General features: G+C 34.2%; 9 protein-coding genes and 1 long non-coding RNA gene across 15 annotated transcripts; 5 read left to right on the forward strand and 5 right to left on the reverse strand.

The window, feature by feature from the left end:
* Positions 1-5,686: 5,686 nt before the first annotated feature.
* LOC147396720 (uncharacterized) lies at positions 5,687-15,803 on the reverse strand. Of its 3 annotated transcripts, none has more exons than XM_086451796.1 (9): positions 15,670-15,803; positions 15,410-15,587; positions 12,626-12,810; positions 12,293-12,467; positions 11,988-12,193; positions 10,249-10,374; positions 10,046-10,149; positions 9,246-9,412; positions 5,909-6,148 (listed from the first exon to the last, which is right to left on the reverse strand). In XM_086451796.1, exons 1-9 carry the CDS (start codon positions 15,713-15,715, stop codon positions 6,142-6,144), a joined length of 1,194 nt encoding a protein of 397 aa, XP_086307922.1. In that variant the 5' UTR covers positions 15,716-15,803; the 3' UTR covers positions 5,909-6,141. The 3 variants fall into 3 exon arrangements, 2 of the variants coding, with proteins under 2 accessions (XP_086307921.1, XP_086307922.1); XR_015180913.1 differs by having other exon boundaries at positions 6,034-6,148; positions 9,073-9,412; XM_086451795.1 differs by lacking the exon at positions 9,246-9,412 and having other exon boundaries at positions 5,687-6,148.
* Positions 15,804-18,105: 2,302 nt separating this feature from the next.
* On the reverse strand, positions 18,106-27,102 carry LOC147396721 (uncharacterized). 4 transcript variants are annotated; one of them, XR_015180914.1, is made up of 4 exons: positions 25,863-27,102; positions 19,467-20,346; positions 18,508-19,157; positions 18,106-18,401 (listed from the first exon to the last, which is right to left on the reverse strand). XR_015180914.1 is itself a non-coding variant. In XM_086451798.1 (4 exons), exons 2-4 carry the CDS (start codon positions 25,938-25,940, stop codon positions 18,664-18,666), a joined length of 1,452 nt encoding a protein of 483 aa, XP_086307924.1. In that variant the 5' UTR covers positions 25,941-26,685; positions 26,767-27,102; the 3' UTR covers positions 18,106-18,663. The 4 variants fall into 4 exon arrangements, 3 of the variants coding, with proteins under 3 accessions (XP_086307924.1, XP_086307925.1, XP_086307923.1); XM_086451798.1 differs by having other exon boundaries at positions 18,106-19,157; positions 25,863-26,685; positions 26,767-27,102; XM_086451799.1 differs by having other exon boundaries at positions 18,106-19,157; positions 25,863-26,685; positions 27,013-27,030.
* A 12,861-nt stretch (positions 27,103-39,963) lies between these two features.
* PRD1 (putative recombination initiation defect 1) lies at positions 39,964-50,220 on the forward strand. The gene is made up of 9 exons (XM_086451801.1): positions 39,964-40,468; positions 43,190-43,299; positions 43,407-43,576; positions 44,421-44,732; positions 45,134-46,070; positions 46,158-46,875; positions 46,969-47,249; positions 47,840-48,509; positions 49,303-50,220. The coding sequence occupies exons 1-9, from the start codon at positions 39,983-39,985 to the stop codon at positions 49,531-49,533; spliced, it is 3,915 nt and encodes a 1,304-aa protein (XP_086307927.1). The 5' UTR covers positions 39,964-39,982; the 3' UTR covers positions 49,534-50,220.
* A 362-nt stretch (positions 50,221-50,582) lies between these two features.
* On the reverse strand, positions 50,583-52,446 carry LOC147396723 (Pentatricopeptide repeat (PPR) superfamily protein). The gene is made up of 2 exons (XM_086451800.1): positions 51,916-52,446; positions 50,583-51,813 (listed from the first exon to the last, which is right to left on the reverse strand). The coding sequence occupies exons 1-2, from the start codon at positions 52,306-52,308 to the stop codon at positions 50,656-50,658; spliced, it is 1,551 nt and encodes a 516-aa protein (XP_086307926.1). The 5' UTR covers positions 52,309-52,446; the 3' UTR covers positions 50,583-50,655.
* An 11,519-nt stretch (positions 52,447-63,965) lies between these two features.
* On the forward strand, positions 63,966-69,862 carry LOC147396724 (large ribosomal subunit protein uL18y-like). Its single transcript, XM_086451803.1, has 9 exons — positions 63,966-64,103; positions 65,726-65,795; positions 65,878-65,969; positions 67,019-67,145; positions 67,231-67,310; positions 67,398-67,514; positions 68,194-68,328; positions 68,462-68,631; positions 69,470-69,862. Exons 1-9 carry the CDS (start codon positions 64,101-64,103, stop codon positions 69,588-69,590), a joined length of 915 nt encoding a protein of 304 aa, XP_086307929.1. The 5' UTR covers positions 63,966-64,100; the 3' UTR covers positions 69,591-69,862.
* Positions 69,863-71,070: 1,208 nt separating this feature from the next.
* On the forward strand, positions 71,071-73,517 carry BLOS2 (biogenesis of lysosome organelles complex 1 subunit-like protein). Its single transcript, XM_086451804.1, has 2 exons — positions 71,071-71,246; positions 73,150-73,517. The coding sequence occupies exons 1-2, from the start codon at positions 71,151-71,153 to the stop codon at positions 73,414-73,416; spliced, it is 363 nt and encodes a 120-aa protein (XP_086307930.1). The 5' UTR covers positions 71,071-71,150; the 3' UTR covers positions 73,417-73,517.
* Positions 73,518-82,938: 9,421 nt separating this feature from the next.
* On the reverse strand, positions 82,939-86,842 carry LOC147396726 (uncharacterized). The gene is made up of 3 exons (XR_015180661.1): positions 86,548-86,842; positions 83,692-83,994; positions 82,939-83,605 (listed from the first exon to the last, which is right to left on the reverse strand). It is a non-coding gene; the product is annotated as an uncharacterized LOC147396726 (long non-coding RNA).
* Positions 86,843-91,020: 4,178 nt separating this feature from the next.
* LOC147396727 (selenium-binding protein 1-like) lies at positions 91,021-98,285 on the forward strand. Its single transcript, XM_086451805.1, has 7 exons — positions 91,021-91,375; positions 93,167-93,362; positions 94,945-95,172; positions 96,026-96,257; positions 96,349-96,456; positions 97,383-97,655; positions 97,765-98,285. Exons 1-7 carry the CDS (start codon positions 91,234-91,236, stop codon positions 98,044-98,046), a joined length of 1,461 nt encoding a protein of 486 aa, XP_086307931.1. The 5' UTR covers positions 91,021-91,233; the 3' UTR covers positions 98,047-98,285.
* Positions 98,286-101,000: 2,715 nt separating this feature from the next.
* Positions 101,001-111,114, forward strand: PAKRP1 (phragmoplast-associated kinesin-related protein 1). The gene is given in 17 exon segments (XM_086451807.1): positions 101,001-101,542; positions 102,093-102,230; positions 102,352-102,435; positions 102,900-103,025; positions 103,119-103,178; positions 103,280-103,333; positions 103,445-103,537; positions 104,863-104,958; positions 105,277-105,422; positions 106,863-107,012; positions 107,093-107,222; positions 107,323-108,065; positions 108,067-108,472; positions 108,584-108,682; positions 108,777-108,929; positions 109,043-109,837; positions 110,734-111,114. Coding segments are annotated over 17 exon segments (3,921 nt in total). The 5' UTR covers positions 101,001-101,191; the 3' UTR covers positions 111,031-111,114.
* Positions 111,115-118,046: 6,932 nt separating this feature from the next.
* LOC147396729 (transcription factor bHLH62-like) lies at positions 118,047-122,161 on the reverse strand. The gene is made up of 8 exons (XM_086451808.1): positions 120,723-122,161; positions 120,456-120,644; positions 119,676-119,741; positions 119,514-119,582; positions 119,347-119,418; positions 119,015-119,242; positions 118,529-118,628; positions 118,047-118,433 (listed from the first exon to the last, which is right to left on the reverse strand). The coding sequence occupies exons 1-8, from the start codon at positions 121,506-121,508 to the stop codon at positions 118,396-118,398; spliced, it is 1,548 nt and encodes a 515-aa protein (XP_086307934.1). The 5' UTR covers positions 121,509-122,161; the 3' UTR covers positions 118,047-118,395.
* Between the last annotated feature and the right edge of the window lie 22,018 nt (positions 122,162-144,179).

Here is a 144,179-nt window from a genome sequence, read left to right on the forward strand (position 1 = left end):
AGAAGATTCATTAAGAAGAACCAAATAGACATTATGGGGATCATGAAAACAAGAATAAGGTAAATCAATAAAACTAGCACTGCGAGAAGGGTGTAGCTTGAATGGGAAATGGAAGATAACTACGCCAATACTTTGAAAGGAAGGATATGGATCGATTGGAACAACAGTATGGTTCAGATGGAGCTAGTTTACAAATCAGACCAATTGATCACTATGAAACGGAGCCACAAGGAACAGTATCAATTCCTCATGACTGTGATTTATGAACTAAACGACAGGCTTGAAAGGAAGCAGACTTGGAAGGAACTAGAATGCATAGTAGCCCACACCGATCTCCCTTAGATAGTCATGGGAGACTTCAATGTCATTACTTCCCAAGGGGAGAAGATAGGTGGTAAAAGAGTCACAAATGCTGATGTTGAGGATCTAAAAGAGTGCCTTCAGAAAACTAGCCTTATGGACCTTAAAGAAAAGGGCTGCAAGCTTACTTGGTCAACAAGCAGGATAATAGAAGAATTTTCTCCAAGTTAGACAAGGTGCTCACCAACATTAACTGGATAGAGGCGTTTAACGGCTCCGAGGCTGAATTCCTCCCTCCAGGGATCTCAGATCACAACCCCATGGTTGTTTCCTTGGGTGTTATTGATGCTAAAAAGCTTAGAATTTTTAAAATTTTCAATTTTTGGGCAGAGGACAACTCGTTCTTGGATGTGGTAAAAAACAACTGGGAGGGTCTTGTGAGAGGGAACCCAATGTACAAGGTGGTTCTCAAGTTAAAAATATTTAAAACAGTCCTTAAGGCTTGAAGGGCCAACCTTTTTGGAGACGATAAGAAAAAATCAACACAGACATTCTAACATCTTCAAAAAGTGCAAAAAGATATTCAACTTCAACCCATGAACCTAACCCTGACAGAATAGGAGAAAAGAGTTGTTAAAAGCTATTATGAGGTTGCAAGAAGGGAGGAGGCAGCAATAAAATAACAATCTAGAGTAAACTAACTTAAGTTAAGAGACTCTAACACTCATTTCTTCTACAAATCTTTGGTGGCTAGAAGAGTTAGAAACAAAATCACCTCACTACAAGACAACAATGGGAATAAGTTGTAGAACAAAGAGGGGCTGGAAACAGAAATCCTTGGTTTTTATAAGAAATTGTATGGGGCCAGATCTGAATCCAACATGGGTTTCAATGAAGTTCATTTGAAGAAGCCAGATGCATACTCAACCAAATAGTTGCTTCATCCTGTGAGTGAAGATGAAATCACTAGAGTTATGTTCTCCATCGATGGAGACGAAGCCCCAGACCCAGATGGGTATTGGCTACCTTCTTCCACAAGACATGGAATATCATCAAAAGTGATATTATGGCTACTATTCAATTCTATTTTCAAAAGGGCAAGTTGGTAAGAGAAGTGAATGCTACTAACTCTCATCCCAAAAATTGAAAGACCCACCACCATTGAAGAATTCAAACCCATAGCTTGCTGCAATGTGTTGTACAAATGTATTTCAAAGATTTTAGCTAATAGGCTCAAAAGGAATCCTGAACAAGCTAGTCAATCCCTACCAATCAGTTTTCATCCAAGGAAGATCTATAAAAGACAACATAATGTTTTCCCATGACCTTGTCAAAAACTTTCACAGAAACAAGGCCTACACCCCCTAGATGTGTAGCCAAAGTGGATTTGAATAAAGCCTATGACTCAGTGGCTTGGGAGGCGATTATCTACTATCTAAAAATGATGAATTTCCCCTAACAACTTCATTGCATAGATATGGGGATGCATGTTCATGCCTATGTACTCAGTAGCAATAAATGGAGGGTTGAAAGGCAATTTCCAAGGTAGAAGAGGAATCCGCTAGGGAGATCCAATCTCCCCTTACTTATTCGTCCTAATAATGGAGTTGCTGACAGGCAAACTCAAGGACGTCGCTAGAAAAGGACACATAGAGCTGATGGAAAAGTGCAAAGCCCCGAAAATTAGTCACTTGATTTTTGCAGACGATCTCATGCTCTTTTTCAAAGGTACCCCAAATCTACAGAAGCCATCAGGGAAGTACTCAAGTGGTTTAGTAACACAACTGAGCTAAACATGAACCTCTAGAAAAGTAGCTTATAGTATGCAAGGATAAGTACTAGCGACAAAGTAAAAATTAGCAATACATTGCAAATTGCTCAAGCCTCTCCCTATTAAGTATCTCGGACTACCCCTCATTTCTTCAAGACTAAAGCTAGTTGATTGTCAACCTCTTATCACCAAGATCACAAGTAAGATAAAGTCTTGGAAGGCAAGATTTCTATCCCTAGCTAGGCGGATGAAACTTATCAAGTCGGTGATTAGTAGCATGTAGGTCTACTGGTCTAATGTGTTGATGCTGCACAAGAAAGTGTTGAAAGGGGTCAAAAGTATATGCGTGAAGTTCTTGTGGGATGGTCCAAGCATGAGCAACAAGATGCACTACATCAGTTGGAAGAAGATAACAAGAGATAAGGAAGATGGTTGGTTAGGTCTCCGTGATTTGGATATAGCTAGGCAGATATAGGATATCGCATCAAACAAGAGAAGCATTTGGGTGGAGTGGATCAAGAAAAATATGATTAAAGGGGATCCTTTCTGGACAATGCCCATAAAACACAACAAAGTTTCTTGGATGTGGAGGAAAATTCTTCAACTAAGGGAGACTGTCCAAGACTAGATTGTGTATAGAATTGGTGACGGCAACGATACTTTCATTTGGCAGGACCCGTGGGTAGAATGGGGGGTAATTCTAAACACCTTACAATGCAACCCTTATGAGAATAGCTTGCACAAAGAAGCTAAGGTTAGCACCTTGATTTTGAATGAGCGATGGTGCTTGCCTTACCACTTTGCGGCCTCTCGGGGGGGGATGTGGCAGCAGATTAATGCCTTGGACTTGGATTGCATTGAGAAGGACAGAGTTATATGAACCCCTGACCCCAAAGGTAGGTTCACCATGAAGTCAGCCTATAAAAACATTAAACCTTCCTCTCCTCAAGTCAAGTGGCATAGTTTGGTGTGATTCCCAAACAACATTAAACGACACAATGCTACCTCTTAGCTATGTCTTAGCAAGGGGCTTGAGACCCAAGATAGGTTGAAAGAGAAAGGCATCATTCAGACATCAAGTTGTTGTTTTTGCAGAAACTCGTCGGAAGATGAAGACCATTTATTTTTAGGGTGCGAGTTTTCTTTTAAGCTTTGACATAATATCTTAAGGAGGTCCTGTATTAGTCACTCGAACAAAGACTAGAGAAAAGAAGTTAATTGGGCGTGCATCAACTTTAGTGGTAAATCTATGATATCCAGTGTGAAGAAACTCACCTTCAACGCCTTCATTCACCACTTATGGGTCGAAAGATGTAGAAGACTTTTCCAGAATAACTACAAACCTCTAGAGTTTCTAGAGTCCTTCATTGTAAGAGATGTCCAGATGAGATTCCAAAGCTTGGCAATCAGCGTCAAAGATAATGCCCACTCGAGTAATTTCATGGCTTCATGGAGCCTCATGCCGAATTTTGAGGCTAGAACCCTTGTGAGGTGCAAATGGGCAAACCCCAGAGGAATTCCATGTCCTAAATACGGAAGGATCACAAAATTTGGATCCGATAGACTCTCTTTATTGATAAATGTTAAAATAAAGAATGCAGATATCGAGACAATTTCTCATTAAATGTAGCAAGAGGTTTTGACTTATTATTATTAAAAATATAATAAAAAACACTTTCCTTACTAATTTAGTAAGATTTCAAATCTTACTAGTTTTTGGGCCCACATGGATTATCACATTGACAATCGACTCGATCATCCTTCTATATTTTATGGAAAAATTCATATTCACAAAAAAAATATTTAAAGTCCTCTTAATTTTTTAGCTTGATCCAAAATGTTGAAATGGACGGCTATCGAACTTCAAAAACTTATTATAAATCAACGGTGAAAAATAATATATATTTTTTCAGAGTTCTTAGAATTTCGTTCTTTAAAAGCTTATGACATCGTATCATGTTTTTGGATTCTAAAATGTGAGATCACAATTCTTATTAAGTTTTAAGTCAATTTTCAACAAATAAATGATTTGTTGAATTTGTTGGACAACCCAACAAATTTTAGACTATCTAAACTAACATTTGTCAGATATTTGATAAAATATGCTCTTTATGGTAAAACGCATTGTTGGAGATGCTCTTAAAAATGACTTACCCTAAAACGGCCCAATAAACTCAAACCCAACTTTTCCCCTACTCATGCTTCCTCCATGTGGAGGGACAATCTCTTAATTGTCTGCACTTCTCTGGAGTCATGTACCCCTAACCCGTCCTTTTGTCGGGGTGGGCGAGGGAGGAATTTAAATGAAGGAATTATGTAGTTGTCATTCATGGCATCTGTCACCTTAAGATATACATAAATCATATTTATGATAGGTGGACCAGCCAATCTCTTTGACTTTTCTTTTGGAGATAAACTTTATCTAAGCTGAAATTGGAAGGCTCCATGCCAATCTCATGGATGGATGGAATTAGAGACCAATTAGAAAAAGTTAACGACTATTTAGGAAAGCATCTGATACCATGGTTTTAAACCTCGTTCAATACTTATCAGTATTGTCCCCGAACAAGATGGATAGACAAGTCAAACGTATCGGACGATATCAAAATCATGGTTCATTTGTCTCATTGTTAAACTAGACGACTCAAATGTAACAAGTTCAAGACGACTTGGTCTCGTTCATGGACGAGACGAGATGAGACGTTAAATGAGTTTTAAAACCATGTCTGATACACATAGTCTTGAGGAGGATCTGTACTGCATTTAATTGGAAGGAATTCAAAGAGAACATGCCAGACCCATTTTTAGAAGTTGAGGGTAGGGAAAAGTAAAAAAATAAGAAGCTATTCTCCCTCGTAAACAAGAACTTGTAGAAATAATTGTTAGGAAATTGGCATAAAAGATTTTCCAGAAATTACTTTACTGGAGGATTAATTATCATTGAATTCGTTCGAAGAGAAAATGTGGCTCTGGACTTAGTAGAATGAAGGAACGTTAACTCATTTTGTTGGGATGAAGCTTTGATTATGATTTTGCTTGAGATTGAGTGGAATGAATGAACATAATTCATTTTGTCGATCCCAAATCGTTAGAATAAGATTTTGATAATGATGATGAGATGTGGCTCTAAACAGAACAGAATGAAAGAATTACATAATTCTTTACATCAACCCGAAATCTTTGACATAAGGCTACTCACCTTGTCTACAATATTTAGATCCACAACATAAATCACATTAATTATTTAACCTATCTTGAACTATTCTTCCTTAAAAACCACCGACTTCATTTACAACAACCTCCCTCCTATCTGTCTTCCACTTGCATCAAAGCACACCACAATGTCAATAAGAAAAAAAATCACAAAAAAGAAAAGGAAAAAAAAAAAAAAAAAGAGAGAGAGAGCTACTATTGCCACACCAACTTTTACTAATGACACACCAATTCCTATATAAATCACCAAAAAAGGTGCCAACGGTTGGCGAGGCTTTAGTAAAAAATGGAGTGGCAATAGCAACTCTCAAAATATAGAATGCCAAAGACCATTATATTCAGCAACATATGAAATTTTCATTCTATAATGGTATCCAATCAGATGCATAAGGTGATCAAAACTAGATAATAACAAGGCCATTTTAAAAATATTGCAATATCACAAACTTGGTTGTAAAGTTAATAATTTAATTCAAGTGTGATATACAATTTTTTTCCTTCTGCAAATAAAGAACAGCACTACTTAATATTTACAAATTCATCATCTGAAGATGCCCATGACTCTCACGTAATATCCTAACCACAGTATGCCCCCAAGGGGTGGAGAGCTGAGACTTATTTAACAAGCTGAAATGTCCAAGAAAGAGAACAGGGCTGTTGCTGCACATCTTAACCCAACCACAAGTGTCGGATTTTGTGCCAATTTATGTGGTTCAATCTACATTCCAAGTGTTGGAGTACAAGCCAATTTAGGTTTTCTGAGTTACACAAATAGTCATGGATCACATCCCAATTATACCAAATGCCCAAGTATGAGAACAAGGAAATACACATCAGAACCATCATTGTTAATGCCCTCAAAACCTGCATGTAATTCACATTGTTAGCCTTCAAACAAATGTTAATCTATCTACATTTTTCTACATCTAATATTTATAAAATTAATACGATAATGTTAAATGCTCAAATTGAAACAGGGAAGAACAACGTATATGAGGCATTATGATGTAGGCCAGTACATTAAACAGTTCCTCATGGAGGGAAATATCTGACAGAGACTATTGTCATTCAAATTTTAGCAACAATTTCAAATTCAAAATAGTTCGAAAGGGTGGTGAGAATAAGAGTTTCGGATGGTTGAGATTTGATAATGCTGCACATGTCCTATATGAGACATGCAAAGCTCATGTCATACCACCTTCATAGAGGGAACCTTGCCCTAAAGGTTAACAATTGGAAAAATGTTCTTGTGGCTTGTAACATAATTCCCATGTGGCATCATCTGGAGTTGTATTAAGCTCCATTGAATCACTTGACTGACTACCCAATCATTTTATAAAAAAATTTTAACCTTTTGAAGATTGAGAAAAGGTAGTCCACCGGGATAGTCAACGGGAGAGGGGTATTCCCGTTTAACCATCATATTGGATACATAGGGAAAAAAGACGTGTGCAGGGTTTGCGTTCCAAATAAGGTTGTTAGCCAACGGATATTAATGTGTCAAGATGAGACCAAATTTAATGCAATGAAGAAGGAGGGTTGTTGAATGATTCCTTCCTTAATTGGAGAAATATTCCGGATTTGCAAGGATTGAGGGGCCAACATTTATAAATAGGACCACAAAGGAGAACAAAGGTACGCAATTCTTGAATCTCATACTGTTACTCTGCTTAATCACAGATTGACTTAAGCATCAGAGAGTTTTTTTGACAGGGTGGCCGAAGAACCTCAAGATTGAAATTTTTCCAAGGATTTGAGAAGAGACTTCAAAAAAAAACCACACGGAGAATTTTATGATTTAAAAAAAAATATTCAGTGAATTATGTGACTATGGTCCCAATGACTAAGGATGAACCTCCATCTTGCCTCATCCCCAAAAAGAGGCCCAATGGACTCAAACCCCACCTCTCCCATACTCATGCTTCCTCCATGTGGAGGCATTGACCGCTGCCTCCCTCTCCCTCACCTTCTCAGGGGCAGATGACATTCATGTCATATGTCACCTTACGATAAGCATAAGTCATATTTATGGTAGATCAGCCAGCCAATCTCTTTGGCATTTCTTTTGGAGATAAACTTTATCCAATCTGAACTAGAAGGCTTCATGCCAATCTCATGGAGGTAAGGATGGAATTAGAGACCAACTAGAACAATAAGGAAAGCAAAGCATCTGGTAAACATAGAATTGAGGAGGATCTGTACGCCATTTAATTGGAATTGGAAGGAATTCAAAGAGAACATGCCACACTCATTCTTAGAAATTAAGGGCAATGGCTGGGATAGAGAACTATAACTAGGAACCTATTCTCCCTGATAAACAAGAAGTTGTAGAAATAATTGTAAGGCAATTGGCATAAAAGATTTTTCGATATATTACTTTAGTATAAGGTTATATGCTTGTGGTAGAATGAATTGCCATTGGATTCATTAGAAGAGAAAACGTGGCTTTGGACAAAGTGTAATAAAAGAACATAATTGTGTAGTTGACCCTAAATCTTTAGGATAAGACCTCGATGATGATGATAAGGATGAGAAGATGTGGCTCTGGACATAGTGGAATGAACATGATTTTTTATGAATAAGATTTTGATTATGATGATGATGAAAAGATGTGACTCTAAATAGAGTAGAATGAAAGAACATGATTTGTTTAATCAACCCTAAATCTATCTTTGGGATAAGTCTTTGAAGATGACGCTTATACCTCCTCTCACCTTGTCTGAAATATTTGGATTCATTAGTTATTTGATGTAGGACAACTACAATTCTAGTCAGAATTTTAGTAGGATTTTCTATTTCTACTTCTAGTAAGATTTCTATTTAATAGTTATGTTAGGAGTACAATTTCTTATTAATTTCTAATTTATTTTTATTATTTAGGCTATAATTAAAAGTGTTTAGAAGTGTCCAATTTGAGTTCTAATAGGATTATAAAATTACTATTATATTATAGATAGGTTAGGAATGTTAATTTTTGATCTTTTAGTAGGATTTTAAGTTGTTATGATGGAGTTAACTATATAAGGAGCTACAAATCCGAAAATTAATAATCAATCAATTCAATTATCTTTTCTCTTAATTACTTTATTTAGTTTTTTTTAGTTGTCTTGTTTATCAATTGAATCTATTAATTCAAATTGATTTTGAGAATTCCATTGAACACAACCTATTAAGTCTATTGATCCACACACTTCCGCTATGTCATTATTTAACCTTATCTTGAGTCATTTGTCATTCAACACATTTACAACCCCCCCCTGCTTTTTAGAGCCTTCGACTCGCATCAAACCACACACAATGCCAATAAGAATAGTCATAAGAACATGTATCACAAAAAACAGAATGTCTTTTCTAGTTTCTTGCTCTAAAATACCAAATCTTTCTTAAGTTATTGCATTGGGATCCAATCCTTGGCATCTCTGATAGAACCAGTGAACCAACAGGACTCAGCATCTTAGATAATTGTCCCAGTACCCTTTAAAAGGTACAGAACTTAAAGAGCTAGGAAGTTCAAGATATATGCCCAGATCAAAATTTCAAACTCCAACAGACTGCGAACCCTTAAAAGGAGTTCTTGAGAATGCCAAAGACCATTATATTCAGCAACATATGCAATTTTCATACTATAACGGTATCAAATGCCTAAGGTAATCAAAACTAGATAATACTAAATCCAATTTTCAAATATTCCAATATCCCAAAATCCATTATAAGTTTAATTCAAGTGTGATCCAAATAAAGAAAAGCACTGCGTAATATTTACGAAATCAATCATCATCTGAAGATACCTATGACTCTTAAGTAAAATCCTAACCACAGCACACCCCCAAGGGGAAGAGGGCTGAGACTTATTTAACGGCTTGTTTGGAAAAACTTCTTAGGAAAAGTGAGATGAACAAGGGAAAGTGTAATGTCCAAGAAAGATAAGAAAAGGAGAAGAATTGATGCTGGAAGAAACCACCGCCAATTTGTGTTCTTTGATCTACATCCCAATTGAAGGATTCCAAGCCAATCTAGGTATTCTGAGCTACACAAATAGTAAAAGATCACATGCCAAGTGTAGCAAATTCCCAAGAATGTGAACAAGGTAATACACATCAGAATCATCATTGGTAATGCTCTCAAAACCTGCATGTAATTCACAATGTCAGCCTATATAACAAGGAACCTCCATGTATGCTACAAACAAAAATTAATCTATCTACATTTCTACATCGAATATTTATAAAACTAATATGACACTGTTAAATACTCAAATTGAAATATGGAAGAAAAAAAGATATGAGGCATTATGATGTAGCAAGTACATTAAACAGTTCTCCATGGAGAAAACAATCCGAGAGAGACAATTGTCATTCAAATTCCTAACGACAATTTCAAATTCGAAATAGTTCAAAAGGCTAATAAGAATAGTAGTTTCGGATGGTTGAGATTTGATAGTGCTACATATTTCCTATAACAGAAAAATTAACATCATATGACCATTACTTCTCAAGGCAGCATGTTTGACAGAAATGTGTAAAAGAAAATTTACACTTCTACAAGTTCCTACAATTTGTAAATTAAAAATTCATGAACAAGAAGCTATGCGATTATGGAAGGAAGGATGAGACGGCTATTGTATTAAACTAGTAGGATTATATTACATCATCTAGAAGGAAACAAAAGCTATTTCTACCATATCAATCAACAATTATTTAGAATTTCAAAGGTATTCCCATGAAAGGTAGCAAGCATAAGTGGGAGAAAAAAAGATTGTACCATGTCTTGAGCCAAGCGTTTAGTGGAAAGATTTCTGTCAGCATGCTCAAGGGAATATCTTAGCATGTCCAGGACAGTCAAATCAGTTTCTGGGTCATTTTTTTCTGCAATTCATACAAGAGGATATGTTACATAGTTTCTTTAGTTGGTTAATGATAGAAATCAGAGATAGAAATAGTTGAATAAGTTCAAAGGGGTAAAACCTGAAATGTCAAAAATTTGTTTAGTTGGTGGAATACCCAGCAACTCTCCCAAATGGATGCGAACATGATCACGGTCAGAGCATGAGAGTAAATCACCATGTGTAATAACGACAACTGGTTTGTCATCTGCAACACAAAGTGAATGAAAAACCCAAAACAGTAGATTTTGACACATCTCTATTGTGATCAAGGTGTGCTACAAGGGCTTTCTTTGTACACGACAACAACAATAGTAATAATAAAACTCAATATTATGATTATTATCGGTATTGATAATTATCTTAATAAAATAGCATTTCTGTAATTATAGGTAAACTGAAATGTAATTTAATTGGATTAACCCTTTCAGGAAGTATGTTTCAATGCAATAGAAGGGTGTCATTTTATTTTATCTCAAGGGAATTCAGATACAGTCACAATTATGTCCCTGCTCCAAGAACTCCAGTGCAACTATCTAAAAGTTAAAGATGAAAGCATGAGCAATGGAAAACTAGTAATTACTGATTGCCAAAGGTCCATTAATTATGAGGGAGTGATTAAATATAAGAATAAGTGAGGAATAAGATCAGCTAATAATATCCTTGGTAACATCATCATCACATCACAAGCATATCAACATCAAATGAGTTCAGGTTTGGAGACGCGATGGAACTTTCTCTGTAATGGGTTTGAAGAAGTGTTAGAGATCTCCATCGATAAAAAAAGTGTGAAGATGTCCATATCTGGCCTCCATTGTCAGGAGGTCTAGAGTCCCATCTAAGATCACCAATTTTGTGTGGTTGGCATCTATAGGTAAAATCCTTAGGAGATGTCAGATGAGAATCAAAAAGAAAATCACCACCAACTTCTAATCTATGTGCAAAGCAAGTAGTGGATCCTTGGGACATTTGCTTTTTCTTTTCTTCTTTTTTGCATTGCCCCTTAGCTCCTCCATTTGGATTTCAACAGTGTCCATTTTAGAAATTTGTTGTGGTTCTTACACCTCTGCCTTTTCTCTAAGAAGTAGAAAGCTTTGGAGGATACTTCCCTGTGTGGTATGTTGGGTAATATGGAAGGAAAGAAAACAGAGATTCTTAAAACAAACAAAGATGACCTTTAACATATTATTATCTCTATCAAATTTCTTATATTTTGTGGTGCTCTTTATATAGAGATTTATAAGGAGTTGCATTTTGAATAAATGAATTTTTCAGAAGAGATCTTGTACTTCACGGGGGAATTAGCTGCTTCATCTCATTTATTTGCCCCCGTGAAGTCATTGAGAACTCCAAAGCCATTTGCTTTACGAGTACTTTGTCTATTTGTTTGAATAAATTCTTATTAAAACAAAGTCTCCATACTTAAAAGAAGCCTGGAGAAAAAACAAAATAGTAATTGATATCATACCCACTAAATATATTGAGATGCAATATGTTGACCTCAGGTTGTCAATGTCATGTTAACATAACTATTTTCAGGACACCATAGGGTTGAAATACAGACAATAAAGTGCATCCAGAAATAAAAAGAAGCTTCACCTAAAGAAACAGGCAAAAAAAAAGTGTTTGAAACTAATAACCTGTAAATAAAGGATAACAATATATTGATAATGGGAAGCAAATATCGATGCAAAACCATAAATGTAATCTGAGATTAATATAAAATTATGAGCGAACAGCAGAAGTTCAGAACAAAGCAACATTTGCATGAAGTCATCAACTAATGTAGAAGAAAAATAAGGGGTATCAAACAGCTAAAACCTTTAAATGACAAATATGGGCAGTAGAAAGTTTCTACAAGCAAGCGTGCATACTGCGCATTATCTTCACCCTCCATGGATTTAAGAATTGAGGGTCCATCAACAACAAATATGACAAAATTAACCATCCTCGTCTCTCTGGAGTAGTAGTCAGCCTGCTGTGTTTTGCATTTCACAGTTTTCCTCATACCTGAAGTATCAGAATCCCTGTTTAGCAGAAGGTACAAAGGATTAGAATCCAAAACTGCAAATTCTTGACCTCGAAAAGGTAATTTAGTACAATTGTATGAAGTTTATGAATATAACCTGATAACCATCTCTCCATGACGAACACCCACCGTCAACCAATTCTTGATTATTTCTAAGTTATCACATGAATTTTCTAACAAACTAGGTGTGTCATACAGACAAAAGGAAGTTGAATCTCTGGGAATCATATATTCCTTGAGAAAGTGGGTACCATCTCCAACAGTTGAATTATCTGCACAAGTATAAAGAGCGAGGATATTTTTCTATGATCAATAAACAAAATAATATAAAATTAATTTTCAGAAAAATCATTTTTTGTAAGAAAAATGTAAAGGAAGCATTTGGTCACAGCTAACACTAGTATTTAATGAGAGAAAAAGGAGGACCCACATGATGATACTTGAGCCCTCTCTGATGTAAAGTTGCTATCTTCAAAGATCCTCGAAATTCTGTTCACAAGACTACTTTTCCCAGATCCTCTTGGACCGAGCAATAGAAGTGTTGTCGCCTTAGGTATGTCATAATCTCTCTTCTTCATGCCACCCACCTCTTCAATCCAAGCTCCGGGCACATAGCTGTATTAGATAGAATTATACTATGAGCTTTACAAAGAAGAATCTCAATTTTTATAGATCCAAAATAATGAATTTTCTCTCTACTACAACTACAATTTTGATATGGAGGTATGCAAGGAGCCGAGATCCTACAGTGTCCCGTCTCTATAAATTGGAACAGTGTCTATGTGGCACAATTTGATTAGGGAATAAACACATTGGGCTGTGTGAACAGCCTGATTAGGAGGCCAAGGCATTTTAAACACCAATTAAAACATGCCACGTAGACACCTATCCAATTTATTAGGAACAGGACACCGTATTGGATCCTTGGTATATCCAAATTTAATGATTCTAGATATATAATAGCCACCAAAAAGACGACGTCAGTTTAAATAGTTCAAACCTAAAGCGACATACGTGCGGAGAAAAAGTAATGGACCAATTCAAATGAAGGTATTCAATCAAACTTGAAGAAAATTTCTTCTCGAATTGGGGAGAATGATGTATCTAAATATAATATGCCATCTAATTTAAAGGATGACAACCAAACTTTGAGCATGAATATAAGACAACACCATATGCCAAGTATAGAGGTCTTGACTCTTCAAAATCATATTGAACCCTTAGACAACCATCGTCCAAGATGCATAACTTTCCACTCAATATCAAATTGACATAAGTCAGAAAATAAATTGGAGAACTCTTTCTGAAATCTAAAATGGCCATTTATGACTTCTCTCATCTCAAAACAAAGTTTTAGGTTTGACTATAAGGTTAATGGCATGATCTAGGGGTATTACATTTGTATTTGTGTTAATTCAAAAGAATGGCGAAGATTTGTTACTTAGACCTTCATTAGAATCATGTTTATGTCATATTTGTTTATCCAATTTTTAGTTTAGATTAAAAAGTATTTTTGGTATTCTACTTTTATAACTTACTAGTAGTATCTTGGAAATTTTGTTGGGAATGATTAGTATAAAAGAGAAAGAAAGAGGGGACATTTATTCTTTGGTTCAACCCCCATCCTTGTTTTATCTTTCTTTTTTGACCTTTTCCACTAAACATTAACTTTTTTCCAGCTCTTACATGGTACCAGAGTGAGGGTGAAGGTTTTAGTATTTATTTTCTTCTTTCTCCCTATCTTTTATCTCTTTTCCCATTCTTCAAAAATCTAGGATTTTCATCTTTTTGGGAGATCTAATTTTCTTCTTGTTTGTGCAAAAACATCATGGTTTTTTGTGTGCCTTGTGCTTGTATTTTTACATATTGCCCTTATTTACATGTAAAGGAATGTTCTATGGCACAAAGTTTGCATGGCTTGCCGAAAACACGTAGTGGTGATTGCTAGTGCTTAAAGAAGTGTTGATGTTCATGCAAAAGAGTGAAGTAATGACATTTTGGTGTGATGCCACCCACTTGTAAGTTGTAACGTGCTCCTCTTCCTCTTTCTCTCTCTTGACATCAGAAAATATTTTCCTTTATTTTTGTAATTGTTTGAGTGGCCTGTTATCACTTGTAATATTAAATGGCTCTAATGGGCCAAATTTTCTCATATGTTCCTTCCAAAGAAAGATATCATTTTTTTTTCATCTCTAAAAGGCTACCTATGGACCTAATTATCATGAATGGATCAGAGATAACGCTCAAATTATGACATGGCTTTGGAACAATAGAATCCTCATTTAGCTTAAATGTGATGTTTCTAGATTCCATCAAGCCCCTATGGTAGGCCCTTCACGATACTTATTCTTCTGAAAGGAATATCTCCCATGTTTATCAGTTGTTTTAGGAGATTTGTAGCTTTCAAAAAGGAAAGAAGAACTACATTCGATTATTAGTTTAAGTTGGTTGAAGTGTTGGAGGAGCTGAACGTTTATCAACAGCTTACCCCTGAGTCACTGATAATAAGGAGCAATGGCAACCACGTTAAGTGTGGACTATGGCCACTTGGTATTCTTGACTTCCCCTTAAGTATGATCACCAATTCTTGGTGGTCACACAATTCCATCGATTACAAAAATCCACACTAGTTCATACTTAAAGTGTAGATATGCCTAAATAACCCTTAATTCTAATCTATGTAAATAAAGTTACGAAATTTATTAATTATTTCGCAACCCTCATTTTCTCTCATTGTGTACTCTAGGATCTAAGGTCAAGGAAGACAATGGGTGAAAAAAGTGAGTCTGGTGAACTCTATTACCTTAACTATGATCCATGGAACAAGATTACATTCCGATTTGTCTTCTCATCAGTGGCATTGTCATCTTAGTCATCCAAATAACATTTAAATTAGTCTCGGAGATGTTGCAAAATATTTTGAAGTTATAATTTTCAAGTTTATTCAAGTTGCTTACTATGTTATATGGGTGACGTTCAAATTTGAAATGATGTCTACTATCTTTATATTCTTTGCATGAAAAGAAGCGAACTTTCAAACTGATCCACAAAGCTTCTTCCAATAAAAATAAAATAAAAATAAAAAAATCAAACAAACAGAGGAATCATAGATGATTGGAAAATAAAATAGCGAATATTTTTGTGCAAGTGAAATTGTTGGAAATAAAAGAGGAAAAGGAGCAACCATGAATTTAAAAAAAATAAAATAAAATACCTAAGAATCTGATTCTTAGCCTCTACAAGACTTCCAATTCGCATTCGAAAGTTATTGTAACTCTGCGTGATTTCTTCATTAATTCTGAGTTTCCTCCTACGAAGAATCTCGGAATCGAAATAATCGGATGAAGCGCAACCAACCAGATCATCAAAGACATCGGATTTCAATCCACTACCTTCAGTGGATTACAAACAAATTATGATCTAAGAATGAGATTAGCTCTGCAAATCTGAAGAAAGAGAGAGAGAGAGAGTTACCTTGAGATAAAGAGTAAAGGGATGTTGCTTCACCACCACCACCCATACTTGTCTCTGTCTCCTACTTCTTCTTCACTTGCTCTGTTTCTTCTCTATTTTTTTTTTCTTTTAAACTTGAAAAGGAGGAGAAGTGGACTTTTCTTTACTATTATAATGATAATGAAATATATAAACCATAAAGGCGGCGCAAAAGAGTCCTACACCACACCAAGCCGTTTTGTTTGGAGTTCCAAACACATACGTGTCGTAAACCAAGCCTTGCACTCATCCCTATGTGTTTAACTCCACTAAAAATGTGCCATCTAGACACCGGACGTTGTAATTAGGAATGGGACTCGTTTTGGATTACGACACTTAATATAAATTGGATGCCACGTCCCTGTAATCACGTGGTTAGTTTTCAAATTATAAAAATATCTTTTTACCATAAATTATAAAATCTTAAAATACTTATTTTTTTATTTACAAAATACAAATCCTCGTTAGAGCCAAAAACAAAAACAAAAAAAAAAAATTATATATACATATATCAATAAAATTGCGATCCAATATCCCTGTAATCACGTTGTTAGTTTTTAAATTTTAAAAAACAATAAAATCTTATTAATTAAAATTACGAAACACCAATTCTTTGAAATTAAGCTGTCGACTACATTACTCATAGATTAGTGTGTTATAAGTAAAACTTGGTATTTTAATTGAAACTCTCAACAAAAAATATTGCTTCCAAGACACCCAAAAGTGAAGAGATTTTTAGCTCACAACATTTTTGTGACGATGTTGACACTGTGTGCCATGTCAAGCCTAAGAGCAACTCCAACGCAATACCCTTCCCTTTATCCATCATCTCCCTTTATCCATCATCTCTCAATCTGAAAATTTCGATTCTAACGCAAGACCCATCCCTCATTTTTTGGGTCTAGACATTTTCCATACCCAAAAAAGATACTCCCAATTGGTTAAAAAAATTTAAATCTATATTGAATTTTTAAAAAAAAAATTATTAAGCAATTTAAGGGTGGTACTTACAAGTAAATGGTTGGGGTCATGATTTTTAAACTCGATATCTCGTCTCATCTCGTTCAGCTCTAATATCAAGTTAACTCGGACAATACGTCTCGTTCGACATTGAGACAATGATTTTTAATCATTTAAAAAATCTAAAAAATTCTGAAAAAATTTAGAAATGATTCATATTAAAAAATGAATCCAAAAAAAATATAAAATTAAAAAAAATCGATTTGGAGGTGAAAGAATAGAGGGTTGAGGCTTTAACTCGTTTGTCTCAATTAACTCGAACAAGATTTTGAAAATCTCGTCCGATACATCCTCTTTAACTCGTGAGTTAATCATTTTCTATGTTGTCTCGTTTGTATCATCTGAGATATTGAAAAATATCGTCCGAGACAACTCATTTATCTCACGATACGTGATCGTCTCAAAATACTTTGTGAGTTGATCTCGTTCAACTTCAATACCGAGTTAACTCGAGCGATACGTCTTGATCTCGAACAAGTTTAAAACCCATGGTTGAGGTGCACATCACATGGATACTCATAATACCTAAAAGACTCATTTATAAGTATGGGTAGAGGGTGTTGTGTTGGAGTTAACAAGGGTAGTTTTGTAAATTAGGGATACATTCAATTCAGGCAGAATGGGTGGATCCTGGATTCAGTGAGCAAAATTCAATATGGCACAAATGCTCTACCTTCAAACACTTGACATGTTCTCTCCTTCTAACTTCAAACCTCAAGAACAAGAAGATAAAAGAGGTTGAGGGCATGTTTTATTTGCCCTTCTTGACATATATTCCATTAGTTAGAAATTTTGTGGAGTATTTTCAAAACTTGGAGGATACTAAAAATTACACATGGAATTCTCAAAATACACCCCTTGTTAGATGCATGGGAAGGATGTGCAATCCCAATAAAGAACTTTGTGGGAACAAAAAATCTCTCCCTTAGGTACGAGGGATCACGATGATGATGATGTCAAGCGTTGGTTCTCAAGAAGTTTATGGGACAATTTTTAATATATTGAAATGTTTGATACAATCAATCAACCATCATTCTAGACCATCTTTGTATGCTATATTTCACTTCACAATCAATCAACGAGCTTAAAAAAAGAATTACTACTCATGCCTTTGCAAACATCTACTCCACTCTACCTTTGATCATCATTTTCCCACCCTTACCGCCCAACCAGATAGTTAAAGCTATAATCAATCTGTAACAATGGATGCCATAGATATCTTTTTATATACCTGCCATTTAAATTTATTCTTATACACCCATCCAAATAAAAATAAAAAATAAAAAAAAATCTCGTACACCCACGACATGAAGATCAAGGGACTAGAAAGCCATTGGAAACCAAAACCAGCCCATAGAGAACAAAATGGGATAACCAGGATTACAAAGAAAGCAAGGATAAATGAATGAGACTGCCTCTACTATTTTTTTTCCCTCTATTATACATTTCTTGTCAATAAGATTTATATGATACAAATCAAAATCGTGTTGTGGTAACCTCTCTAAGCTTCTCTCACTGCCAATCAGAAAGCTCTTTAGCTTTATACAGAGAAAGAAAAAAATAACTTGCCAGGCTTTTACCCATTTTCCTTCTATGCCAGATATCCCTTCTATCAATTTGCTTGGTGGCGTTTATCTACATTGGTTCTCGTGGATTAAGTTACAGATGAGGGGAAAGCCACTCCTTAATCCAACCTAACGTAGCAAACAATGTTGTGACACAGAACTCCATATAAAACAATTTCAGCACAATGTCACAGAACAATACCCACTCCAACAAAGATCAGTAGAGTTATCATACCTGGAAAATCTCGGGTGGTATAATGACAAGGGGAAGGAGCAAGAGAAACCGACTAACCGTCTCGAGACCCAAATGCTTGTACTCATGCAGAGAAGGGTCTTTTTTTCACTTGTCTGCCACATTGAAGGGATAAAGTTAAATTTGGATCAATATCAATCAGTAAGGAATGACATATGGCAAAGCAGAAACATCTGCGGACTCTATCCGTATAGCTTTCTCCCACACTTGCGGTGTCTCGTTGATGACCCCAGAAGATACCAGCCTCGACTTCTTCAATTGGAGGCTATCATCATTGCTGAAAAGCCATTCCTGGTCATCAAAATCAGACCATTCCCCCATTTTAGGCACCGAAAGAATCTGGCTTAGATACTTGGAATCTGGATGTGGAGGTTTCATAGTTCCTTCACCATTCTCACCAGCTTGTCCAGTGGTGAACAAGGATCTCGTAGTGTTGAAAGATGGCTGAGCTTCAATAATGCCATTGACCTTGTGATCCTTACTATCCACCTTAATGTTACTCGGTTTAAGGTTATTTGGCCCCCCATGCACAACAGAAGCAGTTTGGCATGGTTCTAATTTCCTTCCGTTCTCCGTGAATGGGTGAGAGGGAAATGTAGGCCTTGGCAACTTATTGGGACGAGCGAGATTGTCTGTAAAAAAAAACTGCAGTATGAAACCATTGATAGCTAATAAAAAGCTAAAACAAGGCTAAGTGTACATGATGAGATTATTATACCTCAGAATGATGTTCAGTCAATTGGAATCAAATTATAATTAAAATGGATTTTGAAATCATGACAACAAACTACCAAGGACTTGGGGAAGACTTGGTATTTGGTTCCGCACCATAGAAGTACTGCAATGATCTTGCTAACATCATTGAATTCTTAGTAAAAATGTAATCCAAGGTTTGTTTACAACCATAGTACTTCCATGATGCATATGAGAAAGAGACTCACCGTGTAAAAATCCATTTGTCTTGAAGTCCTTCCTTTTACCAACATTTTCCTCGGGAACAGCACCCTTGTTGTGGTCCTTGGTAATGTGCAAGGGTTTTGTACCGAGGGTTTCTATAGGAGGGGGGTCCTTCTTGACACTTTCTCTTAGTTCAACCTGTTTGTTATTTTTGTGGATGCCTTTCTCCTCTTTTTCCTTCTTATCATGGTTTGTAGCCTTTGCTTTGCTTTTCTTCTCTCCATTTTTGTCTTTGTGTCTATCCCCTCGCTTATCGTCACTCTTCTTATCTTTATTCTTTTCTTTCCTTTCCAACATCTTCTCACCATCTTTATCCATTGATCTGGCCATGCCTTCAGGTCTTCTTTGATCCATTCCGGTGAAGTTTTGTACCATTGTGATTCCCAAACCTCTCTCCTCATATCTATTTCTCTGTCCCTCTGTCTTTCTATCATCTCCTTTATTGCCCACAATGTTTTCTTTCCCTCCACCTCTATTGTCAATAACCTTCTCCACCACTCTGCCCAATGTCTCAGCCCTCCTGTGATCACTACCAGGAAAGTTCTCAACCATTTGATTTCGTGTCCCTCTGTCTTCATCTCTAATCCTCCTGCCCAACTCCTCCATAAACTTCGAATCCTTGATCTCATTGACATGTTGGCTGTTTTCACCAGGCTTCTCTCCATTGTAAGCCTCCGGCCGCCCATCAGTTTTCTTCTCATCTGAGGTCTTGTCCCTATCCTTGTCTTTCTTCTTGTCCTTGCGCCTTTCCTTTCTATCTTTCTTTTCTCTATGATTATCTTTGCTTTTCTCTTTGTCCTTCTTTTCTTTACCTTCTCTCTTTTTGTCCTTCTCCTTTTTCTGTTTTTTCTCTCTGTGCTTTTCCTGAAAATCAATATCCAGTTAGGAAAAGCAAATCGAAATATAGATAAAAGCATGAGTTACTTCCCATAAAATACAAACAGAATGATCATTTTGCAGCTCAAGAAAAAGAAGAATATTACCACTGACCACGAAAAAGGAGACAGACAGCTCAGTTGCATAACAAATCATCTGTTTAATCAATTTTTGTGTTTCTTTAACAAAGAAAGTGAATGAAGAACAAAAAACAAAGTACAGGAAAATTTTAACCCATTAAAACATCCTCAAGGGGGAATTGAAAAGGAACTGAGAAGGATGGGCATATGAAGAATCTAAAATGAATTTGAGGTTCAGTTTGTCCAAGTTAAGCATAGAGACAAAACACCCATACTGGGCTAAAGACTGAAATTATACTTGTGAGGTCACAGAAAATTTTAGCAGTACTTCAAAATTTAGGTGTTCAAATAAATCACAATAGCTAACTCCAATTATTCAAAATCTGTGAATGTGTGCGAGACGGGCACAGCCAGAAAAACTTATGAGATGGTCTCATGTCAAACAATTTTTATAATAGCAAGACAGTTCTCCACAATGGAATGGAACAACTTGCTCTCCAAGTTAAATTCATAATCAGATACTAAATGACATATCTAGTGAATGCCTGCAAAAGAAACTCTATAACCTGCAATTTGTCTTGCAGACACTATCAAATATTCAGATGGCCTGACTAACCCATCGGTTGCCCAAATAACCACCTCATGTTATTAACAACCCTATGTTATCCATACATGTACTCAAATAAGAAGAGGTTTCCTTAAGATTAGCTAGCTTCTTTTACAGGAAAATGAATTTCATTATGGACTTCAAGAATGTCTTGTCCTAAAATGTGAAGATTCATAATTCAGGAATAAGATTGACAAGAAAGGACCAATTGCTATACCGAATGTGGTAGTCTGCTTGGCAGATTAATTTTTTTCAACAACTGAATGAAAATGCAAACACAGAGAGAGAGAGAGAGAGAGAGAGAAACATTGTCCAACAGATTAAAATTCCGGGTATCGTAGCCAGTGGTATAGACAAAAATTAAATAGATTGAAAGGAAATGGAGACAAAACTAGGAGAGATTCATACCATCAAAGCTGCAAGGCTCTTATAGAAGGCCTCGAGTCTTTAAGGAAAGACCATTTTTTTTTCCTCTAATATTTATGCCTTATCCAAATAGGCATTAAAAAAATGCTTATACCTTAGAGAAGATGCAAGCCTCTGTTTCTTTTGGCACCTCTTGACAAAGACATACACCTTGTGAGGATTTGTTGTATTTCTTTTTCTTTATTTGTTTTTGTAGTATAATTACACAATCTTCCTTGTGATTATAAAGTTGTCCCTGTTAAAAGTCTAAATTTTATGAAGGCCCTTTACTAAATATAAATAGGCTCTAATCTCTACAAGCCCTAGTAAATTTGCAACTCCCTCAATCCCTGGCTTTTCTTTCTCTCTATTTCTTTTTTTCTCTCTATGCCACATTACTCCACTTCTTTTAATGTTTGAGTTGGGTTAAGCTTTTCTAGTTGGAGTGTACATTCTGAGTGTTGCTTTTCTTCTTGAGAGATTAGAACTTCGAAAGATGGGCATGGAACTAATTTAAATTTATTTTGCTGAATTTGGAATTTGTATTGGAAATTTTCCTTCTTTTTTTCCTTTTTCTTTTTCTTTTTGAGATTTTCCCTTTTGTTGAATTCTTTTGCGAGTAATTTATTTATCTAAAAAACTAGTACGGTTGTGCCTCAAGGTTCTAGCAAGTGAAACTTCTCATCTCAAAACTTGGCTCTTAAAAATGATGTTTAGCACAACTAGATGTTATTGTATCACTAACTTGAAGAAGCAGGTTGAATCATACCTATCTACATGTGCATGTGAGGTAAGTCATACCAGGCAGGTGACTATTTCATAATCCATAACTTAAGTACCAAAGGGTTTTATTTATGATAAAAAAAAGTGCCAAAGGCTTTTGAAGCCGACTCTAATCGATGTTCTCTTTAATTAGGTCCTTCGCATACTAATACTCTTTCATTTAGATTCGTTTAGAAATCAAGCTATCACTCATTTGACCAAGTTGCGAAGTTAAAAAAGCAGGCATTTCAAAAAAGCATTGTGATTATCCTTTATTCAAGAAAGAATGCAAGATAGAATAACAAGTTGATTCACTGCTAGAAAGCAAACAAGGAAAAAGCATAACAAAACTACTTTCTCCTGACCAACAAGCTCCTACCTAAAAAAAACTGAAATCTTTGAGGAGCTTACTCCAAGGAACATGAAGAGCCGAGATGCAAATGATAACCTATGCCCTGGACTCTTCTTTCTGGGATAAATCAGATTTTTATTGAAGGAGGACAAAGTGTCCTCAAGAAGAAATAAAAGGAAAAAACTTAACTTCTCCTATCACTTATAATACCCCACCAAAACATAAAATCTTTATAGGGGCAACCTCAAAATCACTATTTTGCTTAAACCAAAGAATGATAAAACGCATGATGTTACTTCCTGCAAAGACTTTTCCTTTCCCTCAAAGACTCTTTCATTTCTTTTTAACCAAAGACCCCAAAAAACAATCTCCTATTATTCTTTCAATCCCCAACATTGCAACGACATCAATCTCCACAAAATTCTCATTCTAGAATTAAAGGTTTTGGACTACTAGCATTAGACACCAACAAGGAAAAAATTCAACACAGTAACAAGATGGATAGATAGGGCCAGACAGATCAGGCGAAGTTACAATGAATAAATATATGTTTAACAGATTCGCCAAATTTAAGTAGGGAGCCGATAGCCTATTTCTGCAATCTTAAATGTCTACCAACTCTTTCCAGGACTAGATCCTGAATGGACTCATTCTTGTATCATGTATGATCCATATTTTTCATCCCATAAGGAATTGCTAATGAATTTGTCAATTTGCTTCTTAACATGTCCAGAGATGAAGAATAGGGAAAGAAAATAAACAATGATGCTAGAAAGTATGCACTTGACCTGAATTGATTTCCTTCCATACAAGAACCTCAATTTTTTTCTAGTTTGGGGACAGATTCCCAACACTGAATACTTTGCTTTGCTTTTTGAGAAGTTGACAGCTAAACACACCAACCGCAAAATAACACAATAAATCGGAAGATACGTTGACAAACATATGGGTGTCATTGGCAAATTGCAGATGGGACACTAACATACCTCTTTCCTTGACCATAAAACCTTACATTACTCATTGCCTTAGCTACAAGGCAATAAAGGGCTCCAACCACAATGTTGAAAAGGAAGGAGATAGCGGGCCAGCATTAATCTTCAAGAGCTCTGGAAAAAACAAGTCAAACTTCCATTCACCCTGATTGAAAAATATGATGAAAAACACATTTTAAGATCCATTTGCTCCACGCATAGCCAAAATCCATGTCCCAACTTCTATTTGAACTTATATTTAGCTTCTCCAAATCAACCTAGCAAATAACTTTAGAGCACCTTAGTGGATCCTATAATCAATGCACTAGTAAAGATCGTAACACCATATTTTCCCTAATGAATGCTCCCTCTTAGGGGTCAATCATTGATGAGAGAACCAATTTCAGTCTCAATGGCAGCATTTTGCCATGATTCTATATGTAGCCTACTAGAATAATCAATCAAAGGTACGATATGACTTCTACCCCTTTTTCTTCGAAATCAAAGACACAAAAGCATTATTTGAACATTAATTAAGGAAGGCCACTTCCCCAAAGTCACCGACATAAGATCATTTCTTATGATGTCCCAATAAAATTTGAAGAAAGCTGTTGAAAATACGCTAATCGTTCCTTCTTACAAAGGCTCCCTCCTACCATAATTGTTGCTACAAATTAATCCGAACCAAAAGATTATCCAAAAGTGGTCTCACCCTATGTTGTTCAAAGTATGAGTTCTTAAAAAATTCCACAACCCCTCAAATATGATCTTCACCTTTACGAACAAGCTAGAAATTATATCTGTCCAGTCGCTATGGGTTGTATGATGGAAAAAAAAAAAAATTGGTTACTATCCCTTTTCTTTCAACCATTCCACTCTCGATTGTTGACTCTAATTAATCTCCTCAAGATTCACAATTTTTTGGAATTCAGCCTTCGGACTAATTCATTTTGTTTTTCCCTCAAAAGTTCGATGCTCATCTTCTTCCTTCTATCCAAAATGGCATTTTCCTCTAGAATTTTTTTATTTCTTTAAGTCTTCCTCCCAAAAAATCTTTGTTATAGGCCTTCATTCAACAACAATTTGAGAAGCTTGAACGTAAATCTAAAGTGATGCCCAGATCTCCTAGAAAACAAGGAATTTCACAACTTCCCAATTGACTCTAAAAGGAAATTTTTTTTTTTTTTTTTTTTTTAAATCTAGAAATTCAAAAAACGAAGTGGAGTGGGGTGCTTCATAACCTTACCAACCTCCAAACACTAGGGGGGTCAATCAGATATTGGCCTTAGAGTAACCATCTGAGCAGTGAATGATAAATGTTGCTCCCAGGAACTTTAGGTTAGAAACCTACAGTCTGCTGCTCAGTGTGAGAGATTCTTGTTTATTGATCCAACCATCCAATTAAATCGACTATCCAAAAAGAGAGATTCCAATGGGAAATTGAAGTTCACATGCTACCCAAACTCTTTCATCCTTCAATCAAACAACAACCACCTTTATTTTCGAAGAGAAGTCTGCCTACAATAAAACCTCTCCCCTAAACACCAACTGAAAACCAAAATCCTATCAATATCATCCGACTCCTCCCAAAGTTGGTTTATTTCCGACTAAATGAAGCACCGTAACAAAAACACTCATGTGAAATTCTCACCCATGAACTTAAAAAGAAGGAAAATAAAAGGCCTTGATTAAATTTACTAGATACAAGAACATGCTTGAGCCCCTAGATATCTGAAATTTACTAGAATCCAATTTGGCTTTCTTGTAAAACCAGGTTCGTATTTTCCAGCCAGATAAGGGATTTTAGAACTGCTCTTTTAGACCGATACCCCAGCCTTCAAAATTCCAAGAAAGTAGTTTCACCACCATCGTTGAACATTCAATCTCCACTATTTCATCAATCACCTGAAACCTTAATGGGGTACTGACACAAATACTTTCCCAAACTTTAATTTTTTTTTTACTAACCAACTACCATTCAAGTATCCAGTATACTTGGAAACGTCAACCTAGAACTAAAACTTAATACACACATCTGAGCAGCATATTAGAGCTACAGAGATAGTGCAATATCTAATCGCATGATCAGCCCAATTAATGAAATGGCATATTCAATGTAGTGAAACTATCATGAGGCACATACAATAAGTAACTCTAGATTATCAGAAAAATTATAATTTAATCCAATAATGAGTAACAAAACAAAATTCCTATATCATCCACTAACTTCCCGAAATTAAAAACCTCGGATGAAATAATAAGAATTCACAGGAAATAAACATATATGAAGCTAGTAAAGGTATTGAATGTAAGAGAGATGGGTAAACCTTCGTGACAAAGTCTACGCCATCAGTCCTGGCCTTCTTTTCATACCCTGGTGGAGGAAATGGAAAGCAGCGAGACATTGCACAGGATCACAAAATCGGCAATTTGGGCTCTTTTGATGAGCAGAAATGCTTCACTTAGTTTCCAAAAGGACCAACTCTGCTCCTGTCCATGCACCATGTCCCCGCGGTCATTTCCAGCTTCAGTAATGCTTCATGGTCCGTCTGGGCTCTCCACAGATCAAAATTTCCAAAAACCAATACCCTAATTTTCCTATTCAACTACTGGACTACAGATATTGAGCAGATCTGTATGAAATTTTGATGCCGAATTGATCACTCAATTGATCAGATCTACTCCAGTGAAACAATAGTTAATCCAAATGGATTTCTCAAGAAACAAAGAACCTCGTCCACTGCAATCGGTAGAGAAATAGCACCACTATCGTGGAGATTCCTCTATGCCAAATATCAGTCTTAACCTCGAAATTCTTGATCTTTTTAATCAGCAGGATCAAAATTACTCCACATCTACACAAATTTTAAAGTGCAATCCTCTTCCATGATCAAGAACACCAAATTTACCATCTCTTTAAATGCAAAGACTCAACCAGCGAAAACGCCCAGAAATTCAACACCCGAACAGCTGAATCCACAAAACCGATGAGAAATTCTCGAAAGATCCAAAGTTGTTCCCATAATACACAAACCCACTTGACTGAGATCTCAATTATAGATAAAACACTCGCAATCTGGATTCTGATATTAACCTTAGTAATTGAAACCCACAAATTAAAAGCGTTCCAGCGATGATCCGACCCAAACCCTAGAAAATCCACAAAGAAAGAAACAGACTATCACACACACCCCACTTTGACAAAAAACCCTAATCAGAATTTCACAGTACCGTTAAGAAATTAAAGAAAATCAGCGAGAAATCATTTAAAAAGAAGTTGTTGAAGCTCGATTCAGAACGTTAATGGTGGAAATTTTGTTGGGGTTTGCAGAGAGCGAATCAGAAACTTATAAAATTCGTTTTTACAAGAACACATTCAAGGATGAACTCTCTCTCTCTCTCTCTCTCTCTCTAGGTGTTATGAGTGAATCTCTCTATGAGACCCTAAAATGAGTTTTTTAAGTTCGGAAGTTATACGCAGTGGAGCAGCGGTGCAGCCTCTCTCTTGTCGAAGGCAACCCTGAGAAGGGTAGAGAGAAATCTATTAAGGAGTGGGCAAGCCATTATATAGCTCAAGACTAATAAATAAATATATAGTCTGTGCATGTGAGTTGTTTCTCATTTGTTCCCTCTCTACACATGCCACTTTCACCAAATTTATTCCCCTATTGTTTGGGATATAAATTGGGCCGGGCTTCCAGGGTTGGGTCATATTTGGGCCATGTCAATATAATATCGGATCGATTTACAAGTCGATCCGTGGCCCTTTCCTATTGTGGGCTTCAGACCAATTTTTTAATAATATTAAAAAAAAATAGAGGGAAAAACAAAAAAAATTAATTTTATTTACAATGAGAAATATCAAATCTTTATTTTTATTTTGTAGAAGGACAAGGAATTGCATGAGAGTACGAAAGATAACATCTCAACTAGGTTGGCATCCACTCATCTTGGACTGGCAATGATCCGAAATATCTCTGATGCCCGAACCTATCCGATCCAAAAAAAAAAAACATGAAAAAATAGATTTTCAGATTGAAATCTTAAATCCGATACAATTTCGGTTCGAATTCGCATGTACCCAATCCGTTCTGAAGAAAAATCTGATTTGAACATATTTTAATTTTTTTTTTGCTATTCTTAATTTCATATAAATACATATAGATAAAACGTTTTAATTTTCCTCTATATTTATAATTGAAAAGTGAATTTTTAAAAATTTATATTTTTTGAACATTGATAAATTGAAAATAAAGCATGTGTTTGGATCGGATCTGTTTCGGATTAAGGATGAAATGAAACAGATCAGATTCGATTCACATATTCATTAATCCAACTGGATCGGATACATTTTTTTAAAAATGGATCAATATTGGAATGGTATTGATCTGGTACTGAACCAATCTATTGCCAGCCCGACTCACCTATCTTTTATTTACATAATTATACTTTTAAAAAAAATACATAATAAAATTATTTACAAATTTAGATATCTTCAATCATTTTCCTACTTTATGAATTTCATGGTCTCCTTAAGAGCGTCTTTGATGATCAAATTATAAGTCATCTACTCAGTCTTGAACCAATCCATCGAGCATATATAGCACTACAATATTTTTGGCATCATACAGCTTCGATAGTTATCAAATACAAGTTAAATTGTAAAACAAAAATTTCTAATAAATCATGGGTCATAATAGAAAAATTAGGTAACCTACATTCTTGCCTCTTCCATTGTGCCAAAATATTAAAATCTTCAACATCATCTTCATCAATGTTTGGTTGGTCTAGATAGCATTGTTCACTATCAATCTCTCCATGCTCCATCGTGTGATCGCTACAAATTGGATCTAGCTTCATTATTGAATCCTACATCGGTATTTTTATTTAATAAGGTATTTTTCAAAAGGTAATGCTTTATATTGATTTGATTTATTTTATATTACAAATGCCAACACCATTATCAATGTCATGAATGCATTCTCTATTAGAATTTATAGTCATCTTAATTTAAATTAGAATCGATATATAATTATTCCAAAAATTAAGGGCGTGTACGATACAACTTCCGCGACTGGATTCTTCTGCTTAAAAAAGTTGAATTTTGCTTTAGAAAAAAGTTGCAACTAAGAAAAATTGTTTGATACAACAATGTTGAAGTGTTGTGTTATTTACTAGATAATTTATGTTTGATACAGCTGTTGGATTCTGTTGTATTCTAATAAATGATCAGAATGCTCTTAAGTGTATAATAAAGCATTAGACTGCCCTAAAATGAATTTTAATTAACGGAATCATCATATAATTATAATAAAATATTAAAATTTAATTATTTAATATTTAATTATTTTCAAAAAATGAAAAATAATAAAATGGAACATAAATAGTATAAATCTACTAAAATTTTAGTAGCATCTCCTCTAAAAAAATGATTTTTGGACTTAACTATGAGCTAACCCAGCTGTTGAGTGTATAAGCCTAATGTGTAATCTGGATCATGGGTTTTATCTGCTAAAATCAAAACCCCAAATTATAGGAGACATGTATCAATGAACTTTATGTGGGTCCATTTATGACTTTTAGGGATTTATTTTGATTTCTAAAATTTGTAAGGACCTCCTTGAAATTTTTATGCCTACAAATGCCCCATCAAAATGCGTTGTCGGATGCGCAGTTGACGATATCACATCATTGATGCTTTTGACTGTGAATGAGTGACTTCCACATATTTGAGTTCTTTTATAGAGGTTGTTGCTTTTTCAATTAGAATCGGGCCCGTATTTTCTGTCTTCTGCGAAATTTGACTATAAGAGTGGTGGAAATCCCCGAACTTGAAGGGGATTATCCACGTACAATTTTGTATTGCACACCTTTGACATTAATTGGAGCTTTTCTTAAAAAAATCTCCTCAAATCCCCTCGTTTTTGTCTTTAGGAATATTGTTAAAAAGAATTTGCCTGTTGAAATCTTAGGGCCACATGTTTCACCATTAGTTTCTTTGCTTTGTAAATAAAATAAGAACTTGGAAATTATGAAAGATGGGAAACATGATGATCATGCATTTTTACTCAACAATCCTTGGTGTCTTTGAGATGCATGGGATTAAACCCTAAAATTATCCAAAATCAAGACTTGTGATCTTGTATTGTATGAGATCAAGCCCCCACAAAATATCCAAGCTCAACAATTGTGTATCTAAGATGCATGGAAATATATCCAAAAATGTGCAAACTCAAACTTATTCACCCGAGTTGCATGGAATCAAACCTCCCAAAATATCCAAAACTTACATTTTATTGTAGCTTGGAACTTGGGATGCATAGTCAAGACTTTGCATTTGGGATATATGGGGTAAAACCTGAATCTTTCATTTTCTTTAAGCAAGCAAAGCGAGTTAACGTTCCAAAACAGTCTGGATGTTTTAATTGGTAATCCAAGATTGCAAAACATCTCAACACCATAGATTCAAATTCCAGTCACTTTCTCCCCAAAATCAATTTTTCCTTCCTCTATTTGTTTATTTTTATTTTTCAACTTCAAGCTACCATTCTCTTTAAGCTCAAAATCCATCTCCTTTATCTCAAAATGGTTTTGAGAAGTTAGAATATAATGGATTTTTATACAAAAAGAGGATTTATTTCAAGGGGTTGACTAATATATTGAAGACAAGGGTTTTCTTCAAGAATTTTGAACTAAATTTGAAGATGATAAAGTTTTGGGCAGAATGATCATTGGAGTTTAGTAATTCTCAGAGTATTTTCTGTGACTCGGCCAAAATCTCGAGTCAAAAACATCATAACTTTTGAGTTGATTCGTAAAGGTAGTTGCAACGATATTAATGACCGAGTCACTTCAAATTGAATCAAACCGAGTTGGTGTGGACTCATAATGGGTCACGTCAACAAAAATTGGCCCAATCAAGAATATATATTTTTTGTTATTTTCTTGTTTCCTTACTCACTTGAACCTGTGCAAACGGTTGCTTTGGGACTTTTTTTTTTCTTTAAATTCTTCATCATTTCTTTTGCTTCATCCAAAATCCTTTTGAGGTTATAAAAGCTGACATTGGCTTTGGTTAAAAAAACATGAACGTGTAAAGCTCTACGTGACGGACAGTAGAAGCTTGATTTTATCTTCATCAATGATGATTGTAAGAAGTCTGATGACCAACCGACATTAATGGTGACGAGGTCCAACCATGGTTTGATCAGTTGTAAAATGCATGATCACTGCTTGGCTTCGATGAGCTAAAAATTCTAGCTTTCACAATGCTCCATCTTTAAGGTGGCAATGTTAATCTCAGATAGGATCATGATGCATAATGGTGGTGCTGCTTTGGGGGTGCTTTAGATGTTTCATAACAATGAAAGCACCATGACGTGCAGTTTTTTTTTTCTTTTTCTTTGTACTTCTATTTCTAACATTTTTTTTGTGTTTGTCCATAGGAAAAGTTACATATTTACTTTGGTAAAAATATCACTCGTCTTCATTCTTCTTAGAAGAGTACATCAAACCTTGTAGCATGAGTAGTATCTAAAATGATGTTTGTCATCTAGGTCTTGGAGCAACTGTTAATCAATCGTACTCGAGGGCAAACATTGCAAAACTTGCTGGAGGTGACACATGCATATATGTTTGTTTGTTATTATTTTGAGTATGTTGTATTAGTCGTGTTCGAAGGTAGACAACTCTATGAACTTGCAGGGAATACCACGAGAGCTTGTAAATTTGCACTTGTTGGCCAATCCTTGGAACAGGTATGTACTAGTCATGCTCGAGGGCAGACAACACCTACTAGTGTAAAATTAATTTAGGACATAACACATTAGATGTACACTGGTTGGCTAGTACTTGGAGAAGCTATGTATTGGTTGTGCTAAGAGACTGGCAACACCAACTGGTGTGAGACAAGAGTTTGTAAAAATCTCAGTCAGAAACTGTTAGCCCATCCTCCATCTGCTAGGAGGGCCTCAGCCATTCTCTATCTGTAACTGTTTACCGATTCTCCAACTACCGAAGGACCTCAGTCATTCTCTATCTACAACTATTGACTTATTTACTACCTACAGGGAAAACCTCAATCATGCAAGCAATTGTTGGCACATTTTCCATTATTGGAAAAACCTCAGTCATGTAAGAAACTGATTGACTCATTCTCCATCTGCCGAAAGAACCTCAGTCATGCAAGTAACTATTGAATCATTCTCCACCTACCAAGAGAACCTTAATCATAAAAGTAATTATTCACATTCTATATCTATCAGGAGAACCCCAGTCATGCAAGCAATTGCTAACCCATTCTCCATCTATTGGAAGAATCTCAGTCTGAAGAAAATTCTTGAAATAGCTACACCATCTTGCCTTGGGTAGTTTTTGATACATTAATGTTATGTGTCAGATGTACCATCCTTTTTTAACGAATCAATACTTCAACTATCAACTATCGTCTCTTATTGCTTTAGATGATCTCCTATGTACTACAATGTGTTGGGTCTATCTCTTCTTCAACAGATCAACACTTCAACTTTATTTATTAATCGTCGGCTCTTCTTATTTTGGGTAGTCTATAACCCCCATTGTGCGTCGGATGAACCATCCCTCTTTCAATGGATCAACAATTCAATTATCAACCATCGCTTCTTCTGATTTTGGACAATCTATGATGGGCAATGTTGTATGTCGATTGTACCATACTTTTGGTGGATCTATCAATCTACCCACCAAAGAATGAAATTTGTCGAACTCGCTACATTAATGTTTTCATAGTGATTTTCGATGTACAATTTATTTTGTGCATTTGATGTACCATCTTTCTTTTAGTGGACCAAGATGGGGATTATATATGACAACTCCTTTGATAATTCTTCTTAAATGTAGTCTGATATGGGATCAAACCAGGACGTAGTTTGACGTTTTTTTTTTGTGGTGGCTAAACCTAATCTGATTTTCGCAAGTTGTGTACGTATCCAATGTGGGATCAAGCTAGAATGTAGTTCAATTTTTTTTTGTTTATTGTAGCTGAACCTAGCGTAACTTTGCAGGATGCCTACATACTCAATGTGGGATCAAGCTAGAACAAAGTTCAATTTTCTTTTTGGTTTATTGTAGCTGAATCTGTTGTAACTTTGTAGACTGACTACATACCCAATGTGGGATTAAGTATGAGCATAGTTCAATATATTTCTTTTGAGTTGCTTTATATGCAAAGATCAGGTTGGAGATCTTCATCAAAGACAGTAATTGACAAGTCCTTTGTTAGCTAAAGTGCATTGTAAACGATTAATCGCGTTTGTGTATCTTTTGAGATGACACTTCCTTTTTTAAATCGTTGGTCACAATTCTCTGAAGTTTTTAAGTACTTGACGCATATACAAGTCTTAGGACTATCCAAGGTTACGCATCTTGATTATCTGTCTTGATTGCAATGTAAACTAACACATGCAATTCTTTCTTTTTTTGTTTATTGCTCTAACTAACTTTTCTTTTCTTTTTATTACCTAAGTGTTTTTTTCTATTAGACGTTAACAAGGTTGAAAGATGAGGATATTTTTTGTGCATGTGGTAATCGTCCAAGTTTCATCTTCAATATAAACAGGTTGTAACAATTGATGAGTAGATCGTAACGTTGCACGTGTAAACTACAACATTGATGAGCATGGTCTTCTATTTAAAAAATGTGTGGTTGTGGAGGTAAAGGAAAAATGATTTGTCCCCAATTTGATGATGCCCCCAATGTGGATTGAAAATCATGGACGCCAAAGGATTCCAATGAAAGTTGATTTAACAATGACAACACTCCTTTATCTTGAAAGAGTAGAGTTAATATTGCACACAAACTTATCAAACGTATTTGATCCTTAAGCTTGAATGTAAATGTCATCATGTTTGTAGCAGTCGGATTATTATTAGTATCTAACTCAATCTTTCCTTGATGTACCAAGTCCATAATGTTTTCCTTTAAAGTGCAACAATTTTTAAGAGGGTGACTGATCATTCAGTGGTAACAACAATACCTTGGATGATCATCATGCCCTATTTCTCAGTCAGATCCAATTTTAGCAAGTTGTAGAACATGTTGAGGATATCAAACTCGTGAGAGGGTATTCCTTTATATTGAGTTCTTTTGATATTAACAAAATCGTCCATGCATCTTAGGATTTGTCAATTTTAGGTTTTCCATTTCTTTTCTTTGTTGATGGTTTTGTAGATGAAGTGAACATAACATCTTCTTCTTAAAATGATATTTCTTCCTCTAACTCAGATTTTTTAGAATGATATTTTATTTCATGTCATGGGCTCGTACGGCTAGCTCTTCGTAAGTGTGGGACTTGATCGATTTTAAGATGTATAGTAGTTCGCAATGCATCCAGTGGATACACATCTTGATAATAGATGACTAGGAGGGCCAATCTATGTAGTTAAGAGAGAGATTCCTCCAATGTTGGATATATTCTATAACTAGTTCATTCATTTTTTACTTGACAGTGGTGAGTTCCACCATACTTACTATTCTTATAATATTGTAAAAGTAGGTGAGGAATTTTCTTTCAAGTTGATCCCAATTGTTTATCGAGTTGGGCTCCAAGTTGATGTACCAATCTAACTCATTATTACAGAGAGAACGAACGAACTATTTCACTATGAAATCGTCGTTCGTACCAGCATTGTTGCAGATTTCGATGTAATGAGCAATGTACTATTTTGGATTTTCTTTTCCTTCGAATTATTGAAATTTTGATGGTGGCAGCCTGCCGAAAGACGCATTTATTCGATATGTTGAGAATAAGGTTTTGAGTAGACCAATGAAGGTTGTGGCACGCCCTCATATTGAGCATGAATGGTGTCAATAATCATTGCATGCAATTGTTGGACATATAACAATGCGACAAATCCCTGTGGTGGGTCTTACGTAGTATTTTGCAAGCTAGAATGATCCCTTTGTTGCTCATCTTTGCGCGGAGTCATGTATGTTTTAAAAGTGAATCTTAGAAGATGTGAGGGTCCAACGCTTGATTCAACCAAATTTTCCTTCTATTCCTAACAACTAACTAGGACAGCAATTTGAACGTGTCTTTGTCAACTTGTTGATGGTGTTTGCCATCTAGGTTAATTACGCTTTCACCGTTAGTACTTCGGTTATCATCACTACTCTAACAGATGTGTGAATCTGTAATGCAAAAGTAATTTAGATATCCAAACAATCCCTTACTTGACTTTGAATCAAATCCATAATTCAATAAATCATCTTCCACAATATCTGTTCACGTCATTTTTGTGGCATGGTTTTTAGAGTGATGATGGAAAGACTTAACTAGGTAGGAGCTAGCAGTCTTCGTCATAGTTCGCCTCACATGATTATCGCAATTGACAACTTGGGTAGATTCAAAGTTAGAGGAAGTGATTTTCTTACATTTCTCTACAATAACAATTGCGATAACATTGATGTTGCGAGCTCTCATTGTTCTTGGTAGTATTTTTGAAATTGACTGAAAGATGAGAGGTTGAGATAGTCCCATCCGATGTGCCATAAATTTATCGACAATAAATTTCATAGATTTACCTCGAGATTCGTGAAATAAGATTGCAAATGATTTATATTGATTTTGATAAAATGATATATAGATCTCAATGTTATCTTCTAATTAACAGTCAAATACAAAAGTAGAGATTGTGTTATGTGTAACTTTCTTCTCTCTGGGCTTCGCGCGTGATCGACTGAGATGTTACTTTTATGGTGATTTTGTTGTGCTTGATATTTTGTAGAGTCTTTGTGTGGATTTCTTCTTTTTGGACTTCGCACTTTGTCGATTGAGAATGTGATTCTTGTTTTGTAGATATTGGATTGGTGTTTGATCTTTTGGGGAGACTTTTTATATATATTTTTTCTCTCCAAGCTTCACGCTTGATTGACTGAGAATGATTTTTTGACTTTTAAAGAAAGGTTTTTATACTTGATTTTCTCTAGAGGTTTGTTGTAGATTTTTTTTATTCTGGTTTCGCACTTTATCGGATGAGAAAGATTTCTTGGTTGTCTGGAGGCTTGTTGTAGATTTTCTTATCTCTAGACTTCGCATTTTATCGGATGAGAAAGATTTCTTAACTTATGGATAAGGGCTTTTAAGTTTGATCTTATCTTGAATAGGACTCTGAGTCTCTCGTGAAAAACTTCGCTTCGTCTCTGGATGAGGGTTTGAGAACTTCTGTATTCTGACATAAAATGATCCTCTAATCTCTTCCAAGGCTTTGATATTTATAGACTTAGGGTAAAATGATATTTTCAAATATGCCCCTTAACTTAACCGGATTTTACATAATCAATTGAAAATGGTATTTGATTATTGATCCAACCTATTTTAGTGGGTTTAAGACTTAATTATGGGCTAACCCATTTGTTGAGTATATGAGCCTAATGCGTAATATGGATCACTTGGATTTGTTGGATTATGGGATTTATCTGCGAAAATCCATACCCCAAATTGTAGGAGCACGTATCAATGAGTTTTATTTGGATCCATTAGTCCAATTATGGCTTCTAGGCATTTATTTTGATTTCTAAAATTTGTAAGGGTCTCCTTGAAATTTTGATACTTACAAACATATGCTGTATATTGCAATCCAAAATCAAATAGAACTCAAAATTTTGACATATCAATTGTTGTCGTAGTCTGAATTGCTAACAAAGGGTTAGACAATGCAAATGATTTGCAACATAAAAAATTTGCATGCACGCATCACCTAAATTCTTAAGAAATGTCAGCAAATGATTTGCGACGCAAAAAGTACCTCAAATCATTTGCAAAATTATTCGACTTTAACTTAAGCCTATCCAAATTACTAAAATACCCCTTACAAGGAAATTAATCAAATTATACAAATACACTTAGACTACTTGGTAAAAATATATGCACATAAATTTATGAAAAAATATTCTTCCTCCAAGATACATTAACTTACAAAAATACCCCTCATAAAAAAAAACTTTTAAATTATAAATATATCCCTCAATACTTACTTCAGTAACATGCAAATGAATTAACAAAAATACATCTCATCAAAACATTTACTTGCATCTAAAATTACAAAAAAACAAAAAAAAAAAAAAAAAACCCTCATTAATTTCATTACAAAAATATCATAGAGTATTTTTGTAAATTCACACACATTTTATTGTAACAAGTAGTAAAGGTATTTGTATAATTTAAATAGTTTTTTTGATGATGAGTATTTTTGCAATTCCAATATGTAGCTAGGTTACTATAACTTTTGATGGGGATACTTTTTAAATTCATATGTATGTTAATGTTGCAAGTATTGAGGGCATATTTGTTTGTTGAATAATTTTTTTAATGTGGTTGAATAAGTTAAAATTGTTTTCACATTTTATTTTAATAAGAAATCACGACAATTATAGCAAATATCAATCAATCACAGAAAGAGATTCACAAGAGATATCTCCATGGTTTCCAAAGCAATAGCAAATCTTTCATCACAATTCATTTCCATTGCAAAACATTTGTGGATGCAAATGATTTGTAGTGTACCAAACATGGTCAAAGTAGTTATTAAAGGGCCAAAAGGTACTCAACTTTTTTTAAGAGAAGGATTACTTCTAGAGCATGGTTTTAAAATTCGTTTTGACGTCTCGTCCATGAGAGAGACTGAGTCGTCTCATCCATGAGAGAGACCAAGTCGTCTCAGACAAGTTTTTCGATATGTTTGAGCTGTCTTGTTTAACAATGAGAAAAATGAACAGTGATTTTAAATCTCGTCCAATACGTTTGATTTGTCCACCCGCCTCATTGGTGAACGATATATAGACATATTGAACAAGTCGTCTTGGTCTTAGATGACATTTAAAATCATGTTCTACAATATAGAAGGAGGAGGGTACTCTCTATCACTCCCTTAAGGTACTAATGAAAGTAGTTAGTCCGATAACAATGTTATAAGATACAATCTCTAGTAGTTGAGTTTCAAGCTCTTATTAGTTTTGTTGTCTACCCATTTTCCATAGGTAATTGATATCTATCATGACAAGACAATTGCTTAAAAAGGGTTTTAAAATATTTAATTATTATTGTCGAATTCCAATTAACATTCGATGATTCGAAATTAGTTTTGTGATTAGTTAAATTTTGATAAGGAATTATCATGTCTAACATTAAATACATGGAATTCCATTGATGTTTAACATCAGGGGTGGATTTACATTGGGGGCAATGGGGGCACTTCTCCTCAGAAGAATTTTCAAAGTCCATGAATATACATGAGTTATTAAGACATATAACAATGGAGGATAAGAAAATCCGACATTGTTTCCCCCATAAAATTTGTTTCTCTATTGGTTGTTTCCACAAAAATTTGCTCTTGGTTGCCACCCTGAGAGTAAAATCTAGGCTCTGCCTCTATTTAACATTAATATAGAATTTTATATACGTTATACTCAGGACTTTGCAAAACTTACAAAATTATTAATCTATCTTAGACATTTGAATTAAGTACATGACAAAAACAATATACATATAGAAAGGTTTTCCATTATAGCTAGGGTTGTTAATTGAGCATGTTGACCGCTAGCCCGGCCCATCCCACCAACAAGATAAAGGTTGGCCTTCATATCGAACCCATAAAGGTAGTGTCAGAATCAATAATTTCCAGCGAATCAAATCTAGGTTGAGCTAGGGCCTAATAGTCCCCCAACCTAGTCTACTACTTATCTTATAGGAAATAAAAGTAAAATGTATTGAATATTATAACTTAACTCTCATTTATAATAATTGTAGGTTAATAAGATATTAATTTCAAAATCGATTGTATAATCTTCAAATAAACATAAAATTAATTTGAAAAATATATTTTTCATTAAAAATATTGAATTTTAGTCATTTTATTTGGCACTTAGACGTGTCAAAGATCACCTAATTTATAAGTAGTCCGAGAATGGATGCATCATGTTTAACTAGGTTAAGCATCTTTCTCAAAATATTTCAGCTATAAATACTTTATTTTTCCTGTCTATTATGCCTCGAATAAATTCAATGAGTAACTAATAATTGTTTATTGATTAGGAGAGATGAAAATGAGAGTCCAATTTTTATTGAGTGCCTGTCTTCCTTAAATGGGAAAAATGCATTAATCCAATTTTGTATCAATGCACTCTTATATTAATTATGAATGCTTAAACATGTGATGAGTCAATAAAACATTCATAGATCATTAAAAATAATACGATTGGCTATCAAAATAGAATAGATGTATACATCATCATCATCAAAGCCTTCTCTCTAAGAATGAGGAGTCTAAGCTCCTCCATTCCACTTTCTCTAAAGTAGTCTTTTGTCATTAAATGTTTGTTCACATCTATTTTCATTATATTCATCTAGGTTCTTTTGGGTCTTTCTTCTAATATTTTAGAATTTTCAACTCGAATATTTCTTTCTATGGTTGTAATTTGATCTTCATTGAATATGCCTAAATCATCTCATTTACTTCCAGGTCTTTTCACTCATTCTTTCTATTCAATTTGTGTATTTTTTGTTAATGCATACATTAATGATTATATCTTTCTTAGTCTTTTCACTTATCCATTCTACTCAATTTATTTAATGATATTTTTTTTTAACTACTCAACTTGAATATCTAATGATGTTTTTTTTTTTTTTATTAATTTTTATTTTTTAATTTTAAATTTGATAATTCAATAGTATTTTTTGTGTATTTTGGAACTTTCTTGTATGTATATTAGCACTATGTGTGTTGTGTCTTCTTATATGTATATGTCTAAAGAATGAAAATTAGTGTTTATAATGTAGATAATTATCAATTGATGTGGGATACGTAGTTAATGTATGTAATATTTTTGGGTTGTACTTATAGTTATATATTTTTTTAGAAATAATATATATATATATTCGATTTGATATGGTGATTGGAACTCTAGTTTTTTCTCATACAACTGTCATATAAGTAAAAAAAAATTCATAAATTCAATTTTTAGAAAAAATTCTATAAAAATTATTTGGAAGAAATTCATATCATATTTAAGATTTGAATATTTTAATTTTAATTTTTCTTTCCACTCTCAAGATTTGATAAAATCTAGATTCAAAATCGAGGGCATGACAGACGTTTCCCCCATACTCTGCTAACGTGGCATGTACATAGAATCATAGATTTATTTTCTCAGGATGCACAACTGCACGTCTTCATAAACATGTGCAGTTATGTATCTCGAGGAAGAAAATCTACAGTTCCGTCACAAGCCACCACGGCAGAGTAGAGTAGGGTAGGGTGGGGAGTCAGAAAATCATTTTTCTTTTGAACATGAGTTTTTATTACATGAAGGTCCCTCAGTAAGATTTCTAGTTTGACTCAAACGGATTTCTCTCTCTCTCTCTCTCTCTCTCTCTCTCTGCTCAGTTTGAATTGAGTCGCAATAAAAGGGAAAATGTTCTTCAGAGGAGAAACAGAACAGCAACAGCTACTAGTCGAAGAAGAAGAAGATTACAGATATTCGAATATGTATTTGTATAAGGAGGATGTACGGTCATCCTGTTCACAAGGCCACAGAGAATCTCTGCAATTGGAGACTCTTGAAGGCGGAAGAATCTGTCTCCTCTGCTTCAGCAATCTCATTTCGAACCCTAGATCTCCCACCATACACGTATCCTACGCACTCTCACAGATCTCCCTAGCTATCTCCAACCCTACTTTCCTCCAAAACCTGCGCACCTTCCACGCTCACCTCATTCTCTCTCCACTTGTTCAGGTTCTCTCGAATTTCGATGACGAACCAATCGCTCGTCAAACGATCGATCTCATCTCTCATCTCTGCGATTCCGAAGATCCTTCGTTTCCTAGAGATCTCATCGCTCAGATCGCGGATCGCCTCTCGTCTGGTTCGTTGGCATGGAGTCGGCGTCAGATCTACACGGTTCGTTTAAAAAAAATCCTTAAATTTCATTGTTTTTTTTTTCTTCTTTGAGACTATTTTCATTCGATAATTAGTTCGATCTAGTCTGGAAAATTTGTGAGAAACACCTTTGTTTTCTGTCTTTGTTTTTCTCAATTTCCATTAAACAGACGTTTGAGATACCAGTAAAACACAGATTTTCTAGAAAATAGTATTTTGTTTCTAGGAAAAAAAAAAACTCCCGTTATATTTTATTTTATTCCTTTTGAGACATTTCGGTTCGATAATTCAATCGATTCTGAAAAACTGTTCTCACCTTTTCAATTTGAAACTTTTTCGTGTGTCTTCATGCGTTTGAAATTTGCCGCGAAATTCAACCGTCGCAGAACCAGAACTAATACTACTAATACTGAGTTCCTATCTTGTACAATAGGAAGTTGGATAGCTAACCACCTCCGCATAATCTTACGGTCACGTGAACAATCTTTTTAGTTGTCATCTTATGTTAGATTAGACAAGTGAGAAATGCATACTATTGTTTAAAATTATTATCATGATTGTGAATGTTTTATGCTGGATAAATTGACATTTGATCATATAACATTATTATATAGATTATAAGTATTTAAAAATTAATTATTTTCATGAAAAATGTAGTAAAACTGAAATTTCATACATTCGACCCAAAATTTTAAAATTTTGTAGGAACCAATTATGATCTCATATGTGTCAATTTGATAAGCAATTCACAATGACTTTCTTGCTCTTGACTCTGATATTAAAATAACTCTCTCAATTCGTCTCATTATTTGGGACAAGTTTTAAAATTGTAGTCTTTCATCTAGGGGTGAAACCATGATTTTCTAGCAGTGGGGGCAAACTATTATTGCATGATAAGGTTGAAAAACATGAAGATCAGTGATTATGAGGAGAAAATTCATTGATTTTTATTAAAGATTGAAAAAAAAAAAAAAAACATTTAGATCATTTTTTATTAATATATATGAGAAAAATTAAGTCAAGAGATAATGTCATTAGTGGGGATAACTGCTAAATATTAGCCAAATAGAAAGAAATTTTAAAATTTAAGTGGTAAAGACAAACTCAAAATATAACAAATTCTAAAAATGATAATATAATTATATATATATATATATGGGTCAGGTTCAAGGGCCATGTGAGAAAACATGTAAGAAAACTTTCGTTTTTCAAAATAAGGGTTAGAGGTTTTGGATTGAGCTGATTTTTTGCAAGGATGGTCACTATGATGAGAAGATCATCCTCACAAAAAATCAGCTCAATCAGAAACCTCTAAATCCATCAAAAGTTATTTACAAATTAGTGATAAAAATTGAAAAAAAATCGACGAGCCACATTCTAAATCACTTTTAATGGGGTTAGAAGTTTCAGATTGGGCTGATTTCTTTTTTTTTGGATGATCTTCCCATCATAGAGATCATCCTCACTAAAAATCAGCTCAATCTAAAATTTCTAACCCATATTTTAAAATTTTATTTACCGCCGAAAGTTTTCTTACATGTTTTCTCACATGGCCCTTGAACCTGACCCTATATATATATATATATATATATATATATATATAAATAAGAACAAGTACCCCCATTACCCCTAGGGTAAATCCACCCTTGCTATCATCCCAACCGTTTGTTGGAGAAACTAAAACATGATATGACCATCGATACCATGGCTTTGCGCTTTTACATACACTACTTTTACCATAATTCCAAAACTCGAAAACTCAACTCAACTCAAATGTCCACTGAGTTGAGTCAAATTGTAGACTCATGAGTTGATTTGGAGAAGTCAAATAAAAATATGTTACAGTTTTAATATTTAAATTAGTTTTTGTATTTTAAAATAAATAATAATGATCTTTTATTCTTCACTAAAATTATAAGAATAACCACAAAGTGAATGAAAAGAGTGGTGGAAACCTTGGTCACACATGCATCTTTACACAAAGCCATCCCGTTTTCCTCTTCAGAGAGCTTTGATTGGTCTCCCTTGCTTTAGCGTTAAACCAGCTGTAATTTTGGGAATATTAACATAATCCCACATGGTTGCTTGGCAAAAAGAGAAAAGGAGAAAAAAAAAAATCAGGATCAAATAAGGCGTCTCATTCCTAACTGAACCATTTTCTACCTGGCATGCAGTCCAATGCATTTAATCTCTAACCAAAATGTGCCATGTAAACACCGTTTGTTGCTATAGGAACAGGACAACGCTCCAAATCGTGACTCCAAAAAAAAAAGGTTAAGAAACTTGAGATGACATAATGATACAATTTTAAAACTCTATACTTTGTCTCTTCTTGCTACCCATCGATGTTCAGTCGACTTGGTTCAAGTCATCTTGTCTCAGATTAGATAAACCATTTTAACTCAGTTTACAAATATTTACTAATACATTTATATGCAAATAATTATAATTTTCTCTAATAAATAAGATCGGTTAGAAGATGCTTAGTCACAAGATAATATTTTTATTCATATTAAAAATATTTTTAAATCATAAAAATAATTAGTTTAATAAAAAATTTAAAAAACCAGTTGAATCAGCTGAGTTGTAGTCAATGTGACTTCGGTGATAATTTGAAATATCGTCCATCAGCTCGATTTTCAAACGAGACAATGTGCAGAATAATTCAAATTGAATATGCCAGTATGATCAATAATGTCTCTAAACTAACATAAAATCCCCCACTTTTTCTCTCAAATTCAGCTTCACTGCTTTGGGGTTCTTCTGAATCGTCAGAAAGATGATCCCTCCTCACATATCAAAGATAAGGGATCCCTCATTTCCAACCTCGTCACCGGTCTTCAGTTGCCCAGGTGACCAACAAAACAAAACTCCATTTTCAGAACCATGCATTTACTATTATGTACATGAATGAATATCTTATCTCCTTTTCCTCCTCTTTGTCTCTCACTTGATACAGCGAAGAGATTCTTGGAGAGATCATGTTTGTGCTGTACAAACTCTCTATACTCGAAAACGTGCCTAGAGGAAATAATGATGATTTTCTAGCCTTCTGCCCCAATCTCTTGTATCAATCCTTGGAAGCCTTAATGAAGACCCAAAGTGACGAGGTCCGTATGAATTGTGTAGGTCTGTCTTCTACTTCTCCTTACTACATTAATACAGTTAGATGGGTACCGTTTGCTCCATTAAATGATCTGTAAGTAAGATCAAGTCAGATAACTCATTATCATTGGCTCAGTTTAGCCGATTCCTACCCCATACTGAGTCCACAGCTTATACCATGACTTTAGATGAGAACAATGATTTCATTATTCCTAGTTGCAGAAGTTGGTACCATTTAGTTACTCTAAGACACCTTCTTCCACTATTAATTAAATTTGATATACTATAAAATATAATTTGAACATTAACATATAATACTACACTAAGATCAAATATGTTATGAACATCACAAAATTGGGGTAAGTATCGGCATAGTGGGTACATACTTTCATGGCCATGACCCAAGACAGTTATGATGCAGTTATTAACATCTACAAAGGCCAGAAAAGTATATCTGATGGTGGTATCAATGGTCTTTCTTTCCGAACCCAGAACAGAATATCAGGACAAATGTGGCGTTGATATGCACAATATCAGGATAAACTTTTCTTAGTCAAAAAGTAACCATTATCAAACAATCTAAACATTCAATTTATTCTCTTTGTTTGAACGGATCAAATAACACTAGATGTTATAGGCAAAAAGCAATTTACATGTCTGTGTTACCCAACTGTGCAGGATTTAACCTTGTAGGGGTTTCCTTATGTGATTCTCCTTGTTTTGATATAGTGCTTATGGAATAGAAACTGAATAATAGTATAGTATGTGTATTAATCTGTGTGTGTATGTTTGTCAATGTGTGTGTGGGCATGTGCGTGCGTTCTCACTCATTACAATGTAACAAATGCTCTAATGTTTACCTTCTCAGCGCTGCTGACAGTGTTAGCTCAAAGGGGATACTTCGAGAGAGCATTCACATATGACCAAACTGGCAGGAACTTCAGAGAAGTAGATTTCATGCAAACAGTAGAACATGCAACAGATAGTACTACTCCTATGATTACCCTGTTTGCTGAGGCCATCAAAGGCCCTATGCTTTCTTCCGATACCCCAGTCCAGATTGGCGCAGTAGACCTTATCTTCTATTGCTTGTCATGGGAAGGCACCACCACCAACCACATCAAAGTCCTGGTTGAAGAAAACATTGCTGATTATGTATTTGAAATACTGAGATTGTCAGGTAAGTATTTCCCATAATAAGGAAAACATGAGGTAATAGAGGAAACATCCAAAAGTGGTTGACCAGTAGACATGGTTCATATCAGGGCTAACAACACACCGAGAAGTCAACCATTGGAATTGACCCACAATGAGATTATCCCAACCATCCAATCTACATACATTTTTCTTGATCGTTGCATTTTTTTAATTTCACAAAAGAAAAAAGCCACTAGATTGGATTGTTAGGATCATCTAATCCAGGCAAGTTTTGGTAGAATTGTATAATTTAAAGAAAAACAAAGCTCATTTTTACCGGGCTTTTCTAGATGACTTTCTCATAATCTTAAAAACTGAAGCTCATTCATTAGACTGCAATCCCTTTAGCAGCTGATTACTGAATTAGTCATGTAATATGGGCAGGACATAAGGATTCTATCGTAAATTCCTGCCTCAGGGTTCTGGGGCTTTTATCAGCAGCTGAGCAAGCCTTCAGTCAAAGGCTCGCTATTGGGTTTCCAACTCTGTTACCTGTTCTGCATTATGTAGCTGAAGTGCCTTTTCATCCAGTCCAATCTCAAACATTGAAGCTTATTTGGATTTGCATCTCCAACTGTCCCGGAATAGTATCGAAGTCTCAAGTTGAAGAACTGACTCTTGTCTTGACGGGGATGTTCAAAAGACATACAAGTGGTGAGATGGCCATAATTCCGGAGACCTTTGCAATGGCTTGCTCAATCTTTGTAGCTGTCATGAAATCTCCATCTTCAAGTGAGGTCTCATCTCTACCAGCAATAGTCCAAGAAGCATCGAAAAATGCAATCTTGTCTTGTCTCTGTGGCCCCCAAAAACATCCTAACCAACTTCTTTTATACTCCTTGTACCTTTTAAAAGAAGCACACACATATGGTCACAATGTAAACTGTATTATAGAAGTATGTGAAACCCATCTATTACCATGGCTTCAAAGGGTGATCAATGAACTGGAAGAGGAGGATAACATTTTGGGAGTCCTTGAAACTTTCCATTCGATACTTCTTCAAGGATCTGATGCCCAAGCCAGGAAATTTGCGGAGATTCTTGCTTCGTCATCTTGGTTCGGCTTGTCTTTTGGATTTCTAGGATTGTTCCCAACGGAAAAGATGAAAATGAGAGTGTATTTGATGCTCAGCTCAGTCGTGGATTGTCTTTTAGGGCATGACTCTGGGGAACCCATTAGAGATTCGGCTTTGTATCTCCCATCAGATCCACTCGATTTGCTATTTCTACTTGGACAGAAGAGTTCCCGTGATTTTAACTTAATTTCTTGTCAATCCGCAGCTCTGCTGATATTACATACTAGCTCTTTATATGATGAAAGGTACTGGAAATCTTAGAACTCTCATTTTAGTTCTCTTATAACTATTGCAACTCATTGTAAGAACTTATGATTCTTCTTCCCCCCTAGACTCGCAGAAGAGAAACAGGTGTTGCCTTCTATAGAGCAATATATTCTCGTCAACAGTAGCAATTCCTTAAGCAGAGTGGCTGATTCTGTGAATTTGACACAATTGGTGCATCTATATGGCCTATATAGAGGTAAGGCTAAAATGGCATATCAGATACCCTACAGTTCCGAGGCCGAGAAGCTCTTGTTTCATCTAATAGTCGAAAAAGAGTGGGATCTACTTTCTGCGAGAATTCACCCGGTAGCACTGAAATGGTTGTTTCAACAAGAGAAGATCAGCAGGTCCTTGTCTAACCAGATCTTGAACTTCTGTAGATTAAACAACACAAAGAATGAGACCCAAATTATTGTACACGGAACTAACAATCAGATGATAGACATGCACACAATTGCAGAGTTGGTTACATCAGGAGATAACTTTGCAGCAAAACTTCTTGTATCTTTACTGAAGCAACTCCAAGATGAGGAAGGCCAAGAGGACAATATCACTTCAGTGTTGAATCTCATGGAAGTAATCCTCAAGATCTTTCCTTCGGCTTCAGATCAATTATGCTTGCATGACATTGCCAATGCATTTCACAGTCTGTATTATTATTCGAGCTATTCTTCTTCACCAGCAATCTTCATAAACTGCTTGTTTCTGATTTTCAACATTCTGCGATCAGCTCAGGCTGAATCACTCTTTAATCATGAAGCTTGGCTGTCTTTGACCATGAAGGTAATTGACTTGACTTGAATCTGTTTCAGTCAAGTTTGACAGTAATTTAAAGAAGCTAATTGTAATATTGTATCATCCATGTTCTTTTTGTAGTTTCTGGAAGTTTCGATTCCTATAATGGTTGCGGATACATGTAACCAAGAAGTGCTTCTATCAATTGGCATTCTTTCTTTAATCCTACACCATTCCACCAATCAAGCACTAACAGAAGCTTCAAAAGCCATACTTCTGAATACTTCGTTGGTCTCGGCTGTTAACAATATAATCCATACAGTCTGTCTAAAAGGCCCGGCTTTAACTGATCATGATGAGGAAACAAACACTGGAGAAACATTAATTTTTGTGCTTTTACTATACTTTTTCTCTTTGAGAAGGTGAGTCTTCCCATTTGATAACATCGTTTCAAAACTCGGTTTGACGTATCGTCTCATCCATGGACGAGACAGAGTTGTATTGGATGGGTCAACACATCTCGCACGAGATAAACCATTTAACTCGGTTTAGAATGATCTATTCATACATATATTTATAAGAAAATAATTATAAATATTTTCATCAAATAAGGTAGACTAGAAGATGTTTACTCATAAAATCATGTTTTATTTATCATGATATAGGTGCCAACTAGCTTAGTTGGTAAAGTCTTTGAGTGATGATACCAGAGACCTGGGTTCAAATCCTGCTAGCACCGAGTTACTGAACTCGTTAAAAACAGGCTTACCAACCAAAAAATATATTTAAATTCCAAAAAATATATATATAAATGTACAAATTTTTTGTTGACTTGACCGAGTTTTACTGTCCAAATCATCTTGTTTATCTCGCAAGATTTCGCACAGTTGATAAGCCCAACTACGTGCTCAGGCGAGTCATATTCTCGGTCTCGAACGAGATTTAAAACCATGTTTGATAACCTCAAACTGTAACTCATAATAATTCTAAATTCTAACATCTTTCATCGCAGTCTGCATGCTCTTCTACGACAAACTCTGGACTGGCAATATTTCCTTGAGCCATCCAATGGAGCACCACTACTTTCTGTGATCTGTGTTCACTGTCACGATTTATGCAGATTGATACATTTTGGTTCTCCACTAGTCAGGCTAGTTGCTTCCCATTGCTTGGTGGAATTGCTAATAGGAATCTCAGATCAGATAAATAGAGAACTCGATGAGCTAAATTGCTCTCTGAAGTACCTAAAGTCTGTGATGGCTGTACTAGAAGGCCTGGTATTTGACAGAGATGTTAGAGTAGCCATAAACTGTGGTCTTTGTTTATCCATAATACTGGGGTGGGAGAAGTTGGGTGTCGAGGAGATAAGAGTGATTGCAGATAGTAAATGGTCTAGGCTGGTTGTGGAGGAGTTAGCATTGTCTTTGGCAGCACCGAGTTTGGCATCAAGATTATTTACAAATCGGCACAAGGGCGCAACACATGTAGCTGTTGCATTGTTACGACTGAACCAGGTTCCGGGGTGGATGAGATCTGTCTTTGATTGTTCTTGCATCTCTGGAATAGTTAATAACCTTTCGGCTAGTAATGTGAGTGCAGAGATGACACAGTTATTTCGTGAACTACTGACATCTGATTTTCTAACAGCGGAGCAGATAGCAAGTCTAAATCGTGGGTTTCAGGTGAGGATTCTTAGGCATATTTCATGCTCTTCTGTTATTTATTCTCCTCAATAATACTGAAAGCAAGGGTGTCAATGGGTACCCATTTAACCGAAACGAACCAATAGGAATTGGAACCGTTAGGTTCTATCCGACAGGTACCCGGAACCAATTTATTTTTTCATTTCTTTTTCATACTATAGATGATTTAAGGTATTCTTTTATTTCAAAAGTAATGCATGTTATATAACATCCTCCAAATTTTCATATAAACTACGGGTTGGAACTTAAAATGAGCTATCTCTTCTACATATTTATTACTTTTAAAGAAGATAAATTATTATTTTTGAAAAAAAATCATTGACTGATATTTTTAGTATGACAAATTAGAACTAAGTTAATAATTTTGTAGATAATATGTTTTTTTTTTTAAAGGAAAAAAGTTTTATAATGATTTGAAATACTTTTTTTCTCATTCAATTCTTGAGAACCAGAACCGATGAGTACCTGTGTTTTATGGCAGTTCTGGTCTCATTTATTTAGGAACCAGAACCGAAAAACATACAATGCTTATGGTTATAAGTACCTTAGGAACCGAACCAGAGCTGACCCATTGACACCCCCTAACCAAAAGGTGTTGAGGAGCTAAATAGCTGTTATTTACCCATTCCTATATTTCTTTGCCGCCCATGCCAAGCTAATCTTTTTCTAATGTTGTGATCCAAAAATACCATGAGAAACTATAGTTAATATGTGAAAGAAAGATGATATGAACATTAACGGGGATCGAATTCATCTTCTCCAAATATTGCAGGCATGCAGAAAACATGTTTACATGGACAGTTCGCTAGAGGACAACATAGAGGAGAGTCTCGAGAACGTGATTACTGTCCCGAATGATTTACGCAAAGTATGTAAGTCACTAATTCACCTCATATCATCTGATTCTTCTCCGAGCATGGCTTCCAGAGGAGTCCAAACTGGGAATAGAAACTTGCTTGAAGAAATAGAAATGTTTCTGCAGGAGTCCTCCAAAAGAGAATGACAGCGGAGTAAATCTTATAAGTTTTTCATCAATGAATATATAGCATCATGGTTGTTTCTAAGTCACTTAAGCTTCAACCCCAAATAAAAAACTGAAAAATATTAATAGGATAGAGAAGATAATCAGAGTTGAATGGAGATGTATGATTCATTTTGCCAAACCCCAACATTTTGAATAAGGTGTAGATGATGTCGTGACGATGATATTCACCAACCCAATTCTGGTTACTCTAATGGACAAACTCAACTTCTAAACTACTAATTCCACGTTTTTTACTCTAATACATGCCATTGGCTTGACAACAATATTGAGTAGGCATATGGGGAAACAAATAATGTACAGTTTATGGAATATCAGCTTAGATTAACAATGGGTATAACATGTGCAACTTGTAAAATTGTTTCTACTGTTAAGTAGGAAGAAGTTTCTGAACATCCAGGCAAGCTATGGTACCATCTAAGAACCATGACAATTCAACACTGCCCATCTCTCCGTCTCCTCCATTAGAGCTGCTTTGGTGATCATTTCTGCCACTCAAATGTTCCCCAAGAAATTTGTTTTTGTCTTTGAACCTTTTCATAAAGTTCCATAACATACAATTAAACACTCCATCAATGGTTCCCAACTAAGAGACCCCATATTTCCAAATTAACTATAAGAGATTTAATATCCAGATTAACCTTAAACAGTCACTGTTATTATAAAGAAGATCAGATTAATAAAAAATTATACAGATTTTCAACATTTTTTTTCATCTTTAGAGTGCTATTTGATTTACTAAGACTGTTCTGCAATTTATGAGTAACATAGATCTACTAGCAAGCAAGGCATTTTGGATCATTATCAACTACATTGATACTTATGATCTTGGGTACAGCTACGAGTGTTACATCAAGATTCAGGTAAAATCATACCTCATGACAAGAGAAGAATTTGCTAAAAGTAAGTCTTCATTGTCTCAATTAGATTCAAATCGCAACTTCAAGGACGCATATTGAAATATTCACATAGAACCACGTTGTCATTGGGTCTAGTACTCCATACCAGACTTAAAAATATTTAAGCTTTTAATTTTATTGAAATATTCGTTTACAAAGACGCTTCAATCAAATCTAGTTTAACTCACGAGAGCTTAGACTTTCTTCCATTGTATTTACACACCATATCGATCAAATCTTGATAAGTCCAGACTCTTTTCTCGCTTGATTTTTGTCCAAGAGAGGAGTACATCTCTTCACAACTTCTAAGGAAAAACCCCTTTCTGAAAGCAGTGAGAACCAGGGGATCAGTGTTCATTTCTGCAGCTTTTTCTAGTAAACCCATCCTTCTCCATCGTTCAAAAGTCGAATTCCCATCAAAACCACCCACACTAGCATCAAAGAGGACTCCAACAGTTACTATGTCAGGTTTTAGTGACCTAGTTTCAATTTGTGAGAGTAAGATATCCAACTGCCTAAAATCTTTCATCTTCAAATACATTAGTGCCATAACATTTGTAACTGTTATATTCCATGAAATTTTGGCGACTACCATTGCTTGAATGATGGATTCGATCCCTCTCCGACTCGAAATACAAGCATGGGAAAGGAGCCGAAGACACCAAACAAGATCATTCACACCATTTCTCGAAGCAACATCAACTCCCAAGTCCTCTAACCGAGAAAACATGTGGTTCTCAATATAAAATCCAGCCATTTTCCTAATCATACCGTACTTAAATGGGGTTTGTGAGTTCAAAACCCTTTGATAAACCTTTTCCATCTTCTCCAGAAGCCCTAAGTCCACGTAAGCCTCGAGCATTGCAATTAAAGTTAAAGTTTGCAAATTCATCTTCTTCGAAAGCAGAGTTCGATCCACTCTTTCCATTCTTTTGAACAACCCTCCTCGAGCAAACTCCACGATGAGTAAGTTATAAGTAACACTGTCGGGAAAACATCCCTCCAACTCCATTTTCTTCACGCACTTACCCATCTCATCATACATTCCATAATTCCCGTAAGCTCGAATAAGCCCATTGTAGGTTTCGGGTATCGGCTTCAAATTGAAATCCACCATTTCCTTTAAAAAAATTAGGGCATCTTCAAACTCCCCTTTATAGGCAAATCCATGAATTATAGAATTATATAGTTTCAAAGACAGATTAATATTGTTATTCTTCATCTCTCTAAGAACTGAGACTGCTTCTTCCATCAAACCCACTTCACCTAATAACTCCACAATCTTCTCATAGTTAATCTCATTAATTCTTGACTTGTTTAAGTTCTTCCACAAATCAAAAACCTATAAAACAGCACAACACATTTCTTTCTTTTTGGTAATTTTCTTCAACTTTTTATGAATTATTAAATTAACAAAGAAACTAAACAGAGGAAGAAAAATTACCTGGAGAATCTCTTGGGGTTGAGAAGTTTCTTTTAGGAATCTCATTACTAACCATAACTCTTTTTCACTCCAGTTTCCTTCACTTCTGAGGATTTGAAGAGGACTTGAGTTGTTTTGGAGCTTTTTGAGTAAGGATTTCAGTCTCTGGTTCTCATGGAAGGTGTCAACAAAGAGGAGTGAATAATTTGTGAGTTTTGTTGAAAATTTTTGTGGTGTTTCTTGGTGATAGTGATTTTGGGTTTTTTTTCCGTGAAGTATTGGAGGAGACAGAGAGGAGGAAAGTGGGGACTTGAAGGATGGCTTCCTGGTAATTAGGTTTTTATACAGGTGGTTGTTTTGAAATCTCCAATTAAAGCTGGTTTTGTTGAAATCCAGGGAAACAATGGCGTTCATGTTGCTTGCTCGCTCTTGTGGCTGCGTTAACTTGTTAACAGCGGTGGCAATCTTAATACGACCCGCGAAGAAGACTCGAAATAAGTGGGTTTGGGTGACGCCTAATTGGATTTGGGTAGGAATAGTGTTGATCCATTTAACATGATTACCAAATGGGTCGGGTATGGATCAGAGTGTCTACCTTCTTAACCCGTTTTGACATAATTAGTTATTCTATCATTGATGTGTAGTTTATCATAATTATTTACGATTTTTTTTAATTATTCATTTTTTTTTTTTAGAATTTCATTTAATTTATTTATAATATATTTTTTCAATTTTTATAAAATATAAAAAGTATTTTAAAATATTTTTTAAATAATTAATGGTTAAATTTTTAGGTTAAAAAACAAAAATACTTTTCTTACTAAATTATTTATTTATTTATATTTATTTCATTAAAATATAAAGAGGTATGTACCATGTAGTGTGTGATTCCCAAATATGGTGTGATCCATGTGGGCAAACCAAGCCTTAATAAGATTTAAAATCTTACTAACTAAGGTTAGTGTGTCTCATGTGATAATAAAAAATACTTTACTTAGTAAAATAAAAATAAAACTAATAATGATGGAAAACATTTCTTCTTCTATGGTGGAAGTTCCCGACATGAAAGTTCGACTAACAAGGGAGAGGCAATCAGTATCTTAAAGCACTATATCTTAGAAAAACTCTTTAGTTACTGACTTAGTAAGGAAAATTTTTCGACCAGATCACCTTATGGCATCCAAAAAATATAATTTGATGCCGTAGGGGTTGTAAAGGACAAAATTTCATGTACTTTGAAAATAAAAATTCAAAAGAATGGAGTTTTTCACCATTGGATTTTAATTTTAAATTTTGGTAGATATTGATATATTGTTGCGTGACTTAATTTTTAGTAATGATATTTTATTTCTAAGGTGGAAATGGGACTTACTATTTTTGCAAATAAGATTATAATTTTATTAAGAATATTGTTGAAGTGACCTCGAGTCTCGATGAAAAGCTTCTATGGTTCCCATACACTTTCATGTCAAGAAGTGTGATATGAGGTTCCAGCTTGAAGTCACTCCAGCACGACTCTTTTATTAAACAAGTTACATGGGTTGGATCAGGTTTACCTATTTAGGTTTGGGTTTAGTAAAATTTCATGATACCCTCACCTCAACACGACACGACCTGACCTGACTTATTGGCACTCTTATTTGTTTGCATTTCTTTTAGAGTTATGATATTACCACACCATTAAATCATGATTACATCCCACATGTGGATTACTATATCTATTATCTATTATCTATTATCTATCATTGAATTTTTCATTTTTTTTTCAATGAAAGTATTATTCACCAAATTATTGAACTATTTTGAATAATTCACAAATTTTTTAGTCTGAAAACAAAAAAGCACATTTTTTGACGAATTTTTATAAAACTCGGTAGAAAAAAAAAATGCCATTATAACTTGTATGTTTCAAAGTGTAAACTTGTAAGTAGTGACGTGTAATACAAGTCGACTTTGAAGTGGATATGCTTCAAAATTTTGGAAGAATCCATATTTTTACATGATAAATGTCTTTTTTATCTTTAAAAAATAATGACATGACTCTCTACATTTATTTGAGATTACACTTTAAGTTTTCAAATTGATGATTTGTCCCTTGACTTTGGTCTTTTTTTAAAAATAAATGTAATAATAACCTCAATGTCGTCACTATCACCATCATCATTATTACCATCATCAATTTCATCATCACCATCATTATCATATGGCCGAATTTTTTATTTCGAATTTTTGAAATGAAACGAATAATACACGTATGAAATATATGTTGCATATTTTTCATTTTTCAAATTTTAGACTAGATTTTTGCAATCCAAAATCAAATAGAACTCGCATTTTTGTTGTATTCCGAATTCCTAACAAGGCTTTAGACTGGAACCTCATATTGCACTTCCTGACGTGAAAGTCTATGGGAATCATAGATGCTTTTCATCGAGATATGAGTGAAAAACATCTATGATTCCTATCCACTTTCATGTCAAGAAGTGTGATATGAGGTTCCAGCTTGAGGTCACTCCAGCATTACTCTTAAAAGAAATTAAAACGAGAATTAAAATAGTCCTCATCTAACCATTCAACCGCACATTCTTGAACATGAACCCGTTTTTTCACAGGAATGCTTATATTTATAAAAAAGAATAACATTTTAAAAGGGTAAAATGACCTTTTATTAAAAAAAACTAAATTTAACAATTTGGTTGAGGGCAAGTAGAGGAAAGTGGGTAAGAGTCCTTTAAGTAACTAACTATAAGGGAGGTAAGTGCAATTGTCAAAATGGTAGGGGTTGACATAGAATTAAGCCAAATCACAAGGGATGAAACATTTTGGCAAAACATTTTTCAAAACATGGGTTAGAAATTTTTGGTGAGGATGATCTCCTCACCGTAGAGATCATCCTCACCAAAAATCAGCCCATTCCAAAACTTCTGACCCATGTAGGACAAAAATGGTTGGCAAAAATGTTTGGTGCTCAAAGGGACCCATATATATATGGGAAATGTTCAGCAACAAACATTTTGGCAAAACATTTTTCAAAACATGGGTTAGAGGTTTTGGAATTGGCTGATTTTTGGTAAGGATGATCTCTACGGTGAGGAGATCATCATCACCAAAAATCAGCCCATTCCAAAACTTCTAACCCCATCAAAAATGGTTTACAAAAAATGGACGGTCCACGATTTTTCAACTTGTAAACTGGGGCTAGAAGTTTTGGAATTGACTGATTTTTGGTGAGAATGATCTCCTCTCCGTAGAGATCATCCTCACCAAAAATCAACCCATTCCAAGACCTCTAACCCATGTTTTGAAAAATGTTTTGCCAAAATGTTTGTTGCTGAACGGGGCCCTATATATATATATATATATGGGTCCCGTTCCCCACCCTAAGCTTTACCCTACACTTTAACAAACGTGTTTTGTCCTACATGGGTTAGAAGTTTTGGAATGGGTTGATTTTTGGTGAGGAGATCATCCTCACCAAAAATCAGTCCATTCCAAAACTTCTAACCCCATAAAAAATTGTTTACAAAAAATGAACGGTCCACGATTTTTCAACTTGTAAACATGGGGCTAAAAATTTCGGAATGGGCTGATTTTTGGTAAGGATACTCTTCTAATCATAGAGATCATCCTCACCAAAAATCAGCCCATTCCAAAACTTCTAACCCATGTAGGACAAAACACGTTTGTTAAAGTGTAGGGTAAAGCTTAGGGTGTTGAACATTTCCCTATATATATATATATATATATGGGTCTCATTCCCCACCCTAAGCTTTACCCTACACTTTAACAAACGTGTTTTGTCCTACATGGGTTAAAATTTTTGGAATAAGCTGATTTTTGGTGAGGATGATCTCTATGGTGAGGAGATCATCCTCACCAAAAATCAGCTCATTCCAAAACTTCTAACCCCATAAAAAATGGTTTACAAAAAATGGATGATCCACAATTTTTCAACTTGTAAACATGGAGCTAAAATTTTTGGAATGGGCTGATTTTTGGTGAGGATGATCTTCTAATCATAAAGATCATCCTCACTAAAAATCAGCTCATTCCAAAACTTCTAACCCATGTAGGACAAAACACGTTTGTTAAAGTGTAGGGTAAAGCTTAGGGTGTTGTTTCCCTATATATATAGGAAGGCGTTTGGCGCAAAACATTTTGACAAACATTTTTAAGCCGTTGGATATAACGCCAATGAACGGATCAGATTCAATTTAACTGTCGATCGGTTTAAGTTATAAAATTATAACTTAATTATAGCGCCACCCTTCTTCTTTTCTGTAATTAGTGCGAAGTCCCTCTCTCTTTAAAACTATTTTGAAAAACCAGAGTTTAACTCTCTGTCAAACCCTTTCTCCTGGTTCTCCATCGTCTCTCTTGTGTTCAAACCCTCACTCTCTTTCTCTCTATCTCTCGTGAACTCTCTCATTCTCTCTCGGTCTCTTTTTTGTTCTCGCTCGGTCTCGCTCTCTCTCTCGTTCTCGCGCTCACTCTTTCATTCTCTCTCGGTCTCGCTCTCACTCTCTCATTCTCTCTCGTACGAACGATGAAGATTCCATCTCTCTCGCAGACAGGTACTCTCTCTCTCTCACTCACTGTATTAATTTGAGTTCCGATTTGATGAAGACAAAATATCCGAAATTATTTAGGGCTTTTTTTATCTTCACTTTGGTAAACTAACAATAGACTGTGAACCTGATTGAATAACAATTTAAGTATTAATTTGAGTTTCTGTTCTTTGATTTGTTTGCTTTATAGTCCTTTTATGTTTCAAAATCATATGGCCTAATGAGTTGTTAAATAGACTATGAACCTGATTGAATAATTCCAACAATCACATTTCAAAGAAAACCTAAATCTCATAAAGAAGAAGGAAATCAATTTAGACTTGGAAAATCTCAAATGAAAGCTTGGGGGCATTGAGAAAAAATTTATTTTAGAATTTGATTCAGTGTTTGTTATTGTGGGTTTGTGTGTATTTTCAAATTTCTGGTTTATATCGTTCTTGTATTTTCTTTTTATTTCTTTAAGAAATTCAGATAACTTATATTTCGCTCAAAGTATGATTATAATCTTAACTTATTGCTTTCTTTTTAAGTTCTGAGTTGTTATTTTGATTCATGAATTTAGTTGTTTTGGCTAAATTGGTTGGTGTTTTTTTTCAAAATTCTGTTGATGCGAAGAGATGGTTTTTTTTATCCTTACACTAGTTCAGGGGTTGCTAAGGAAACTTTATGTATTACCAGCATATGGCCAACTCAACAGTGATGTTATTAGTGACTACCCACTCAAAGAAATGATCGAATTCCATAAAGCTCATGGAGGTGAAGCTTTTACAATGGCAACCAAGATAAGTTTCGATCTATTTATTATTATGTGATTATCCTATCAATGTTTCTTGGAGAGGAAATCATGTTTCATTAGTTATGAAACGTACAGATGAAGTAGGTGACTGAAATGCTCATTTTGGGTAGGTGGATGAGCCATCGAAGTATGGTGTGGTAGTTATGGGTGGATGCAATGTCATGCTTGCATATCAGGCAGCATCATCGGGTGGCACTCTATTGTTGGACAATGAGCTCGTGTTGAGAACATGACTATTCTTAGAGAAGATGTGTACGTGTGTGATGAGATCTACAATAACAGAGTGTTGTCGAGATCAATTCAAGCATTTTGAAGCTGGAGATTGTCATTTGAGGGTCGACCTAGAAACTCATCTGAGTTCCTTAGTTCATAACTAAGAGCGTTTTTTTCTTTATTTCCTATTTATTTTTTTCATCTTATGTTCCTTGGTCTGAAGTGTTAAACTAGTAAGTTAACCTATCGAAAAAAAAAGAGAGTAAAACTAGTAAGTTTTTTGTGGATTGAGGGATATGGTGATTGTTCAGTGTCTTATTAGGATACATTTGTGTATCTGTTTGTGATGTAATCTTTGATGTAAATTTATAAATTCAGTTAATGTGGTTCCTTTATGGCTCTCTATCATTTATGTATAGGGTCTATGATTGTAGGGAATTTGTTTTGAATTAAATACAAATTGCTAGGAAAAATGATCAAAAGAAAATGAATTCCACCTTTTGATTGCACGTAGGAAATTATCAAAAGCAATTGCTTCAACCGAAGTGCTACTTTAGCTTTCAACACTTACCTCTAATGCTGTGGACTGATCCAATTACCAATTATCTTTTATAATTTAACACTTGTATTAAATGAATTTTGGATGACATTCTGATTGAATTTTGGATGGTAAAAATGGTGAGTGATTCAAATAAGGTTTGGATGGCATTCTGATTGAATTTTGACTTAAATGGTCATGCAACAATAAATCAAACAAAAATGCTTCAGGTCAAGGGACAATAACAAAATTCCACCTCTAGGGAATAATGAGATCTGTTGGCTAACTAAAACAGAAGGTAAGTAAGTTGAGTTAGGGTAATCTTAAAAAGATTTGGTTATAATTTTTCAACAAGGATTAGTGGGTCCACTGGATATGAGTCGAGGGATTTTTTTTTTGTGTGTTGGGGGTGGGGGGGAGTGATTTGAGGAGATCTTCCTCTCAAAAAATCAAACCACTTTGAAACTTCTACACTGACAATGTTGCCTTGGAAGTGAATATTCAAACGACCATATAGATAGTAATTATTTTTTTCAATTAGTAAACAAATAGTATTTTTTTTTCAATTAGTAATTAATGTTGAAGTGTACAACCAATGAAGAAATTGCATGAGAAATGACGTGTTCTTTTAACATATTTCCCCTTGGAGTAACAGATGGGAATTGCTTCAAACAATTTTCAAATCATTGCCATCTTTGTCACATATTGCTGCAACAATAAAAATAGTAACATATGATCTCTGCAACAGTAAAAACATGGTAATACATGAAATCTAGTAACATACTTGGAAGGGACTTAGTGGCCATCCAACACAACTGTTTTCTATTTCTACCACCTACCTAATAAAGGCTATTTCAATTTACTGATTTTATCAATGGTTTAGAGAACCAAATACAATTTTTTTTTTTTTTTGCTTTTTGTTTTGTTTTTTTTTTTTTTGTTGAGAAAATGGACTGAGAAAGAAGCATATCTAAAGTCTTTTTATGGGAGAACGCTAACAATTTTGCAAACTGAGCTAACTAACCACCAAGAATTATCTATCACAACTGCTCAATTTGCAGCGCAATGATGTTCGCAATCCACACAACAGAAATACATACTAAGAGATTAGGTAGGGCAAAAGCATATATACCGATAGCCACGTCTATCATTCCTGTAACCTTAGAAACTGGATTTTTGAAGCTCATGTCAAAGGGACATATACATACATATAAGATGTATTTATAGTGTTTATAAAAATTATTCTTCAATGGCATAATTATAAGGCTTGCAGCACCGAGTCCCAGATAAGTAGCAAATAGTGGTCTTGCTCCATCAGATTCAAATGGTAGGTACCTTCATGAGTCTTATGTACTTCAACTTTATACTTCTCTTCCTTGCTTCCCCTCTCCACCTTGAGAAGTATGTCGAACTTGGCAGTTTCTTTAATCACCTGGCACAACAAGAGCAACATAATAAAATATTAATATCCCTAAGTGATAGATAATTACTTTAAAAAACATACAGGGTTTGTCGGTGTGAAAAAGATCGTAACAAAATAAATGATGTAAAAAAAAAAAACTTTAGATATGTGCGGATCATAAGGGGCCAATGAGTTAGACCTCTGTTGGATAGTCTTCACAGCATGATTTGCAGCATCTTGGACTATAGGATCATGTGCGGGCACTTCTCGCCACCCTAGTTCGTGACCCTCCAAAATGTATCTATGAAGCTCCCTTCAGAAATATTTTCTTCATGGTAGCCAAGGAGAATGGAATTACGTTCCATTGACAACTAGCGTTGAATTAAGTAATCGAGCAACAACAACAACAGTACATACCTGTTACCAAGCATAATAACTCAACATTTATTAAGAGAAGGCGTAGAAAGTTGGATCTTCATCTTTAAGAAATCTATTTATATAGATAACAATGTAGTTATAGCGAGTAAGAAACAAATAGAAACAAAAGTCATGTTAAATAATATATGTAGTAAGAATTAATTATATTGTAAAAATACAAAAAAATATTTATATATTATTATATGGCTTCAGGTTAGGGGGGCAGGGTTGGAACCAAGATTTTCTTGTAGTGGGGGCAAACTACAGTTGCCTGATAAGGTTGAAGAGTATGAAGATAGGTGCTTTTAAGGTGAAAATTCATCCACCAAAATTCACTACAGATAATTATAAGAAAAAAAAAGCACTATAGAGGATCCACTCCTTTTTTAAATCTTATGTTATTTAGATAAATTTAATTACTTAATTCTTTGTTTTATTTAATAAATATAATTTAATTAGGAAAAAAAAATTAGTCCAACTAAATTGAACCTCGGTAGGACCATTTGGGGATCAACAAAAGTAAGACATAAGGTACTATCTAAAACTAGGATGATTTAAGTGTGTTACCGCTAGGTTCCCAGTTGCGTTGGTCAGCACAAGGAGTCCAAGCGGAAGCAAGGATCAAGGGCTCCTCCCATAAATCTTTGGGCTCATGCTTTCCCTCTCCTTGATTGTCAACACGTCACAAAGAAATATTCAATCGTACTCTATGCATACTGAAACTTATGAGATTAAGCTTCATATCCAAAGCCTACCTCTGCTAACGCATGGGCAACCAAAGCCAACATTCTAGCAAATATAACTCTTTGGGGCCTTTTCCCTCTAGCAAACTTCCTCCATTCTCTCTGAAATATGACGAAAATAAGAAGTAAATAATCACCTTATTAGTGCCCTCTTTACTATGCAGCAATGTTTAAATTAATTGATAACATATGCAAATACAAAAGAAGCATCACTTCTATCAAACCCATTGAGTAAAAGAATTACTTCTGTGTTTTTTTTTTATAAAGATGAGTACAATTTATGGCAAGGTGAGATGTAATTATGAAAATGGTTTTCCATTCTACTACAATGAATCTAAATGGATCATTCTGCCACTCTGTAATCTATGATATAAAAAAGGTATCCTTAAATGTTTCCAGCAATTTTACATCCATCCATTCGAGCTGAAATCTTTCTTCTGTTTCTGCCATCCAATTCAATCATAGATTCACAGTAGAGGCTCTTAAAGTTTATATTCTTATCGTCAATAATGCTTACTAGCTTACATAAACAGTAGGAACAATTCATTGTAAGTAATTTTAAATCTTTAATTCTAATTCCTAAGCCATTTACTTGATGTGCCAAGAATTGTAGTCTTATATTGTTCTTCCACTTAGTTGAAGAATCGAAACTAAGTCAATCCCACTACCTTCGAATAGTGAGCTTGTTAACACTGACAGACAACAATCATTATCCATGATAAGTAGCCTACCTCCAAGAGCAAATAAGTATAGATTTAATGCAATATCAAGGTTCAATGATTTCAAACATTGAATATCATCATTATCTTAAATACTTTAAGAGATGAAGTACCTGTCCAAGTGTCTAACTCAATGGAGATGGCCATAGGGCAGACTATTGGATCTCTAAAATCCGTTATAAATCGCTCAAAATCTTTGTTCTCAAAGATATTTGATTGGATTTCATTATTTGATGCTGATTATAATTAAAAAATCACAACCACCACCCCTTTTATCTTTGATTCTAAGCTAAACAATCTTCCATCCAACACTGCAAATATATATAAAATCACTACCAACCCCATCTCCCAAGTCCTCCATTTCAATTCCTTTCAAACATCTCAATCAACACCTTTCATCCTTGTCGATTGGGATTTTTATATCCTCAATAAGTTGAAAACAGTTAATGTGATGTGTGTGGATGGTAAACATGGAATTAGGCATGGTGGGTGCCAATTTTATAGAGTTACTGTTTTCGTGCACGTCTGCTATTCCAAATCAGTATGTCATGAATTTCTCATGTGTTTTAGTTATGAGTCTGGTAGATAAACTAAATTCAAATTTATGTTTGTGGGTTTGTGATCTTGTTGGTTGGTTACTTGGGACCAATAGAGAAACTAAAAAATTTCACTTGCTCACGAGATTAAAATAAAAAAACAAAACTAATCGGATTTTTTTATGTGAAATATTTCACAGATGAAATATTCTCAAATCAAAGAACAGAAACTCAAATTAATACCTAAATTGTTATTCAATCAGGTTCACAGTCTATTGTTAGTTTACCAAAGTGAAGATAAAAAAAAGCTCTAAATAAATCTGGATTTTTTGTCTTCATCAAATCGAAACTCAAATTAATCCAAGGAGATGAAGCTTAAATAGTGAGATATATATATATATATATATATATATATATAGAGAGAGAGAGAGAGAGAGAGAGAGAGAGAGAAAGTACCTGTTTGCGAGGGAGATGGAGTCTTCGTCGTTCGTGCGAGAGAGATGTAGCTTAAACAGTGAAAGCGAGAGTGAGAGAATGAGATGAAGTCTTCGTCATTCGTGCGAGCGATGATGAGAGAGTGAGAACGAGAGAGAGATCAAACCGAGAGAGAATGAGAGAGTTCGCGAGAACGAGGGTTTGTGAGAATGAGAGAGCTCGAGCGAGAGAGTTTCGTGGGAGAAAGGATTCTGTCTCTCGAGAGAATCAGAGAGTTCGATCGAGAATGAGAGAAAGTGAGTGAGAGAGTGAGAGAGGAAGGTTCTGTCGAGACTCAAGAGTGGAATGAGAGAGGGTTCGACAGAGAGTTAAACTCTCTGGTTTTTGTAAATGGATTTAAAGAGGAGAGGGACGTCGCACTAATTAATATGAAAATGAGAGATGACGCTGTAATTAACTTATAATTTTATAAGTTAAACCGATCGACAATTAAATTGAATCTGATCCGTTCATTTGCGTTATATCCGACGGCTTAAAAATGTTTTGCCAAAATGTTTGTCAAAATGTTTTGCGCCGAACGCCTCCCATATATATATTGCCCAAAAAATAAACCATAGATTTACAATATATGTATATATATTAAATTTTGGAATGTATGAGTTAATTTTATTTCATTACAATCTTAAAATCAAATTGAAGCCAATCAATCGTGTTGTAAATTATAATTAATTCCCTATCTTCTCAATAACTGTCTACTATTAATTTTTTTATTTTTCCATCAATGCATCTATCTAATTAAATTAAAAAAAAAAAAACAGGATACTTTGATAATATTATAAGAGAGCTACTATTGCCACACCAACTTTTACTAATGCCACACCAATCCCTATATAAATCACTTAAGAATTGCCATAGTTGGTGTGGCATTAGTAAAAACTGGTGTGGCAATAGCAACACTCTATTACAATCAATCTCCATTTAACCCATTATTTTTATTGAAGTCCCAACGAACTCCATCTTATCTGAACTTGAATTGAAGTGGATCTCTCTTTTATTTTCCTTTTTTTTTTTTTTTTTTCAAACTAAAATAATCTGTTGAGATTAGTGCTACTGCTAACCATTCAAGAAAGTCAAAACTTTGGGAGCGAGCCTAGTCGAGCCGGCCCAAACTGAAACCGTTCCACGCCAAGCCTAGATTCATGATAGGCTTGGGCCCGAATTTTTTTGGATCGGGCTTGGCTTAGGGCTGACTGATTCTTTTTGTTACTCCCAAAGTGGCATGCCCAGCCGCATCAAAATTTTGATGAAACCCTCTCCTTTACATGACACGTGGCTTAATAATAAATAAAAAAAATAATAATATTATTATCTTTTTATTATTTTATTTTTATCATTAGTCTTTGGTAAATATTTAAGATGTCTCCCTATAATTTTTAATCTGGTGATTTGAGCCTTGACATTGGTCTTCTCTTGTAGAATAATGAAAATGACCTCAATGCCCTAGTCATCAAATGGGAAGGAAATGAAGGGTCTTAAGTCATTCTTCATTTGTCTTTAAGAAAAGATTGAAGTCAAGGGGTAGTGTATCTTTTTGAGAAAAATAGAAATATATGTCACGTAAAAGAGATGGTTCTATCAATTCTTTGAAGCAAGTGACCGCATCAAAGTGTTTTCCAGGTAAAACCCTAGCAAGTCGTACACAATAGAATCTGAACCGTTGATCTTCATCTTAGAGGTTTACAACATAAGAGGTTCATATCGAAGGAACCCTAAAAGGCTTTTTTCATCTCTCTTTGGTTGAAGCACACCAGCTGAGAAGGGCAGATCGAGGCATCATCAATGGTGAGACTCAAAATCTAGGGTTTTTCAGTTTCATCAATTGCAATCTACTGGTTATATTTATCTTTTCCTCTGATTTTTCATCATATTTTTATAGATTTTTTATTTTTTAGATCAGTTGGTTCTTAGATTATTGATATTTTAAAATCATTTTAGGGTTCCCGCTTCGATTTTCATCACTTTTTTTCTTTTGGTGGCGCGAAATGGGGAGCCGAAGAGACCCTTAAATATGTTTGGTAATTTTAGTGGATTAAGATGAAAACTAATCCGTATAATTTATGCATAAATGCGTGCAATCGTATTCGATCCATTTGAAATCCTTTGTAATTTGACGATAAATGGTACTTTTGAATCTAACATCTATAAAAACTTGGGAAGCATTTCCTCTGAATTTAAACATTTGTAAAATCTGAACCTAGTTTGATTTTCATTAAATTAAAACAAACAAAAAAAGAACTTGAGGTATTTTGGGAAGTCCATCTTATCTGATTGATGTTAAAAATTCACACCTCGAGATTTGAGAATCCGGATCTTGGGGCGTGGTAGTGTGCTATCGGTTTATTGTCTTGTCTTGTTCACCAATGATACCGAGATTACTCGGATGAGAGCTTTTCTTCTCATTCATGGTATTTCGTCTTGAGTCATCTCCGTCTTCGATGATTTTCAAAACCATGGTTCTTACAATAATATAATATATTATTGTCCTATCAATGTATTCCATCTTTTAAAATCATGAAACCAGTTTTTGGCAACTTGTACTTTCAGCCCAGTTAACCATCTACACTCCAGTATGAAAGTACACATTGAGCAAAAAATAGAATTTTTTTTTGGGGTAAATTAATGGATGATTCAATAGGAAGCAACATTCTACAAAAACTCATCACAAGTTTTTTTTTTTCTTTTGATGAGTAAGCTGGACTTGAACCCGCGACCTCAAAGTTGCTTTGCAATGTGTCAAACCAACTGAGCTATGGGTCAAGTCCAAAATCATCTCAATTTAGGATTTCGATAATTTGTAGAAAATACAATTTCGTTTAGATAGCTAACCTTGTACTTTTGGCCGTACAAGAAGAATACAATTGGTTAGATACTTGGGTTATCGGTTTTAGAAGGTTTTTGGTATGACCAAGCTTTTAGAAGAAGCGCACAAGTTGGCCAGTTAGGATTGATAACAAAACGGCATCTCATAGAGGCCCGAACTGTTAAAAATATAGTAATATGTGGATGGCTCCAAGTGTTTCCACGGTCAAATTGATTTGCAATATTTCACAGCTATTACTCGTCATTTTCTAGTTGTTAGATGAAATAGTTCGTTATATTTTTGTGTTTTTGGTTTCATTAAAAGAATGATCTTGTGAGTATGGAAATGTGTCCTTGTATCAATTCCTCTCCTTTCTCCTATGCTTGGTCTCTGTTATTTTATTTGTGGGAAAACTTACTTAGTCTTCATTTAGATATTCTACCGACTTTGCTTGGTCCATGGAAATTTGTGGCTACTTGTTCTAAATTATTTATGTTGTCCTGAAGTCAGTTTGTGGATTATTTTTTGTATCAAAGTTCATCTCATGGTTATTATTTGTTTATATTTTAGCATTTTGACTAAGTGATTTCCTCGTCTGTTCCAGGTTTTCGTTAAAGCACAGAAGTCGAGGGCCTACTTCAAGCGTTTTCAAGTCAAATTCAGGAGAAGGAGGGGTATAGTATTTCTGTTCCATCTTTAGTTATTGAGATTCCTAGGTTTTCATTTGGTAATTTTGTTTCCTTGATTGTTATGCAGAGGGAAAGACGGATTACAGAGCTCGGATCCGTCTGATTAACCAGGACAAGAATAAGTACAACACACCGAAATACCGTTTTGTTGTTCGATTTGTATCCTATAAGTTGTCTGTTTCATGTGTTCGGTTGTTTTTTCTTTTTTTTCCTACAAGTCTTCTGCTTATGGATTCAGTAGTTGTTTCATTATTTATCAGTTTGTTTCTTAAATTCAACTTGTCAGCTTGGGTCGACATACAAATTAGTATTTTGTTTAGGTACAAAGCCTTTTTTTTTAGATCTTCGGGTTTTTTGGTTTTGATTCATTATTCTCACAATTGTAACAGAAGAACTCTGTGACTCAAGGGGCATGCTATAATAATATTGCTCCATACAGGTTCTTTCTGCAGTCCCTGTTTCCCTATCTTCCATTGCAGAATGATGTAAGAAAAAGGGTGGATATTAGGGAACCACCTGACTCCTGTAAGGCCCTATTCTCTTTCTGACTCACGTACATGCGACTTTACATATGAGGTGCATACAATAAGTGGGTTATCGATACAATCTCGATCTTGTCCTAGGAACTCTAATTTGAAGCACACAATGGAGTCTTTATATCCATTGGGAATGCAAGCCCCCTAAAGAAGTAATTTCATTTTCAAAGAACTTCTATATTAACTTTGAGAACTGTTTTTTTTTCCCGGTATAAGTTGCAACAATTTATGAGAAACTTTATGATCCAGGTTCTGGACTTTTTGTTTTGTTTTTTTTGAAAACTTCTTTCCCATGCCTTTGTGGTGTGGATTTTGGGCTTGGTAAAGCTTGGGGTTGTATTTAATGAAGAAGTTACAAACAATAATCACCTGTAGAGGATTATGTACAGGCCTGAAGTGAAAAGCACACTGTTACACACTCTCAGGTCACATTGAAGTGTAGTAAGTTTTAATTGAATCATGTAATTTGGGTTGAAGCAGAGTTGGGAAGGCAAGGAAACTGACTTGACACTGTCCCTAAATGCGGAATTCTTATCTATGATCAAGTTGGCTTGTGTTTGAGCCATCTGGACTGAGCCACTGATTTATCCCACCTGGGGTTTCTGAGCTGTGAGCATGCTTCATTTGTTGTTTATAAATAATATATCTTTTAAACCTTAACCCTTTTACCAGACTAACAAAGATATTGTTGCCCAAATAGTATCTGCCAGTATCACTGGCGATATGGTACTTGCTGCAGCTTATGCCCATGAGCTTCCTCGTTATGGACTTGAAGTCGGCCTAACCAATTATGCTGCAGGTATGCAATCCATCACCTCGTGACTCCTTTATTTCCATTAATGGTGGCATCATCTGCTCTAAATGTAGTCTGTCATGAACCCCAGCTTATTGTACCGGCCTTCTCTTGGCTCGCCGAGTTCTGAAAATGCTTGAGATGGATGACGAATACGAGGGAAATGTTGAGGTATTTCTTCATTAGACATCAATTACTTTTTGTATGTTCTTTGAGTGAGGAAAATCATGTGATTAGCCACTGCACTGACATTGGCAGGCAACTGGTGAAGACTTCTCTATAGAACCGACAGAGAGCAGGAGGCCCTTCCGGGCACTTCTTGACGTTGGCCTTCTTAGAACAACAACGGGGAACCGTGTGTTTGGTGCCCTTAAGGTATATCATCAAGTCATCATAGTATCCAATGTGATCAAAATATGTTTGTATATATCAAATTGTTCTGTTTGCATTCCTTGGTACTACAGCATGCTTTACTATGTATATTCTTTGTTTTTTTGTTTCTTAGCATATGTAGGTTGCAGATTAACATATATGGGTTTCCTTATTAATGATTCTATGAGGTGGCATGTGCAAACACGCATGTATGAAAAGGGCTTATCTGTAATTAAAACGCTGATTAAAGGGTTTGACAATATTACATAGTTAAGAGGATATTTTTGTAATTTTGAAAATTAATTGATGTGATTCTCTAAAGTTGTGCACTGCAATTTTCTTGGTTTTTGACCAAAATGACCCTGATTATATTAAGTTTAAGAATAAAGATGCGGGCATTTGTTGGGTTCCAAAATTTGACGGCAAACCACTTCTACTCCGCCTTCTCTCATTATAATAGTAAAGATACTTGAAGTGTGCGGGTGAATTAAAGAAGAACCAAAAATATTGAAGGATCCATTATGACATGTATAGCTAATATGGTGTCTTTCTGAAATTTATGTACATGTTTCGGCCAGATTAAACATATTATGTTTTCTGATGCTTAGCATTCTCTTCATTACCATTATACAATCATTTCGTTGTGATGCGATCATTATTTGTTTGGCATTGATTTTTTCAGGGAGCATTGGATGGTGGACTTGACATTCCTCACAGTGAGAAGAGGTTTGCTGGCTTCAAGAAGGACGACAAACAGCTTGATGCGGAGGTTCACCGAAAGTACATTTACGGTGGCCATGTTGCTGAGTATATGAGGGTCAGTTCCCGGGATGCAACATTGAATTTCATTTGTTAATGATGATATTATGACCTTGGTGATGAAGCAAGAGGGCTTAATTTAGAGAAGATCTGTTGCTTACTTTCTGAAGGTTTCTATTTCTTAACTGCAGACACTGATGGAGGATGAGCCAGAAAAGTACCAGACTCAATTCAGTGAGTATGTCAAGAAAGAGATTGATCCTGATAATATAGAGGAGATGTACAAGAAGGTGCACGCTGCCATCCGTGAGGATCCGACAATAAAGAAATCAGAGAAGGAGCCTCCCAAGGAGCACAAGAGGTAACACTACTACACATCCTCTTTTTTCCTTTTTTACTTTTTTAGTTTTTAATTTTAATGGGAACAAAAAAAGTTTGGATTTGTTTAGCCAAGCAGTTTTAGGCATGGTTTTGCAATGAGACTATTGTAATGGACCTTGGACATGTATTGGAATCACTATGGAATAGCACACTTCCCCTCGTAATACTATTCACCATGCCTTGTTGATAACTATTATGTTATATAATCGGTCTTAACTCTTCACCCGTTTATTTTGTGAAAATTTGAAATCCTAGGCATGTGAACCAGTTGCAATTTCTTGATTTTGTGCCTGATGTAAACCAAGCTTATGAGCTATATCGGTAATTACACATAAAGTTGTTCACATCCATAGTTTATGAGATCTGCTAACCAGTGCTGTGATGCCTAAGCATGTGAACCAGTTCAATTTCTTGATTTTGTGCCCTGATGTAGACCAAGCTCATGAGCTATATCGGTAATTACACATATAAAGTTGTTCACAATCATAGTTTATGCGATCTGCTAATCAGTGCTGAGGATCACAATCTATCAATGTTGGTCGTTTTGTGTTACCCAATCAATGGGCCAGCCAGTGTGACCTGAGCATCACAATCTATCAATTTTGATTGTCGTGTTGTCCAATCAATGGGCCAGCCAGTGTGACGAGCCTGACTCCAAAATTTTCTTCCTTGATAAAATGGAATTTGGTGCTAGGGATGTAGGGAATAAAAATATATTTGACGTATTTATTTACAAATTTAGAGCATTCTCTTTTTCGTGTATGCATAATGCATCTTTTGTGAAGTTATATTGATTATTTACTGTGTTTTGGCTTCAGGCACAACTTAAAGAAGCTGACATATGAAGAGAGAAAGGCCAAGTTGATTGAGCGCTTGAATGCCCTCAACTCAGCAGCAGGAGCTGATGATGATGATGATGATGATGAAGACGATGAATGAAAGTGCCTTTACAGGAATTGAGCAAGAAAATAAGTTTTTTTTCTGGGTGCTGGCCCTACACATGTTTTTATCATCATTGTCGTTCTCCTATAGTTTCGTGTGGAACCTTTTTTATTTATATTTTTGCAGAAGTAGAGGTCGGTCATGTGTTTAGTCAAGTTTTGGAGACTGTAAGTTGGGAATTGATTACAATTTCTTTTTGGCTTGAATAGTTGTTAACTAGTTATGGGTTTTCAGTAAATTAGATGATTGCATGGCATGATTTTTGGGAATTGATTACAATTACCTTTTGGCTTGAATAGTTAACTAATTGTGGGTTTTCAGTTAAATTAGATGATTGCTTGGCATAATGTTTGAAACATAGAAACAATGACAGGACATATATGATGTGGATTTGATTGGTGAGTCTGCCTTTAAGGCTTTGTCTGGATTGAGAGAAATGGAGAGAAGAGAATACAGGAGAAGAGAAATAAATGAGTTTCTCTTCATTTCTCTTGTTTGGATTGTTTAAGTCGGGGAGAGAATTCTTTTTAAAATATTTTATAATTTCAATTCTGCTCCTATATCTCTTTTAAGATATCTTAAAATTAAAATTTCAAAGTTATCCCAAGTTCTCTCTTGTCAATTCAAACATGGTGGAGAGAAATTGAGTTTTTCTTCTCTTTCTTCACTTCTCTCAATCCAAAGATAGTTTAAGGAAATATATTATGCACTCTATCATTTGACTAGTGTGATTCTTCATCCTAAGGAGATCAAGAATTTTACTTAAAACCTTCTCCCTTAATATGTCACCAACTAATATGACATCAAAACAGTATCTAATTATTTATGGATTAATGATAAAATGACTTGTTAAAACAAATTTTTTATCCTAGAGCACCCTATCTTGTCCAAATCCCTCGGGTACATGCGATACCCCACAAATCACACATACTAGACAAGTCAAGTTATGAGAGAGCTTGTCCAAATCCCTCGGGTACATGCGATGCCCCACAAATCACACATACTAGACAAGTCAAGTTATGAGAGAGCTTGAATTCAAGATCTCTCCCTTTTTAGAGGGATGCCTCACTAACATTGCGACACAACAAATGATGGCATACTCCTCCACCTCCGTCTCATCTCATACAAATGAAAATGACCTAAATACCTTCATATTCAATCTCTAGTAAAAAGTCCTAAATGTCCCTCAAATTTCTTCCATCTTCAAGCTCTTAAACCTATATGGTAAATTATTTCTAATGCATTAAAATTTTCATAATCCATTATTTTCAAACTTGCCTTAACCCTCCTTTTGAAAACCCTTTTTATTTATTTATTTAAAATTTTATCAGTCTTTTATTCCAAAATCCTAACTTGTTCTTAAGGGATTTGAATGTTGAAGATGAAGGCATTTAGGTCATTTTCAATAGCATATTAGAGAAGACCGAGGTCAAGGATCATGCCAGTTTCAGAACACGGGGGTATCAAAACATAACATGGAGGGGTTCCCCATCCTTTATTTTCTTTAGCAGTTAAAACATCTGTGGAGTTTTTGTGAGAGATTAGGAAGAAGAAGACATGGCTGAAAATGAGGAAACAAAGCGAGATGAACTCGCTGAGTCACTCAATGATCTCTTCAGCAGCGTTTCCACAGTCGTCAAAGGCGAACTCCAGGTCCGTCTGATTCCATTTTTAATTTTAATTTCTGGGGATTTCTCTAACTTTGTTTGATCTTCGATGCTCAACTTTGTAGAAATTAACCTTTTCAGTTCTATCATCTCATGCGATCTAATCCAACTTCGGAAGAATTTTGTTTGAATTCAGCTGTAAAATTTCCAAAGTTATAGATTTTGAATTTACTTTGTATATCATCTTGTGGTTTACTTTGTAGATTTTGCATGAATTTAGGGTTGATTTTTTGTTTTAATAAAAATTTAGCGTTTCTAATTACATCCCTCTTCGAGAATTAAATTGCAGAATAAATTATACAATTCTGAAATGTAAGTTAAAAAAAAAAAAAAAAAACACGAAATGATACACTAATGTAAGGTGCCAAATTACAACTACAAAGTTGGATTGGATGTCAAGCTCCATGAACACCAAAAGAGGAGAAGCAAGTTTTTATTTTTTGATAGATAGGAGGCAAACTCAATCAGCTCTTATTCTCCATCAGCCCAAGAGACTTATTCATAAAAAAAAAAGACTTGAAAATACAAGCTCAAATCCATCAAATTTTTTTTTAGAGTTAAACCCTAGAAACCCCTCCTCCCCCCAATTTACAAAAATACTGAAGCCCTCAATACACGCAGATCAATAGGAATGTGTGGTTTCTCGTGGTCTCTAAAACTGCACTCGATCATCCTTTGACTAACTACCTGTTTCTTTAATTACAATACCCCATTATCCCTCATATGTTTGAGTGCTAAAACAAGGACTCCTGGGTCCGCGCTACATAAACTTGAAATACATTTTAGTCTAGTACAAGCTCGGCTCATCTTTAAGGGATAAGTTCCAACTACATCAATAGTAGGGAAGTCTCAATCAGGGTAGAAATCAGTTTTCTGCAATTGAGTCTTAATCACAAGCTTTCAGGATGACCAGTTTGAGAAGTCTCAGTCGCATTGCAAGCCAATGCAACCAACTTTGTGGCACAAAAACACTCATCATCCACCTATCAAGATAAGTTTTTGTTTAAACCAACACGTTGCTATGGAATGAGATCAAGGATCCTGATAATGAATTGTAACAATTTTAATAAAAAGAAGTTTGTGAAAACTGTTGCAATCATGTAGTGACACCAAAATCCACACTTGATGTTTGCATAATAAACAAAAAGGAAAAAGGCCACACCTTCTCTCCCTCATTCCCTTGCTCCCAATGCTGGATCCAATGCTCGAACCTCTTTGCTCCAGATCCCTGCCAGGTCCTCTCCTTCGAAGGCCTTTGATCCGATCTAGTGGAATCTCTCCCCATTTCTCCCTATCCAGCTTCCTCTCCTGACGGACCCTTTAGTCCGATGCTAGCTCCGTTGAAGCACCAGTAGCGATCCCTGTTTCCCCATCATTCGTGGTTCCGAAGGGAGGTAGGGACGGACGAAAAAGCGACCACCGATTGATGGAGATGCTAAGGCGCATTCGCCAATTCTACTAGTTTTCCTGTTCCAGTGACTGGCGAGGCCAGACGAAGCCGACGCGGATAGAAGCTACCAGGAACCATCGAATCGATTCCCGCGGCCAAGCTCCCTCTTCAATCCATAGTTCTGCCATCCACCCGTCGATCGTCATGAAGTATAGAATGTGCATCTCTCCATCCATCACCAACAAAATGAATGAAAAGGAAAAGGCCAACCTTAGTTTAAACTTATAAATGCTGCTTCACATTGAGAGGCAATACTTGAGAAACAAAAAGACTGTAGTCATCCTAGAGGTTTGAATTTCTACTATGCAGATCAAAATGCTGTCCAAGTTAAGGTTTCCCTAGATTTTTCTTGCGATATCATGTATCCATTTCTCTGCAAGTTTCTCTACCATTTTTTCTGAAAATGGAAATTGACAAATCCTTTTTTGACTTTTCTCAGGGAACAAGTAACCTGCTAGAGCTTTTGGAGAAGATGAACATCAGAGTTGCGGAGGAATATAAGGGCTTTGGCGATGTGGCTTCTGGTTTGAGGGTCTTTGTGGAGCAGTTGAAGACAAAACATGGCAGCTTTGCTGAATATGTTGAGCAGATTGATGCAGTAGAGAACCAAGTCACCGAATTGGAAGCTGTAATTTCAATGCTTGATAAGTATGTTTCTTTGTTAGAATCAAAAGTTCGATCTACTTTTCAGAATTCACCTTCTTAATTATTGTTCTAATTGTTTTCTAAAACTGGGTTTTAGTCATCAACGATCCATTTTTATCCTATTTATTTATACTTCTTTCTTCCTTTTTCATTTATAGAGAATTTGAATATATGGATCAGTGTACATAGATACGTGAATTACTTTACCATGTGATTCTCAGCAAATCGATTATAGTTTTTCAGATTGATGACAAATTAATGTATGCATTTGCATTCAGATCAAGTTTTGAAAGTGAAAATTGGGTGTCTTCTTGACATAATCCTCTCTGATTTTTTTAAAAGAAATGTTGTGGATATACTTACAAATCCATAATCTCCATTTACCATCAAATTCCATCCTACCTAGAAAGTTTCTCCATATCAACCTTTTTACCAATCTCCTAGAGTTTTTTATGTATTGTAAGATCTACACACAAATCTTTGTTTCTTCCCAATGAAAGCCCTTGAATTTGAGATATGGTGGAAGTCAAAGGAATGTCCAGGAAAATCCTTGAAGCCAAATATTTAGCTATCATCTTAGACACACATTACCAATTGGGCTAATGTTTCTTAGGCATTTTATGTCCTTAACATCTCATTTAATCTTTGTCTCTGGGGAATAACTATGTTTTTCAAAGCCTAATTTAGATAGGGTTTAGATCCTGGAAGTCCTGAATGATCTTTGTAGGCTCTTCTCCCTCAAGTTTCTCCCATTGATGTCGATCAAAGTGGAAAATTATCATTCAATCACGCACAAAGAATGAGGAAGGAAAAAAAAGTGTCTTTTTATTCTTCTATGAATTACATTACCTAAATTGTCAACGGCATATCTGGACTGGTTAATCAATCCACTAGTTCTTCTCTACAAGATTTGCCTTTTTGGTTTCAGATCTTCCATTGGAGAAGGGGTCATTAAATATAAAAAATTATATAAAACAGATATAGCAATTGATCTCCATTAAATCAAAGAGTTAACTCCTTTTTCAACTTTATTTCTTTAAAGATTCAATTTTCTTTGTCATTTTTCAGTTATATTTTGTTATAAATAATGATATGATTTTTTTTTTTCTTTTAAATCTTATTATTTATGCCATATAGGCATTCCAATGAGAAAATGAGGCATCTTGAAGATGCTAACTTAGCAAGTTGGTAAGATGTGTAGGAAGTGTTTCCACACGACTTAGGTTCGATTCCCTTAGAACCCAACTTCACGATTACCTTCCAAACTAAAAAATAAAAATTTGAGGCATCTTGCTAATGGGATTTATTTATTTATTTTGAAACCAAGGTTGTCCGGACCTCGTAGAGCACCTGACTAATACTCGTGGTATGTGTAGTCTCCTCCACCTCACGTACCAGGTAACTTCTGGGATAAATCCCCGAGGATGGCTCCCAAAGGAGGATTTAAACTCCTAACCTCCTCCTTCTGAGGAGTGGTCTTGGCCATCTCACCATCTCTTGGGGTTTGAATTCTCGCATTTGGATGCGTGATGACCAACCTTAGATTTCATGGCTTTTTTTGATGCTCAATGCATGTTTCTTTAGGTTTTAAAATATTTGATCTAGATTCTTGATTTCTTCTTAATGCACTTTATAAGGGGTGTTATTTGAAAATGGCCAAGTATTTTGCAAATATTTATGAAATGACAAATATAAGGGTTTTATATTGTACAGTAACATTTTCTATTTACTTATTTACCCATCCAGTGAACCTATTTTATTCAACCTGAGGGCATAAAGGTAAATTCATCAAATTGACAGTATGAAAAAAGGATGTCAGATAACTATTTTTTATAGGAAAACAAAAATGATAAATTAAAAAATCTGCAAAAAATAAAAGGAGAAAAAAAAAACCCATTTTTTTTGGCTCTATTTATTTATTTGGGTGTAAAATCCCCCATCTTCCATCTGATAGATGTTCCCATCCATCAGATAGGGTCATCTGTGAGTAATTTGTCATCTTGTACATTGTGACCTACACCACTATTTTCAAGGATTTCTGTTTATTTTGGTTGCAAACACCAACATGCACACAAACATCTTTTAATGTAAATTACATATAGTCAAAGATATGAGAAACATTTTCCTAACTAACTTAGTAAAGATTTGAGCCTTACTAAGTGTTTGTTTTGTTCAATGGATTGCCACCTCAGCAATCCAACACCACAGCCCTCTAAGTTGCTTTGGAGAAATTCAGATAAAAAAAAACTAATTCGAAAAACAATTTTTCTTAATAATTTTTGTTGTTTCTTATCGTGGGTATCCCCAACCTTCGGTCACCGCCCCCTCACAAAGTCCTACATGCAATTGGTTGAGTCGAGGGTCAACCAGACCTCTGGAGGATGATCCCAAGGAATTCATTGCTTCATGGGATTTCGAACACTTGACCTACCCTTCCTGAATTGTTTCTTAACGCTTGTTCAAAAATGAAATATCCTCACAAATGTTTAGAATGCCCAACTTTAAAAAGTCCAAATCTTCACTATTTTTAAGGAGTTAGAGCATCCCCAACAATGCTAAAATAAAGAGTATCATTTGTTAAAAAGTAACAAAAATTATTTCAACTAGTGTAAATTCTGATCCCAACTCCAATAGACCTAACATTCATTTCTCTATTCTTAATATTAAATAAATATTTGCTAAAACCTACTCAAATCGTTCTAAGGGTCGTGGACTCACATCTTAGCATTCAAAAACATGCTTTGATGCCATGAGTTTGTAGATAACAAAATTCTAAAAACTTTGAAAAAAAAACATTATTTTTTACCGTTGAATTTTAATTTAAAGTTTGAGAGTTCGGTAGTTGTCCATCTTCAACACCTTGGATCAATCTTATGTATATGAGTTTTTCCATGGAATCTATAAACATATTGTGTTGGACTGCTAATTTGGTAATTCATGTGGCCCAACAACCCTAAGTAAGATTTAAAATATTACTCAACTAATGAGGAAAGAGTTTTTAATTTCTAATCTTAAAAATCTATCAAATATTTTGTAAATACATCAATTTATCCAAATTGAGCCTGAGAGCTCTTAAAAATCCGGTAGAGAGAGACTTTTTCAAAAAGCTTCAATTCAACCAAGTGGGGCCTACCTCAAGGGGTCCAACTCTTCAAGGCCTTTTTTTTAAAGTGTGTTGATTTTTGAATTCAACCTGATAGCTGAACTCAAAAACTCACTGACGTGTCATGCGCAAATAATCGTAGATTCTTTCGCTCGGGATAAACAATTGTACCTTAGGAAACACAATTGTAGACGATAGGTCGGTTGTGTATCCCAAGGGACAGAATCTACGATTTTTTGCCCATGCCACATTGATGAGTTTTTGAGTCCCCTGTTAGGTTGAGTTAACAAATTAGCACTCTTTTTTAAAAAATCCAAAATCAAGCTAGGCCTTAGGTTACCCACGACCTAGGCTATTTTCCCTTCAGGCCATGAGTCACCCAAGGCCTAGACAAAATTTGCACTGGACCTTGGGTAACCCAATGATCCTTATATTTTTGGGTTGTTATAATTGAATATTTTGCACTTGAGCACTCCTGATTTGCTTAAGGGGAATTGACATCTAAACCCAACCTAATCTCTCGTTTTCCAAAAGAACACAAGGTAATTTCTTTTCTCTATCCTTTCATTAAGCATGCATTAATCTTTTAAATTTGATTTGTGTAAATTTTGCAATTCATCCACCTTTGACCCTTACCCATCTCAAATGACAATCACCTTCTTATCCATAATTTGTTGAGATCATGGTTTAAAATTTCGTTCCGTTTCAATTTGTATTGTATGATACATATCGATTTTTCAATCTATCGAGACAAAACAATGATGGTATCGAAACAATGACTGTTTTGTATCCAAATTTTATTGTAACTCATCCATAAGAAAGAGAGAGAAATACTTACCTAGATCGCCAAACAGAATTTGGCATGTGAATGTTAGTTCTCTTCTTTTCCTTTTCTCATTCTTCCTCTTTTTCTCTTCCTTGTTCTTCTTTTCGCCTTCTTCTTCTCTCATCTCTTTATTTTTTGTTTTGTTTTCTAGAAGATTCAGAGTTCAGACCTTCAGATTTCAAAAAAGAGAATGAACCTATGTTTATGAACTGATGTTGATGCATGCCCTTGACCACAGTCCACTCTTAAAGATGTAGATATTTAGAAAGTTCCCTCCCTATTTTGAGAAATATTTGAGAATCCACTATATATTCAAACTGATGACATACCTCGGGTTTTATCTATAAGACTATTTTTTAATGTCTTGTATGTTTCACAATGTTACAGATATGTTTCAATTTTGTTTTGATTTTTGACAAAATCAAAACATTGATATGAAACAAGATTTTAAACCATGGTTGAGACTCAATTTAAGGTAATTGACCGTTAATACCAACATCTTGAGCATAATTCAATATCATTATTTAAGAATTCTTTGCAAATTAACCAAGTTCAAAAGACTAAGACCTTTTTGCCCATCAAAGAGAACTCTCTAGAATTTAAGGACAATTACCTTTCTACCCTCAAGTTTGTTGGGATTCTATTCAAGGCAATTGACTACAAAGACCCTACATCCTTAAATTATGCCATTATTATTATTTTTCATTGAATTTTGACCATTTTTTAAGGGTATGGACACCCTTGTCCCTCCAAAAAAATTCTCTAGAATGTTGTGAACATTTACACTTCTATCCTTTGATCATCGTGATTGACAATACTCAAAGAGTTGAGAATGAACATCAAGGACTAGTTGATTAAGGGTAAACAATGTCATTCTTTGATGTTTTAGTGCAAATAATTGAACTTGGGTTGCTTGAACCTTTATATCCTCAAAGGTCTTCCAAAGACCTATAAATAGAGGATCTCTTCAAGGTAAAAAATGAAGTAATTTACCTTTCCCAAAATTCTATCCAAATACTCTCTCAAGGGAAAAACTTTGAAGTGGCCATCTTGCTTCAAAATTTTGAAGGAACCCTTTCCTTTGGATTACAGATGGCATTTCAAAGAGGTATTCTAAATATTGGTAAAAATGTAGGGGTGTAAAATAAATACAAAATTCCACTTGTCTTGTAATGAGGAGGGTTTCTTCAAAATTTTGAAATGGGTTAGCCAATTCAAAGTCAGATTCCTCTCTCAAATACTTTGAAGTTTTTAAGGAAGAAGGAAGAAGACCAATGTGGTATTGTGCATTAATTTTCTATTTTTACTTACTTACACACCCGCCAATCTCTCTTCTATCTCCGTCATTCCAATCTCTTTACTTGTTTTTTTATGTTTTATTTCATTGTAACATAGTGTAATCTTTTATGTTTTTAATGACAAGTTTGGGTTAAGAGTTAATCCCTTTTGTGGGGGGATCTTTACCAACTATAAGTCCATTTTTTCTTTGAGTTCCTTTTGAAGTTTAACAATCATATAGTTTATATTCTTTTGACAAGTATGAGTTCAAAGTTAATCCCCTTGTGAGAAGACCCTTACCAACTATAAATCCATAATTACTGTCTTTTAATATCTTGTTCATGTCATTATAACATTATGTAGTATAAGCATCTAAAATGGCAAGAATGGTTAGAGAGTAATCCCTCCATGTGAGGTAATCTTCTCCTCTAAGCCCACAATAAGTTCTCTAGAGAACATTAGCATGCATTCCCTTTTGCACGCACTTACACATGCATCATACAAGGTGAAAGTTCCGAAGATACTTTCCAACTAATGGAAGTCTTCTTAGAACCTTGCCAACAAAGAATAAGCTTGTTTTGAGCACACTTTTATTTCATCAAAGTGCTTGATTCATTAAAGAGTTTAATCTTGTTAGATTTATACTCCAACTCAAAGCAAATAAAAAATCCAGTAAGTGGAACATTTCATTTGCATTACACTGTGCACACACATACACAATAAGATACCATGCATACGTTCATCATCATTCACATTCCAATTCAAAAAATAGCCTTAATTTTCACTTTTGGCCATTACTATGATAACCACCAATTAGGTGGGTAAGATAAGATGCTTAATACCTTCTTCACCTGCAATCGAACCTCTAGGTTAAGACTAGGTTTGTGTCACCAACTCCTTGAAAAATTGATTTTAAAAATTATTTTTATGGTGTCCATTTATACCTTAAACTCTTTGAATGGTAGTGACTCGCAAACATAAGTAGAAGAGGTTTAGATCAATAAACTCTTACATAATTTGCTTATTTTTATTATTTTTTAATTATAACTAGTCCCTGAAGCTCGTTACATGTAGCGAGTGAGACAATCCTCTTTATTTTAACATTTGCTTTTACAGAGTCTCTGACTATGTGTTTGTATAGAGTTCCTTGACGACTTCTGCTCCTGCGAGGAGTTAGTAAACGATTGAATAAGTTTTTACTCTTGCGCGGAGAGGTTTTTGTTCTTGCGAGGAGAGGTTTTTTGCTCTTTGTTGAGAAGTTCCAAGAACCTGCTCTTCAGCAGAGATATTTTTTGTTATTTGTTGAGAAGCTCCAAGAACTTGCTCTTCTGAGGAGAGGTTTTTTGATCTTGCAGGGAGAGATTGAGCTTTTGCTCTTGCACGGAAAGGTGTATCCACACAGGGCCTTAGAGATTGTTTTTGAGGTTTTGACTCTTTAAAGTAAAGAATCTGTTTAAAAAGCCAACAAATTGCAACAAGTCTGCTGGAGAAGCTTTTACAACTCTATTTATTAAGTGAGAGTTAATAGCAATAGTGATGTTGAAAGGGCATCAAGGTCGTTTTACAATAATGATGGATGATGAGAATGAGAATGAAAATGACGATGATGGTATTGACTCACTTTTCATTAATTTATAAGAAAATGCCAAGGTTTAGAGGGTCATGTAATTAATTTCAAAACAAACTAAGGTGCCGTTTGTTAAAACTGAACAAATAAGTGCTGAATGATTATAATTGTTGAAATTGTATAAGCGCTGAATTTAAGTGCTGAAATTGTTGTTTGTTTACCGATCTGAATTGTGCTGAACTGATTCAAATTAAGTGCTGTGATCACATAAAATTGTTTTGTTACTTAATACTGAAAACTAGTAAATTGACTAAATTACACTTTTCAACCGTTGTAATCACATAATACTGTCTGTTCAACTATTTTAACTGCTACTTTATATCACACATAATAAAAAAATATACATGTAAAAGGTAATCTGATTAGTTATTTTAAATTATAAAAACAATTCATTGTACCCAAATTTTGAATTACATACAATTCTATTCATTTTTTTAGATTTAATTTTTCTTTCAAATTCTTGCATAGTTATACAATGTTGGTCTAAATTTTCTCAATCTCTCTATTTTTGTATTTAGTTTTTGTTTCATCTTCCTTCATATTTGTTGATGAAACAATATTCGGCTCCTCGTACCACATTAATAAACTGCAACCATTGTGTACTACCTATAGTAAAAATAACATAAAAATTAAATGTATTAATCCATTATATGACGTTGAATTATATCATTTTTGTGTTATACCACCATTAACTAATATCTTACCGTTGATTGAGGATAATAATAAAATCTCCGTCTTTTTTTACCATTTTTGTTGGATGTAGTTATTAATAACTTGCATGGTCCACATCCACATTTGCACTATCTCAATTCATCCAACTAAATCTAAAATTCACATCCCTTGTTATTTTCAATCTAAAATAGACAAACAAATAAATATTATATTTTAGATAATGACATGTGATTTCAAATGAAATGTCATATAAAAAAATTATAAAGTTACTGTATTTGGACATTTTATATACAAACTTGGCAATAGCCTTCACCACACGTACATGAGATTTTTACATCCATTTAAATAGACAATACAATATTATAAATAAAACAAGTAATAAGCATAGAAACAAACATGAAAATAAACATATATAGACATAAATTCAAATGTTTGCAATGATTTGTATTTTAATAACAGACAAATGAGAAAATAAAGATTCATTCACATCATACAAAATGTCTAAATATAAATTTAAGTAAAATAATTCACTTCAAATATAAATTCAAATAACATAATTCACATATATTTAAGGATTTGTATTGATAAGTTGATTCACAATTTGATTGCATAAATCAATCATGAACGCCCGTTCATTTTACTCATATAAATGATTGATCTCGTGAAGGTCATGTCCATCGTTAGTCATATTTAGAGGAACGTCATCATTTTCAAATTGTCTGAATAGCTCATCTGTCATTGAAATCCTTTGAAGAAAATTATGGATTGTCATGGATGCAATTACTATATTTCTTTATGCTGGAAAAGTAAATGGCGCCATCCTTTTTAAAATTGAGAAACACACTTTTAAAACTTCACAAGAACTCTCCGTTACATTCCTTAACTTGGCATGTGAATGATTGAATATCTCTTCTTTACCCTTAGCTCTCTCACGATGAAAATCAGGCAACCAATACCGAACATTACGATATGGTGCCATGAACTCACATGTGTGCATATAGGCAATATCAACAAGATAATATTTATCTACATCAAAATAAAAATAACATCATATTAAGCTTATAAAATGTAATGATTAATACCTAATATAAAATAAATAAAGATTATTTTTACCAGGTGGAGGTATTGAAAATCTATTTGTAAGATTAAAAATGGTCTCTATTAGGATCCGTGAATCATGTGCCACTCCTTCCCAATCGGCTTGGATGTATGTGAAAATCATATCAAAATTACAAATAGCCATAACATTTTGATAGCATTCGAATTTTTCTCTTCCTCTATAAGGAATTTGTTATCTGTTGGAATACACGCATGGATGAGTGTTACATTTAATGCACCAATTGCCTCCTTCACAATTTAATAACACTAATGTTAGTTATTTAATGGTATGTATATAATTATTATGTAACCTCTAATATAAAATATACCTTGAATATTTGTCTAAGACGTCTGTGACTTCTAATTTCTTCTATGGATCCGTCAAGAGATGAAATAGTAATCATTTTCTTTGAAAAGTGTAACATTGCAATTAGCACTTTATGAAAGTATTTGTGGATGATTTGCAATGAATGTTGGAATCGATTTTTAACCAATTGATACTTACAATTATGACCTATTATAATAAGAAATATTGTAATTATTTCTGATACTCTAACATGTCGAATATCTTGAAGTCATCCTCGATCTTGAAATAAATGACAAAGACTAATGAATGCATTCTTCTCCATCCTCAATAATTCATAACAATTTGAAGAAGGTCCATCTAGAAGTTCCTTCATAAATTCTGCACCGGATAGTGAGGATACATTCACAGGTTCACTTGTGATAGATGATCGCTTCAAACTTTTCAATAATAACATCATTATTACTAATAATACTTTCTTTTCTTGTGGTGTCATATGCATTGGATGTATAGCTGTTTCCAAATAAGAATACAAACCATAATAAGAACACAACTTCCAACAAAATTTTATGATAAAAATATATCCATCCACCAACAAAATATATCCATATACTAATAAAATATTTTCATCCACCAACAAAATATATCCATCCACCAACCAAATATTTTCATCAATCAACTAAATATTATATAAGTAAAAAGCATCTATCACAAAGTTTAGTACATAACTCATACTCATAAAAAATATTGTACCATATAATAATATTTATACAGAGTTCATTCATAAAAGTAAATAGTTCACTTAAACAAAACTCTTTAACCAAGACAACCGCTCAGTTTCATTATTTAACACCATCCATATTTCACAATACTCTTTCGATTTGATAAACATGTTGAGCGCACGATTATAAAGATGACTCCTTTTCTCTAAATTAGTCATTTGTTTCAATATCTTAATACAGTCAGGAACAGACGGGCCACTGTCAGGTTCTTTTCCAAGTACAGTTATATGGGACTGTACAGTACTTTATAGTTCAGCAAAATCATTATGTTTTCGACGCTTACTAGTTGAAGAACTACGAACAAATTCTTGATGATCTTGACTTGCATCTTGGATATTTGGAGCAGTGGGTATGGTCATTTCCTCTTCCTCGTTAAATGCATCCAAATTTTGTATACTATCATCTTCCAAATTTGTGGATGCAGTAGAATCTACAGGCAATCCTGTTTGATGTGGACCCCATCTATTATTTTCCTCTGCCAAGGTGTACTCAAACAAAATAGTCAACTTCTTTACATCCTTCAATGAATTCGTACGAAATTATTTCGCAATAGAGTATTTCTGTGGCATGAAATGTATTTAACCTAATTAGAATGTTTTATCCACATTTTGAAAGAAGAATAGAAAAAAATAATTTTGAAATTTACCTTAATGAAGTTGTTCCATTTATCATCCGACCAATCGAATGTATCCGTCTTAGCATTGTATCCATGATCGGTGGTGGTCATAAGTTTCACCCAAACACCGTAGAGTCTTTTTAGATAATCCCATTCATTCTTTAGTTATCGTTGAATCAACTCTTCTTTTGTAATATTCTTTATCACAATAATTATCCTTATCCAGTAATGAGATTTCAAGCTTCCTCCTGACCTCCCACTTTGATTGACTTCTTCAATGAATAGATTGATAAACAAATTCTTAAGCTCTATTGTCCAATTTACTCTTTTTTTCTTTAGGAGGCATATTTAGTCAATAACAAACATTTCAAATGTTTGATTAAACAAAAAAAAATATCACCCTAGTAACTAAGGCACAAATAAAACACAATTTTCAAATATCAAAACCTACAAGAAAACAGAGGATGCTCATCACAAATCCTATTGCTTTAACACAAATACATGCATTAACTAATGAAGTTCACAAATCCTATTGCTTTAACAAATCTCATTTTATACATAAACATAAGGTCATCATCCAGTACAATTGTGTTGATACTATAACGATTATGAAATCAATTGTAGTTACGAACTCCATGTCCTTCTGAATTTTTCTTCCTATAGGAATACAATATTTAAAACAAAACACGGGGGAAAAAAGAAAAAAAAAGAGTATGATATAATAGTAAACCATATTGGCCAATGACTATATGGGATGAGCTTTTAGATTAGACTGTGACTCAAATAAGAGATGAAAGAAATATAGTATGATATAATAGTAAACCATATTGGCCACTGACAGGATTGTAAAGGGGCGTTTGTCTAGACTATATTTGTTGAGTCAGCTCAAATTAGAAGTGAACTTATGCTAATAAATGGAAAAAACCTTATTTTTTAAACCTATAAAATAATTTTAGGGTAATACACCAAACAAGTTAATTGCTAATGAAATAAATAAGAAATATAAGAGTTCTAGTAAGTTTTTCTATTTAACCAACCTTTAACAAATCACAAATCTTATTGCTTTAACACCCACAATGGTTTCCCATATGTAACAGCCCTTTAATATTTTAAATTAAAATTTTTACTAGAAAAATGAATTATCCTTCCTATTATTGGAACTACTGAACCTTATTAATATGACGTGATACTTCGATGCATGTTGCATACATCATAAGAGCATCTAAGATCTTCTAATGACAACCTTTACCCTTCTGAAGATATTTTACTTTTGTATGATATGCATGATTCTGTATACATCCACATTACATATTCATGTATTTTAAATCAGATGTAACATTTATAAAGTCATGGTTGCTTATTAGAAAACACATAGAACATTAACTTGAAGTCATACTCAAAATCCATTTGAATTGATGGCAAACTAGCGCAAACAAAAGCAACCTAACCACTTTTGTTGATATATATACATACTGCACCCAAACAGGACAGCAAAGCACATTGTCTTGCTCGTAGGTCCCTTCTAGTCTTTTCTACTACTAACACAATCCTAACTCATCCTTTTGTAGGTGATTGATAAGAAACAAACTTCATAATCAACAATTTCACAAAGAAGTGCATGCACACGTTAAACCACAATTCAAGGTGCCAGAACCTATATGAAGGAGCTAATAAAGACAATTTGTTTAAATACAACATACAACAACATGGTGTCCTTCAACCATTAAGTAATTGGGGATCTTCTTTCACTAATAGTTTACTACCAGTTTTTAACAAAATCTAAAATTTTGGTAATAAAACCTCTCAAGTATTGAATATCATACCAAAATATCTCTACAATGCTTGTGGTACTTGAATTTCACTTCAATAGTGGAAGCCCTCCTAAAATCCTTTAGAGCCCGTGTGTAAAATAGTCGATTTGAGAAACCCAATGTGGTTGGTTGTTGAAACATCTCAGATCAGCTATTCTACAGCTGATCCCACTATTTTTCATCTTCTTCTTTGTTATGGACTCCAAATTCAAGACAAGCAACAAAAGACTCACCAAGCTTTCTTGGTTTTGGAGTATCCAGACTTTAGATATTATTTTGTGAGGTACTAACACACATTTGATAAGAATAGATCATAAAAACTGGTGTTAACTCAACTGAATCACCAGTAACTGGTACAGATTTCAATTTGAGTCAAATTTCTATACTAGTCCTAATTCTTATTCTTGACCAAATCTCCTGGGACAAAATTTTCCTGAACTGTCATCCTTGCTATCCGTTTTTTACATTATTTAAGCCATCAGATTGATGAGCCAGATGATGCTTTCTAAATTGGATGGTTACAATCATCTTAATTTGTTGCTTCAAAGATCTCCTAGGTTATGCATCCCATGCTTTCTGCTATGCAACTGACATACTGCCCTTTTGATCTACTAGGCAGGAGTCTTTGATTCTCCTTTTCAAAAATAAAATATTCTTACCTATAAAAAAACAAAAACAAAAATAAACTTTTCTTGCTACATAATACATCAAAAAAGTCATAGCAGTTTCACATCTTGTGGGCATGGGCTGAATGGTGTGCTTGGCTATTGTTGGTCCTTAATTTTTTGTTTTTATTTTTTTGGTGTGTATATGTGCTCAAATATGAAACATTATACTGGTTTTGACATTGAGTTGCTCATTGTTTTCGCCATTTACTATAGGTAACTGAAACGACAAATTTATAGAATCATGCTGATTCATCTCAGATTGACGACTCTAGCAACAAATTCTTGAAACTCTAAGCTAAGAAATTTTAGAAAATTAACAACCCAAAATCAGAAAATAAAATTATCAGATTTTGCCAAACATCGTTCGAAATTCAAGAAGCTATGAACAAAAAAGCTTTAGAACGCACCTTGTTCGAAACTCAAGAAAGATTGGATGGCGAAGGCGAAGTACAGAGAAAACCCTAGAAAATGTTGAAGCAAAATGAGAGAAGTTTTGCAGTGAGGAAAACAAAGTGAAAGATTAGATGGCGAAGTATTGTTCGGTGGTTTTTGAAGGCCTCGTTTGATGATGAACCTTTAACAACGATGAATCTCGTTCGGCGACGATGATGAACTTCGTTCGATGACAGGGATGGGCTGCTATTCAACAATGGATATCTCTTCTTCGTAGAGATTAGGGATTTGTTAAAGGATATTTGATGTAATTTTTTTAAATCTAGAAGGGCATACTTGTCCGCCCGGATATGTAATGGTGTTGAGCGCAAATAGTATTTAGCATTAAGTGAAAAATTTTCGCTAAAAATTTTGATATATTTTTTAGCATTTTTCACTTAAATTTGATTATAAACAAACGCACTAATTTTGGAATATTACTGATGCTGAATTGTGTTCAGCATTAAGCGCTTATTTCAGCGTTAAACAAACACCTCCTAAGTATCTCAAATATTTACAAACACTTGAAGGGCATACTATTACAGTGTGAAGAGTAAAGAGACACTTGTCATCTGGAGGGGGTAAGTAACCACCACGCTCATAATTCCTCTTTTAATAATTGAGTCGTGCTGGAGTGACTTCAAGCTTGTACCTCATATCACACATCTTGACATGAAAGTAGATAGGAACCATAGATGCTTTTTCACTTGTATCTCGATGAAAGGAACCTATGATTCCCATACTCTTTCATGTCAAGATGTGCGATATGATGTACAATCTTGAGGTCATTTCAACATTATTCTTATTAATTATACTGAGTAATTATTTGGTCACTTTGATTATACTTAAATGGATCCAAATGAATAATCCACGAAGTAATGTATATTGGGTGGTCAATGATTTTTATTTAAGAAGTAAATTTTCAACAAAGAATCTACGCTTATTAATTTAGGAAATATCCAAGTTTGGGAAAAGACACGTGTTAGATATCTAAAATATTCCACAAGTATTTTTTTCCCGAACTTTTTGAAAGATTATTTTATTTGATAAAATAATTTTACTTTTGCAGTGGTTTGTAAATTTTTTGTACTTGACAATGTGTTTCTCAAATGAGTCATGATTTTCGGGGCCTGAGAAAATCATAATTTTTTTCAAATATCTAACAAATTCTCCGAGAACCTCAATGACATGTATATAGGCAAATATGGTCAATTAATGCGTGCTTTTGGAATTTTATTTAGTTTCTTTTTCAATTTTATTTGTAGTTTAAAGTTCTAACATGCATGTAAAAGATTCAAATATAATTTCTTAATGATTTCATATTGAAATCCATTTTAATTGATTATTTTGACATTCCTTTTTGAAGAAATTTGCATCACATCATACATGAGCCTAAACTAATGCAAATCCCATCTTGAAACCTTAGATCTTGTGAAACATAAATGACGCAATAGCGGGGAAATTATAAAGATGGAAGCCAACAAAAAAGAAAAGAAAAAAAAATCTGCACGATCTTTACATCATTCTCCTCGAGTTGGAGAGAACTTAATGCCGCCAATTTAGCACCAATACAAATCATCATTTATCTTCTTGAATTCTTTTCGATTTCCTTACCTTTCTCGAGAAAATCTTTTTCTAGGTTGGATTGAAGAATTTTTTTTTCTTCTTTTACAAAGATGCGTACACTTGGAAAATTACATACTTCTTGTAATTATTTTCTTTCATTTTTTTTTCCGAAAAATCAACCCTAGATTAATGTCATTATTAAGCGTGATGCAAGTCAAGGGCCCAAGTCAAAGTAATTTGAGGATAAAAAAAATAAAAAACGAATATTGTGCAATGATAGGTGGAATTTGTCCTTATTAGTATACCTTTCTCCAAAGTGTGGAAATTTTTTCTATTAAAAGTCAATAAGACAACAATCTTTATCAATCCTTCTATCCATAACTCCTAGGTCACCATTAGATGAAAACAAAGGCCATGACTTCAAGGTAGTTATATTATATTCAAATAATTATACATTTTGCTTACCACGAGTAGTCACGAAATCTTATTTTAACATATCCAAATCATTAAAATAAATTTTAATAACTTCTATTGGGATTTTCAAAACATTAAAGGAGTCATCTTAGATGTCATACTAATCAAGGTGGGGGATTCACATAATTGATTTAATATATATCAATATATCTCACCTTTAGGTCTCCAATAACGAGATGGCTCGTCCGAGAGATCTTTGTCTCCGACTAGATTTCAAACCAAGATCTGTTTGATTGAACATGAAAAATGGGATGGGGAAACCCCAAGGGTTGGCTCAATGAAAATTTCGGATCAATAAGCGGTTAATACTTGTAGGTCATGAGTTTGATACCCAATATGAGTATTAATTCCTCAAGGGCCACCCGTAAGGGCACACCCTCACTTACATAGAGCGTGTGATGTATAGGCGTTGCACTTGCCTTGCAACTAGTCCTTGGACAAGACTATGGCCTATGGACTGGACAAAGTCCAAATACGGGTCTAATCCGTTGTCTACAGGGACACCGGGTTATAAAAAAAAAATGGGCGGGGAAATGAATTACTTTGAAAAGAACAATTTTCGGCATTTGGTTACATTTTCTTACAATTCAATTTTTTTTCCCAAAGTGATTTCCCATGCAATGAGGGAAAATGGATTCCCATTAAATCCACAAGAGATTTATTTTCCTACTACATTCTAATTTTATTATCTCATGATTACTCAACAAACTAAAAATCATATTTTTTAAAACTAAAAATCATATTTTTTAAAACTAAAAAAACTAGACGTTTTGTATTAAACTCAAAAACAGGTGGGTGTACAAAGAATTTAGAAATTTTAAGGTATAGTGAAAAACAAAAGTGGGTGCATTGAACAAAAATGGTGGGTGCAAGTAGAACATCCCTTTTCACAAGGAATTAGATTTTCTCCTTTAAAATGAAATCCAACCAATTATGAGAAAGCAGATTTCACAAAGATTTCCTTCCTATTTTAATTTCTGGTCATTTTAACATGTGTCTTAAGGGCACACGTTAAAATGCATTACACACACCTTGGGAACAATCACCTAGGGATGTTTTCGGTAAAAATTAAAAAAATTGAGGACAATTTTGGTAAAAAAATCAGATCCCAAAGTGTATTTAATGCACATTAACAAGTGCCCTAAAGCCACACGTAACAAAATCCTCTAGTTTTAGATGTTCGTTTGACCGGCACATTTGAGGCTCATAATTTTCCTTCGAGTCGTGCTGCAGTGACATTGAAAAGTACATAGACTCTGACATTTTGATGTGATGGTGCATACATTATTATAAGTGTATCTCGATGAAAAGAATCTATGATTATGTGTGTACCACCGCATCAGAATGTATAATTCGATGTATATTATAATGTTACTTCAGCATTATCCTTTTCCTTCCTGGAAAGGAAAGGTTGGAAAGATCCGACCTTTTTAGGATTACAAGGTACACTGTATCTGGACACACATCGCCTCGTTATCTTAAAAAGAAAAAAACAAAATGCTATTAACACACCAACTTTTACTTATAACTCATCAATCCATATGTTAACTTCTTAATTTTAAAGCATACAACGGGTCGGATCTTTATAATGGTCCAAAATTTGAATTTTAAGGGTTTAGACTCTTAGAGTAGATCCTTATAAAAAATTGGGTCAAATATGATTTAATATTCCTTGATCTGATTTGGATCCGGATTTATTCGTGTATTCGCATAGATCCGAATGATAAATTATTTTAAAAAATTATATATATATATATAGTTTAAAGAGAATTGCTATTGGCATCCCGATTTCTTAAATTATTTATCGCGCCCCATTCAAAGATTAAAACACACCATTCAGACATTACAAAATTTTGGCTCAAATTATTATCTAAGCATTACGAAACATTATAACACTCGATTTAAACAATTTCAATATTTGTTTACATGATTAATCCCATAAAATCTTAAACCCTAAAAATAGAAATCTAAGAAAAGCAAATGGGAGAGAGCTTCTTTTCACACCCCAATTTTCATTTACTTATTTTTTTTATTTATAATTGAGATGTAATAAATAAAAATTAGAGTGCCAATAACAACTATCTTTTTAAAATATTCTTTCTATGGCTTTAATACAAATTAATTCTTATAAATAAAAATATTATAATGATAAAATAGAATATTATAGCAATTATCAAAGAAGTTTAGTAGAAAAAATGTTAAACGGTGAGAAATTATCTGATTTGTTCTAATTTTAATAGGATTGGATCCATATTAAGTGTAAATAAAATGATTCAAAAACAATTTTACCTAGTAGGATCTGAATCGGATTCGGATCCAGATTTAGATCCAGATAAAAAGGATTGATGTATTGTAAGAATAAGTTGGTGTGGCAATAGAGTTTATCTATATAAGGTGCTGAGATTCTCTTTCTGCCACCCTGAAATTACAGGACAAACAACAACACTGCTGCAGCGGCCTCGTGTTTCTCATGATTTCATCGCTCACTCCCTCTCTCTTCGAATAGTTTTTGTTACAGAGTCAGTGAGTGAGAGATTTGGGGATTGTTTCTCTTTCTGAAAAAAATCTCTGATTTTCGATAATAATTTCTAAAAAGCTTGGACGAAGAATTGAAATTCGACATGGCAACCAGTGTGGTAGAGCACGCATCGGTTACTGATGATTTGGGATGCTGTAAGAAGGGACCAGGTTACGCTTCTCCAATCGAAGCCATGGTTTCTGGTCCAAGAGAAGCTTTGATTTATGTCACCTGTGTTTACTCAGGTATATATCATTAATCTTCCTTCATCTCCAACTCTCTCTCTTTGGATTTATTTTAATTTTGTTTTGGTTTTTTGGATTTAGGGAGTTTTGCTTTATTGTATTTGAGATTGAATTGGTCTTATGAACCCTAATTTTGATTAATTGGATCATGTATCCTTAGTGTAAAATGACCAGTGTGTCGTTTTGGTAATTTTTCAATTTTCAGTGCTTGTTTTGGTAATTCTCTATAAAATTTACCATATTAAATTGAATGTGGACAGCCAAAATTGATTTTAAATTGTGTTGGGGCGCTCCATTTATCCAATAAAAAGGAAATATTTGGGTTGCCCTCTCTAATGCAAGCATCGGAAATACATTTGGATAGGGGTGATGGTGGTCCTGCAAAATACACTCGGACGATCAAGTCAATAACAGTTCAGTAGAGTATTGGTGACATTCAAATGAAGTTCCCGGGATCATTTTACCTCATTAATCGAGCCATTTAGAGGATGAATATGTCTGCCATGACATGAATATTCTAAGAATTTATTCTGATCCCCACATTGTAAGGGGATCATTTTACCTCATTAATCGAGCCATTTAGAGGATGAATATGTCTGACATGGCATGAATATTCTAAGAATTTATTTTGAATCCCTCATTGTAAGGACCCTGAACAATGCTTCTTTATTCCCAAGAGCAATATGTTGTTACCACTTACTAAAACTTTCCACATAGAACCTTTTTTGAGGTATCTTTTATTTGCCAAAATCAATCCACAAAGATTCAAGGCCCAAATGCTAGGCCTTTCTTAGATGGCTGCCTCAATCCAATTCATTGTATCTTAAGCCCAAGATACCCTTGTAGTCATTATCACAAAATTATAATTCAGAAAAAAAATTCGCCAAATAATGGTCCAACTGACTAAATTGATGATTAATCGGCAATTTGCCGAATAGGGTAATTTTTTTACTACTCAACCTTTAAATCTCAAGAGCAAGGTAGAGTTTAGGGAGTTTGAAGATAATGGTACTTTGGGGAGAAACCCAATAACGTCATTTGTGTAATCCCCAAAATCAACACCCCCCCCCCCCCCCCCCCCCTTTTTTTTTTTTTGGAACCTTTCCCATATTTATCGGAATTAGCCGAATTGCCCCCTGTCAAATAATTGCAAATCCAAACATGATTTCCATGCTTTTAGTTTACAAACATATTTTCAGCTAACATTGTGGATCATTTTATCAATATCTACTCATACCCACAGAAACCTGCCCAAAAGAATAAGTTCAATTAATCCTTTGGAAATAACATGTACTTGAAAAAAAAAAAAAAACAAATGATATCTATTCAAAGCGAAGTAGATAATTTCTAGCCTTCTGCATAGGAGTAGGACACACATTTAGTCTTACGAGAACAAAATTGGTCTTCTATTCGATTGACGAATGGGTGGCTTGTTGCTTGCAATAATCGAGACAAAAGTATGGGAAACCAAAGATATTTGATTTGTTAAAATCTCATTTCAAACCCCAGAATTTGTTTTGTATCATCTTTAAGACGGAAGTATAATCAGCAGGAACATGTAATTTGGATTTGAGAGCATTTACATTTAGGCCTGAACACTGACTTGTTTCTGTATATTTTGCACAAGAAAACATGAACACTGAACAAGATTATTTCTTATGATAGGATAAAATGTACATGGCCTCTAGTCTTCTCATTAATCTTGTTCAATTCTATAGTAATTTGGACAAGTTTTCATTGGACTTTGTTCTAGTATGCGCAAATTGTTCTCATGGTTTATTAACTATACAGGAACTGGAATAGAAAAGCCTGATTACCTGGCAACAGTGGACATTGATCCAAGCTCACCTACTTATTCAAAAATTATCCATAGGCTTCCTGTTCCTTATTTGGGTGATGAATTACATCATTCTGGCTGGAACTCATGCAGCTCTTGCCATGGAGATCCATCAGCTAATCGTCGTTTCTTGATCTTGCCTTCATTGATGTAAGTGAGAATCTTCTTGTTGCAGTAGAGCTAAATTTTAAAATTGCAAATCAATTGGAATTTAGTCTTTTTGGTAAATTGGAAAAAGTTCAATATTTGTTCGGTAAAATCTTAATGGTACTTAGATTGTCCACTAAAAAAATGCATGCATATAAATATAGGGTGGAGTTCGGCAGTCAATGTTAGGGAGCCAAAATTTGTCCTATATGGGTTAAAGTTTTTGGATTGAGCTGATTTTTTGTGAGCATGATCTCTATGGTGAGTAGATCATCCTCACAAAAAATCAGCTCAATCTGAAACTTCTAACCCATTAAAAGTGGTTCACATTTTAATGGTAAAAAATCAACAGTCCAAAATTTTAAATCACTTTTGATGGGGTTAGAAGATTCAGTTTCAGCTTTTTTTTTTTTTTTTTGAGGATGATCTCCTCACAATAGAGATCATCCTCACAAAAATCAGCCCAATCCGAAACTTCTAACCCATATAGGACAAACCCGTTGGCTCCCTAACGTTGGCTGCCGAACGTGACTCATATATATATGGGTAGTGATTGGTAGCCAAAGTTGGGAGCCAAAATTTTTTCCTATATGGCTAAAAGTTTCGGAATGGGCTGAATTTTTGTGAGGATGATCTCTATGGTGAGATTGAGGAGATCATCTTCACAAAAAATCAGCCCATTTTGAAACTTCTAACCCCATCAAAAGTGGTTTACAAATTAACGGTAAAAATTGACGGTCCACGATTCTTCAACTTGTTAATTGGGGTTAGAAGTTTCCTAGAGATTATCGTCACAAAAATCAGCCCATTGACCCATTCCAAAACTTTTAGCTCATATTGGACAAAACACTTCGGCTACAACTTTGGCTATTGAATCCGAACCTATATATATCCTAAACATGACCACCACCTTGGTATTGAAGTCCTAAATCAAATGAAGTTCAATTGATTATTATGTTTATGCTTGTTTGGGCGTGATTTGCCCACTAGATGAGAGGAAACCCTATATTACATTGTATTGTTGTTCTAATACCATCTTTTGGATGGAGGGTTTCATAACACGCACACAAAGTCAGTCATGTAGCAGGGCTTCCCCATCTCTCTTATATATGTTACTAAAAGTCAGAATGTTACATGATTGCGTTTAATTAGTAATAAAAATCAATTACCTTATTTTACCCTACACAAGGCCAATTAGATCTTTTGGTGAAACTATTCAACAATTGGCTATGTTTATCCCTATATGTTTGTATTGTCAATTGATAACAAGAAAAAGTTTTCTGCTTCAATTTTATTCTCCTACCTTTTAATTTATTTTTTTATTCACGCATTTGATGATTGGTTGTTGAATTAGCTAAGTAATGTTATCCATTATCTACTTACTTGCAAAAAGATTCACTTTCATACCATCTTCAAGCAATTTCAAGTAGAATATGTTGCCAGAAGTTAAGTTTCTACCTTTCCTAGAATTCGTAAGCTTTATATTTATGAACCCATTTCATGTCACTAATATCAATGCTTCCCATAGGCTCTATATTCAATTTCTTAAAATTCTCACTTTGTATTTGTTTGTTCTTTCTTTCAGATCTGGTCGCATATATGTAATTGACACCCAAAAGAATCCCAAGGCTCCCTCATTGCATAAAGTTGTTGAGCCTGAAGATATTGTTAAAAAGACTGGATTAGCCTATCCCCACACTTCCCATTGCCTTGCATCTGGTGATATCATGGTGTCCTGCCTTGGAGATAAAGATGGAAATGCTAAGGGGAATGGTTTTCTTCTTCTCGACTCCGAGTTCAATGTGAAGGGAAGGTTAGTCTATACTGTTGTTTGATCATGAGAAATGCATCTTGTGTGATTCAAAAAGCTCTCATTTATATGTTAATTGTGGGAGTATTGTTAGTCTAACTGTTGTTTGAGTCTGTGTTATCAGGAATCTTTCCTACTAGACCAGGTTTGTTCCTACTGGACCAAACCACAAAGAATACAAAGAATCAAGTACTAACCAATTTGTGAATCCAACCATTTTGGCTTTGCTGAATTTTGTCATTGGTTCGGTGAACCAAATAGTGAAGATACAACGTTTTTTTTTTTGTTGAGAAATTCGAATATGCCTCTTCATGTATTAGAATGTATCTGAGTTCAAACTCTCATCAATGGTCCAAAATCAATTCTAATTTCAGTTAACCCCTCTATCAGTGGTCTTGATTATTTTTAGATCAATTAGATAGAAATCACTTTGAGATTGCTAGTTGGATGCCTATGCTTCTTCTGGCATTTTTTTTTTATATGGAGATTGTGCTGTTTTGTCATTTGGTGTCTTTGGAAAGAACGCAACAACTGCATTTTAAGGTGGGGAATAATTTTCAGTTCATAATTCTAAAGATAAAAGGCCTCCTGCCTGTATATGGTCACCAATAAAGCGATGAGTCTCCTTTTGTAATTGTTTTCTTGTTGGGCCAATTCTAGTGAGTTTCTCCTTTTTCATTACTACAATTTTGTATGTTTTATTGTTTTTACAAGTCTTCATTCATAATTAACTAATATTTCACCAATCAGTCCTTAAAAAAAAAAGATGGAGGTTTGTTGAGAACTTGGTGGCCGTTGATCCCTACTTAGTGAACATATCACTTAACCTAACCATTCTACCGAACCTATTACTCAGGTGGGAGAAACCAGGGCACAGTCCTCTTTTTGGTTATGATTTCTGGTACCAACCTCGACATAAGACAATGATCAGCTCATCATGGGGAGCTCCGTTAGCTTTCACAAAAGGCTTCAATCTTCAACATGTTTCAGATGGTCTATATGGAAGACATCTATATGTGTACAGTTGGCCTGATGGAGAATTAAAACAGACCCTTGATCTTGGCAATACGGGCATGATACCGTTAGAGGTAAGGCTGAAAAGACCTGTATAGGACTCTTTTTGATTTCAGTTTGTTTCACATTGTATCTCGACATCATGTCAATTGCATTCATCTGCAGATCAGATTCCTCCATGATCCTTCTAGAGATACGGGATTTGTTGGGTGTGCATTGACAAGTAACATGGTGCGATTTTTCAAGACTCAGGATGGATCGTGGAGCCATGAGGTGTGTTCATTTAGTTCTAATCCCACTGGGTTTTAAGTTTGTGTTTATGTTTTGGTAGTCTCTCCGAATAGGGCTTGATATGGGTCGGGTTTGGACCGGATCTGAATATATCCATATCCTGATCTGAATTTTTTTATTCGGATCTGGATCCAACCTGGCCAAATTACTTGATTCAGGTCAGCTGGGTCGGATAATTTTGGACGATTCAACATTTTTTTTCTTTCTATATTTCTATTCTATTTTACTATTATAATCCATTTATTTGATAAGAATTCATGTAATATTAAAGTAGTGGAAAAAGATATTTTGCAAAACAAAAAATATAATTTTCAAAGCAATATATCATTCGGATCTAGGTGGTAGGACTGCTGTCAATGGATTGGATCAGACCCAAAATCCGATCCGATAACTTCAGGTCTGGATCGATGTTTTGGATTCCGATAAGGATCAGATCTGATAGTATGTTAGAAAATATATAAATTATATTATATATTTGTTGAGATGTATGAAGTTTGTTTCGATTTTGTTTATAAAATTTGGTTTGGCCCGATCCAATTATTAATGGATCAGATCTGGATCTTAATATTGAGTTCCGATAAAACCGATAGTTATCAGATCAGTCTGGGACTGGATCTGATTCTCTTATTGGACTGGTACCAAATCAACCTGATCCGATCCGAACACGATCCATTGACAGCACTACTAGGTGGATATAGGGATGGGTCCGTATCTGACCCGGACCCGATTCATGTCAAGGGACATCAACCCGTATCCGACCCATATTTTTATTCAGAACTACTCCAAGTATCCAAACCCACAAAATTTGGATTTGGATCACTCGACTTTCAGATAAAATCTGACCCATTTTATACCCTATCTCCGAAGTCCATGAGTCCCTTAAACTACTACTAGTTTTGATTGTGCAGGTTGCGATATCGGTGCAACCCTTGAAGGTGAAAAACTGGTTTCTTCCTGAGATGCCTGGACTTATAACTGATTTTCTCATATCTCTCGATGATCGTTACCTCTACTTTGTGAATTGGCTTCATGGGGATGTCAGACAGTATAACATTGAGGACCCAAAGAAGCCCGTATTGGCAGGTCAAGTATGGGTTGGAGGTTTAGTTCAAAAAGGTAGTTCTGTTGTTGTGGTGGCTGAAGATGGGAAAGAGTGGCAACCTGAGGTTCCCGAGATCCAGGTATGCTTAAAAATATTTCTTAGGATTTTAGTCCTTAGTGTTATACTCATGTCAGAACTCATGAGCTACCCCAAAAAATATACTGAAAACCTGTATTTCGTTCTTCTAGGGGCATCGGTTGCGAGGGGGACCTCAAATGATTCAGTTAAGCTTAGATGGGAAGAGGCTTTATGCTACTAACTCTCTCTTCAGCGCATGGGATATCCAGTTTTATCCAGATCTTGTAAAAAAAGGGTCCCACATGTTACAGATCGACGTTGATACAGAAAAAGGTGGCTTGGCGATAAATCCAAATTTCTTTGTCGACTTTGGAACTGAACCCGAAGGTCCATCCTTAGCTCATGAGATGAGATATCCTGGTGGCGATTGCACTTCGGATATCTGGGTTTAAGGATTGGGCAGCTATATCTATGAAAGTGGCAGAAGAAAATAAGTTTTAGTCTTAAATAAATTGTATTTGCAATGTGGTATAAATTGTTCTTAATATCAGCTAATAGTTGGAACAATGCCATCTACATCCAAATCCAAACATGAACATGTAGAGATGGATCTCCCCTGTTGCTTTCTGGACTTCTAACTTGTATCCAAACATCTATTTATTTGGTTGTTAGTTGTATATTTGTTTATGCATCATTGAGTGCTTTTATATATGAGAGCTGATGTTCGAACTAGAAAGTCTTCACTCGGCCCATAGATATGTTTTCTTGGGATACACAAATGCACATATTTTATGGGGATTTGCATTTGTGTATCCTGAGGAAACAGATCTATGGTTTTGTGTCTGTAACACATCAGCCGAGTATTGACCGAGTGAAGACTTTCTAGTTAGAAAATCATTCTTCTTTAGCTTGCAAATAAGCCACAACTTACTAGAAACAAGATTGGTACGGCCAGATACATTGGCTGCACGACCATTCCTATTTTCAGAGACAGTAAACTTTGGAACAGTGTTTTCAAATTCTAATGAGAGGTACATTTTTAAAGAAATAAACTACAAATTAGGATAATCTTTGCATATTTATAAATTTTAAATTCACACAATTGAATTTTTAATCCATAAAAATAAATAATAATAACAAATATCATTACTTTATATTATAGTAAAATTAAAATATTTTATATTCCAATAGTTGAAAGTCCCTATGATACTTAAATATTTTATAATCATTACAAAATATAATTAAATATTATTTTTTCACAAACTTTATCTATATAATATTAAATAATATGAAAAATTATTTATAAATTAGTTTGACCCAATGATTTACTTTGTACGGAGGTGCCATTTAGCTAAATAGTAAGGCTTAGGGCTGTTAATGGATAGGATCAGGCCTGAAATCTGATGCGTTTTGATCTGATAAGATTTGATCCAAAATCTTATTGGATCGGATTTGGATCAACCATGTTTTGATTAGATAATATGTTAGAAAGTATATAAATTATGTTATATATTTGTTGAGATATATAAAATTTATTTAGATTCTGTATATAAAATCGGATTTGGATCTCAAAATTAACATTCATTAAAAAGCCCAATCTAATAAGGGTATGATTCGAGACTTATCAGATTAGTCTTGGATCTGTTCCTTATTGGATTAGCACCAAATCGACCACGATCCAATCTGGACCTGATCCAGCCCAAGTAAGGCTTGAGGAGAGTTCATCCTAAGACCTAGGTTCAAATTTCGTTGAACTCACCATCAGCGCATAAACCTCACCTCTTGCTTGCCTAGTCACACAAAAAAGAAAAGAAAAAAAAAAGACTTGCTTTATATATATTACTACTTTGTATTTGAATTTATTTTTAAGTATTCCAAGTATATTGCGTATTGACAGTAATAAAGAATCGAATAATAAGAATGAGGAAGAAATAATTCTCAAGGGGTTGGCTTAATGGCAAGAGTTCGCAGGTTGTGTGTCCGATACCCAGTATGAGCAATGGCTCCTCGAGACCACTTGCGAGGGCCTAGTCTTACTTACCTGGCGCGTGTGATGTGCAGGTGTTGCTCGTGCCCGAGGGAGGGACCCATATGCCTTGGTATAGGCCTTAGCTCACCCGATCCCACTAGTCAGACATTAATTTGGATACCCCATTAACAAAAAATGAAAAAGAGAAAAAAAAAAAAAAGAATGAGGAAGAAATACATTATTAAAAAATAAAATAAATTAAAGTGAGGCATACTACTTATGTCTCAACCAAAAGATGTATGCCTTTTAGGTGTCTTATGTTTAAGGCGTAAGTCTTAGCTACTTCAAGATTTCAACCTTATGCCTAAGGGTATTTTTAGTGAGCCTCTTCTTGAAGGATGCCTTGATGCGTAAACCTCACACACCTCTAAAAACATTGCTTTTGAAAGAGCATGGAGTGCATTTATGAGTTGTCTTGGTTGAGTTTTAGAGTTGTCTTGTCAAATCGAATCAAACAAGTTTTAAGAATGATTCAATTTGAAATCTAGTACGCTTGAGGAGTTTTAAAACTTTATGTCTTTAGTCGTCCAAAAATTGGCGGATAATATGCAATTTGGCCCCAATTGGCCAAATTAGGACACAAAATGAATCAAACTTGACTCAAAATTTGGAGTGATTCGAAAATTGGATTTAGCAAGTTTGGCTACTTGGAGTAGATCTAGATTAAAAAAAAAAACGGGTTAATGTCCCTTGACCCAACAGATGTTTTTAATGTAAAATGCAATTCAAACCTGGCTGGATGGGTTTGGATACGGTCTTAGTTAGTATGATTCGAATCGGACTTGAATCTGAGTTTAGATCTAAATTTAATCCAAATCTAAACATGGATATAACTAATTCTGACCTGAGTCCGACCCATTTTATGTCCTAATTGTCCCCAATTCTCATGTGAAAGGGTAATTATAAAATCACCCCACGAGTTAGTAAATGCAACCCACACCATAACCGAATTGTTTTGTCTTATATAGAGATCATCCTTACAAAAAATCAGTCAATTCCAAAATTTTTAATCCCATTAAAACAAGTTCAAGAATCATAAATCATTCATTCTTAAAAAAAAAAAAAAAAAAAAATCAATTTTAATGATGTTAAAAAGTTTTGGAATAGACTGATTTTTGGTGAGAATGATCTCCTTGTCATAGAGATCATTTAACCCGCATAAGACAAAAACAATTCTGGTATGACTGGGTTGCCTTTATTAATTCTTAGGGTGTTTTTATAATTATCTGACATGAAATTAGTCTCCCTAAGTCCTAACTAATTACAAAATAGCTTATAGATGGTATGTACAGTCTATGAGTTGGCACACTGACACTTTTGTTTTTTCCCCAATTCGAACGTTCTCTTAGATCCACAATTCAAAATAATATTTTATTCTTTATCGATTTATTGAATGCGACACATGTGATTAAATGACGCCTTAGTTACCCAATTCAAATTCAGACCTCCGCCCCCTCTGTCCTAACGGCTACATTTCTCTCTCTCTCTCTCTGTATAACCAGGAAGAGATTTCTCTCACTCAGTATATTCTAGGGTTCCGATTTTGTAGCTTGTATCAGCAAGATTCGATGAAGAACTTCATGCAACCAAAGAGTGGAATCTTGAGGGAAAATCTCTCTTCTGAAACCCAATCTTCTCCAAACCCTAATTCTCAGAAACAGAGATCTTCTCGAAAGCAGAAATCTTTAAAAGAGAATGCTCCACCTGCCGATCCAAATGCGATACCCGATTCTTCATCGACATCATCTCCTTCTGTGGCAGCAAAACCCCCATTGTCTGCTGGAAAGATCAGAAGTCCTCTCCCTCCAAGACCCCCATCTTCAAACCCTAACCCTAATGCTAATCCTCTCAAGAGAAAGCTCAGTATGGAAACCGTCCCTGAAAATTGTGTTCCAGGGTCGTCCGATTCAGGAGTCCAGGTATAAACTTCTTTTCTTTCCTCTTTTAAATTTGATTGATTAAAACCCTATAATTTTGATCCAGATCTTCTTCAATCATTAATACACGTAAAATTTTAAAATCTGATTGGTTGAAACCCTAGACTCAGATCTTCTTCAATTGTACAACTCATTTTTTAAGATCTGATAGGTTAAAACCCTATATTTGTAGACCAGATCTTCTTGGATTATTAGTAGAACTGTTTTTTTAATTATAAATCTGATCGGTTAAAACCCTGTACTTGTAGACCATATCTTCTTGGATTATTAGTAGAACTGATTTTTTAAAATCTGATCGGTTAAAACCCTATATTTGTAGACCAGTTCTTATTGGATTATTAGTAGAACTGATTTTTCAAAATGTTTATTTGTAGATCTAGGTCTTCTTGGATTATTTGTAGAACTGATTTTTTAAAATCTGATTGGTTAAAACCCTATATTTGAAGAATAGGTCTTCTTCAATTAGAAAAAAAAATAATTAATTTCTAAAGGTTTTGTTCTGATTATGTCAAATTTTTTTGAAATGTTGAAGGTAATCGTGCGAATGAGGCCTCCGAACAAGGACGAGGAAGAAGGGAATATGGTAGTAGAAAAAGTTTCTGGTGATTCCTTATCTATCCTTGGCCATAATTTTACTTTTGACTCTGTCGCTGGTACCGAGTCAACTCAGGTGGGAATTCTTCGAGCAAGTTTCTTTGTTTTTATATTTTGAGCTCTGGAAAATAAATTCTCTTGTTTTTAAGGTTTCTTAACTTCAATTGTCTTCATCCTTTCATTCTTATATCTTTCAGCAAGATATATTCCAGCTTGTAGGCACCCCTCTTGTGGAAAACTGCATGGCTGGATTCAACAGTTCCATATTTGCGTATGGTCAGGTATTTCTTATCATACAAACCCAATCCTTAGTATCATTTAAGGGAATCATGGTTTTAAAACTTGGTTTGATGTCTTGTCTTAGTTATCTCAGACGAGTCAACTTGTCTTGGATGAGACAAACCATTTAACTGGGCATAGGTAGATTAGATGTTCAGTTATAAAATATGTTTTATTTATATAATAAATATTTAAATTCTGATTTTTTTTATGATTTTAATCAAAATATACAAAATCCCAGTTGTCTCGGACGACTTTTACTGATTCGTCTGAGATTATCGTCTGAGTCATCTTGTTTATCTCGCGAAATGTTATGAATTCTGAGATAATGTGTAAATCCGTCTCATTGCTGAACGATACCGGGATGACTCGGGCAAGTCATTTCGGTCTCTGACGATTCAAAACCATGAATGGAATTTATATGTACCTTGAAGGGTTTGATTTCTGAATTTTACTTTTTGAATAGACGGGGAGTGGAAAGACGTACACAATGTGGGGACCAGCCAACGCCTTGTTGGAAGAAAATGTCTCTAGCAATCAACAGGGTTTAACTCCACGCGTCTTCGAGCATCTTTTTGCGCGTATAGATGAGGTGAGGTTCAGTTCTCTTTAGTTGTTATCCTACGGAATAGAAGCTCGATTATGTTGCTATGCCGCTGTTGGATTTCTCACATTTCATTTACAGGAGCAAATTAAGCATTCCGACAAACAACTCAAATATCAGTGTCGTTGTTCTTTCCTTGAGGTAGTGAATTGGAACTTTTTTTTTTTAAACTTCAAAACTCATGAAAGTCGAGTAAACTTCCGAAGTTCATCATTCTTCACTAAATTTTTTTCTTGTGACAGATTTACAATGAACAAATAACTGATTTGCTGGATCCAAATCAAAGGAATCTCCAGGTAAGAAGAATATATTGTTTTCATTTCCATCCTGTACTTTTCTTGATCTTGTTAGGTTCATGATCTCCTTATTTACTTATATTTTATATTTTATGGGGCATTGTCATCCAGATCAGAGAAGATGTCAAATCTGGTGTATATGTTGAGAATTTGACAGAGGAGTACGTAAGCACAATGAAGGACGTATTGCAACTTTTGATAAAGGTGTGCATTGTGGTTTTGCTTGATATTTATAAATTATATACTCATGTAGGGCAACTTGAAAGTGGAATGATTGCAAGAAAATATCTCATTCTTTAAGATCAATATATTATACAACATACTCCCCCCCCCCTATTAGTGTTGTTTTTTCTTCTTATTGTTACACGGAATGGTGTACATTCCCGTTTTACCCATTCAAGACTTTCTTGATAATGTCACCAAAAAAATGTGTGAAATAGTATATAATATCAGCTTTCTTTATTTTCTTTTGTCCAAACAAGTAACTATTGCTAATTTTTGACTGAATAAAATTAAATTCTATGTAAAATTTTAATTGATGAATGTCTGGCAAAAGAAACTTAAATATCCTTTTTGTCTTTCTTTTTGTTGTCAACATTCTTCTAGCTTATCAAGATATCCACAAATTTTTGGGAGGGTTGTGTGCATGCTTTTGGCCCACACATCCATCAACATAAAATCTAATGTTATACTCCTTTGAAGCATTTATTTGACAGTAAATTAGTGGTAATTGAAAATGTTCTACTGTAATAAATGTTTCTTTTAAAACATGGTGTAGGCAAGACAATGGCTACAACTAAAGGAAAAAATGAAAAAAAAAAACAAGATAAAGAAAATGAGATGGAAAACTAGAGAAGAAGATAGAGAAAGATTCAGCGTATTAATGGGGGAAAGAATTGGGGAAGGGGATAAAAGAAAAGAAAAAAAAAGAAAAAGAAGAAAAAGAAAACATAAAGAAAATAAGATGGAAAACTAGAGAAGAAGATAGAGAAAGATTCAGCGTGTTAATGGGGGAAAGAATTGGGGAGGGGAATGCAGTGCTGATTAAATGCTGCACTAGAACAAGTACTGATGGCCAAAATATGCCTTTTCTCTTTCAACATAGGTTTACGCACCTTCCCTACTAACCCTAGGCAATCCTCATGTTTGGATTTCTTTCAAAAATTTCAGTTTCTTCAATTATTAAGACAATATTTCCCCCCTGAACACATTCAAAAAGTATCTTGATTGATGATGGGACTAGGCCACATTGTGTGTCTAGTAGATAAATTTTTGGCTTCAAGAACAACTTAAGTGGGAAGGTGACAAATTAAGTATATTAAGTGCTCAAGCCTTGAATCATTTTGAATTCAGACACATAGTTAGTTTTGTTTTTCAGTCTTTGGAGCAGACAGAGATCCGTGATCTGAATGTCATAGTTACTTTCAATTTTCATTTGCAAGTTATGAATCTGCAATTTAGTTGCAGTTTTTGGACTGAGTGAATTATATTGTACATTGTACTTACGACTCCTTTGCGTAATGGACCAGGGGCTATCACACAGGAGGACTGGTGCAACAAGCATAAATGCAGAGAGTTCACGATCACATAGCGTGTTTACTTGTGTTGTTGAGTCACGATGCAAGGTAAAAGTTTATGATTGATTTTAAGAGAAGATTTTTAACTTGGTGATTATTAACTCAGATCTAAGAGTGGATGTTGTGCTTTTTCACTTCCATAATGCTAATCATTAATAATGAAGTTGAGTACATCACTTCTTGTTACGATGATTTATTTTAAGAGAAGAGTTTCGACTTACTGATTATTGACTCAGATCTAAGAGCGGATGTTGTGCTTTGTTAATGCTAATCATTTATCATGAAGTTGAATACCTCACTTTCTCTTACTGATTTATAGTTTATCATACTAGATTCAATCTAAAACTTTAACTTTTAATTTTGTAGAGTATGGCAGATGGTTTAAGCAGCTTCAAGGTCAGTAGAATAAATCTTGTTGATCTTGCTGGCTCGGAAAGACAGAAGCTTACAGGTGCAGCAGGAGATCGTTTGAAAGAAGCAGGGAATATTAATCGATCCCTTTCAATGCTTGGGTATGATTTTCTCACATCCCTGACAACTTTATAAGTTGGATTTCAGTCAGAACCATGTTCACAAAGGATAAATTTCAATAGAAATATTAGATTCCAAGTTGGAGTCAACCTCTTCCATAAATACTGCCCACGAAGGTTGTACAAGCTTGAACCCAGGGAAGGATACATTCCTTCCCTAATAATGTTAAGAAGTCACAATAGGTTACATAAATTAAAGAAGAATCCATACAATAAACTAAAGAAGTCAAATTAATGCTTACTGAGAAGCATCTAACAAAATGACTACAAACGTGAAAAAAAAAAAAAAAAAACATGTACAAACACAATGACTATAAATCCTGAAAATATATGGTGGAAGTAGAAAGAAAAACAGTGAGTGAAACTTAAAATGAGTTTACGCAATCAACAAATAAGGAAGAAACATGGATAAGTATGGGTACTGCATAACTATTCTAGATGACAAATCTAATCCTAATCTAAGATAATGGTTTGGTGTATCACAATCCACCTTAGTATAATAAATCATATATAATATTTTATTACTCTCTCAATTACATATTCCCTTGAATAAGGAACTTGTTATTGGTTACAATTAACATCAACCTTTATCAACCCTCTGATCACATTCTTTAAAGGTTGATGTCGTCATAAAATATATTCCTCATCCTGTTCATCACTATCACATCCAATCATCTTGGAGTCTACTGGAGCTGATAGGCCTACTGGATGAAGTCCATAATGATCTCTCTCAAGAGCATTTGATTGGATTGTGTGACTTGATTTATCTATCAGTGGAGATTATGAATGATGAAAGGCTAATGGAGAAGGTCGAGGAACTTCGGTAGTTAAAGCTGTTGGAATAGGAGCCAGGAGCATGGTTGGTTTGATCGTAGGCTCGCAGCCGGCCATGGCTCCGACCACATGTTTGAATTCGAATTAAACTCAGTAACCAAGAGGATTTATGATCCTGTGAGATTGTATTAACAAGAAAAACAGGGATAAGTATGGTTGGCTTGATCGTAGGCTCGCAGCCAGCCATGGCTCCGACCACATGTTTGAATTCGAATTAAACTCAGTAATCAAGAGGATTTATGATCCTGTGAGATTGTATTAACAAGAAAAACAGGGATAAGTATGGGCACTGCATAACTATCCTAATTGACTAATCTAATTCTAATCTAAGATAGAGATTTGGAGTATCGAATTACACTTTATGATAATATCATATCTAATGCTCTTAACAATAAGCATATCTTTCCTTTTTTTGGAAGTATGCACAAGCAGAAACTGGCTCGTTTGTTCTTAACGTATACCATGGTTCTTGTTTGTTCCTCATATTAGATGATATTACCATAAACATTGGGTGCGTACATGTTTTAAGCAACATAAATTTAATTTTAGTTAGCCTGTGTTGATGGCTGTATATTGTGGGAGTTGCAGGAACTTAATAAATATTCTTGCGGAAGTTTCCCAATCAGGAAAGCAAAGGCATATCCCATATAGGGATTCCAGGTTGACATTCTTATTGCAGGAATCTCTAGGCGGCAATGCGAAACTAGCAATGATATGTGCTATTTCTCCGGCACAGAGGTAACTTTTAAACCTTTCTTGGCCTCCATACTGTCCCATTTCCCTGAATTGGGAGTTTACCATGTGCAATTATAATGCAGCTGTAAGAGCGAAACCTTCAGTACCTTGAGATTTGCACAGCGTGCAAAAGCCATTAAGAACAAAGCTGTTGTTAATGAAGTAATGCAGGATGATGTGAATGTCTTGCGAGAAGTGATACGTCAGCTAAAGGTATTATTTCATGCAGTGTATTAGTTCATTTCTTTGTATATTTTCTTTGCAACTTCAAACATGTAAGAATATCATTTTTTTTGTTTCTAACGGTCCACAGGAAGAGCTTCTACGCATGAAGGAAAATGGTAATCGAACAACAGACTCTAATGGAGGTTATTCAACAAGTTGGAATGCTCGTAGAAGCTTGAATCTCTTGAAATTGAGCCTCAACCGTCCTATGTCATTGCCTAATGTTGAAGAAGATAGTGATGAGGAGATGGAAATTGATGAGCAAGCTGTCGAGAGGCTTTGCATTCAAGTAGGTCTCCAATCAGCTGGCCGTGAAGAAAATAACATCAATGATGGGAAAAAGATGCAAAGTTTTCAGTCAGACTCACAAGTCGAAGCATGTGAGAATAAATATGCAATAATGCCCAACTTTGATGAAGCTGATGTTAATATGGAAGACTGTCAAATAGGAGTAGCATCAGAAGAAGTTGACAAGAATGGAGTTGTCATTGATGCCTGTCAAGAGCTTTCTCTAAATACCACCCCTGATTGTTCTCATGTAGAGAAAAATTGCAATGACGAACATATGGTCCATTCGAATGCTAACTTACCTGATAGCAAACCTGCAAATGAGTCTGTATCTGAATTAGTTGGTGGAGGTTCTTCTGCAGATGTTTCAGTTGCATCTCTACCCTATAATTCTCCCACCAACTCTCCCAATTCTGTGCTTCCTTGTAACCTTAGCATTGTCTCTTCTGAGATTCCTCCGACCAATCATTCCCCAACTTTGAGTATTTCTCCAAGAGTTAACAACAGCAGGAAAAGTCTTAGGACATCACTAACATTATCGGCTTCAGAAAGATCTAACAGAGGACAAAATACTAGGCCCTGAAACAATTAAAAATTCCTTCTCACAAACTGAACACCTGGCAGCAAGTCTCCATCGTGGTCTTCAAATTATTGATACCCACCGCCAGAGTTCAGTAATGAGGCGTTCTTCATTCAGGTTTTCAATTAAACCTGTGGACTTCACGCCATTTTTGCCCGTTGACAAGGTTGATGTCGGTGTGCAAACTCTTCCTTCAGATGATTCTGAGGTGCCAGAAGATTCATCAACATTTTTGTGCAGTAATTGCAAGGGCAAAGCAAATCAGCTGGACTTCAAAGAGGCAGACATGCAGTTAGTACCCTTAGACATGCAGTTAGTACCCGTTGCTGTATCACCATCTGCTGACAAATCAAATAAGCTAGTTCCCAAAGTACGTGAAAAAACATCAACAGATGTTTAAAGAATTTTGTGGTTTTCTTAGTTTTATTATTATTTTTTCTCTATAAATGAGTTTGTTGAGTCTTGAAACTTAATGCTTCAGGCAGTGGAAAAGGTCTTAGCTGGAGCGATTAGGAGAGAAATGGCACTCGAAGAGTTCTGCTCCAAGCAGACTGCTGAAATTAGGCAACTGAATCGCTTGGTATGTTTCTTCCAGATTTCAGCTTTTGTAAGGGTATACTTTTTCACTTCACTCCACATGACTTTTTTTTTTGTCCTCAAATCGGAATTTATAGGTTCAGCAATATAAGCATGAGAGGGAATGCAATGCCATAATTGAGCAGACACGAGAGGACAAAATTATTCGCCTTGAGAGACTCATGGATGGAATTTTACCCACTGAAGACTTTATGGATGAAGAATTAGTATCACTTACAAATGAGCATGAGGTTGTTTTTGATTGTTATTATTGTTTGTATGATTTGGAATTGATATATATCTTCCTCTTGTTCTTCAATTTTAAAATGCCCACTAAAAATATGTGATCCCCTTTGGTACACAGATTCTGAAACAGAAATATGGGAACCATCCTGAGGTTTTGAGGGCAAATATTGAGTTACGAAGAGTTCAAGATGAACTCAATGGTTATAGAAACTTCTTTGATATGGGTGAGAGGGATGTGTTGTTGGAAGAGATTCGGCATTTGAGAAGCCAACTACAATACTACATAGATGCTTCTTCACCAATATCATCTCGAAAACGAAGTCCTCTCCTACAGCTGACTTGTGAGCCTAACACGACAGCTCTGTGTACAATTCCCGAGTCGACTGAAGAAAGCGTTGAAGAGAAATTCAAACAGGAGAGAGATTGTTGGACTGAGGCAGAGAGCAAATGGATTTCTCTTTCTGAAGAATTGAGAATTGAACTAGAAGAGAGCCGTTCTCTTGCAGAGAAGCAAAAGCAAGAACTTGATTCTGAGAAGAAATGTTCCGAGGAGCTGAAGGAAGCTATGCAGATGGCAATGCAGGGGCATGCACGCATTCTTGAACAGTATGCCGACCTGCAAGAAAAACATATTGCTTTGCTTGCGAGGCACCGACAGATGCAAGAAGGGATAGACGATGTCAAAAGAGCAGCGGCGAAAGCAGGAGTCAAAGGTGCTGAATCTAAGTTCATCAACTCCCTTGCAGCTGAAATTTCGGCACTAAAAGTGGTGAAGGAGAAAGAAAGGCGGTACTTGATGGATGAGAATAAGGGGCTCCAAGCTCAACTGAGGGATACTGCCGAGGCTGTACAGGCTGCTGGCGAACTACTTGTACGGCTTAAAGAAGCTGAAGAAACTGCTGTGATTGCCCAGGTGAGTAAATTCAAATTTCTGTCTGTTTGTTAGTGTTTGCGCATGTTGTGTGCATGTGATGCGTTCCATAAATGTGTGCATGGTTCAAGAATTAGGGAATGTTCTCTGCAGTATAAGTCCCAGCTTTTGGGTACCTATACAAATGTTTTTGAAGCATTGGACGCACTTGTTTGAATGTGAACTTGCCATGTTTCACCACCGCCATGCAAAAGAGGAATGTTCCTCCTGCCCTTCTTTTCTCAAAAAGAAAAGAAGAAAAAAAAGGAACATGCCTCTTTGTGTGCCACTTGGGGGGCCGTAGGGGAGAGGGTACCCATTTAACTGGAACCGAATCGATAGGAACCGGAACCGTTAGGTTCTATTCAACGAGTACCCAGAACCGATTTATTTTGTCATTTCTTTTATACTATAGATGATTTAAGGTATATTTTTTTTATATTTAAGTTATACTAAAGATATAAGTTAATGATTGAAGAAATAGGTTGGAAGGTGGATCCCACCTAGAATAGCTCTTATTCCAAGAGCTTGACCTCATTCTGGATGGTAGTAAAACCCCATCATAAACAAGGCAACCGTGAATGGTGCCATATCTCTAAGGTGGGACCATCAATGGATGGTTCCATATAGATCATTAGTAAAACCCCATCATAAACAAGGCAACCTGTGTATGGTGCCATATCTCTAAGGTGGGACCATCAAATGGATGGTTCCGTATAGATCATTAGTGTTATATCTCTCTTTGATACAGCCATTTGTTATGGCCCTGCTGACCTGCCCATTATATTCTGGGTTTCCCTTTTTTCACTTCCAATAACATGGGAACTATGAAAGAATTATATATGATAAATAAATCACACTGATGTTTTTTTTTTCTATCATTGTTCAACAACTTGTAGAAGCGAGCTATGGAGGCGGAGCAAGAGACCGAGAAGGCTTTCATACAAATCGATAAGTTGAAGAAGAAACACGAAAAGGAAATCACTACTTTGAACCAATTTCTTGCGGAGTCTCGTTTGCCTAAAGAAGCGGTGAGACCAATTTATGATGACTCTGATGTGGCCAAATATGACAATGCTGGTGATGATCAGAAATGGAGAGAGGAGTTCGAGCCATTCTACAGTGGTGAAGATGGTGAATTCTCAAAACTCACAGAGCCTTCATGGTTTTCCGGGTATGATCGTTGCAACATTTAATGAAAATGTAATAATGGCAAAATTGTGTGTGTGTACTACTAACATGTTCTGTTTTAATGGCTTGCACTTGAGGAGTGCTTTGTATCTGTTGTGGATTGGTTCTATGAGGTGTAATACCCATTATAGTTCAGAAAACAAAATGAATGAAGGAATGAATTCTTCCTTAAATTTTTTTTTTACCTTTTGTTTCTTAGTATTTCATAATGTTAGATTTTGAAAATGTAATACTAATAACATTTTTTCTACTAATGGAATTGCGTAAATAATGGGTTGTTTTAATTTTTTGCGCTTAGAATGATCTTTTGTTAATGATGTTTATTTTAACAAGAATGTTAAGAGGTGGTGAAGTTTGTACTCCATTTGCAAACCTAAGTGTTTTTTGTTTTTGTTTTGTAGCAGGTATACATTTTGGCTTGCTCTCTCTCTCTTGATTAATTTTTGGGTAATTTTGTGGTACCATGGATGTTTCGATGAAAATTAGAGATACATCCAAGGAATTCAAACTGATGGCATCCCCCTGACTTTGTTCTTCCATGAGAGGCTAACATAAAAATGATTGAAATGCCCTCCTCATCTTCAACTTCTCACCAAAATTCTTTCCCAAAAATTCATTATCTTCAACCTCTAGGATAAAATTCTATTCAGACTCTTTATCCCATTGCCTTCAACCTATTGTCAAAAACTTTTGATTTTTCTTTCTTGAACTTATCGTTTTCAACCCTTGTTCCATCTTTAGATTTGAAGGTTGAAGGAGGTAGAATCTTATCTTAGTAGCAGAAATATTTTTTACACTAGAGATTGATGATGATGACTTTTTGTTAAAAAAAAAAAACTTTTGGGAAAGAGTTTGAAGATGAAGTCAGTTTCATTTCTCTTGCATGAAAGACCAAAGTCAAGGGGTATGACATCAGTTTGAAAATCTGGAGCATCTCTAATTTTCACCAAAACCAAAGGAGTATCTCTAATTTGCTTTTTTTTTTTCCTCTTAGTTGTCCCTTTCAATTTTCGCATATGATCTTTTCTTTTGATACACAAAAATTTCCTCCATTTATTCTCCCAAATTTGTGGTATAGAGAAGAGATAAAAGAACAACTTGATATTTTGTTTAAAATAGTGAACCTTTGTGGAAAGATCTGAAAAAAGATGTTCTATAACTGAGACCATTTCTTTTTTTTTTTTTTTTTTTGGCTTTTGGGTGTCAAGAAGATGGGGTGCAATCTTACAATGGATGAGAGCAAAATGTCCATTGTCCCTTTATAAATAGGGGAAGCAAAAGCAGACAAACCCACAGACACATTGCCATTCTAGTCTCCTAACAATGAGACCATAGGACAAAGGTCTTGTGACATTGTCTTCTCTGACTTGAATGCTCACTCTCTCCTTCAACCACTTTGAGGGAAGGAAATCTGTGCCTTGTAAATACTTTATCCATCTATCACTTAATTCTAACAATTATCTATCACTCAGTTCCACACACACACACAGTTTATTTTAGCTGTAGTTTGGCATAATTCCATGTTAACCCTTAATGTTTTGATAATTACACGTACCTCGCTTATAATAATCTAAGGGGCTCATTTACTTCCCCCTTCCATCGACTTGCCTTAAACCAAGCATTTAAAAAATGGTTTTTATTTTTATAAAGATCATTTTACCCTTTTTAAAATATTATTTTTTTAATAAACAAAAATATCCCTGTGAAAAATGGGTTCATACAAGAATGCGAATATTTAGATGCCCATTTTTAATTATCGTTTTAAAAGTTATTTTTTTGTAATAAAATAAAAGGGTAAAATAGTAAAATAATATCTGAATTTAACCACTCTTAGTGAAAGGGGAGGTAAGTGAAATTATCAAAACATTGGGGCAGTCAACATGAAATTATGCCAAACTACGCGGCCTCAAAGTGTAATTTACCCTTTATTATATTTCTATTATTTCTTTTAAAAATTTAATATATAGAGAGAAAAAATATGTTTCACAATAATTTTGAGGTACCCATCTGGGTTTTGGTAAAAAAACCATTGTTTTCGATCTCTCCAACCTCTAGGGTTTTTTATTATTATTTTTAAATAATTGTTTATCTATTCTATTTCTTAAACTTCAAGAGTTTTTGGAATGAAAATAATGACCCATTGATCACAGGCGACGTTAAAGGTTTAGAAAAAAAATGTTACCAATGGGGGCTGTTTGAGAATCTTTCTCATATGTATTATTAAGGCGACAATCAATTATCAACCTCATATTTGATTATGAGAGTTGATAATGGCATTTGGTAAATTCTTTCATAATCAATTAAAAAAACAAGGAAAATAGATTATTTTAGAGAGCTGCTATTGCCACTTCAACTTTTACTAATGCCACACCAATTCCTAGGTAAATCATTAAAGAATTGCATACAGTTGGTGTGGCAATAGTAGCTCTCTTATTTTATAAACCAAAAAGTTGTTTTAGAGAAATTAAAAAAAAAAAAAAAAACAACTAACAACTATTGGATCTTGTTTGGTACACCCATAAAAGATCATTTTGTATCTCATGTTAGTCCAACCTCAAGGGAAGGGATAGTTCATTATTTTTAGCCCCACCCCCACCTTCTTTTATTTTATTTTATGTTATATCCCCACCCCACCCCACTCCACTCTAAACTACAGGTATACATTTCAAAGAGGAAAATGACTTGAAAGTGACATCTAGATGGTACCAAGCCATCTAATTAAAAGAGGGAAGACACACAACAAAAAGGAAACTTCACAGTGAAGTGTGACTAAAATAACCTTGGAATTCAATAAAAAATAGAGCTTCTATTGCCACGTCAATTTTTACTAAGAGCACCCCAAAATCTGTACTAAATCCTTGGTTGGTTATTTCATAGAGTCGTGATAAACTGACTTTAAAAAAAAAAAAAATACTCAATTGACGTGGCATGTGTATAGAACCATAGATTTTTCCTTGAGATACATAGATAAATCTACAGTTATGTGCACATTCCACATCATTAGTTGAGTATATTTTGAGTACCTTCTCATACAATTGGGGTGCTCTTAGAAAAAAATTGGTGTGGCAATAGAATCTCTCTAAACCAAATATACAAGTTAAAAGGAGAAGAAATAGGTATGATGTTGACATAAATTACAAACTACCCTACCAGATGATGAAAAGTGGGAAAAAAGAGTTGTGATAGTGATCCTTTGAAATGTACACATAACAGTCCTTACAGTTGGAGGGCAAGTAATAATCACATATAATGGAAGTGTGGGGGAAAAAAATGGTTGTGGTGGTGACCCTTTGAAATGAACATAACAGTCCCTACAGTTGGAGGGCATGTAATAATATATAGTTGTTGGTGAAACAATGATGGTCCCCCTCCCCTCACAGCCCTCTCTATTTTTATTAATTTTCTAAACTCATTTCAACCTAAGTTAAAGCAAATGTTTGTTGAGGTGAAAGAAGAGAAACAATGGGTGATATTGATGCACTCTAGTGAAGAGACCCTAATCATCATCATCATATCCCACAAAAACCAACATTTCTTATAAGTCCTTTATGACTATTTTACCATTTCTTCATCATTGGAGGTCATCATATATATATAAAATGAATTTTAAGATTTTAAATGTTTGTGATTAATATAAAAAAATGTGATTTTGTGATTGTAGCATCTATTAATTCAGGTCGTAATAAAAATTAATCAATTTTGAAATATATACACATGTTTTTCTAATGGTGTTGAAATTGGACCGGATTGGTGGAGGTAATATTGACTCAGAAGGTACCGACCCAATCACGAAAAAATAGGTTTTAAACTCATGCTTCCCTTATCTCAATGTAAGGTGCCAAGTTCATTAGATCAAATGGATGGAGGTTTTTCTTTTAAATATTTTTTATTACGGTTTTAAAACTTGTTTTGACATCTCGTCTAGCCCATGAACGAGACCGCGTCGTTCAATTTATTTGAGTTGTCTTGCTCAACAAGGAGACAATTGACTGACTTTTGAGATAAAAATTAGGTTTGAGATGACTTGTCTATCCATCTAGTTGGCAGATGATACTGAGATGAATTGGATGAGTCGTCTTCATCTTGGACGAGATTTAAAACAATGTTTTTTATGTTAAGTTATATATTGATTTTTTTTTCAGATTTCCAGTGTTCATAAGGCCCTGTTTGGACCCATTTTTATGTGGTTTAGGGCACCCTTTTTGAAAAAAAAAAGTCTTTTATAATCCCTATAGTAAATTAACAAATCATTCTAAGAAATGGATCATATAACTTAGGTTCGAGTGAGAAATAATATTCCAAAGTAGCCTCTAAAAACTGATTTTATTGTTATCTTCTTTGGTCATTTTTTCAGTCTCATGTGTTTGGCTCTATTTACAATGATTTATTTATTTAGGTCAAAAGTTTAGTCAAGTTCATAAAATTCCCATTATGTCCCTAACCTTTTAAATTCGACTATATGTAGTAAATTAAGTTCCTATTTTACCCCTAAGTTGTAAATGATGGAGAATGAATGATATTTTCTCACTTTAGTTAGTTATTAATTAAGGCAATTAATTAGATAGCTGTTGTGGGACACATGCCTCTCATAGATTAAGTGGTTGTTAGTTCACAAAAGTGTATAAATCCCCTTACTTGTATGACTTTAGTGTAAGAGAAAAGATAACATTTTATATCATCTATCCCTCAATTTTGATTTTATATTATGTTTATAGGAATGCATTTCGATCACGAAGTTTGCAAAACTCTTCTTCAACAGTACTAATTGAAAGAAGGGTGGGTCGTTAAGTCCTGAAAGTGAACATCAATTCCCAATAACATCATTTCAAGGAGAAAGAATAGTCGAATTGCATCTTTTAAGACAATAAGCAAAAGTTCGTGCTTCAGTATGTTATTATAAAATTAAATTTTCTATTCATGATTATATATTTATAGATTTAATTGCAAACGTTGTGGCTCGATTGGAAAAATTGACATTGTTACATCTTATTTAAATAACAATACAAGGCAAGATCCATGGTATGAATTTCGATTTAACAATCTCGATCAGATAGAAAATGACATGAAGATTTAACTTTGTACAACTTTTAAGTATTTAAGTATAGTGAATTTCTTGATTTAATCAAAGTGTGATTGAGGAATTTAAACCTATTCGATCTAAATAAAAAATTTAAAATAATAATCAAGATTAATAGAAATATCTCATGATATCTGGTTATTTAATTAATTAATTAAATAGGTTTTTTCTTCCCAAAATTTATGAATATTGACCTTCTGTCAAATAAAGTTGGGTGGAATCTTGCTTTGAGTTCATGAATGGAGTCTTATGTCGAACTAATCCACTGGAATCCTAGAAAATTTATACACCAAATATTCTTATAATAAAATAAGGGGTGACTTGGACATTTGAAAGTTTGAAGGTTTAAGTAGATAGAATGTTAAGGTTAAAATCTTAATCAAATATGACTGGTTTTAGAGATAAAATCAAGGGTTTTTTGCTAGATTTTGAATATGAGGGCATTTAGGTCATTTATGTTAGTCTTTCATAAATGACATAGATCAAGGGAATGACATCAATTTGAAAACATAGGGGTATCTTTAATGTTGACTAAAATGTAGATAGACATGTCTAAATCATCCAAAAATAAAATCTAATCCTATAAATGGAACTTATCCAAGTGAGTGGTGCTTTACATAAAGGGTAGATCTTAATTCTAAGGATAAGTAGAGCTTATCCAATGAGCAAAAAGGGTAGATCAACACAAAAGGGAGAAGATTCCAACATTGTGGGATAAGCTGAGTTAAGGTATGGTTATTATATGCAAAGTGAATTGTGAAACCAAGTTGAATACCAACATATGGTTATCATATGCAAAGATATTCTACGAAATATCATAGATGCCAGAGATTGTAATCTTTAGTTTGATACAGGCAGACAAAAAATAATGTAAATGTAAATTTAATCAAAAGAATTTCGTTATTTATTAAAATTTCTATTGATTTGATTATCATAATGTAATTGTAGAATATCAACAAATGGTCATCATGTGTAGAAAATCTTCTATGAAATGTCATAGATGCTAGAGATTATAATTTTCAAAAAATAATCAAACTTTAAATACATTTATTATTATTATTTATTAAAATTGCTATTAACTTGATTACTAAAATGTAATCGTAAGAATAATGAAATTTAGATCTAACTACCAAGATAAATGAGAGGGCTAAAGATTATAATTAAACTTGAACAAACCCATTTCCTGTCACATAGGATGATCAGTTGTGGTGTCAAACTAACTTCAAAACGATTGATGTTCATGAAGATTGACCTTAGTCAAATCACGCGCGACCTCCAAAAAGATCGTTGTGGATGTAAACATTTGCACCTAAAAGGTTCTTATATACATCAAAAACACACACACACACACACACACTTATTTATTTATTTAAATTGATGAGATTATAAAACTGTTTTTGATTTGACTGAACAACTTAAAAACATTCAAATCATTGACACTTTTTTCCCTTATTTTCTCTTTGATGCTCTTTTCTTTTAAAAGAGAATGAAAAATTCTCTTATTATGATATATTTTTTGTTCAAAGTAAAAGTAGGAGTAAAGTTGATTTAAGAGAAAAAGAGGTTTGGGGTGCCACAGCTCATCTTTTGACTCCAAATCAAAATACCAACCACCATCTTAATCATCTATTAATCTTATATTTACCTTAACCAGCTAATATTGTTCCCATGGTCCAGGAGAATTCGACAATGACTCAAACGTCTAAGTCTCACATTAGTTGGGTTGCAATTAGCGCGTCGCACGGTCCCTCCTTGACAGCTGGTTCTATCGATGTTCGAGTGTGTAAGATTGCGGATAAAGTTAGAGTTTTTTTCCCAGTAAAGTCAATGTCATAAATAAATAATTTTGAGAAAATGAATTTTTTTGTGAAAAAAATATCTTAATTTTATTTCTAACCATACATGTATCACGTTGAGATAAACATTTGAGAAGCATTGATAGTATTTCGGAAATATGTCAAAATGCAATAAATTACCAATACAACATAACAAAAGTGGATTGTTTATATTCTCCACACTCCTTTTCACCCTTCTCTCTTCATACATTTTTTAAATCTTTCTTAAATGTGGTATAATTACACCAAAATACCCAATTAGTTCTTAGATTTTACAAAGGAGGGTACTTGAAGGAGTTCTCTAAAGAATCAAAAAAAAAAAAAGTGCCATTGCTAAGACCTAAGGATTGATACTTGAGGAGCTATTTGTGCTGGTTTGAACCAACATCTATCTCTGTATTTACAGAGGTCTCTTCAATTCAAGACCTTCAATTAAATTCGGTCTCAACCAATGGTGATCAGAGCTCAACTTTCATGTGAGCTGTAGGAGGTGAGCCTGCATTAGAAGAACTATGTATTAGGAATCACAAATTTATTAAGAGCTTCATCAGACTTACAAGAACAAAAATTCCCCAAGAATTATTCTCTTACCATGGAAACTCTGTGATTGGAATGCTGTTTCTAGGCTTTGGTTTTGGCCAAAACCCATTTGAACGACGCTTTGAAGGTCGTCCTCCCAAAATATCGCGGGCTGGAAATCAAAATACAACCAGAGATGAGATAACAAAAGAGCAAATTTTAGTAATTCTTGTAGATATAAGCAAGGTTGTTGAGGTACCCAATAAGATTTACGAGTGTAAACCCCATAAATATCACAAAGGCAATAAACACAACAAAATTTAAGTCATTTGACACTAACTCTTAGAAAGAAATTACATCCCTCGATTTTTTTCTCTCGAACCCATGAACCCCTCTTTCTCTATTCTCATGAAAATGAGTTACATTACATGTATGTATATACTCAAAACCAAAATTGCCCGTGACCCCAAATTTGGGTATCAACGTGGAAGTACTTTCGTGGCAATAAATTACTAACTAGATTAAAGAAAACCATCATAAAAAGATTTAATTAATTACCTGAGAAGGAGCTTCACCAAATCCATCTGGGGTAGAGAAGTGCATGCTTGAATTTCGAAGAATTGTGGCTTCTAATGGGTTCACCGAGCACTGGGTTGCTGCTATCACATTAGAAATACCGCTCTGTAGAGTCAACCCTTGATGAGGTTGGTGACCATAAGAAAAGGCCGATGCCGATGAATCTATAGGGGAAATTGAGTGAGGCAAAGGCCTGTGTGATCGAAATATCTGGAATTTGAAAAGAAAGCAACAACCCAAGTTAATAAAATAAAAAATATCGCGATCCGTGCAAAGACAAAATGTAAAGAAGAGAATTAAAGCTACAAACTTACATCTTTTGAGAGTAAGGCTTCCATGTTGAAATCTAATCTTGGATTCACAGTGGACAACTTCATAGAGAGGAACTAAAAAAAAGAAGATAAGACCATATAAATTGAGTTGCGTAATTTAAAATAGAATACAACTTACAAAATAGTGGTAGTTATTAGTCTGAAATTACCTCAACTTGGCGCTGTAACGATTGTACATAATTTATAATTTCATCGAGCATTACTGCTTTTCCAGTCACCTGTAATGGTATTTCAAGGCCTAATTAGAATTCTAGACTCATTCACACATGTTTTGTGCTAATTCTTGAACATGACTAACATGTTTTCATTACCTTATTGCAACCTGGTACAAGATCTTGAAGGAACTTCATCCGTTCACTTATCTTCTCTCTTCGAACCTGGTACACATTGAACAAGAATCATCGGTGTGAATGTCAAAAAATCCAAAGATTAATTAAAGCCACAAAGGTAATAAAAAAAAACACGCCAAACACAGCAAGATTTAGATAGTGCCTACTACGACTGCATATGAGATGAGAGAAATAGTAACCAAGTTTGGATTTGGTAATTATTCGGTGACCGTGGGTCAGTTCGGTTTAATTCTGATAAATCTGGGAATGATTTCTTTTTTTTTTTTTTGTTTCTGTTGAAAAAATTCAGAGTACTGAGAATTCAGATCAGCCCTTTCATTTGGATGATGTTTTTGGGTATCCCAAACCCCCCATGAACTTCAACCTCATTTATCCTTATGTTGTTCTTTATAGGAACATTAGAGAGGAGGAGGGGTGATTAATCAGCTAATCCAATATTTGGAGAACTTTCCTGAATTTTCGAAAAAAAATTGTCGAATTTTGTGGTGTTCATGAAAGAAAATTCACCATCTTTGAGGACGTCAAAAATAATTTAGCGCTCGGGTTACGAAACATAAGAACAAGATAGGATTTTTAGGGAGGTTGAAGATGATGGGTTTTTCAGAAGAAACCCAAGATTTTTCTCTAAAAGTTCCTCAGATTTATCTGAATAAAACCGAACTTGGTTACTACGATGGAAACAAATGGGCTGTTAGTAAACTGGGTCAATTTTTTCTTCTTCAAAAATTGCTTGATTCTTACCCTTTCAGCAAGACTATGGCTGTCTGTAGCTTGGCCTCTTCTTGCTCTAACATGAATATAGTCCTTGGGAGGCTCAGGAAGCTTCGGCTTCTCCTTGGTAACACTCTTCCCATTTGAATCATTCTCTGCATTTCTTCTGTCTTCTACTGATTTGCTTCTCTTTGCATTTGAATTATCCTCTTCTACTGCCTGAAATGGATAATTTTTACATAAATTTCGATAGAATTGAAGATAAAATTAGACCCAAATGTTCAAAAAAATTCATACCTGAGCGGCATCTTTGGATGAGGGAGACGAAACCAAGTCCTTGGCTTTTCCTCCCCTTGTATTTGTAGCGGCTTTTCTTTTTCGGGCAATTGGGATCTGTTCAGTAACTGAGGATTCCTCACGGGAATTGTCAAGATTAAAAGATCTTGACAATGTACCATTGATTTGCAATTGTGGAATTTCTTTGTTGTTCTCTTGAATCCCAATTTCATTAGCCTTTAAGGATTGGCTACTTGAGACTCTTGAGAGATTTGGAGTGGTTGAAGTCGATCGATGATGAGGCAGTAATTGACTTGTTAATCCAAAGCACGAGAATTTAGCTGCCCTTTCGACGAATCCAGGATCTGAAGGTAAAGGTGCTAAATTGGGTTGATTTGAAATTGGAACATTTCCCAAAATCTGATGTTGTTGATGACGATCCATCATGGAGAGATTGAGCTTAGGTGGGGAATTTAAAGGGGTAGTATAAGAAGATTTGCATCTACTACCCACCAATGTTTGAGAGATCTCTCCAGAGTTACATATAATCCCCAATTTTCCAATTAATTCTTTGATGGAAACACTATCAGAAGCAGAAGCATTAGTTGTATTTGGTGATGATGAGCCAGGAGAGGATACAATTGAGCTCAAAGCCGATTCGAAAGGGCCGCTTTGATCCATGGAATTTTCCCAATTGAGATTGTGAAACCAATTAGGTAATAGTTGCTCTGAAGAATAATTCAGATCACCCATTGTTGTTAATGGAGGTTGGGTACCCGAATTCAGAAAAAAGTTGTCTTTTTCCATGAATTTCTTTTTTAAAAGAAGAAAAAAGATAAAGAATCACCTAGAAAACCAAGAATGGCAGGAAAAGACCAAATCCAAATCAAAATGAGGTGTCTGGATTTGAACCAGAGAGAACAAATCAGCTTTGGTAAAGTTAATTGAGTTCAAGAAAGTTGGGTTTTTTGGCCTTGTTCCAAAAAAGCAAAGAAATTTATTAAAAATAAAAAGAGATGAAGAATCACCCAGAAAAGAAACACAGAGAGGGAAAGAGAATTGGAAGGTCTGATTGATCCTCCAAATCAAAATCAAAATGGGGTGTTTGGATTTGAAAGAGAGAAGAAAAAACAGGTTTGTTTTGTGTTAATTTAGTTGAAGAAAGATGGTTTTTTTTTTTTTCTTAAAAGAAGAAGTTTTGTTTCTTCTTTGCTTCTTTTTCACAAAGGAGGGAGTTTGGATTTCTGTGGATGAGGAAAGCAAAGGAGAGATATAAAGGGGTTGGGTTTTGGGAGAAAATGGAAGTAAAAGGAGAAGAAAAGTATGGGTTTGGGGACTAGGGATGAATTAACAATTAAAATTTAGAAAATGAAATGTTCCTTCTTTCTTTGACCCATTGAATTACTATTTACCACTGTAGTGTAGATCTCTCTCTCTCTCTCTCTCTCTCGTAATCAACAGAGGGATGATGCCGGGCCTTGGACGTCAAACCAGCTAAGTCCCCTACCCTATGAAATTATATTACTCTCTTTGCCATGAAAGCCTGAAAGAGAGGTTTGAAAGAAAATCCACTTTTATGTTTATTTTTTATTTTTATTTTGGTGTCTTCTACTTCTACATTATCAGATATAGTTTTGTTTTTTTATTTTTAAATTTTATTTATTTTATTAGTGCTTTCTACTCAAGACTCAAGAGAGAGTTTTCTTTTTTATTCTTACTCAACAAGAGAGAGAGAGTATCCAATGGTAGCTGTGGGGTTTTAACTTTTGCTTCTACTTGTGGGCCCAGAGGCTATCAAACATTGATGTTTCCTGTGATAATTTTAAAACTCAGCAATTCAACTCAAAACTCGAACAAATTGACTCAACTCAATTGGCCTTTCAAGGTGATTTGACCTCAAAACTAAGGGTGTGAATGGGTACTCCGTCTCTTGATTACCCAATGTACCCTAAGTGAATTGGTTGATTTTGGGACCACCATTGAGAACCTGGTCATTTTTCGATTGGGTATCCTACAAGTAATTGATGGGTCCAACTTAAGGGATAAAAATTATTTGTAACTTATTTATAAAAATATTAGTAATTAAATTAAATTTTAATAAAAGATTATCTAAAAATAAATCTACTTGAACTAAAATTAAAATCTATAGAGAATGTGAAGTCTTTCTTTATTGCACAAATTGTTAATTCATATTGTTACTGTATACATCCCAATTTGCTCGAATCAAGTCTGAGAGCTCAATCTAAAGCTAGTAAAGAAGGATGAACCTAAGGAATTTTCATCTATCAAGTGGGACCCACACCAAGTATAATTAAAACATCGAAAAGTATTCAAAAGTAAGTTTAAGCATGGCTTTTAGTGTCCATGCCTTGGCCGTTAGTCACCTAATGTCGAGGCAACTTGTGCTCTAACTTCAACTCATCCAATGTGCAAGTTATTTTTGTCTTGGCCTTCACTCAACTAATGTACATGCCAATTTTGCTTTGGCTTTTACTCACCTAAGGCCAAGTTCAATGGGTGCATTGTAGTGCTCAAGATTTTCTTAAGGAAATTACCTCCTAAACCTTTCTCTTAATTGTTTATTCCTTAAGAAAATCTCACCAATTTTTCATTTTTCTCATGCATTAAGTCTTTACTAATTTTGCAACCTTGATTTTTTATGAATAGTCCAAGTCTTTTAATCTTGACTCTTAGTCAATTTTTTCTCCCCACAAAGAATCAATTACCTTTCTACCCCCAATTTGTTAAGACTTAATTAAGGATATTAATCTTTAAGTCCATTGTTCTCATCCTTAATTCAAGGCATAATCTACTAAAGTTCATGCAAATCGACTAAAATCAAAGGACCTTGATCAGTTTGCTTACCCACACGAAGTCTTTAGAACCTTTAGGTATTTTACACTCCTACCCTCAAGTTTTTAGAAGCCTATCTAATGCAATTATCTTGAAAGCCTAAATCTCGTATTGCAAATTACATGCCATTGCTATTGGATTCTCTAGATATTGACCAAATTCAAGAAGTTGTAACATTTTTATCCCTTATTTAGAATTCTCTAGAACTTTAATATTTCTACTATTTCATTATCATAATTAGTAAAATTCAAAGAGCTGGAAAGACCAGCAAGGACAATTTAATTGAGGGTATTCTTGAAAATAATTTAAATTAAGAAAATTAGATATTTATATCCCCAAGGGTTTCTTTAGATCCTATAAATAAAGACCCAACGAAGGTAAAAATGGAGAGGAAAGTCTAAGACCCAAAATTCTATTATTTTTTCTTCTTGAAACCTTTTAGTACCCCAAAACTCTATCCAAGTGTTGATTCATAAATTCTAAAAGCTTAAACCAAGAAAAAAAAAAAGAAGAAAAGAGGACTAAAGTGGGGTATAGATTTTTAATTTCTAATTTTATGTAATATTCCCCTAATTCCACCTTTATCTTCTCTCATTCTTTATATTTCAAGTACATTTATTTTCATTTAATGTAGTTTTTTTTTAAATACTTTTAATGGCATAAGAAAGAGAGAGTAAGCCTTTATAATGTGAAGTAATCTCTATTTTCTAAGTTCATAAAAAACTCTTTAAGAGTACTTGATTTCATAACTAATTATTTCAAGTTCATTTAATTTATAAACAATCTAAATTCTTAGTTTAACTTCTTTATCGTAAATGGTTTAAGGATAAGAGAATAAATCTTTACTATGTGAAGTAATCTCCATTTTCTAAGTCTATTGAATAAATTCCTTCATGGAGTATAACATGCATACACCTTAGCACATACCACATTTCTTTTATTTTACAAAGGTTATGAGTCAAAAGTATGAAATCTACTTAGATTCATGCTTACAATTCTAAACCAACAAAAATAGTCCTTAATGAATACAATTTTATGCATAAGGTAAATGATCTCTTAAGGGCATGCTCAATTTATAGACATGCCATCAAGAACCAAAACAACAAAAATTACTCTTAAATGAGTACATAAGTATTAGGTGAGTGCTTGGAGGCCAAAAATGTGAAATCCATGTGTATTTACACTCAAACATCTAGCCCACAAAAATTATAGCAAGCATATACTTTTTTATGGCTTGCTCATTGACTTATTTTGTGAGTTTAGAGATCAAACTATAATTTATTTAATTCTTAACTATTTTACCATCTCCTCTAACTTCAAAAAACTATTTATACTTCATTTGGTGTCAACTTAATTTGGTAACCACCAACTTGGTGGTTGAGATGATGTGTCTAACACCTTTGAAAATTTTTGCTACTACAAAAGTTTGGTTTCGTCGATATTCTTTTTATAAAAAAGGTATGAATGATCACCTGAAAGTAATTTTGAAAAAATCGATTTTATAAAGCTTAATAGCAATTTTTGTATGGATAAATGGTATAGTCTACCTATAGTCTAAGTAAGGAGGTTTAGTTAGAGAATGAAAAAAATGTTAGGAACCCCCATTCTATCCATCATAGGATGATTACTTTGTTAAATTTGACCATTTTTTAAAATACTTAAGAATGAAAATAATGCATGTTAAGTAACATAGATTTAGTTAGAATGAACTTTGATTGGGGAATTAGATTTTGCCAAGTGGCATGTAACTAGAAATTTCCAAGTGTTTTATTTTTTTTTTTGAGAATCTATGGCCCAACTAGGAGCTTTTAGGCATTTATTTTGAACAAAGGTTAGGATTTTGAATATTTAGGATTTTGGGCTTTTGCTTCTTTTATTGAGTTTTTTCAAATCTTTCCTTGAGTGGGCTTGTGCAATTTGGGGTGTTTATAGCTGTGTTGTGTAAAGTGTAAGCCAACAAACTATAATTGAGTGAGATGTTTATCCATCACAAAACTATAGGAAAATGGGCTTTACAATTGTAGTTTTATTATATAAACTAGAGTTCGCCTATGTTTATAGCACAAACATTATCTTTGGGGTTTAAGGATGAAAGAGGAAAAATAATAAATTTGAAAGGGTATTGTTGGAAAACAATATACAAAATGGGGTTAACTTTGGGGTTAAAGGGGTAAAAAATGAAAGCTAGGAAAGTTAGAGGGGTATTATTGGAAAAGGGGGTAACAGAGAAAAGATAATAAAATTGGAACCATACTATTGAAAGGGTAGAGAAGAAAGATAATAAAATTGAAGGGGGTGAAAAAGAAAAGTCATCACTAGAGATGATGGGACATTTATCCCCCACAATGGGCCCTACCTTTGTATTTTATTATATAAACTAGAGTTTGCCCATGTTTATGACATGAATATCCTCTTTAAGGTTAAAAATAAAACAATAATAAACTTGAAAGAGTATTATTAAAAAAATTTGAGGTTAAGGGGGTAAAATAGGAAAAATAATAAATTTGAAAATGTATTGTTAAGAAATGGAGAGACAACGAAAGACAATAAAATGGGTTAAATAGGTGAAAGAGGAAATATAGTAAAATTACAAGAGTATTAGTGAAAATATGATAAAATTGAAGATATATTATTGAAAAAATAGAGTGGAGAGAGGAAAGACAATAAAGTTGAAGGAGGTGAAAAGACAATAAAGTGAGTAGGACCACAAAATTGTAGCTAGATAAGACTTTTATCCCCCACAAAAATATAACAAAATGGACTCTATTATTGTATTTTATTATATCTACTAGAAGATGTTCATACCATACTCGCTTGTGCCTGTGGCATGAGCATCCTCTTTAAGGTCAAAGGTCAAAAATGAAAAATAATAAACTTGGAGGGGTATTATTAAAAAAAATTGAGGTTAAAGAGAAAAGAGGAAAAATAATAAAATTTGATAAATATTATTAAGAAACGGAAAGATAAGGGAGTGGATTAAACAGGTAAAGATGAAATATAGTAAAATTAGAAGGGTATTCTTGAAAAGAGGAAAGATAGTAAAATTGAAGAGATGTTATTGAAAAAAGGGTGGGGAAGAGAAGAAAAATAATCTTAAAGAAGTGAAAAGAAAATGCAATAAAGTGAGTAGGATGGACCCTACAAAATTATACCTGTATAAGACTTTTATCCACCTCAAAACTCTAGTTGAATGAGACTTATATCCCGTACAAAATTGTAGCATTGTGGGCCCTACAATTGTGTTTCATTATATAGATTTTATTACAAAATCCGTTATGGGGTTTATTCAAATTTTTATGGTATACTAATAGCATGATTACGATTTTTTATTCTCTTATTGAAATCCATGCTTAGATACTGACAAAGAAAAATATGTTTTACTATTAAAAATCCCAAGACTTAAATATAGGTTTTATAGGATTAGTAAAGATTTCTACTAATCAGTGTTTCTAAGAAACATCCCCCTATCTCAACAATTCTTTCCTAAGATTAGTGATTAGGATGGATTGGGCTTAGTTGATGCTTTCAATGGAAGTTCTTGCATGGAATCACTAATCTTTGAATCAGTAGGTCCTGTTTGGACTAATTTTGAGATTTTACTCTCAAAAATAATATAAGTAGTTGTGTTGGAAATAGAAGCAATGAAAGTCCATTTCAAAATTGCAATTGAATAGAACTTTTGGAAAATTTGGTAATTATAATAGTTTTGATTTTTTGGTCCATAGTTTTAGTATCTCAATAGCATTGTGAAAGTATTTTAATTATTAAAAATGTAATTAAGACCATTAACACTCCAAAATCATGTAATTTTAAGTTTTCATCAAATTCCGCAAATGCCTAAAGTGAGAAATAACTTGAACCATTTCTCACTTCTAGCCACTTTTGACTTCACAGATGCTTCTCAAGTATTTGCAAATGGTAATCTAAATTTGAAAAGCTTTTTGGTGCAAAAAAGCACTCTTCAAATAAAAATCGAGAGAAGTACAAGGTTTTTCAGAAATGGATTGTTTAGTAACAAAATTCAAGAAGTTGATTAATTGTAATTTTTCATAATTTTCTTTGCTTAAGTTTAAACTAGAAGGTGGCATGTGCAAACACACATGTATCTAAAGGACTTATTTGTAATTTAAAAATTAACTAAATGGTGGTTTTGAAGATTACATGAATATTTTTGTAATTTTGAAAATTAACCAACGTGATTTCAAGGATGAGTGATTGCAATTATTATATTTTTGACCAAAATGACTTTGATTATATTAAAGTTAAATGTAAAAATGGGGGCATTTATGACCCTTCAATTTTTGGTTTCGAACCACTTCTACTTCGCTTTCTCTCATTATAATAGTAATAGAAGGTGGCATATGCTAATAGACATATATCAAAAGGGTTTATTTATAATTTAAAATATTGATTAAATAATTTTTTTATATTTTGATAATTTTTAAAAGGGGTCCCGTTCAGCACCAAACATTTTGGCCAACATTTTAACCAACCATTTTTGTCCTACATGGGTTAGAAGTTTTGGAATGGGCTGATTTTTGGTGAGGATGATCTCTACGGTGAGGAGATCATCCTCACCAAAAATCAGCCCATTCCAAAACTTCTAGCCCCATGTTTACAAATTGAAAAATCGTGGACTGTCCATTTTTTGTAAACCATTTTTGATGGGGTTAGAAATTTTGGAATGGGCTGATTTTTGGTGATGATGATCTCCTCACCAAAAATCAGCCCATTCCAAAACTTCTAACCAATGTTTTGAAAAATGTTTTGCCAAAATGTTTGGTGCTGAACATTTCCCTTTTAAAAGAATCGTGCAGAAGTGATTTCAATATTGTACCTCATATTGCACTTCCACAGCAGGAAAGTGCAAGTACAATATTGAGGTCCCTTCAACATTTAGATTGATGATTTTAAAGTGACCTCACATCACACATCATAAGTGAAAGTGTATTTGTGAACCATAAATGATTTTTTTCAAGTTAAAAGTGAAAAAATAGTTATGCTTTTTATCCACTTTCACATCAAGACGTGCAATATGAGATCCATTATTGAGGTCACTCGGGCACAACTCTTAATAAAATGATGATATGAGGTACTATGCTTAAGTAATATGTGGTGAATTGTAATTTTTATGGATATTTTATTATTAAAATGATTCTAATTATACTAAATTTAAATATAAAAATAAAAGTATTTATGACCACTTAAATATATATATATATAATTTAGATAAAAAGTAAATATATATTTTAATTTTTAATAATTGTAAGCTGGTCCAACCAAATTGAAGCAGACTCCAATCCAATTTAATACAATTTCGGTCTAATCATCGGTCCGATTTTTAACTCGTCAATTTAAACCCATTTTGTGTGAACCGAACAGGGGAAGCAAATGTAGTACTGGTAGCACTGTATCATCCTCTTCAGTCATTATTTCCAGGTCTTCAGAGACTTTAATGTCTCGCGAAACGAGAAATAGGATGGTTTTTTGGGCTATTGATGTGAACCCGACAAAACCCGAGTTAACCGGATGGGAGAGAATTTAATTCATGAATGACTCGGACAAAACACGTTAACGAATAAATATATGATCAAGCTAGTGCAAAACTTATTAATTGAAAACGGGTGATATTGATAACCCTCCACATTTTGATGAATATTTGAGATACCTCTGTATTATGATTACGATCTTTTTTTTTTCATAGACAAATAAAAATGATTTAAATTACCTATTTTATTCCCTAATTTTTAATTTATATACTTAAAAAATTCCTTGACCTTTTTGAAGAAAAAGAAAGAAAAAAAAAAACCCTAAAAGTTGACAAGCTTTTACGAGAAAAATCAATGAGTTTTTGTTCGATACGGAAAATAAGAATATTTATGTCATTTTTTATTAATCAAGAATCGTCGTGTCATCAGTTTGAAAACATAAAGAGTATCTCAAATATTCACGCATCCTTCGTTAGTAGGTGCTTGCAAAACTCTTCTTTGCTTTTATGCATGAATGAAAGAAATCAACGTTTGGATCAATCATCGATTAGATAAAATCACATGACATGATATAACATGAGCCAAGCGTGAGAAGATTAGCTTTGCTTGAATTGTTCATCATGTCAAAGACCTTATAATGGATGACACGCAAGCAAGAAACATGAACCCATCTTTCTGGTCGAGATCAACTCTTGATGGCTAGTACATGATCATCCCAATAATTGAAAAATCGAAAAATGCCAGTAACGGATAAAATCATTAAAGAATGTCATGGTTAAAAAGTCGTGCACGAAAAGAGAAACTTTTACAGTATAAACACGTAATGGAGATGATGCATTGTTAGAAAAGTATTGACTTATTGGTTGGAACTAGAACACCTATGAATCTTGTGCTTTTTTGGATCTCCATGATGCTAGCTAGCATTCAATATGAAGAATATGGTTTTATTCTTAACGATATGTGTTACGTCGAAATAAACATGATTAATATTTTTTTAGCAAGAATGATAGTTGTTACTTAACTAATAATGCCGAAATTCCACAATAGATGGTAGGATGAAGGACTCCATCGACGAAGAGTTTAGTGAAACAAAGAGTGACAAAAGGATGCGTAAGTTGCATCACAAATCCCAATGGGTGTGTGTTTGTTTCCAAAAGTTCCCCACACATATTTTGTCTTCCATACTAATTCTAATCGAAAAGGACAATGGACACAATTTCAGTGGTTAAAATGATAAGCACCAACATAGACATCACACACGTTGTGTAACTCTAAGATGTGTTTTATTAGAGTTATGGAATATAAGCCATTGTACATAACACGACGAGATACATCAACCTTAATTGGCATATGAGACACATTAGAGCATAATAAGAAAGTTAAGACTTGGTAATGGATGGGGTTTCTATTCCTATAAAGTCAAGAAAAATTAGCAAACAATCAAAAATGAATTTACAAAAGTTGTTTTTTGATTTCTTATCAAAACCCAATCATCTTCTAACCCTTTATTTGGAGAATTATAGGAATGTTTGGAAAAATTAGGAGAATTTTGAGTGTGAAACTTAGTTGGACAAGTCTTGCACGCGAGAAGTAGTACCAAATCTAAAAGACTTTAGGGTATATTAGAGCAACCAAACCCTATTCTTTTTCTAACTATTTTGTTATTTTTTCCTCTTTGGTAATTAATGCATCCCAACTGTCAACTGTTACCTATATTATTATCGTTAAAAGGGCAAAAATAAAAAAAGAATGACTTCTATTCCTATACAGATTACAAGGTATTTGGTTACCGACTACTTGCGAATCACGTTTCCAACGAGCACGCCGACAGTATTTTAGAAAAAAATTGGTACGCGTCCCACGTTTCAATGTATTTCTGAGTTGACTCGATTGATGTTTCACCAATTACGCCTTTTAGCTTGAAATGGTAAGTTTGATTCTTTGAATAGTAGTAGTTATAAAACTCAGATAAATAGACTCAGAACTCGGCCAGTTGACTCGATTGATGTTTCACCAAACATGTCTTTTAGCTTGAAATGGTAAGTTTGATTCTTTGAATTGTAGTTCTAAAACTCAGATGAGTCCAACTCAGAACTCGGCTTGCACTGGATTTTGAGTTGAATGATCACCAAAACTCATTAAATTAACTTGGGTTGAGTAAACTTGAAAACATAATCGAATCAACTCAAAAATCTAGGAGTCATTAAAAATTCGATTGAGTAATTAATAATTCATTTAAAATATTAATAATTATCATAAAGGGTATTTTGGATAAAATTATACATAGATAATGCTGGGACAACATTTTTCTTATATGACTTAAAAGTTTTGGATTAGACTGATTTTTTGTGAGAATGATCTCTATGGTGAGGAGATCTTTCTCACAAAAAATCAGCCTAATATAATACTTTTAACCCCATTAAATAGTGATTTAAATATGATTATCTAAATCACTTTTAATGGGAGTAGAAGTTTTATATTGAGTTCTTTTTTTTTTCCTGTGAGGATAATCTTCTCATTACAAAGATCACCTTCACAAAAACAAAGCCCAATTTGATACTTTTAAGTCATATAGGACAAACGTTATCTCCTAACATTGTCATTAACGTTGTTTGTCGAATATATATATATATATATATATATATATATATGGGTTCCGTTCAGCACCCTAAGTTTTACCACACACTTTAACAAACGTGTTTTGTCCTACATGGGTTAGAAGTTTTGAAATGGGCTGATTTTTAGTGAGGATGATCTCTATGGTGAGGAGATCATCCTCACCAAAAATCAGCTCATTCCAAAACTTCTAACCCCATCAAAAATGATTTACAAAAAATAGACGGTTCACGATTTTTCAACTTGTAAACATGGGGCTAAACATTTCAGAATGGGCTGATTTTTGGGGAGGATGATCTTCTAATCATAGAGATCATCCTCACCAAAAATCAGCCCATTCCAAAACTTCTAACCCATGTAGGACAAAAAACGTTTGTTAAAGTGTGTGGTAAAACTTAGGCTACTGAACATTTCCCTATATATATATATATATAAGGGTGGGGTTCCGTAGACACATCAAGCTATAACGTTTTTGTCTTATATGGTTAAAAAAGTTTGGAATGGGCTGATTTTTTCTGAGGATGATCTCTGTGGTGAGGGGATCATCTTTGCAAAAATCATTCCATTCCAAAACTTCTAACCCCATTAAAAGTGATTTACAAAAATTGGACGGTCTAAAATTTTTCAACTTGTAAACATAGGGATAGAAGTTTCATAATGGACTGATTTTTGGCACAGATGATCTCCTCACCATAGAGATCATCCTCACAAAAAATCAGCCCATTCCAAACATTTTTGCCCATATAAGACAAAACACGTTGTAACTTTATGAGTAACTTTATGTGTATACGGATCCTAATCTTATATATAATAAAACACAACTGTAAAACTCACTTTGCTATAGTATTGTAGGGATAAACGTTCCATCCAACTATAGTTGCTATAGTATTGTAGGAATAAACCTTCCATCCAACTATCGTTTTGTAGGGATAAATATTTCAATATTTGTAGAATTCATCTTACTCACTTTATTATTTTTTCTTTTTTACGCCTTCAATTTTTTTGTCCTTCATTACCTTTCTTTCCTCCTTTTTTTATATATAATAATATCCTCTATAATTTTACTATATTTTTTCTTTTACCTCATTTTCAATAATACCCCTGTATTTTACTATTTTTTTACATCATCAAAAAGTTTTACTATCTTTTCTCTTTTATCTTCTTTAACCCCTTCTATTGTCTTTTCTCATCTCCCCATTTCTTGATTATACTTTCCTAGCTTTATTTTTTTTTTGTTTGACCCTATTAGCCTTTTTTTTTTTCTAATGATACCCTTACAATTTTATTATTTTTTTAATTTTACTTCCCTTAACATTAAATAGGATGCCCGTTTTATAGGTACAGGATTACTCAAATATATCTATATAATAAAATACAAGTGTAGGTCTGTAGACACCCCATTTTTGCATCCGCCTGATCAATCAACTCGTCAACCCGATCGCAAGGATTCCCAATGATGGATGTGTATTCCATTGCTTTACTTTGTTACTAGATTTGTTTCAGAAATCTAGATGAGGTATCTCGAATTGACAAAACCTTAGAAACCACGCTACGCTAGGAAAGTACGACCCCAAAAACATAGAAATCATCATCTTGCAGACCAAAAAAAAGCTTCACGATAAAAATCACTAAAAATTATCAAATTACCAAAATACCCCTAACCTCAAAACAACCCTAGAGCCTACGTTACGCTTAGGAAAACCCATTCGAACACATAAAATGACAAATCGGAACCAAATAAATCATTTCACCAATTTTAACAGAATTTGACAAAATTACGAAAATGCCCCTCATAAAGTTCACAACCATTTCACACAAAAAATTTCATAAATAATAAAAACTAATATTTCCATTGAATTCCTTACGAAAAACCGATTCTAAAACATCCTAGAACATTAAAAACCGACTTAAAACGTGAAAAGTCCTCTCCGGGGGCAAAACGGTAATTTCACAATTTTCATGATAAAAAATTCCGAAATTAATAAATAAAACATTAAATAATTAAATTTAAACATTAATGAAATTAATTTAAAATTTTGAACCTAAAAAATCGATTAATCGGACTCTTAGGCAAAATTGTTGAGGGTTCGTGGGATATTTCTTTAAGGACCCCTCCATTTGGGGGTCCAAAGAATTAAAAATATTTTAGAGGAGGGGTTCTCCAAAAATTAAAAGTAAATCAAACAAGACTAAAGTCAAGGTATTAAAGTCAATCAAGTAAGACTGAAGTCAAAATTAAAGTCAATTAAGCAAGATTAAAGTCAAGATATTAAAAGTCAATCAATTAAGACTGAAGTCAAAACAATAAAAGTCAATCAAATAAGACCAAAAGTCATAATAGAATTCTAATTAAATAATAACTCTATCTAATAGAGTTCTAACTTAAAAATAATTCTACTTAAAACAATTTGAATTAAAACACAATTCTACCTAAAATAATTCTAATTAAAATACAATTCTACCTAAAACAAGTCAAACTAAAACATAACTCTAATTAAAAGATCTCTAATTAAACACTAACTCTATCCAAATCAACCCCTAAAAACATCTATAAATAGAGGTGCTCACACCCTATTTTCGTATCAAATTATAAACCTTAAGAGAAGTAGGTCTAGAAGCTCCCCTAGCCCCCCATAAACCCTAGTTTTGGAGCCCCAACTCCTTAACTAACATCCCTCCTTCAATTTTAGTCTAGAAAACACCCAAAAGCCTTCTAAAAACACCCCCAAATCCGCAACGAACTTGAAGAGTTCAGATTCAAAAATAAGGAGATACCTTGCCTCGGAGATCCGAAGTCAAATCCGGAAACAGAACGAAGCAAGGGAGCACGGTACAAGGAGCTCTTTTTGTCAGATCTGAGGGAACCAAGTCCTTGCCATCGGAAAGGTAAAATTTTATTTTTATTTATTTTTTTATCTAGGTTTTAGCAATGTAATTTACTTGGGACTTTAGTAGAGACCGGCTTTGGCCGGGCGGGGTTGGTGCCTAACACCTTCCAACCCCGTAACTTGATCCCCGAATTCAGATTTTTTATGGTAGATTAGTTCTTTTTATCCATGTTAGAGTCAGTATGGTTCCTAGACCACAATAACTAGGTGGCGACTCCCAAACCTCAAGGGTCAAAAGCGGATCCGCGCACCCCGCGGATCGAGGGCGCTTTCAAGGTCCCACCTTTTCTTAAGTTACAAGGGATAAACATCCCATCAAAACCTTTATATGGGGTTCATATTAACAATTTTTTTGCATTTCCTTTTCATCCCCCTCAATTTTATTATCTTTTCTCTCTCCCATCCATTTTTTTTCAACGTCTCATTCAACTTTTATGTGGGATCCATATTAACTATTATTTTGACTTCCTTCTTCACTTTTATAATCTTTCCTTTCCTCACCTCCCTATTTTCCATAATGTCCCTCCAATTTTATTACATTCTCTCTTTTATCCCTTTTCAATAATATCATTATAACTTTACTATAAATCTTTCTTTTTTTTTTACCCTTTTAACCCAATTTATTGTCTTTTCTTAACAATACTTTTTCAAGTTTATTATTTTTCCTCTTTTACCTTTCTAACCCCAATTATTTTATTTTATTTTTCATTTTTACCCGTTCAACTTGAAAGAGGATGCTTGTGCCATAGGCACAGTCGAACAATATATATATATATATATATATATATATATATATATATATATATATATATATATATATATATATATATATATATATATATATATATAGAGAGAGAGAGAGAGAGAGAGAGAGAGAGAGAGAGATGGTGTTACATCGACCGAAGACTACTTATCTATATTGATCATATGTCCACGTGAAACTCAAAAGCACAATTGGATACCACATGTTTATAGAGCTTTAATTTTAAGAACTTTGAAAAAAAATTAAAAACTATTTAATTTTACTATTGGATTTCAATTTTAAATTTGGGAGTTCAACAATCATCCATTTTCAAAGTCTTAAATTGAACAAAATTATTTTTCATAATTTTTATTTCATAATCCAAACCATTAATTGAACCTATGTAGAGGGCAAAGGTTCCATTCGGTCTAGGCTCTACAAAATCCTTCAAGATGAGCATCCTCTTTGAGGTGAAGAAAGTGGTTGAGGGAGCACAATTAAATTGGAGGGATATTCCTAGAAAATGAAGACAAGAGAAAGGCAAATAAAGAGAATAATTGTCCTCAAAATATTCGTGAGGAGATAAGGCCGGCTCAACCATAAGGCTACTTAGGCAATCACCCCATGGCCCTCTAAAAATATTTCTTTTAAGATTGAGTGGCAATCCATAACAGTGTCCCGTTCCTATAGCAAGATAAAATATCTACGTGGCATTTTTGGGTTGAGATTAAACAAATTAGGCTAAAAATGGCTTGATTAGGAGTCTAATGTGTTTGAAACTCTTACAAAAAAGTGACATCCCAATTCGATTTTAACTGTGGAAATCTTAATAAAAATAACTTTTATTTTTTTAATAAACCCCTCTCCTTATTTGAAAAAAGGGCCCCTAAATAAATAATTTTTTATTTTAAATTCTTAGGATGGAAATGCTGTACACTTCCCCAACACAATCCCCCCACCCCCCACCCACAGTGAGAATTAATTGTTTTGAATCATCAAAACAATCTTTTTTAAAATCCTATTTTGGATTTAATTTGATTTTTTCTGTGCTTTTAATTGGATTAGCTTATTTATTGAAAATGATTTGCATCTTAAAAAATGAATTTAAAATAAATTTTATTATATAGATAATTAATTAATATTATTTATATTAATATATTAAGACATTAAAATGGCCTCTTTCAGAGTTTTCGCCTTAGGTTAATGGAACTGGTCCTATTGAGAGATAAAATCCCAATCCCTACTTATGGGGCGCAAATATTGCGAAGTAAATCGTTGTGTTTTATTATATGGATTCTCCCCCATAAAGAGGGATTTAGATTAGAGGTATGTTTGATGCGAAGACTTTTCACAATAAAGATTTTGCTAAGTTATGCATGGGTGCCACGTTAGTTTTGAAACTCAATGCTCAACATTTTTAAGAATTTCTGACACACCAACAATAAATTTAGTTAAATTGATTAAATACCCTCATCTTCAACATATTGTAAGAAGCCGTCCATTTTTTTTTTCTCCTCGAAACTAGCCATTCTCATGGCTTTTTTTTTTTTCATCTTCAACCTTAGATTCCATCCATTTCAACATTCAAGTCTCAATGCTTTTTTAGGAGCAGAAAACTACTAGAATTTTAGTATAAAAAAAAAACCATCTAACATTTTCTATAAAGATTGATTTTGGGGAGAATAAGATTTTTTGGAAAATAAAAAAGATGAAGTTTTGAGCTGAAAAATTCTAATTTTTTTTTACAGATGAACTGAAAGAAGGTTGAATCCGTGAAAAATATAGATAGAGATTGAGATGCTTGAAAATTTGATTGTAGAAAGAGAACCTTGGTTTTAAAAAGAAAACATGATTTTTCATTAAAAAAATGAAGATGAGGGTATTTAAGATATTTAGCATCAAAGATTCAATCATCGATGTAGACACCCCATTTTTACCTAGGCCGAGTTCGAGAGCATAAAAAATATTTCAAAAATGGGTTTGACCCAAGGTATTTTTTTCCAGAGGTTTTAAAGTCCAACATCTGAGTAACTATCAAGACGAAGGCCATTTTTAGAGGGAATTTTAAGCCTGGCCAAACCTCACCATCGACTAAGCAAAAAAAAAAAAAAACAATTCTCAAAAAATTCCAAAAAATGAGAGGAAAGAAAAAAAAAAAAGAGAGGAAAAGAAACAAGATGATACATTTTTCAATTTAAATTCATCAATTCTTCGTCGTTTGATCATCTGAAAAACTCCTAAGTTAAACTTAATATTGGAAAGTTTAGAGGGAATTTTAAGCCTGGCCAAACCTCACCATCGACTAAGCAAAAAAAAAAAAAAAATCTCAAAAAATTCCAAAAAATGAGAGGAAAGAAAAAAAAAAGAAAAAAGAAAAAAAGAGAGGAAAAGAAACAAGATGACACATTTTTCAAAGTAATTTTTTCAATTTAAATTCGTCAATTCTTCGTCGTTCGATCATCAGAAAAACTCCAAAGTTAAAATTAATATTGGAAAGTTTATTTAACTCTAAATACAAAGTTAACTTTTATCAAAATGAACACAAATTAAAATTTCGAGAGGCATACATTGAATCAAGAAACCTAGAATTCTATTTCTAATCTCTATCAGACTCCGAGCATGGGAAGATCGACTTTTTTGTTTTAACAGATTCAATTTGAGTTCATTAAAAATAAAAAGCGTTCAAAAAAATATGCTCGAGCTGGACTAAACAAAAAAGATTTTGAGTCTACATGTTTGTGATTCATTGTACTCAACTCTCACAAAGAGACCCTAAATCCCAACATTTGAGTGGCACCAAAGCCAAAATGATATTTTCAAAGGTATTTCTAAGCCTGGCCGAACCTTAGGTTCGGCCAGGTCTAATTTTTGCTTGGTATGAACCTTAATTTCGCCTAGGCCAAAACTCACTTTAGGCCAAGTCTATTGGGCAGTTATAAGACCCATGTGTACTCAAATTTTTTTAGGGAAAATGACTCCGTAATCCCTCTCCTTAATGATTTTCCCTCAAAGAAATCCCTCAATTTCCCCCTTTTAGAAGAAGAGATCAAGAGATAACTCACAATCTCAAAAATAGAAGAAAAAAGACGATAAAAATAAAAAGAATAAGGAAAAGGTAGACAATTACCCTCGGGGAGGGGGAAAAACCTTCAACCAAGTGATTATGTTAGTTCTAGCTTGGAATATGCGGGGAATGAATGATTAGAGGAAGAGAAAGCTATTCAAGACTTGCTAATAAGGGAAAATGTAGATTTATTGGGATTTTGTGAAACTAAGCTTGATCTAGCACTAGCAGCAAAATATCAGAAGAAAATATCTAAGTTTTGGAACTTATAGATAACTATCAATCCCATCCATATGGCCGTATTTGGGTGGGACAGATTCTTTTAAAATTTAAGGTTGATAAACTGTTTGAATCTAGACAAATGATACATTCTCAAATGAAATGAGTTAGAGATGGTTTTATTTTCTAATTTTTTGTAGTTTATGCTAATAATTCGGAACAAACTAGAAGAGAGCTATAGGATGATCTGAAGCAATGGTCTACTAATCAGCTGTGGATAGTGATGAAAGATTTTAACATGATCCATTTTCAAGATGAAAAAATTGGAGGTAGACCAACGTCCATCAGAGCTATGAAAGAATTCAATAATTGTATTGATGCGAATGACCTTCAAGATTTGAAGACTATTGATAATTGGTTTTCTTTGATCAATAAATCAATAGGTGGACGAAGGATTGCTAGTAGGTTAGACAGAGCTCCCATAAATTTAGATTGGCTTTCCAAATTTCTGTTTATGAACCTATGCTATTTACAAGAGGGATTTTTCGGTCATGCACCTATAAAATTTACTTTTCGGGATGGGTATGGTTGGTATAAGAATTTTTTTAAAATTTTTTACCTTGTGGATTGGTCAACTAGGGGTAAAAGAAATAGTGGAGGAAGCTTGGAGAACTCCAATGTACAAAGTTACTAATAAGTTGAGAGTTGTTAAAGATGCTTTGCAGACATGGAATAGGGATGTTTTCGGACAGATAAATAAGATAAAGGAAGAAGCTAAATTAAAGCTAAATGAAGTTCAAAAGGTAAAGAAAAATAATCAGTCAGATGAATCTTTGGTCGAAAGGGAAAAGAAGACTCTGAAGAAGTATAATGAAGAAATTGAAGTCAAGGTGAAGTTTTATAAGCATAAATCTAAGGTGCAATGGTTGAAGGAAGGAAATAAGAACACCAAATTCTTCTATAGTACCACGGTCTCTTATGCTGCACGTAATGCCATCACAGAACTTGAAAAACTAGATGGAACTATCCTTCGAGATGAAAATAGTATGGGAAAATGGTCAGCAAAATACTTCCAAAGTACCTACAAAAACAACTTAATACTGCAAGTTCAATTATTTCTCTCTTGAAATGGGTATCTATTGAACATATTGAATTTCTAACTTGCCCAGTACTTATGAGGAAATTAAAAACGTTGTCTTTGATTCGCTAAAAAACAGAGCCCCAGGGCCTGATGGTTTTGGGGTGGAGTTCAATACAACTTTTTGGGATGTGGTTGGGAAAGACATTTTTTATGCTATTTTAAATGTGTTTTGACGTGGGAAATTTCTTAAAGAAGTGAACTCCACTATTCTTCATTTAATTCTTAAGGTAGAAATGTTGTAAATATCTAAACATTCAAATATTCCATATGATCTTTATTATCCTAATAGAAAACTAATCAACTCATATTTCAAACATACATATTCATGTTAAATAAAAAATAGGGTATAGTTACTTAACTTGTGCCATCAAAATTTAATCTTTGATTCAATGTGCTTGGAAGTGCGTATTTCAATCCATGTTTCTCGTAGCCTTTTGATTCAATGTGCTTGGAGGTACGTATTTCAATCTACTTACCTAGGTTGAGGGCCTAAAATCATTCTTTTAATATGTTTCTTATCCATCAAGGTCTCATACTAAACTTTAAAGAATATAGAGTTCTAATTATATTGTGATTCTATTAATATTGATATTTTATTATTATATAAAATCCTTGTGCGATTTGCAAACTAAAATCGTGGAGGTCAATTGACCAAGGTCAATTAGCCACATATTACATGGGTTTAATATTTTCTCACTTGGCCCATTAGACCGATTGTGCTAATAGTGAGAGTTTCAAAATATTTTGAAAATGACTCAACTTTAGGATTCTATAATTTAAAATATTTTTTACGTGATCATGACAATTTAAAATCATCAATATTCCCAATATGTAATTATATTCCTTAATGTCATATTTCGATTAAATATTAATGTGAGTCATGATGATTGTATATCATCTATACCATACTTCCTTCCATGTATCACGCCATCAAAAACCTTATCTGATATAACACTTAATCATGCACTTTCATTTGTCTTGTCAAGACATTTCTTGTATCACTTAAATCTAAACAAAATATGCATAATATAATTGGAAACAAGAAATAAATAGAAATTTTTTTTATTTAATACTAATATTGTTTTCAATTACATAACCACTTCAAAATAATCTATTCCATATACATAAAAGAATGTCCCAAAAGACCCATCCTGATAACATGTTCTCTGTAAACTTTTGCTGATAACCTTTTGTCAATGGATCAACTATCATATGAGTGGTACGAATATTATCTGTTGACACTAATTGTTTCTGAACTCTTTCTCTAACTATCAAATACTTGATTTCCATGTGTTTCGTACCATTTGAGTACTTTTTATTTTTAGAGAAAAACACAACTGTGGTATTATCACAATATATCTTCAGTGACCTGGTTATAGAGTAGACAACCCCAAGTCTTGGGATAAAATTTCACAACTAAAGAGCATGATTCGTGACTTCAAAGCATGTCACGAATTCAACCTCCATAGTGGATGAAGTAATAATGCTTTGTTTCACGCTTTTTCACGAGATAACTCCTCCTACTAGCAGAAATACGAAACTTGATGTAGATTTTCTATTATCAAAACATTCGACAAAATTTGAATCAGAGTATCTGACCACCTCAAGATGATCTAATATCTTGAAAGTGAGCATATAATCCTTCGTCCCTTGTACATACCTCATAACCTTCTTTGCAGCTTTCCAATGATCCATTTCCGGGTTACTTTGATATCTTCCCAACATTCTAACTATAAAACTGATATCTGGTTTGGTACAGGTTTGACATCAAACTCCCAATAACTGAAGCATGTGGAATATCATTTATCTGTTATCTTTCTAAATCATACTACGAACATTGCATCAAGTTGAACTTGTTTCCTTTCTTGAGAAGCGCGTCACCATTAGAACAAGATTGCATATTGTATCTTTTTAAGAGTTTGTTGATGTAATCTTTCTGAGATAACCCTAATAATTCTTGAGATCAATTCCTAAGGATTTTTATGCCAATGACATATGTTGCCTCACCCATATCAACCATCTTAAAATTCTTAGTTAGATAATTCTTGGTTTCGTGCAATGAATATCATCTACATATAGAAACCAACATAATAAACTTGCTCCCATTGATTTTCAGATATATACACTGGTCAACAGTATTTTTCTTCAATCCGAAGGAAGTAAAGGTATTGTTAAACTTTATATACAATTACCTGGAAACTTGTTTAAGTCTGCAAGTTAGATTTTCCTTTTCTTTTTCTATGAACCCTTCAGGTTGTCCCATGTAGATTTCTTTATCTAAACTCCTATTTAAGAAAATCGTTTTCACATCCATCTGGTGTAACTCCAAATCATAATGAGCCACCAACGCCACAATGATTCTAAGTAAGTCTTTCTTTGAAAATCTCAATGTAATCAATGCCTTCCTTATGAGTAAATCCTTTGGCCACAAGTCTGACTTTAAATATTTCGATATTGCCTTTTGCATTGTGTTTGGTCTTAAAGACCCACTTACATCCGACTCTTTACATTTAAGAGGCAATTCGACAAGATCCCAAAAACTATTCTGATCCATAGATTTGAACTATTTTTTCATGGCATCCATCCACTTGATAGAATCACTACTTTTCATTGCTTGTGAAAACGTAACTGGATATTTATTTATCCCAATATGAAAATTAGATTCTTGTAGATATACTATGTAATCATCTGAAATAACAGGTCCTCTTTTTCTGAGAGATCTTCTTAGAATTACTTGTGGTGAATATTCAATTACAATGGTTGAGTCTTGATAGAGTAGTGAACCAACCTGCTCTAACTATTACCCATTTTTCTCAAGTTGTTGAACATCTTGAGAAGTAACAGTTTCATGAAGATTAAGAGGTGGTAGGATATCCACTCTTATTTCTTCAAGAGTTATTTTACATGGCTCGACATTCCCATTAATCTCACCATTTTTCAAGAATTTGACGATTCTGATTTCAACTATTCTCGTACTATGGTTAGGACAATAAAACTTGTATCATTTAGACTTTTCTGGATAATCAATGAAATATCTAGATATAGTCTTGGGATCCAATTTTTTTTCCTCTAAATTATAGATCCTTATTTCTGTTGGGTAACCCTAAACATGTAAGTGTCTTAAACTGGATTTCCTACCAGTTCATAACTTGAATGGAGTTTTAGAAACTATTTTACCAGGAATTCTATTTAAGATGTACATTACTGTGGCGCCCCTCCAAACGCTAACACAAATCCCAAGACCACCTCAAAAATCAAACATGGCTCCCCCTATTTATGTTAGCGTTTCACGGAACTCGAAAACATTGTAATCTAATATACCACAAATTCTGACTATACATAAAGGCAACACGGAAATAACAGCGAAATACTGAAAATATCTAACACATGAGTATATCAGAGCGCGGAAGTTTATAATATACAGGATTACAAAAAGAAACTTTCACTTTAACGTGAATCTAATTACTCAACCCCAAAACTATATACATCTCCTAGGATGAACAGACTCCTAGTGGATGTCGTCTCAATGCTTACCGGATAACGGATCCTATTCGTCGGTATGACCCACCAGATGATCCCTACTTGACGGCTCTATGGCTACTTCTCCTACTACAACCTTTGAAGCTAAAAAAAATAGAAATAAAGGGTGAGTAACGATGGTTACTTAGTAAGTTCACAACCAATTCCTACTAATAACCTCCCCTAAACATGATCGATTAAGCATGCTGAATAGTTTAACATATGCAAAGTTTTACAAGAGAAAATATGATTAACTGGTACATATAGCCAGTGATGAATAGCTAAACAGTTTTAAAGTTTACATCACATCAATCATCAGTACTCATTATACGTTTTCATTTTTATATAAATTTAAATAACAACATTGGAATAGTAGACAGACTTTTCAATTTATAACTCAAAATAAAACAACAGGTACATAATACATAATGGTGGAACAGTAGAATTAGAGAATTGGGATTCACGAATGGATTGCTCCCAGTTGGGACATAATATTCCTCAATAACATCGTAGTTTCTGATTTTGTGACTGGTCGCTGTTTACCACGCTTGCGAGACCATTTATCCGGCTCAAGCTGGCCGTTTGACGTGACCCTAAGCAATGCATCTTTTTCCGATGTGTCAGAACGTTCGACTACTACTAGATTGTTAGTGATCACTGACTAATCATCTTCATTTATGCCTATCAGGCATGCATGTGATTCTAAAATAAACACTCCATTTGTATACAACCACCTTTACAATACACGTTCACTCGTAAAGATAGAAGGGAATGGACCCGGATTCCAGTTGTGACTCCATTCTCATACACGTTCCATACCACGTTCCATACCACGTATGAGCTTGGTGGTCCTTACCGTACATCCCAAGATAGTACACCACTCCAGATGACATGATGCACTATCTTTATAGGTATTCACAAACTCTTTAACAACTCACAAAATAGCA

This window comes from Akebia trifoliata, chromosome 8, assembly GCF_017979445.1.
Source record: "Akebia trifoliata isolate Shusen 1 chromosome 8, ASM1797944v1, whole genome shotgun sequence".
In the NCBI taxonomy this organism is placed as follows: domain Eukaryota; kingdom Viridiplantae; phylum Streptophyta; class Magnoliopsida; order Ranunculales; family Lardizabalaceae; genus Akebia; species Akebia trifoliata.

What these genes read in the sequence shown, in the direction of transcription:
- LOC147396720 (XM_086451795.1), bottom strand. Translation starts at nt 15,715, where the DNA reads ATGGGTGGTGGTGGTGAAGCAACATCCCTTTACTCTTTATCTCAAG. An exon ending in ACAAATTTTTGACATTTCAG is followed by an intron (nt 10,150 to 10,248) that starts GTTTTACCCCTT and finishes TATGAATTGCAG; the next exon opens with AAAAAAATGACCCAGAAACT. An exon ending in AACGCTTGGCTCAAGACATG is followed by an intron (nt 6,149 to 10,045) that starts GTACAATCTTTT and finishes AATTACATGCAG; the next exon opens with GTTTTGAGGGCATTAACAAT.
- LOC147396721 (XM_086451798.1), bottom strand. Translation starts at nt 25,940, where the DNA reads ATGTCTCGCTGCTTTCCATTTCCTCCACCAGGGTATGAAAAGAAGGCC. An exon ending in GCGTAGACTTTGTCACGAAG is followed by an intron (nt 20,347 to 25,862) that starts GTTTACCCATCT and finishes ATTGATTTTCAG; the next exon opens with GAAAAGCACAGAGAGAAAAA. An exon ending in GACAAATGGATTTTTACACG is followed by an intron (nt 19,158 to 19,466) that starts GTGAGTCTCTTT and finishes TTTTTTTTACAG; the next exon opens with ACAATCTCGCTCGTCCCAAT.
- PRD1 (XM_086451801.1), top strand. Translation starts at nt 39,983, where the DNA reads ATGTTCTTCAGAGGAGAAACAGAACAGCAACAGCTACTAGTCGAAGAA. An exon ending in GGTCCGTATGAATTGTGTAG is followed by an intron (nt 43,577 to 44,420) that starts GTCTGTCTTCTA and finishes TTACCTTCTCAG; the next exon opens with CGCTGCTGACAGTGTTAGCT. An exon ending in GTCTAAATCGTGGGTTTCAG is followed by an intron (nt 48,510 to 49,302) that starts GTGAGGATTCTT and finishes CAAATATTGCAG; the next exon opens with GCATGCAGAAAACATGTTTA.
- LOC147396723 (XM_086451800.1), bottom strand. Translation starts at nt 52,308, where the DNA reads ATGAACGCCATTGTTTCCCTGGATTTCAACAAAACCAGCTTTAATTGG. An exon ending in AACCCCAAGAGATTCTCCAG is followed by an intron (nt 51,814 to 51,915) that starts GTAATTTTTCTT and finishes GCTGTTTTATAG; the next exon opens with GTTTTTGATTTGTGGAAGAA.
- LOC147396724 (XM_086451803.1), top strand. An exon ending in ACCGTTTTGTTGTTCGATTT is followed by an intron (nt 65,970 to 67,018) that starts GTATCCTATAAG and finishes CCCTTTTACCAG; the next exon opens with ACTAACAAAGATATTGTTGC. An exon ending in GTGTGTTTGGTGCCCTTAAG is followed by an intron (nt 67,515 to 68,193) that starts GTATATCATCAA and finishes TGATTTTTTCAG; the next exon opens with GGAGCATTGGATGGTGGACT.
- BLOS2 (XM_086451804.1), top strand. Translation starts at nt 71,151, where the DNA reads ATGGCTGAAAATGAGGAAACAAAGCGAGATGAACTCGCTGAGTCACTC. An exon ending in TCGTCAAAGGCGAACTCCAG is followed by an intron (nt 71,247 to 73,149) that starts GTCCGTCTGATT and finishes GACTTTTCTCAG; the next exon opens with GGAACAAGTAACCTGCTAGA.
- LOC147396727 (XM_086451805.1), top strand. Translation starts at nt 91,234, where the DNA reads ATGGCAACCAGTGTGGTAGAGCACGCATCGGTTACTGATGATTTGGGA. An exon ending in GAGTTCAATGTGAAGGGAAG is followed by an intron (nt 95,173 to 96,025) that starts GTTAGTCTATAC and finishes CCTATTACTCAG; the next exon opens with GTGGGAGAAACCAGGGCACA. An exon ending in CGGGCATGATACCGTTAGAG is followed by an intron (nt 96,258 to 96,348) that starts GTAAGGCTGAAA and finishes ATTCATCTGCAG; the next exon opens with ATCAGATTCCTCCATGATCC.
- LOC147396729 (XM_086451808.1), bottom strand. Translation starts at nt 121,508, where the DNA reads ATGGAAAAAGACAACTTTTTTCTGAATTCGGGTACCCAACCTCCATTA. An exon ending in GCCATAGTCTTGCTGAAAGG is followed by an intron (nt 119,742 to 120,455) that starts GTAAGAATCAAG and finishes AATGTGTACCAG; the next exon opens with GTTCGAAGAGAGAAGATAAG. An exon ending in CGTTACAGCGCCAAGTTGAG is followed by an intron (nt 119,419 to 119,513) that starts GTAATTTCAGAC and finishes TCTTTTTTTTAG; the next exon opens with TTCCTCTCTATGAAGTTGTC.